The 144,179-nt window shown below is 40.6% G+C and overlaps 1 protein-coding gene and 1 long non-coding RNA gene across 2 annotated transcripts; one reads left to right on the top strand and one right to left on the bottom strand.

Annotated features, from left to right (window-relative positions):
- Positions 1 to 41,892: 41,892 nt before the first annotated feature.
- tmem65 (transmembrane protein 65) lies at positions 41,893 to 124,635 on the bottom strand. Its single transcript, XM_060824265.1, has 7 exons — positions 124,089 to 124,635; positions 74,932 to 74,976; positions 73,380 to 73,447; positions 69,379 to 69,433; positions 63,834 to 63,876; positions 57,963 to 58,068; positions 41,893 to 42,695 (listed from the first exon to the last, which is right to left on the bottom strand). Exons 1-7 carry the CDS (start codon positions 124,402 to 124,404, stop codon positions 42,594 to 42,596), a joined length of 735 nt encoding a protein of 244 aa, XP_060680248.1. The 5' UTR covers positions 124,405 to 124,635; the 3' UTR covers positions 41,893 to 42,593.
- A 297-nt stretch (positions 124,636 to 124,932) lies between these two features.
- On the top strand, positions 124,933 to 139,559 carry LOC132815379 (uncharacterized). Its single transcript, XR_009644642.1, has 3 exons — positions 124,933 to 125,265; positions 137,430 to 137,743; positions 139,216 to 139,559. It is a non-coding gene; the product is annotated as an uncharacterized LOC132815379 (long non-coding RNA).
- Positions 139,560 to 144,179: the final 4,620 nt, after the last annotated feature.

Here is a 144,179-nt window from a genome sequence, read left to right as displayed (position 1 = left end):
CTCACATCCACATCATTTATATAAATGACGAAAAGCAGTGGACCCAGCACCAATCCTTGTGGGACTCCACTTGTCACAGGCCTCCAGTCTGAAAAGCAACCTTCCACCACCACTCTCTGTCTTCTACTTTGGAGCCAGTTCTGTATCCAAATAGCTAGTTCTCCCTGTATTCCATGAGATCTAACCTTGCTAATCAGTCTCCTATGGGGAGTCACTGCAGAAACTTGAAACCCTGAGCAGACACCATAGGCTACCCCTTGAGTTGACAACATATGAAGACAGTTGATGTATTCTTCTGAAAGTGCCTTGATTTCTTGTGGATCAGAGGGGAATTTTCCACTATTGACTCTAGGATATCTCCCTCTTTGAGCCTCTTCTGCAAGCTGAGGAAAGGTTGCAGAGTAACATCTTGACACAACATCAAGTATACATATCATACTCCAGGTGCAGTCTCACCATTATTCTAATCAACTGAAGCAGGACTTCTTTGTTTCTTTACTCAACTCTCTTCCAATAAAGGTTAACCTTCTGAATTGCATACCATACCTGCATGCTAGCTTTCAGTGACTTATGAACAAGAACACCTAAGTCCCTTTGGACATTAACACTTGCCAATCTCTCACATTTACTGAAGGCATTCATTCCTCCTCCCCAAGTTGCCAAGGTTGGAGGATTTGAGTTACAGGGAGAGGCTGGAATAGGCTAGGGCTGTTTTCCCTGCAGCATCTGAGATTGAGGGGTGATCTTACAGAGGTTTGTAAAATCATGAGGAGCATGGATGGGATAAATAGACAAAGTCTTTTTCCCTGAGATGGGGGAGTCCAGAACTAGAGGGCGTAGGTTTATGGTGAGAGGGGAAAGATTTAAAATGGTCCTAAGGGACAACTTTTTCACTCAGAGGGTGGTGCACGTATGGAATGAGATGCCAGAGGAAGTGGTGGAGGCTGGTAAATCATAATATTTAAAAGACATCTGGATGTGTACATGAATAGGAAGGGTTTAGAAAGATATTGGCCAAGTGTTGGTAACTGGGATGAGATTAGGTTAGGACATCTGGTCAACATGGACTAGTTGGACTGAAGGGTCTGCTTCTGTGCTGTAGATCTCTATGACTCTAAGTGGATAACCTCACACATATCCATATTGTATTGTTTTTGACATATTCTGGCCCATTAACAGCCTGTTTAAATCTGCTGGAAGTCTTTCTGCATGTTCCCCACAACTCACATTCCCTTTAATTCATCTGAAAACTTAGAAATATTACAACTGGTCCCCACATGCAAATCATCAGCAAAGATTGTAACCATCTGTGGCCCAGGCATTGGTAACAGCCTGCCAACCCAAGAATGACTCATTTATGCCTACGCTCTGCTTTCTGGCTACTAATACTCAATCTTCAATCCATGCTAACATATTAGCCCAATTCACATATACTTCATAAAATGTTGAAAAATGACCACTAATGCTTCTATAATCTCTGTAGTCATTGCTTTCTACACTGTACATTGAAGGTCGCTGGATCCCAGGGATTTTTCAACTTTCAGTCCCATTAATTTTACCAGTACTACTTTTTGACTAATACCAGTTTATTTCAGTTCCACAATGTAACTAGACCATTATGGAGATCTCTTGTGTCTTCATCTGTGAAAGGAAATACAAAGAGTGAATCTTACATATTTTTGGTGAAGTCAGAGTTGTGTTGAGTTTATCAGAGAGTTCTTCAGAGGAAGCATTGGCAAGGCTGCTTCCTGTGATCCCCCATCGGCTCACATACTGACACCTCGGTGCGAATGTTAGACTTGTGAGCGTGGGAGCCCAATCTGCTGAGCAAATCCCAGCTTCACAAGTGGCTGAGGAAGAAATGCCCCTGGCCGCTGGCACTCAGAGGACTCCCAAAGACCTCGAACCAGCTCGCCCCAGGAAGGACTGGAAACCCTATGGTATAGGTGATTAGGAACTTCATCCACAGACACAGGGAGGAACAGAACAGCAGACAGGTATATGGGAGGTGATGAAATTCAGAGGCTGCAAGAGCTAGTGTATTCTGTGATTGTCTGGTTGCCTCCATGGAAGGTTTGGCAGCTGCCATGGAGACCCAGGTCCTGAACCCTCTGCACCTGGTGCAAAGGCACATACACCTGTCCTCCTGTCCTCCATCCCCCATCCTCAGGACCAAGGACATGATAACCTATGTTATTCCCTTTAAAAGTCTGGTGAAGCCCCTCTTTCACAGGTTTCATCACTTACTCTGCCTGCTCTAAGTGTTCTTGCAGCCTAAAAGGAGAGGGTGAACAGCCAGTTGTATTAGTGCATAATGGTGCCAATGATATAAGTAGAAAGCGAGATGAGGTCCTGAAAGAAGAATTTAGGGAGCTAGGAGAGAAGTTAAAGGGGAGAACCTCAAAGGTGATCTCGGGATTACTACCAGTGCCACGTGATAGCCAGTGTAGAAATGAAAAAAGTAGACAGGATGAACATGTGGCTTGAGGGATGGTGTGGGAGGGAGGGGTTCAGATTTGTTGGACATTGGGACCGGTTCTGGAGAAGGTGGGACTATTAAAAAAGGAATGGTCTACATCTGAACCAGACCGGGGGTTTTGCTACTGTTGTTGGGGAGGTTTTAAACTAATGTGGCAGGGGACTGGGAACCAGAAGAGAAAGCAGGTAGGCAGCGAGGTGGAGACTGGAGACTGTAAGAATTATGAAGATATCATTAATAAAGGGAAGAATAGGCAGAGAGCATGTGAGCGCAAAAGAACTGGTGGCCTGAAATGCATCTACTTTAATGCAAGGAGTAGAGTGTGTAAAGCAGATGAACTTAGGGCTTGGTTTATTGCCATCACAGAGACTTGGTTGAAGGAAGGGCATGATGATTGGCATCTAAATGTTCCAGAATATTGACGCTTCAGACAGGATAGGAAGGGAAGTAAAAGAGGTGTGGAGTTGCATTGCCAGTCAGGGATGATATTGTGGCTGTGCAAAAGGAGGACACTATGGCGGGCTTGGGTAGTAAGGCATTATGGGTGGAGCTGAGAAATAAGAAGGGTACAGTTACATTATTGGGACTGTATTACAGACCTCCTAACAGTGAGTGTGAGGTAGAAGAACAAATAGGTAAACAGATTATGAATAGATGTAGAGGCAATAGGGTAGTGGTGATGGGAGATTTTAATTTTCCCAACATTGACAGGGATATACTTAGCGCCAGAGGTTTGGATGGAGTAGAATTTGTACGAAGCATCCAGGAGAGTTTTCTAGAGCAGTATGTCAATAGTCCGACGAGGGAAGGGGCCATATTGGACCTTTCTGGGGAATATGCCAGGACAAGTGGTAGAAGTTGCGGTGGGGGATTTCTTTAGGAACAGTGACCATCATTCTGTAAATTTTAGAATACTCGTAGATAAAGATCAGAGTGGTCCTAAGGGAAGAGTACTAAACTGGGCTAAGGCCAATTATATCAAAATTAGGCAGGAGCTTGGAAATATGCATTGGACACAGCTATTTGAAGGGAAGTCCACATTTGAGATGTGGGAGGCTTTCAAAGATAGGTTAACGGTAGCGCAGGATAGGCATGTCCTGTTGAAGGCAAAGAATAGGAAGGGCAAGATTTGTGAACCGTGGATGACAGGAGAAATTATACCATTAGTCAAGAGGAAAAGGGAAGCGTACATAAAGTCTAGGCAGCTAAGAACAGAACGGGCCCTGGAGGAAAATCGGAAGATTAGGACAAGTCTTAAACAAGGAATCAAGCGGGCTAAAAGAGGTAATGAAATAGCTTTAGCAAGCAGAATTAAGGAAAATCCCAAAGCATTTTATTCTTACATAAGAAGCAAGCGAGTAACTAAAGAAAGGATTAGTCCACTAAAAGATAATGAAGGAAGGCAGTGTGCTGAACCTGAGAGAATGGGTGAGATTCTGAATGATTACTTTGCATCAGTGTTCACTGAGGAGAGGGACATGATGAATGTTGAGATTAGAGATAGAAGTTTGATTAGTCTGGATCACATTGGCATAAGAAGGGAGATGTGTTGAGTATGCTAAAGGTTATTAAGGTGGACAAATCACCAGGACCGGATGGGATCTATCCCAGGTTGCTGAGGCAGGCAAGAGAGGAAATAGCTGGGGTCCTGACAGATATCTTTGTGGCATCCTTAAATACAGGTGAGGTGCCAGAGGACTGGAAGGTTGCTCATGTTGTCCCCCTGCACAAGAAGGGTAGTAGGGATATTCTGGATAACTACAGACCAGTGAGCCTGATGTCGGTGGTGGGGAAGTTGTTGGAGAGGGTACTGAGAGATAGGATCTATTTATATTTAGATAAGAATGAGCTTATCAGTGATAGGCAACATGGTTTTGTGTGGGAGAGATCATGCCTTACCAACTTAATAGAGTTCTTTGAGGAAGTGACCAAGTTGTTAGATGAAGGAAGGGCTGTTGATGTCATATACATGGACTTTAGTAAGGTGTTTGATAAGGTTCCCCACTGTAGACTGATGGAGAAAGTGAGGTCACATGGTGTGCAGGGCGTTTTAGCTAGGTGGTTGAGCAACAGGAGACAGAGAGTAGTAGTTGAAGGGAGTTTCTCGAAATGGAGAAAGGTGACCAGTGGTGTTCCACAGGGGTCAGTATTGGGGCCATTGTTGTTCATAATATACATAAATGATCTAGAAGAGGGCACTATTGGTATGATCAGCAAGTTTGCAGATGACACAAAGATTGGCGGAGTAGCAGATAACATAAGAGACAGTTAGAGAATATAGGAGGGTATAGATAGACTGGAGAATTGGGTGGAAAAGTGGCAGATAGCTTTCAGTCCAGACAAATGTGAGGTGATGCATTTAGGCAAGTCTAATTCTAGATAAAATTATACAATGAATGGAAGAGCCTTGGGAAAAGTTGATGGGCAGAGAGATCAGGGATTGCAGGTCCATTGTACCCTGAAGGTTGCTGCACAGGTGGATAGAGTGGTCAAGAAGACATATAGTATGCTTGCCTTCATTGGATGGGGTATTGAGTTTAAGAGCTGGTAAGTCATGTTAAAATTGTACAAGACATTGGTTCGGCCACATTTAGAATACTGTGTACAGTTCTGGTCGCCACATTCCAAAAGGATGTGGACGCTTTGGAAAAGGTGCAGAGAAGGTTTACGAGGATGTTGCCTGGTATGGAAGGTGCTAGCTATGAAGAGAAGTTGAGTAGGTTAGGTTTATTTTCACTAGAAAAACGGAGATTGAGGGGGGACCTGATTGAGGTTTACAAAATCATGAAGGGTATAGACAGGGTGGATAGAGACAAGCTTTTTCCCAGGGTGAAGGATTCAATAATGAGAGGTCATGCTTTCAAGGTGAGAGATGGAAAGTTTAAGGGCGATACACGCGGCAAGTACTTCACACAGAGGGTGGTGGGCATTTGGAACGCTTTGCCAGCAGAGGTGGTAGAGGCAGGCACGGTCGATTCATTTAAGATGCGTCTGGACAGATGCATGAGTAGGTGGGGAGCAGAGGGATACAAATGCTTAGGAATTGACCAACAGGTTTAGACAGTACATTTGGATTGGCTCACACTTGGAGGGCCGAAGGGCCTGTTCCTGGGCTGTAAATTTTCTTTTATCTTTGTTCTATTTCTTCCTGTTGTGCACCTTCAGTTTGCAGCACAATGGAAGGTGACAGTAAGCATTCCTCTGCCAGGGGCTTCCAGCCTCAGTCTGAATGTGCTGACAAACCCTTAAATACAATTTCACAAAATATCCACATCCCTTCCTAATGGCCCACTCAGTTAATCCACAGACTTCACACTTCCCCTAAGCTCCCACCAAATTTGTCTACATTCAACTACATCTGACTGCCCATCCCACACAAACCCTGGCATGTGATGTACTTATGTCTGAGGTGGTAATTCTCTGCTCTCTGCAGCTCCCCACTCCCTTGAAGATAGTGCGCTTCTCATCATGCACACCCCTTCCACATGGCATAATTTCTGCCCATGCTTTACTGCATTGCCTCTTTTGAAAACGTTTTGCCTCCCCCTTCACAATTATATTGAGACCTCCAGTAAACTCCAGCAATGGATGATGACAATGAGGGAGAGTTCCGAGAAGGGGAGCTCAAATAGTTTTGCCATGACTTCCAGTTGCAATGATGAATGAGGGTAACAGGAGCAGTCAAACAGAGTCTTTGTGATAAAGAATGGCTTTCTTAAAAGGAAAGAAGAAGAAACAGACACACAAAGGATGCCTTAGCCCATTGTAAACCACAGGCTTCATTCCATGTAATACTGCAAATACTTTCCTTTTTAGCCTTTATTTCCCTTAATGTTTGTAATGACCTGATGCCAGTGGAAGACAGAACCCCTCATCATTATCTTTGGGATGTCTGTGTCTTCAAATCCAATCATATATTTCTGGTAGTTGGATCTAATGTACTTTGCCTCCTGATGGCTAATGCAAATGGCCTGAGTACTTCCTGGAGTTTAGCTTCTAATAGCACCCCACACTCATCCATGAGCCCATCTCCACACTCTGTCTTCTTTGCATGAGACCCAGTCCTTCACATGGACCATCCCCTTGGGTTGAAAATGTGGTGCTGGAAAAGCGCAGCAGGTCAGGCAGCATCCAAGGAGCAGGAGAATCGAAGTTTCGGGCATGAGCCCTTCTTCAGGAATGAAGAAGCTCTGATTTACAGCTCTGATCTCCAGCATCTGCCGTTCTCACTTTCATCCCCTTCTGATAGAGATGGCCAGGCTGATGCTGAGCATCATATGAGGCTATGCCAGCCATTTGATATGCTATCTAAGAGGGCTGAGAGAGAAATGTTGAGAAGAAAGACATTGGCTAATCACAAAGCTGAAGGACTGATCTTCCGGTTTGTACAAGGGTATTCCACTGAAATTGGAATATCAGGTGTCAAAATCTAGGGAATGCTATACCACACAGCAGCATGAAGCAACTGGGCTCAGGTAGTCATGAAGACCTACGTTGTTGAATACTTAGTTAGGGGCAGACTCAGAGAATGGTTCATGAAGGAGAGTTTTCTGAGGCCAGAAATCTGGTGGATGATACGGAGGCAAGCCGTTCACTCAGTATTATGCAAAACCTGAGGTGTTGGTACACAATGACTTGAATAAAGAGGTGTCAGATAGGAAGGCAGAATCCTGGAGTGACCTATGTGTTATGAATCCACAGAGTTTATCCAGTGAGGATAGGCCTACTCCCACCTAGGAAAATGGTACAAGGTAAACTGTTGGAAGACAGCAACTGAAGCAAGAAGTGCTGATGATACTATCCCTGGAACCCTGACCACTCAGGCCCCAAATTGGGTGATCCACCAGACAGGTTGGGTCCCTTGGAAGATACTAATAGAGAAAAACCAGCTCCTCTCGAACAAATGATAGATATTACTCCGACATTTGCCTTTTGCCCAGAACAGTAATGCAAGAAGAGAACATTGCCAGGAATGTGGTTTTGAACTGTCTAGCCTTTATGGTACAAGTGAATCTGCTAATCATGAATTGCTTAGTGAATGGTCACAGTATGCTGTGTTAGATAGGTGGAGAGCAAGCTGCAGACAGGAAATGCATGGCAAAACCTCCAACAGCAGATAGTGATGGTGAAGGAAGAGTAGAATGAACCCTCTGTGAGAAAAAAGGGCATCTTTGAAAGAAGGCAGACACATAGGAAGAAGGAGCAGACAGACTAAGGATCATTCAATGCAATGTAAACGAGTCTTTCTTCCATATAAATGTTTCAATACTTAACCTTAAATTTCCCTTCATGTTTTTAATTACCTGATGCCAGTGGAATACAAAAGCTTGTTTCATGATCTTTGGGCTGTCTGCTTGTTGAAATGTCATGTTAATGAATCCTACAGATCTATTATTATCTCTAAAAGTCTTATTTTCCTTCATCAATAATTATCAATGCATTTTGTTTTAAATGAATTAATGAATTAGAACATTTTATTTGTCCTCAAAGCTGTTATTCTGCAACATCCCTTTCTTTCTACTTCTTGCTCACAGCCTGAAATGATTCATTACTGGTAAACCGACAAGCTGTCCAGTGTTTATTAGTGCCACAGATGGGTAAATGAATTGTCCATCTGTGAATCACTGACAGTCTACAGGGTCACAACACCAATGCTTAGGCCACTGGTATTTTAATCCTGATTACTTTAAAGACTTGTGTTGTGGCATCTGTACACACCTTTCTTTAAGAACTCACCATTTTAAAGACTTCACCAAAGTCATTCAAGGATAAATAGTCAAAACATTTTAAAATGTACTTCACAGGAGGCATTTTGAAAAGCCTGATTCCGTCAACCTAACCACTTCAGTTTTCCTTTTTGTTGCTGGCTTGATAAATCCATTAATTTCATACCAAAGAAAGAGAGAGGGATAAGCCTCACAACTACTGGGCAGGTGAGCTAACATCAATGCTGAAGAAACCTTTCTTGAGACAATTAGCACTTGAGAAAAAAATTATGAACAAATAAAGTAAATGCAAGAGGTAAATCATGTTTGACTAAGTTGATTGAGGTCTTTGATGAAGCAATTAAAAGGGCTGATGAGATTTATTCTGTTGATGTATCTAGAGACTTTCAAAAGACTTTTGATAATATACCCCAAAATAGATATATTAGCAAAATTGAAGCAGTTGAGATTAAGAGGCTATAGTTGCATAACAGCTCTTCTGGTGCATCAATACCGTCCCTACCAATGGCATGAAGGCTTGGGTTCAAGGCTCATCTGCTGCAGTAGTGTACTTTAATGCACTCGGACAGTTAATTAGTTGGGAAGTTAATGAGAGGGGTCCCTGTCAAATTATCACCTCCGTCCCAGTTAAGTCAATGACAGGAAACCTGTTTATGATTTTTCTGTTCACCTCCAACTGAGTGCCCAGAGTGGGCAAATAATGCCCTTTTAAGGCCCTCTCATCTAGTTGTCACTCATATTACCCCAGCAGCAGGCAGGGGACTCTCCACATGGGAAGCACAAGAATAAAATGTAGCATGTTTGCATACAGGCTTGAAGTGGCATCTATTGTTTAAGACACTGGGTGCTGATCAGGGGACATGGCATTAGCAAAGGGGCTGCGCTCTGAGAGCCTCCCCCACTCTTGCTGCCAACATCTCTTCCTTCTTACCTTGGATCCCCTTTCCACCATCACTCACTTGTAACTGTCTCCTCCTTGATTATAGGCCTTCAACTCCCCAGTGGATGTGCTTGGATTAGAAATAAATTGTTCCACAATGAACAGTCATCATCTGTACAGATAAACCAAATACATGACTGAAATGTAGCCAAGAGAAAGGAAAATCTACTATTATTTTTATAGCTAAAGCAATAACTCAGTTTGTTGAAAAGGTAAGGTGCATATGTGACTGGATTTATTTCTGGATGATTTACCTCCTCCATCTCCTAAGAGGTGTTGCCTTACAAAGCGATAAATTATTCTATTTTTCTATAAATAAGACATTGTAACAAAAAGAATGCTGGGCATCAGATTGAATTCCTGCTGGAATTAATTCAGTTTCAATAGACTGAATAAGGTGAATAGATGTTTTGAATGTACAACTTAAGAAAGGGTGAAAGAACAAACTAAGGCCAAGACCCCCCTGTAAGTTATGATCCTGTGCTGACAAGAGGTTTTGCTGAATAGCCACCCACACTCTGCATGTGGCTTTGATGTGTCATACAGTGAGTGTTATAGGATCTTCTCCCTGAATGTAATGTGTCAGAGCTTGTATGAATGTTGCTTACTGATTTGGAGCAGGTTGCTTTCTTGTCTACATCCTATTGCTGCTTTGTCCAGATACAGGAGCCAGGAATGATGCTCTGACTTCATCAGTAAGATGTTCCTGAGGCATTTCTGACAGAGGGTAAGTGTTGTCTGAAAGGTCAGCTAATTAGATAGTTGACTACATACCTTAGGGGTCTTTTGTGCTGAATGAGCTGGATTCTTGTTTCTCTGAAAGTAAATGGGAGAAAAGAAGTGTAGGTAGGGAAACTAGAAAACAACAGCACTTTTCTTTTGTCAACCTGTGAACCAGGGTACAAGAAAGTGTTATAATATTTGGAAAAAGACTTTGTGCTTCCAAATTTATGCCATGGGGCTTAGCTAAGGAAATACAATTTTCCTTCCACCCTTCCCTCCATAGGTATTCTTTCATCAACATTATTAAAATTAAACCAAAACACTAAGGTTTAAACACTAGTTTAAAAATAGTTTCATAAATTGAAGAGTCACAGCAGAACTGCTTCCTAAGTTAAAAACACAGAGGCTGTTCCACTCCTCCAAAAGAAATTGCTCCTGACTTCTTTTTGCAGAACAGATCTATCACTGCTCTCATAATGATGGATCACAACCTCAAGTACTTATGGACACATGGAAAGTTTAAATCCAAAATCTGTTTTTTGAAAGAGGACTGGTACAGCCAAGAGTTGACTGTGAACTCAGAGTCCTGTGTGGATCCATAGAATATCACACCAGTACACAGTCAGTTTTGTTCCCTGACATCCTAGTGTGTAGACTAGTGTGCTCTGAAGGTCATAGCTTTGAGAACTGCCATTAAATGCTCATGCAATGCAGCGCTAAAGAAAGGCAAAGTCACCCTACACCCTGAGTGCTGCCAGCAGCAGTTATCAAAAGGGATCAGGATGATGGAAGTTCAATCAATCTGCGATACCAAGAGTGTCAAAATCAATTGTTCACCCACCAACAATGCCCACTGGTAACATTCACAGAAACGGCCACAATCTTCTAATATCTATTCTTCCTGAATGACTCAGAGATGGATCTGTATGCATATTTTTGAAACTTTATCTGTTTTTGGAATAACTTCTTAGTCATAATCTAAGTGTAAGCATGTTAACATCATTATTTCTTCCCACATTTAGTAACTAATAAATTCACCCATCTGTTAACTCAAGAAAACCTGGTTAAATTAGCTCTTTCAAAAACACAAATTAATCTGGTACAAATATATCTTATGAAAAAATCAACCTTTTTGATACCAGCCTTGTTTGTTATGAGGTGGGTGAAGAAAGGAGTTAGTCCAGACCTCCTCATCTCGATTTCGAGTAATCTATGAGGAACTGTAAGAAATTGAAAATCCCGCCCGGTCGCAATATGATACAATGAGGATGTACTGGACCTTGTTACATTCATCAAAAAAGCGTGCACTATGTTAAAGAAATTATCTGGCAGCATCACTGCTGGCTATGATTATACCTATAAGAAAACCTCAACCACTGAATTCCTGGCTGACCTAGAGCCAATTGTACGTTTTTAAGACTCGTTTTGCACATTTCCCAAAATATTATGATCACATTTCTAAAGAGTTTACAACTGGTTCAGGACAAGGAAACAAGCCTGCATTTTGCATCACACCTTTTCAGCAACACCTCAAAGTATTCTTTCATTAAACCTATTCCTGAGGACATCATTGATAATCCAGCAATGTAATTGAGCAATGTACCACTCACACATCAGAGAATTGTCCTTGCATAACTCCAAACCCAACATTATATATTGTTTTACAAAGCATATAGAACAATATATAAAACTCAAGGGCCATTTTATTCCCAATAAGCAGCACCCCAAAATTAATCTGCTCCTTTCACACCTCAGATCTTGCACTCATGTAGTTTCTCAACACAATATTGAAGAGACATTTTCACATTAATGTTTATTAAGGGTCTTATTATCTAAATAGCAGTCTTAAGAAAACATTAATGTGGGGGCATTGAAAGTGGATATTATTTACATTCCTGAATATTAAACTGATTTCTCAGCAATTTAATGCATTAAGCAAATGTGTTCCTGCGATCCTATTAACATTTCAGTGGTTAGACCAAGCATCTCACTATTTCCTGAACAAAAATAGAAATTTCAACCCTGACTTGCTGAGTTCATTGCTTAATTTTCACATTGTTACTTAGTTCTTTCATAGTTGGAGCTGCTAGATTGTCACATCCATAATCATTTCCATGTAAGATGGTAGGTATTTACAGAAATGCATTATTTGCTACATTAAAAAGATCACAGCAAGAGAACTGATTTCCTTGCAGCACATTGCCAGTTTGAGGAACAACACCTCATTTTCCACTTAGCCATTTTACAGGGTCTATGACTCAATATTGAATTTCACAACTTCACAGCCTGGCTACATGAAGTCTGTCATCCATTTTCCCTGCATTCTCTCCTCACACCCCTATAGCCTTGTCTTGTCTTGTCTTGTTCACTTTGCTCTCTGTTGAGAAGATGGATTTTCTCCCTTTCACTCCTTAATGTACATCTATTTTACATCTCTCTTTTTCCCTCGTTAACCTTTGTGTTTTTCACTGGAATATATTCCATACTCCCCTCTTCTGCCTTGTATATTAAAAACTATTACCTATAATTTAATATAAAGTACATTACAATATTTTAATATAAAGTATATTAAAAATCATTTTCCAATCCCTTTTAGTTCTGAAGAAGAATCATTTCAGTTTGGAAACATTAATTCTGTTTCTCTTTCCACAGATCAGATGTGGAAAGACGTGCTGGGTTTCTCCAGGATTTTCAGTGTATGTTAAGGGAATTAATGCCTCAAACTAAGTTATTGGAGGAAGCTAAAGATTTGATTCATGGCTTTCAGCAATCATTAAGTGGATTCATGATTTTGGCATCATTATTGAAAGATCAAAATACTTAATTGGTTCATGTTGCCCTTAAGATACCTTTTTTTAAATAAATTGCTTCTGATATAAAGTCTGATCACTTTGCTTAAGTTAAACCCATTTTCTTTGTTTACTCCTATCACTTGGATAATTAAAAAAAATGAAGACCAAAATCCAGTGATATTTTTGTCAAAGGCAGATATTTATAACAAAAGCAAAAGAATGCCATTGTCAGCAAAAACAAATAAACAAATGGGTTTTCTGAATCATTATGGCTGTGCATAATAGACATTCAGCTTGTAATAGTACATTCACTGCCAAGTGCTTCTCTTTCCTACAGTGAATTTCAATCATTGCATAACATTGCTACAGAAGGAGGCCATTCAGCCCCATGTGCCTGTGCTATCTAATTAATCATATTCATAGTAAGACGGTTATATATAGCTTTCACAGAAAGTTTCAAAATAACATGCTAGTTTAAAAAAAACCCTACCCTCATTAATAGGTTTGTTAAATAAAATTTGAGCAAACAAGAAATGTTTCTTGACACAAGAAACAAAATAAGAGTGTGTCTTATAAATAATTGTAGGAGTGATATATTGTTGTATTGTCTGTAAGAAGGTAGGAACTAGATTTTATTTGTAAATGTTCTGGGGGCCATATTCATTGCTACAGTACAGAGTCATATAACTTGAATCAGCACCAGCCTAAACCTATTCTTATCATACAAGACGGAATGAAAATTATTAAGCAAAAGTGTTTTTGTCTTTACTGGCCTAAAATGTGATTATTGGCTACATCTAGTAACCAAACGACAACCAGAACAGCAGAATGCATTGTTGAAGAGTTGAAGAACTGGACTTATTATCAAGATCATTGGTCTAGTATTTGTATGTAAAATATGACAGCAATTAGTCTCAAATTAATATTTGAGCTGGCAGTTAAATGATCCTCATCCCAGCTTCACACAAATAAAATTTTCAATCAATCTTCAGCCATTTTCTGAGGCCTGGTGGTCTTTTTATTGGTTTCTCCAATGTCCTACAATTGAACAGAGCAGATGCACTTGCTCCTTTTGCAGACAAAGGGAAATCACTGGAAAAATGCAGCAGATCTGGCAGCATCTGCAAAGAGAAAGCAGAGTTAACATTTCAGATCTAGAAACATTTCTTCAGAATCATTCTTTGGCTTTTTTTTGCTTCATTTGCACTGTTGAAGTGAGCCTTAGGCCCTGTGGGATAAACAGCTGTTGTTCTGAACATGAACAGAAGGCATTTTAATCCCAGCTACACTAAAACCTGTACAAACAGGAGGCAAGAAATATTTTATTTACAGTAATGGGGCTGTGATGTCATGGTAAATTCTGTAATTAGCCCAAAAATAAATCACACCCAAGCTTAGCCTTTTTTTGGCTGCACTGTATTTGAATGTAATCTCCTTTGTTTAGATTCAGAGCTCAGCATTCACTCTTCTAACTCACAACAAATTAAAGTGCCAAACAAGTCATCAAATGGTGTGCCCATCTGAAAACACAAAATTTGTAGTTTCATTTGATACTTGATACAAGTGTTTGATACTTGTTGATGGGTGTGGCTACAGACATGAGTAACATTGGTTTGATGTTTTACTGGCAATTTGATCATGTGACATTGATCACATGGCATTTGTCTATTGCTTGTGAACGTCATTTTACTCAGTTAAGTATCCATCACCAAGTTCTGAATAAAATACTTGACATTTTCTTTCACAGTTTAATGAATGATATAATTCATAAATCAGCATGCAAGAAAAGAAAGATTTGAGGATGTGTAAAAGTCAAATTAAAACTACCTCCATGACATTTCTATGTTCTCAATCACAATGAGACACATCATCAATATAAGCAGCTTCTAACTGAAGTTTTTGTAATTTTTTTAATCTTTGATAATATATCACAAAAAATATAAGAAATTAAACTCATACCAGACAAACTCTAATAGCACACTATCGAAGTTCAGACTCAGAGGTAATCCTGTTATATGGGACAAGCACTGAAACTTCCTGACTGATTCCAACACTACCACACAGATAATAAGCATCCATCACAGCAAGGGCTGCGCAAACATTCATTCTAATTTCTATTACCTTTCCTCAGTTTTATTTCGCTCTTACCCTCTTAGCTTGGAATTTTTCTCCTCCCCTTCCAATTTTGTGTTACTTGTTTTCTCTCTCTCTTCACCAATTTGAATGTTCCTAATTCTCTCTGAGTTCATGTTTCTCTGTCTCCCAGTTTCCGTCTCTCATTTGTGTATGTCCCTCTCTTAATACAGTTTCTGTTAAACTCTCTCCCAGTTATGTAGCTTTCCCTTCTTCCTCCACTCTATATTTCCTTTTTCAGTCATTCCCACCCTCCCCATTTACTGCATCTTTCTCTCAATCCCTCACTCACATGACAGAACCTGGTCAAGACCATAGGGGCCTCAGCAGCTGGCTGGAGAGTCAGTAAGTGAGAGAACCACACTGCCTCTTCCAGGTAGGTATGGCAACCCATTTAGGCATTGGCAAGGCCAGCGGTAAGCCTTCAACTGGAATTAAGACTCCAGGGTCGAGGGGCTGCTCAGTGAGAGTTGGTGCCTAATTAGAGAATGGTCACACTCAGCAGTGTCAAGGAGACGGCCGTGGTTGAAAGAAGCACTGGGATCATGGAAGACCCAGGAGTCAAGTTAATAATTTATGGAGCGGTGAGTGATCTGAGATGGGAATCACAGGAAGAGGAGGCAGCAGGGAGCAGGGGTGGTGTCTGGCTCCCAGCGATTTCTCTTCTGGAGAAAACCAACCCCACACAATCACTTCAATCCATGGTCTCTCCCTCTCCTGAGGTGACAAACATGCATGAACAGCTTGACCTGTTGCACATGCCACATGGTAATGGGTGTGTTTTCAGTTAGGCTAATCCCAGCACGGGATGACCAAGGAACTTATGTGGCCCTTAATTGGCCTTTTAATGGCTTCCATTGGTTTTGGGGTGTGAAGTTGAACATGAGTCTTTCTGTCCAGTATTTACTTCTGGTGGAGGGAAGAAGCTACCATGCTACCTCATTAAATGCTCTGCCCACCACCAAACTTACCATCTCTGGGAGCAGAAGGTTCTGCCTACAGTTTGGGTTTCTCCATCTCCCTCTTCCTCCCACAGTTTTGATTCTCTGCTTTCTTCTCCTCTCCAGTTGCTCTCCCCGGACACAAAGAAGTTTGCAGCTGATTCTTATTGGTGCCAATGACTTATCCTTACAACCACCAAGAAAGCAGTAAGTTTCGGTTCATCAAGGTGACAGAGAGGCTTAGACAATTCAGTTTGGTTACAATTACGCCATGACAGCTGAAGTCACAGGGCATGTGGCTGACCAAAATGAATAAGGTTCATTTGTGAAGGTATCAAATACAATCATAGATTTTGTGGGAAATGTTCAGAGGTGAAGTTGAGGTCTCCGAGAAATGCAAACCTCTGAACAACTCACCTAACCAACTCCACAAGAGATATCTGCCCTGCAAATGTCAGAGGTCACACATTGAATGTATCAGCCACCCCAGTACCAATCAAACCAGTGTGGAATCAAGTCCTCCTTTATCCAAAGGGACTGTCGAAGATGGAGGAGAAAGTATCGACAAACCATACAAAACATTAAGGGCCATTTCTCTTGAGCCACCAACAGCGGCACTCGAGAAAGCAATGAATCAATCATTCAGACAGACTCCTGTCCTAACTCCTGGGAGTTAGGAACACAAATTAGCAGAGATACTTTCATCAAATAAATAAGGGTTAGATTGAAATTTTGTCTGCAGGATTTCATTCCATCCTGCTTTTGGTTTGACTGTAAGACATCATGACCTTACATTTCTTTGCCAGGCTAATTAATTAAATGCCTCGGGCAACCTGTGTAAGCAGACTGGCAGTCTCTGTTGCTAAAGATGGCACAAACATGATTAGCAATAGTGAATGAGATTCATTGATTCACCATTCCATTTTCTTTTTATGTTTTAGCCACAATAATATGTCTTTATAAGTACATAGTACCAACTGTATCAAAAATATCATCAATGCACTTTCTCCTTCTCTTGAGTTTTTCAAAACAATTTGCTCGACTTTCTCTTCCTTTCAAGAAAATGAGTCCAATTAAATTGTTGATTTCAGCTTTCAGATTTTTACTGACTTGTATGTATTATGGACCTCAAAAGTCAGTCAATACTTTACAGTAATGTAACTTTCTTACTGGGCACGGTGGCTCAGTGGTTAGCACTGCTGCCTCAAAGCACCAGGGATCTGAGTTCAACTCACGCCTCATGCGATTGTTTGTGTGGAGTTTGCACATTCTCCCTGTGCCTGCGTGGGCTTCCTTCCACAATCCAAAGACGTGCAGGTGAATTGGCCACGCTATGTTGCCCATAGTGTTCAGGGATGTGTACGGTAGGGGCATTAGTCGGGGTAAATATGGAGTAATAGAGTAGGGGAATGGGTGGGTGGATTCCTCTTTGGAGGGGTGGTGTGGATTTGTTGGGCTAAATGATCTGTTTGCACACTGTCAGGATTTTATCTGCAATGGAGCATGCAATTTGAAGAATCATTGTCAATTGAGAATTATGTAATCCACCAGAATTCTGCAAGTATTAATGAACAAACAACATGCACTGTAGTGGAAACTTTGCTGCCTTTTAAAGCAGTGAAATCTGGAAATGATAATACTGGAGTTCCATTTTAAGGGCTACCAGATGAATTTGGACTAGTTCCATCATTTCCAATTTTCACTTTCGCCTTTTTTTCACTGCAGAAGAAAGCCGAAAATTGAGAACAGGTAGCTAAGCTAGAGCAGACTGGCAGCCACAGCCATCCTGGTTTCAGTGGGGGAGGAGGCCTTAGAAACTGGCAGGGTAGCCAGTCTACAGCCTGTTAGTGATGTTATGACCACTGTGGTGCAGGAATTCAATTTTCCTCTTTCCCCTCATACCACTGGTTCTAACAGAGTTTGAAATTATATTATCACATTACCCCCATCTAGTTCTCATGTTATAGGAACGGCCATCAGCATTGCAATATCAGGTACAAATACCCTGCTGGAAGCCAAGCCCACACCATACTGAAGCAGTTCAGAAGCAATAGCAACAGTGCTCAGAAAGTCCTGCCCTATGTTGGGTACCTCTTTCTTGCGCAAATTGTGCAGATTATAGGAAATCCCCTGGAATTGTTAGCCTGACCACACTCGTTCATCAATCAGGTAGGCTAGGTCCTCTCTCATTCCTCCTGCAACTGAAATAATTGTAGCCAAGGCAGGATGAGTGGTTGTTAATTAATCACTTCAGGGCCTTATTTATCATGCAGAACTTAATTTCTGAGGTGGCGCTGTGTGGTTATCTCCAACTGTCTGGCCTTCCTCACTTCCCAAGATGGGAATATTCCACCCTTTGTCTTGTTTATTTGATTTGCCAGTGGGTACCTCTTAAGGATCGTCAGTGCATGCCAGGAAGCCCCTTCATCAAAGACCATAATAATGCTTTTAATCAACCTGGTCAGGATACAAGGTAGGTGGTACTTGATCAAACCACCTCTGGTCCAGAAGTAGGAACACTACCACTACAGCACAAGACCCTTACAAATGTTAAGTAGGTCGTTTCCATCAGGGCATGAGCCTACCTGGTGAACCTGACTGGATGATAGACCCTGAATCACTAGACAACATATATGAGCAAGCAAATTATTTATATAGTAAAACAGAGAACTGCGGATGCTGGAAATCTGGAACAAAAACAGAAATGGCTGGAGAGGTTCTGCAGGTCTGGCAGCATCTGTGGACAGAAAATAAATGAAAGTAAATTATTTTAGTTAACTAATAACTAGCCAGCAGTGTCTTGTAAGAACCTGCGCTGATCACATGTTGTTATCGTCTAAGACTGACAGCCAGCCTTAAAAATGGGATTGTTCCTGATAATTAACAATGGGCCTGTACCCATGAGTACGCCATGACCTTATTTAACTTCCTTTCCTACAACCATGTCCTGAACTGATCCATTGCATCATTCAATAATCATTGTGTCAAAGTTCAGGGCCTGTAAAAGCTGCTTCAATGCAGAGAAAATATAATCTTTTCAAATAATGTTTTGGTCCTGAAGAAACTTCTTTATTAATACCATGTGTATGTTGGTAAACAATATAAGCTAGGAGAAAGTGAGGACTGCAGATGCTGGAGATCAGAGCTGAAAAATGTGTTGCTGGAAAAGCGCAGCAGGTCAGGCAGCATCCAAGGAGCAGGAGAATCAACGTTTCGGGCATGAGCCCTTCTTCAGGAATGAGGAGGGTGTGCCAAGCAGGCTAAGATAAAAGGTAGTGAACATTTTTCAGCAAACAATATAAGCCCACGCATCATGGAAATACTAGACCTGCTCCTGATCTGCCTAGTATTTAAGAGGGGGTTTGTTGAAATTAGATCTTTCCCAACCATCCCCTCTCCCCCACCAAAGCCTTATCTATATTCCTGCAAACATTTCTCCAATGTATAAAGTTTAATGCCATTAAATCTTATCTTGCAGCTCATAAAATGTAAGTTATTAAAATAAAGTTTGTATATCATATTCAACTATAATTTAATAATCTGGAATATCCACCATTGACACTGACATTTCTCTCCACATTGTACTCTCTGATGTTTCCCTGCCCAAAGTTTTGCATTTCTTTGCCACTGGAGCAGAAAAAAGAAGTAAATACACAAATTGTAATGCACTCTGGGTTCAATCATTCTTCATTTACTGTACTTCACCATTAACCGCACGATCATTTTATTTTCTAAATATTCTCACTTTCCATCATCAATTGCAATAAATGTGTCCGATTCATTAAAACTCTGGAATATTTCAAGTATGCCAAACATAGAGCATTAATTCGTGTGGTGATCAGTGACCCAATTAGCCCATTATTGCACTTGTGTCACAGTGGTTGTTCTTCTGTGCTGCCGAAGGACCAGATTTAAATTGCAGCTATGTGTTGCAAGATGCTAATACAAGTTGTTTAAAAACTGTCGACATGGCCTACAATGCAAGTCATGTTATTCACAACTCAAGAGCAAGAAATCATTTTAAAAAGAAATGTTCTTTAAATGGGGTTGTGTCCCTACCTGTGAGTCAGGTCTAGGTTCCAGGTCTACCTACCCTGGAAACATGTCCAAATGGGTAGAGTAAATGGAACACCAGTGAGACTTTGGCCTGTTGTCCCACAATGGTTTTGACCCTGTTTCTGAGCCAAACACAGGTTAACTTCCATCTGCGTCAGATATGTGTCAGCACATCTGAACAGGTTGATTTGAAAAATATTTCTAATCACACCAATGTCCAGATGACTGTCATCTTCCATGAGACCCAGGTTCATCCCCCACCTGCCCCAGAGATCTGTCATAACATCTCTGAACAGGTTGATGAAATAATATCTACGGAGCAGACATTTCGAGAGGAGTTTGGTTTTCTTCCTTATCATTCCATTACAATGAGTGATGTTAAATAATTGAACACAGACCTGTACATGGAAGGACCTTAGAGGAAAACATAGATGGAGTAAGCTTAACAGGAGGAAAGTTAATGGGTGAGTTTTCATTTAAATGCAGCGAAACATCATTGCCCGAAAATCAATGGGATAGGGGAAGTGGAGATAAACTGAGATAGGCCATAGCAACACGACGGCTGGAGGAAGAGCGCCTCATCTTCCGCTGACCATAGCAACACGACGGCTGGAGGAAGAGCGTCTCATCTTCCGCTGACCATAGCAACACGACGGCTGGAGGAAGAGCGCCTCATCTTCCGCCTAGGAACCCTCCAACCACAAGGGATGAACTCAGATTTCTCCAGTCTCCTCATTTCCCCTCCCCCCACCTTGTCTCAGTCCCAGCCCTCGAACTCAGCACCACCTTCCTAACCTGTAATCTTCTTCCTGACCTCTCCGCCCCCACCCCCACTCCGGCCTATCACCCTCACCTTAACCTCCTTCCACTTATCGCATTTCCATCGCCCCTCCCCCAAGTCCCTCCTCCTTACCTTTTATCTTAGCCCGCTTGGCACACTTTCCTCATTCCTGAAGAAGGGCTCATGCCCGAAACATCGATTCTCCTGCTCCTTGGATGCTGCCTGACCTGCTGCGCTTTTACAGCAACACATTTTCAGCTCTGATCTCCAGCATCTGCAGTCCTCACTTTTTCCTTATGACTATTGTGACAAGAATGATTATTGTACAGACTCGGGAAAAGTATTGAGATAAAGTTTGGTTTGACAACAAATACTTAGGTAAAATCTAGGAGTTGACTTCTACATGTGTAATATCTCTGAGGGGCTGAATGATCTTGACAGCAGGAATGTATTTTGCAGTGTTCCATTCACATTGTTTCTTGCCAGGGCTGACTCAGTCAGCATGATTCAATCAGTACGTTTTGGAGAAGTCTCTCCCATTGTCCAAGACACTTTCCTGCTCAGCACTTCCTTTTCCCAACCCTTCCTTCTACAGGAATTAATCAATTTGTTTGTCAGTAGGTGCTGGTGACTCAGGTTGAGTGCCACCACAGTAACTGGTGGAATTTAAATTCAACTCATAAGTCTAATAATACATTGCGGAAATTCACCAAGGCTCCTTAAACAGCACCTTCCAAACCTGTGACCACTTAGAAGGATAAGGGCAGCAGATACTTGAGAAAACTGCCAGCTGCAAGTTCCCCTCCAAGCCACTCACCAAACTGACTTCAAAAATGTATCACCATTCCTTCAGGGTCAAAATTCTGGAATTCCCGCTTTAACAATATTGTGAGGCTGCTTACAGTAGGTGGTTCAAGACGGCAGCTCACCACCACCTTCTGAAGGGCAACTAGGGACAGGCAATAAATGCTGGCTAGGCAGCGACACCCACATTTCATAAATTATTTTTATAAACTGATCAGATGTTAGCAGAAAACGTGACGCACGACTGAAAACGTAGAAAATAAAGCAACTGAAAAATGTAATCAGCATTCACTTGTAGGGTCCTAATGAATCCATGTATCATTCACATTCATTCTGATTCTGTCAAAAGCCCCATATCAGGTTTAAAAGACTGATCATGAAGAACAAGCATTTTAAAAAAGCAATAAAAACTCATTCAGGTTATCAGTTCTGTGATCACACACTAACACTGCAGTAATTTTGATTTAATATAAGCTGTGTTGGAGATATTGTTAGCAAAACAAAAAAAAAAGCTGATTATTTGCCAGTGAGTTGGTTCAGTGCTTACTACTTACTACTGCCAAGTACCAACCTGAAAAAATTCAAATTATTATTGACAAAACTGAGTTTTCAATAACAGGGAAAGCGTGCAATCTTTTCAATTCGGAGGCAGTTCTGTTTGCTTTACGTTTTATGTCTCCCTATCACCGTGACTCCCTCGTCAGGTCCACACACCCCCCACCAACCCAACTTCCACTCCCAGCACCTTCCCCTGCAACCGCAAGAAATGCAAAACTTGCGCCCACACCTCCCCCCTTGCTTTCCTCTAAAGCCTCAAGGGATCCTTTCATATCAGCCACAAATTCACCTGCGCCTCCACACACATCATTTACTGTATCCGCTGCACCCAATGTGGCCTCCTCTATATTGGGGAGATAGGCCGCCTACATAATGGCCCTTCCTGCCCTTTTCACTTCCTACTCACTCATTTGGGACTTTCTCCTGATGATGTATCACCACTAAGTGATCTTTCATCCATTTCCATCACCCTCAATCCTTCCCTTTATCTTATTGTAGGAAACATTGACCAACAGTTTGGTTGAGGGAACCAAAACAAGCATGGATTAGCAGACAGTGGAAGATAACATTCAGATTCATCACTTCATATGATGATGATACAATGGATTTAAGAGGTGTATTTTATCCTGGGTTTTTTTTTGAAAGACAGTTTGAGCCAGAGATGCAAAGCTGTCTCCTCTAATCCAATAAGTTAAACAACTTGTTAGACCTTGGCTTTATTTTAAGTTGGAACAGTAGAAGCAGCATGAACAGATGAAGTCAGGCTCCTACAGAACCACAGTTTTAATTTAGCTTTCAGTAGTTGCTCGGATTTTGAAGCTGGTTGTGGAAGCTGCTACATCTTTCTCTCTGCTACAGCTAAAAGCTTGTATTCCCTCTCAGCTGTGAGAATCACACATGCGGCATTCTGTTATACTGACATCATCTTTGTCAAGGGTGTGTTTATGGCATGTTACTATATTAGAACAGTTGCTGTTTAATAGTTAAATTATCTATTCTGTTAAGTTTTCTAATAGAGTAAAAGTTATACCAATTTTTCTTTCTCTTCTTTGTATTCTAACTGTAGTGAAAGAACAAAGTGTGTTTGGCTTAAAGCTAATTAGTGTGACTAATCAAATCACTTCTGAAATGCAGAGTCTTACACTTGCTGATAAATAAGATAAAAGTTAGGTCTAGGCTATCTCTTTGATGTATTTTGAGTGGGTTTGGTCTGGTCCATAACAATATGAAGAGAAAAGGTTTGATTTGGCTGCAGAAAGCATGATCACTCTTGTGTGGCTGGGAGATCTCAAGGACCAACCAACCTAGTAAGCTTCATTGTATTGTGTGGTTCTTCCATTAATATCTATTTGATGCATTCTTAATCTGTACTGGTTCTTAGACAACTAATTCCTTCTCCTCTCTTATGCAGGCACCAGTGGCATCCAGCAACCCTCGTCCAGAAGATACCAGTGCCAGAGACCCTCAGCTCCATCTCTACCTCCTGACGAAGAAGCCACTGAAACCTATTCTGTTGACAAACTCTGCAGCTGATGATAGGATGCTGTCAAAGCAATGTGGATGCAATTGATAGTGCCCTGTACGAGAGGAAGCTGGCAGAGGTGGACAATGTCCGAGCTGCTCAACTCTTCTCATTACAGAACAAGGATGTGATCTAGAGAAACTGGCATCAGTTGCAGCTTGGATTCATTTGTAAGTTTACAATTGGGAGATGCCATACAAGGCCTGAGTTCCTCTCGAAGATAGGGAGGAACTAGCTTTGTGGCAATGTCACTGGACTGGTTAAACCAGAACCACAGGTAAATGCTCAGGTGGCATGAGTTCAAATCCCACCATGGTAGATTGTGAAATTTGAATTCCAGCTTTAAAAATTCTGGATTAAAAAGCTGATCTAATAACCATGTAATTATTGCTGATTGTTATAAAATTTTATCTGGGTCACAAATGTCCTTTATGGAAGGACATCTGCTGTCCCTACCTGGTCTGGCCTACATGTGACTCCAGACACCCAGCAACATGGTTGACTTTTAACAGCCCTCTTAAATACCCAAAGGATGGGCTCACCTGTAAATCCCATGAATGAATAAAAGAAAATGAACCATTCACATAAAAATCAAGGCAACCATGAACTTGACCAGCACTGGGATGGGATGGCCACCTTTCTGCATGTAAGTTCCACTCCAGCAGCTGACACAGTTCAATATTGATGGCCCAGAACATAATAAATTGGTGCTTGCACTGTCTTTCAGAGATAGTGAATGAAAATGCCTGTGAGGCCTATAGATCCAGATCTAATCATTTGTTTCCACCCCATCAATTGATCTTCAGCTGCTGCTTCTCCCTTTGAAGGATGGGCCTGTCGGCTGGAAGGTGCATGTCTTGCTGACAATGTTGTAATTGCTGTCTCTTTCTGTACTGTTTTTAGATCTGAAACAAGGCCACAAGGACTTCAGCCACAGCAATGCCCATGTCAGATGTGTGAATAGATAATCTAAGGGGAAGTTCAGAAAGACAACATGAAGGAAATTCTGACGCCTCGTATCCACCACAATGAAGCCTCATGCTCTGACTATGTGAGATGGGGATTTTTCAATGCCATGCCTCCATAAGGAATGCTGATAATGTCTTACTCAATTGTACATGACATAACCAAAGTTTTCCTACAAAATTAGGTATAGAATTCCACCATTAAGCCAACATGATAGCAAACCCCTCCCCTGAAGGAAAACCAGCCTTGCACATCACACACAATGTCCTCGCATACGTATAGTTCAGTGCGCAAATATGGCACTGTGTGGTCTTCCAGTTCTAGCTATGGAATGTGTTTCTGAAATAGAAAGCTCAGATGACACTTGTAAATACTTTTGTAAAATTACATTAGCTTAGCTGACATGACAAGTAAGCATTTTAGTGAGCCAGATCGCTTGTAGCCGTCATTCTGATTCTTCACATTCAGCAGTATGAAGCAACATATTGTGGCTTCAGTCAATGTGGTCTACTTTCAGTGAGAGGTCAATGTGTTCCTTACAAAAATGTTTTGAGCTCTGTACCTTTCCATCAATATATATTACAGAACCAAAGTACATGCTATATTGAGAAAGTTTTTTTTTATAGATATTTTTATTAGAAATTTAACATTTTTACAAGTTTATAAAAATAAACAAAACTCTCAAATACAAGCATTGATATACAATTAAATCAAATATACAATAGTCAAAATTTAACAAAAGAAAAAATACCGAGAAAGAAAAAAACATAACTCAACTGTCTACTAATCTAACCTACAACTAACCAGAGTGTATATTTAAGTCTCTGACATGCTCGGAATGTGTTAACATCAAATATAATAAAACCCGTATTCATGCGGGATTCCTCTCCCAAGGAACCCCGGACCAGCCAGGTCTGTCATCTCAATTAAATAAAAGCCCTTGTTAGGATAGCCGAAATATCAGTATTTATGTAATTCAAGAAGGGCTGCCATATTTTATAAAATAATTCAGACTTTCGGTGCACCGTATTTGTAAGGAAGTCAAGGGGAATACATCCCATAATTAATCTGTGCCAATTTGAAAGTCCAGGGGGGCCCTCAGCCACCCAGTTCACCAAAATATTTTTCCTTGCACAGAAAGAGAGAATAGAAAACAGTCTCTTCCCGTGCATGTCCAGGGAGGGAAAGTTCGAAAAGCCCAAAAGGAGAGATACAGGGTCCACTTTAATTTCCGTTCTTAAAATTTCTGTCAGGGTACTTGCTACTTTAGTCCAATATGTACGGATCTTATGACAGGTCCATAGGCAATGTACAAGAGTGCCCACCTTAATTTTACATTTGGGACACATTGGAGATACTCCTGCCTTAAATTTTGCCAATCAAACTGGTGCTATATGGGCCCTATGAAGTATCTTCAGCTGGATAGCCTGGGTTCTGTTACAGATAGTAATTCTTCTAGCATTTTCCCAAATATCATTCCATGCTTCTATAGAGATTTCTTGTCCTAAATCCTGATCCCATGTTTTAAGCAGATTATCCATATCTCCCGATACTTCATCATGTAGTAAATGATAAATAGTACTGACGGAAGATACCCCCACTGGTCGTAGGACACGACATTCTCTATCTGATTTATAAAAGTGATCTAATAATGTAGTCTTCTTTTGTATATAGTCTCGAATTTGGAAGTATCAAAAGAGATCTCCATTAGATAATACGAATTTCTGATGCAGCTGTTCAAAAGACATCAGGACCCCATCTTTAAATAGGTCCCCTAGACATGAGATACCCCTGGATCTCCAGAGTTTAAAAGTGGCATCTGTAAACCCCGGTTGGAATCCCCATGCTCCCACTATCGGTGCATAGGGAGATGTTTTATGTGAATTACCCTCATTTTGCCGCATTATATTCCAAGCCTTAATTGTGTTTAGTATTATAGGGTTTTTACAGTGATCTGTAATGATTTTCCTCTTGTCTGAAAATAAAAGGTTAATAAGTGAGTATTTTACTTGAGAGGCCTCGATATCCAACCAGATTGATTGTGGATCAGACAAGAACCAATCAGCTATGTAACTTAATAGGGAACTTAATTGATATTTCCTGAAAACTGGGAAGTCCAGTCCTCCCCTTGCTTCTGTAGCTTCTTCAGCTTAATAAGGGGCCGTCTATGATTCCAGATAAAGGAACCCAGCCAGCCATATAATTTACATAGAGCCACCCTCGGCAGCATCACCGGAAGCATTCTCATAGGATATAGGAGACGGGGCAGAACATTCATTTTAATTAGTGCTATTCTACCCAGCCAGGAAATTGGAAGGTTTCCCCATCGCTGGAGGTCCTGCCTTATCCTTTCCAGTAAATGCACAAAATTAGCCTTATACAACTGACCAAATACTGGGGTAATAAAAATGCCTAAATATAAAATGCCCTCCAGGGACCAACGAAAGGGAAAAAGGGATCCGTCCACTAAGTGGGGTGTCATAGCAAGGCCACCCATTGGCATAGCCTCCGATTTTGAAAAATTAATTTTATAGCTTGAGAATGCGCTAAATGTATTAATAACTTGGATTAGGCGAGGTACGGACATCAGAGGATTACTGAGGAATAGAAGAACATCATCTGCATAAAGGGTAATTTTATGTTTACCTGTACCAATCCTCGGGGCCGTTATATTAGGATCAGCTCTTATAGCTTCTGCTAGTGGTTCAATTATTAGCGTAAATAACAATGGCGAGAGAGGACATCCCTGACGGCAGCCCCACCCACACTGAAGCTATCCGAACCTAATCCATTGGTAACCACAACTGCTTTGGGATCACTATACAATGTTGAGACCCATTTGGTAAACACCTGTCCAACGCCAAACCTTTCCAATGTGTAAAACAAATATGACCAATATGAAACTACTACTCCTGGTATCTTTCCCTGATGACAGGCTTGAATCATATTCAAGACCCTTCTAATATTATTGGATGATCTACGGCCCTTAATAAACCCCGTCTGATCCTCCTTTATAATATATGGCAGTACCCTTTCTAGTCTCAATGCTAACATTTTAGAAAGGATTTTAAAATCTATATTTAGCAAGGATATTGGTCTGTATGACGTACAATCTTCTGGATCCTTTCCTTTTTTAAGGGTAAGAGAGATATTTGCCTCTTTCAGCGAAGGTGGGAGACAGCCCTGACTATATGCATAGTTATACATGTCCATAAGTGGACCAGCCAATATTTCTGTAAATTCTTTATAGAATTCAGCTTGAAAACCATCTGGGCCCGGTGCCTTACCACTCTGAAGTTGCCTAATTGCATCAAGTATTTCTTGGACTGTTAGGGAAGTATTTAGGACCGATACCTGTTCCGGAGTTAGGCCCGGAAAGGTCAAATTTTTAAAAAATGACTGCATCCTTCTAGTCCTATCTTCACAATCCTGCGATTTATATAACTCAGAATAAAATTCTCTAAAGATCGCATTAATCTTTTTATGATCATGAGTCAAAATACCCGTACTTTCCTTGATAGATGTAATAGTCTGAGGGGCCTTTTTTTTCTTTGCAAGAAATGCCAAGTATCTACCCAGTTTGTCGCCATATTCATATAACCTTTGTTTTGCAAATAATATTTCCCTCTTAGCCGTTTGAGTAAGCGTAGTGTTTAGAGCTGTCCTAAGAGCCGTAATCCTTTGCAATTTGATAATAGAAGTTCTATCAGTGTATGCTGTTTCAGCCGCTTTTAAGCGAGCTTCAAGCAGACACTGTTGTTCTCCCCTTCAATTTTTTCTGGGTCGCTGAGTAGGAGATGATCAAACCTCACGTGTAAGCTTTGATGGTCTCCCACATCATTGATTGGTTGCTAGCCGTACCTGAATTAATTTCTAAAAAAGTTTTAAATTCTTGAGAGAAGTACTTTACAAATTTACTATCTTTCATTAGGAAGGGGCCCATACGCCAATGCCGAGGGAATGTCCCATTGTTCCTCACCTTAGTTTCCATATATACAGCAGCGTGGTCGGAAATTGCTATACTATCTATTTTACAGGATGGTATGGAATTTTTAAAAATCGAGGGGGCAAAAAACATATCAATTCTGGTATGACATTTATGTGGATTAGAGTAGAAAGAAAAATCTCTGCCCTGTGGATGAAGACATCTCCATACATCTACCAATCCTAATTCTTTGTTCAGATCCGCCAATTGTCTAGATCTGGGAGATACTCCTGCAGCACTCTTGGGAATCCTATCTATTTCCGGATCCATAATACAATTAAGGTCTCCCCCTATAATTGTATGACGGGCACCAAAGGCCATCAATTTTGAAAAGGCTTCCGTTATAAATTTAAAGGGGTGTGCCGGGGGACAGTACAAATTTAAAATCCCATATTCCTCTCCATTTATAAGGGCTTTAATCAAAATATATTGTCCAGATTCGTCTTTTATCTGATCTAGGATTTTGAAAGGGAAATTCTTCCGAACAAGAATAACAACTCCCTTGCTTTTTGAGCTAAAAGAAGAAAAAAAGGCCTGATCAAATCCACCCTGTCGTAATTTCAAGTGTTCTTTATCCAGCAGGTGTGTCTCCTGTAGGAGAGCTATATCAACTCTCTCCTTAAGATTTGATAATATTTTCTTCCATTTGACTGGCGAATTACTCCCCTTGACATTCCAAGTGCACCACTTAACCAACTGATCAACCATAATCATCCGGGCAAATCCGAGACCCCTCGGGAGGGGAAACCCTATCCAGAACATCCCGAGCATAGAGCATATAAAATTTACAAAAATAAAGGCTCTCTAATATACTCACAACAGTATAATAAAAAACTATTTCTAAATAATAAAAAAAAACATATTTAAGTGGAGATTTTCCCCCTTGTTCCCAGGGGGTGTCACTTCCTTTCCAAAAGTCCATCATATCCTCTCCCAACCAATGTCCCACCCTTGACCCAGGCGCTCCTCAATAAAATGAGGAGAATTCAAATATAATACAAAGCTAGAGTTAACAGTGAGCACCCTACCCCCACCCATACCAACACCTGGATATATTTGGTAATGTTAATACCATATATAAACATATAACTATAAAATTACAACCTCATATTGAGAAAGTTTAATGCAGACACTGCTCCACTGTGATAGCACTCTTTCTGATAAAAAAAAAGCTATCCTTCCTTGAATGTCTCAGGTCATGTTATCATATACTTACAATTAAGTGTGGAATATGCCAGCACCAGATCATTGTGTTCCAGTGTGAAGTATGAAAAGTAATGCAGAAATGGCAAAGATAAGTTAACTTTTTCAGTGTGCACCTGCTTGGCTGCATGCATTTGAGATGTCAGGAAGCAAAGTATGTAATAGTCATGATTGCTTGAGGCCATACTTTATAATGTTAATTGCTGACAAAAGGGTGACCTTTCAATTACATCTAATGTGATGGCAGATGGGGTACATTATACAAGCGGTGGATGCATGATTGATATAAATGCTCTGAGAAGGGCCTCACATGGAAATTATTGCGCCCCCTCTCTTGAGGAGGACACAGTAACTTACTGTACCCACTCTGCATGATGTGGCAGCCACCTTCCTTATCGTACAGTTGAATTTCATATGAAGATGGCAAGGTTTTTCACAGGCTCAGCCCGTGACCAACATTGATTTCCCCATCGTTTATCTTCCCTTTTTTGTTTCTATACCCGATGATCATACAGCCACTCCACATTCCCATTCTCTTCTTTGTACTTCTGTTTAAGTTCCTGAGAGCTATGGCTGTGAATTACCGTATCTTTGCTGGCCATTTGTTATCCTCACATTAAGATCTCAGTGATTGTCACTTGTAAGATAAACACCGCACCAAATCGCACCCCCTCCATTCCTTCCTCGCTCCTGCTATGCTCTTTGGAATCCTACCCGTCTGTCCTGAAGTACGTCTTTTCACCAGCATCGTTCCCTCAGCAACCCAGTCCAATGAACCCAATCCCAGACTTGAGCATTCCATTTTCCCTCGGATTACACAGATTACCTCCTGATATGGTCTCAGTTTTGAGTCGCCCTCAAGGTGTGACTGTGGCCCACCCTCCAGACTGACTTGTGGGATCAGTCCTGACTGAAAAGGACCCAGTCCCTAGCCTGTTATCTCCACAGAACCCTGACTGATCTACTCGTGATCCCCAGGCTGGATGTACTAAACCTGCAGGACTGATCATGGCCCTCTCCCTGGACTGCAAGGATGGAGATCCCCAGACTCTGGTCAACCAAGCCTCTGACTGACTATGGCCAATCTCCTGCACTGAGATTAAATGAGCCCCTTGAAATGTTGTGACACTTTTTGACTGACCAGAGGATCTTTCATGGCACTAAGGACTTGTCGCCTTTGAATTTCAGACATGGCCATGGTTTAAATCACGTGCAGTGTGTTTGCCATTTGTATCACAGACACACACTGTAAGTTTGCCAGTAATGTAATATTGTGCTCTACATTGACGTGTTCTACCCATGAATGTTCGTTACTCCCAACTGTGAGAGGATGGCTATGTCTACCTCTCTGAACAAAACAGCAATGCAAGTCAGAGGTCTCAGAGTCAGCACAAAATGAGTGAGCACGAAGAAAGCAAACTAAGAGCTATAAGTGGTATCTCTTGTCGATACATAAGACGTGTGCATGCCTCTGCTCACAAAGTGATCTGGCAGAAACATGCAGATCAAAATTGTCTTTGAGCTTGAAAGTGAAGTTCTGATGTGGCAAATGAATGACTCCAAAAGCAGCCATGAAGAGCTGGTGTGGCCGGTGATTTGGTGATGTCAAGTTACGTAGATGAAGGGTGAAAGATGGCAGTGTTCATGGAGCCAAAGGGGAAATGGCAGTGATGGTGGAGCTGGATAAAAACCCGAGAAGCAAGCAGTGAGCCATTACGACATGTAACCACCCTCACCTTTCTCTGATGCCATTTCGTTTCTCAAGGAAGGAGGGAATAATTAGAAGCTGCACAAACATGAGGAGAAATTGGCTAATAATGAGATGAAAATGTGTTGCTGGAAAAGCGCAGCAGGTCAGGCAGCATCCAAGGAACAGGAGAATCGACGTTTCAGGCATAAGCCCTTCTTCAAGAATGAGGAAAGTGTGACCAGCAGGCTAAGATAAAAGGTAGGGACAAGGGACTTGGGGGGAGGGGCGATGGAGATGCGATAGGTGGAAGGAGGTCAAGGTGAGGGGGATAGGCCGGAGTGGGGTGGGGGCGGAGAGGTCAGGAAGAAGATTGCAGGTTAGGAAGGTGGTGCTGAGTTCGAGGGATTTGACTGAGACAAGGTGGGGGGAGGGGAAATGAGGAAACTGGAGAAATCTGCATTCATCCCTTGTGGTTGGAGGGTTCCCAGGCGGAAGATGAGGCGCTCTTCCTCCAACCGTCGTGTTGTTATGGTCTGGCGATGGAGGAGTCCAAGGACCTGCATGTCCTTGGTGGAGTGGGAGGGGGAGTTAAAGTGTTGAGCCACAGGGTGGTTGGGTTGGTTGGTCTGGCTGTCCCAGAGGTGTTCTCTGAAACGTTCGGCAAGTAGGCGGACTGAGAGATGCAAATACATGGAAATAGGATATTCATTGCTCTTTCGTGAGATTCTGAGCTCGCTTTTCAAATTTTGATTGGAACATTAGAAAATGTTGCTCTGAAATTAGATGTTTTCATTGTCATTGCATTTCCCAATTTGCTTGTTATTGCCCACACCCCTCAAGACAATGGGAAGTTCCACCCTATCCACCTTTGTTATCAGGTCTTCTTAAAGTGGTTTACTTACACATCACCCATTACTTCCATTAAAATTCATAATGGATAAGAATATATATAAGAACTAGGAGCAGGAGTAAGCCATCTGGCCCTTCGAGCCTTCTCCACCAATTAATAAGATAATGTTTGATATTTTGGTGGCTTCAGGTCCACTTACCCACCCATAATCCTTAATTCATTTATTGTTTAAAAAAAATCTATCTGAGCTTTAAAAACATTTTACTGAAGTAGCGTCAACTACTTCACTGGGCAGGGAATTCCATAGATTCACAACCCTTTGGGTGAAGAAGTTCCTTCTCAATTCAGTCCTAAAGCTGCTTCCCCTAATTTTGAGACTATGTCCTCTTGTCCTAATTTTACCTGCCAGTGGAAGCATTCTCTCTACGTCGATCTCATCTATTCCCTTCATAAGTTTGTATGTTTCTATATAAGATCCCCCTCATTCATCTAAATTCCAATGAATATAATCCTAGACAGCTCAGATTCTCCTCATAAACCAACCCCCTCAACTCCACAATGAACCTAGTGAACATCCTCTGCACTCCCTCTCATGCCATTACATCCTTTCTCAAGTAAGGAGACCAAAACTGCATGCAACTCCTGTGAGGCCAAAGGAGTCTAGAGCTGAAAATGTGTTGCTGGAAAAGCTCAGCAGGTCAGGCAGCATCCAAGGAGCAGGAGAATTGATGTTTCGGGCATGAGCCCTTCTTCAGGAAAGGCTCATGCCCGAAACGTCGATTCCCCTGCTCCATGGATGCTGCCTGACCTGCTGAGCTTTTCCAGCAACACATTTTCAGCTCTGATCTCCAGCACCTGCAGTCCTCACTTTCTCCTCACAGGAGTCTATACAGCTACAACATAAGTTTCCTGCTTTTAAACTCAACCCCTTTAGCAATGAAGGTCAAAATTCTATTTGCCTTCCCAATTACCTGTTGCACCTGCAGACCAACCTCCTGTGATTCATGCACAAGAACACTCTGGTCCCTGTGCATAGCAGCATGCTGCAACTTTTTAACCATCCAACTAACAGTCCTTTTTACTGTTATTAATGAGTACAGGCTGTAGCCAAGGCTCATAAGAAATGCTTCAAAATCGGACAGAAGGCATTTCAAGATTTAGTATATTCCTCATCTTGCATTTAATGCAGTAAATTACACTGTCCAAAAACTGAAGCTGTATTTTTAGAAAATGCCATGCTTCATTTTTAAAATAGAGGGAATCATTTATTAATCCATAGAATATTTTATGAATGTATTAATCCATTCTGTATTTTATAGATGTATTAACCCACTCCATTTTATTCATAAAATTCCATTTTGTTCCACTGTGCAAATGATGGATTTTCCAAACATTAAATAAAGGAATTCATTCTAATTAATTACTCCTTGAAACATGTTTCATCAAGTTTGAGATAATTAAAACTTGTCAGACTATTTATAGGAGAAAGTGAGGACTGCAGATGCTGGAGATCAGAGCTGAAAATGTGTTGCTGGAAAAGCGCAGCAGGTCAGGCAGCATCCAAGGAGCAGGAGAATCAACATTTCAGGCATGAACCCTTCTTCACTATTTATAGGGTCTATAATTTGTAATGATAACGACAAAGTCTCTAATGTGTGCAGAATATAATGATAGTAAGTTTCACTAAGAAGACGTTACCAGACATAAAGATGAGACAGTCAACTGCAGATTAAAGAATTACCATATTTCAGCTCGTTCTAGTGAAGTGATTTATTTTCTGACAGTTCTGCAGAAATGAGAGCGAATATTTCAAACAAGGTAAAACTGCACAGGATGAGCTCAGGCTACAGCCATTAATACATCAAAAATTGTTTATCACTTCTCCTCTTTCACATTACTCATAAAAAAGTATAATTTGTTTTATTTATACTCATACATTTTTAAAAAAACACAAAAGTCAGCATAATCTTTACCTGTTCCAAGAGTGTCTCTTAGAGAGAGGATCATTTATCCAAATATCAGTAATTCTCATAGAATGCACAATAACAGCAAAAGAACTCCACTATTCCTCAACAGGAGCATTTCTGATTTTTTTTAATGGCCTGTAATTTACAGGGCTATGTGCCATGTATTTAGACACTATCTGAAACTACAGTCAGGATCTTTAATCTTCAGACTGGTCAGGATGTCTTTTTGTTATACGATCAGTGATCCCAAGAAGACCAGCAGTTACTTTGCTTCTATCAGCTATTAAAATTACATCTCTGGTAATGAAATGTTAAAATAAAGCCTCAGATAGTTAAGAATCCTTTGTCAATTCAAATTGTTCTGCAGAGGTGAAAAGGGGCCAATCCATGTGATGGTCACTGGGGAGGTAATCTCAGGGCCTCAGCCAGGAGCTTTGAAACTCTTGGCTACAATGAATATTGGACAGAAAATTCTGATTCAACCACTGAAACATATATCTATGAAGGGCATTTTCCAGAGTTTCTGATAGCTGTTGTGATCAGGCAAACTAGTCCAGAATAAGGAAAATCTCCTCTCACCGCCAGCCCATCAACTAGCTGCTGTTGTACCAGTTAACATTCATGCTGCCTTGATTATTATTCAGAACTCAACAGCTACCTTCAAGTAAATTTGGGATAAGTTGGGCATGAAGATGAGTTTGTGTTGCATAAGAGTAGATAGCAGACATCCCAGCATTAGTACTCTGCTTGATATGCATTCTGGTAGTGAAAAGGTTATCGATAGAGAATCTATAACTTCAGTGTAACACTGACAGCAGAAATGCAAATTCAGTCAGTTGCCACAAAGGTGGCATTTCCAGAAGCAAGCAAAGTTGAGAGATACTCATATACTTCTATGATGTACTGCAATGCTGAACCATCACATTTATACCACACTAGACTTAGTTTCTCTTGTTAGGTGCTCCTGTATCAGAAAAATGCCTATAAGTGCAGCGATGGTACAATGGCAGGAATTTTGAACTTGCATAATAGGTTGGTTTGGGTTGGGTGGGATGTCAACAGTTTTAAATACTTAAACCAGAAGGAAATCTATTCATTTCTGTATTTAATATAGGTAGGACAAAGAGACAGGTGATCAGCCAGTTCACAGGATTTGAATCACTGGTTTAAACCTTTTATTAATCCTGACTGTCTCAGATTTTATGCATTCCAGATTTAATCTCAGCCAAGGAAACGCAGCAGCTAAAGGGAGCTGAGGGCTGGAATGGATTTGATCTCCAGCAGGGTGTCTTTAACTGATGTGGCAATTCTTATGTCTTATAACATAAACTGTGTGTGGATATCAACATTGAGGAATCAATCCGGCATTGTAAAAAACATTTTGCATAAATATTATATTCTGCAGGGTCAAGGGGTCTGCGTTAATGTTAACCTATAAGGTTAAATAGAACAACATAATTCAGTAGAGTGTTATGTTTTAAGTGATCTGACAGAAGGAGTATGAGATTGCTATGTTGTCAGGTCATAAGCTGTGATAGAGATATTTAATGACAAGGTCTCCTTGTGGTACGCTGATATACTGACTGTGGAACATAATCCAAAAGAGAGCTGGTGCGTGTGAGGGGTTCACAATTTTTCCAACAGTGAGCCAGGAAGAAGAGTATTCCCTTCATCTCTGCTCTGCCCCCAAACAAATTAATCTGCTTTCCTCCCTGCAGTTGATTTTTGCTGTGTTTAAGGGATGTTGCCTATATTGGAACAGTTGAAACCTAGTGGTTAAACAATACATTATCTTGTCAAGTATTTCAATACAGTAAAGTTATGCCATTCTTCTTTCTGTTCTATTTTAACTGTGTTGCAGGAATAAAGTATGTTTTGATTAAATTTTAAACAATGGACAAATCAAATCATATCTGAAATATAATGCCTTACACTTTCATTTTAAAAAGAGGATATAAAAGTTAGTGTCTAGGCTATCACTATAATATACTTTGGGGGTGGGGCGTGTAGGGAGGTTGGTTGGTTGGTTGGTTGGTTTGTGTCTGGTCTGATATATCCAGTCCTGTAAAGACTGAAGGAGATTTCACTATATCTTTGGTCAATGTGATATGAAAAATAAATTGAATGATTTCATTGATGCAAAGAAAAAATTGTTCTGATTTTATTCCCAATCTTAGATGCATTGTACTTATTTTCTCTTGTTGCAATGTTTTGGCCTATTCCTGTGCTTTTGTTATTTTTTCTTCTTATCTTCACTATTTTTTCCTCAGCTCTTCCATTCTAAACTTTTTACTTTAACTCCAAATGAACCACTAATGTAAACATCACGTGTAATGAACAGTAGGATTGCTGCAGTAAATCACAAAGATGGGCCATTGTTTTTAGTCCACTGGTAGGAGAGACTAGCATCCACAACCTCAGGGTGAAGGGGCGATCCTTTGAAAGAGAGGAGAAGGAATTCCTTCAGCCAGAGGGTTGTGAACTTTTGGAACTCGGACAGAGGGTTGTAGAGGCCAGGTCAATGTATGTATTTAAGATTCAGATAGAAAGGTTCTTGATTAGTAAGGGGATCAAGGACTACAGAGAGAAGGCAAGAGAATGGGAGATCAGCCATTATCAAATGGCAGCAGACTCGATGGACAGAACGGCCTATTTCTGCTCTTATACCTTGTGGTCTTAATCCTGGCTAACAGCTTTGCACCATAGAGGTTTTGCTCTAATCACTCCCAAATTATAGTTCTCAAAATCACAGTTACAAAGTCAAAAACATCTGGTGGTCATAAATAACCCTAAATAGATACAGGTCTGTCTTTCTTTTCTCAATCAACATCATGTAAGCAGATTATCAGGTCATTATCACATCACATTTTGTCAGAGCCATCTGGAGGCAAATTCACTGCTGTGCTTCCTACACTGCAATGGTAACTACACTTCAAAATTACTGATTATTTTACAGCCAATGAGACATCTGATAGGTTGATTAATTGCAATTTTCTTTTAAATAATGCCTGTGACAAGCATTCTCATTCATCTATAGCAATGGAATTCACTTAGAGAGAGGTCTATGTTTGGGCTTCCAAACAGACGGTCCAAAGTACTCAATGCTATCCAACCTCATGTTGAGTGAATAAATCTCTCATGTCTTGTGACAGGAAGAATGGCTCTCACGTTTATGATTTAGTTTTGTGACAAGTCAAACAGACAGTATTGTTGCCACAGAAATGAGTAATATGTTCGATGAATTTCAATATTGCTGTGGTGCCAGGTATAGAGGGCTATATGCCCTAATTACTGATGACTATCAAACAACACTTCTATAGCTGGCAGCCTGAGGAAGGGGACTTGTTTAAGGGTGATGAGGGTATAGTTGGTGTATGAGGTAAGTACAGGATCATTTGAATAATTATTTCAGATGTAAATTACTTATTCAATAGTCTAATATCACCCAAGTATTATTTTATTTATTTGCATCAGAACCCTCTGAAGTCTGGCTTTTATCAGAGGGTTCCAAGTGTAGAGGAAAATTCAATTTCCTGGGCAATTCCATCAGGGTGTGTTGCCTTTCAGGATTCTGCTGGGTCCCTATGCACAATTCCCATCTACACCGGAACAACAATTATCTGGCTATTGTAAAACCTGGGCTGATATTATTTAGAGTATTGCAGACCATACAAGGTCTTCAGTAAATCAAAGTTCAAAGTAACAAGTATTCCTGAACTGAAACAGTTTATTTACACAATTCAACATCAGAAAATGTTTAACACTTGTAATATTTACAATCAGTTCCAAATGTAATTAAGTTGAAAACTACATGCAATGTACTCTTTGACTATTCACACAACACAAAAAACGCATGCATTTATAAACAAAGTTAACTTCATTAAAAACGTGGACAAGCCGATTATTGAAGTATTGAAGATGTTCATTAAAAACTTGGAAACCTTAGCCTAGAAGGTTCTAGGAAGAAATTACATGAATAACCAAGATCAACAGTCAATGAGTTACTCAATCATATTAAAGTGTGATCTTTCATTTTCCCCTGAGGATTCAAACTGTTTTTTTTATTTCCCATTGTTTTTGGAGGTCGTATTGTAGCTGACTAAATGGTACCATGTGATTCAGTGCTCTCCTGGTTAAAAAAATTGTTCCATTACATTCATCTGAAAATACAACCATCTTAAACAGCCAGGCTTTCAACTTGATTCCAGTTCAAGCTTAGATTGGTGCAACATGTCATATACAATGAGGCTGCATATTTAAGACATAAATGAGATGAACACTTTTCTCTCAAAGTCATTCTCTTTTCCAGAGGATATTGGAGGCTGGATCTTTAAAGTTATTCAAGGCCGAGTTTGAGATTTTTGACAGGAAACAAGGCAAGGGTAATGGGGTGAAGGCAGGAAATTTGAGCCAGGACCATAATCAGATTAGCTGGGATCTCACTCAATAGCAGGGAGACGTTGGCAGGGCCAAATGATTTACTTCTGTTCGGTCCTTATATACACTCATGTTCACGTGAATTATACACAAAAAAAAAAGTCTTTTCTTGCTGTTCTTTTGTCCTGAAGTCAAGATGTAAAACTCCTATCAGCAAATAAAGCCTGACTGGATTCAATTGATTTTTAAACAGGTAATCAATATACATTACAAGCAACTGCAGGAGAATGGAATGCTCTTTTATATTTAATATTTGCAAGTGAATTTCTATAGTTAATAGAAATGCTAAAATCCTTTCCATTACTCAAGCTATCATCAAACCTAATCTCAAGAGCACTACACTTAATTTCACTTGCACCACCAATAAAACACGACACAGGTAACTTAAGCTTAAAGACTTCATTCTTATTTTTGGTCCCTCTGCATTGTTTTGCAGTCTGAGAAGATGATCTAATTTCATTATAGAAATACATCAATTTAGAGTCTTGTGTTTTTAAAAGTGCTAACGGCAAAAAGAACTGCAGTGAATAGTGTGACATGACTTGAACAGTCTCTCTGTATTCAAACATTTTAGAACTTTTAAATTCTGGTTGTTTACATATATGACATTTGCTCAAGTACTACAGCTGTGGACACTTCTATCTATTAGGGGCTATGCACAAGGTATCAATATTAAACCCACCTACAATATCTAGTAAATACATTCATTCCTCTAAACTACCTCATCTATATGCACTAATTTATTATTTGCATGCTAAATCTTTCATGAGGCAAATCATCATGAAACAAAATTCAGCTGTTGAATTTCAGAGATTAAATACATGTGAAGGTAAAAGCTCTGTATAATTCTACAGAGAATTAATTATATAGCTTAGTGTTGCAGCCTGGAAATTAAATCAAATTATAATATTCCTTATTTCTTAACTAATTGGTTTTGGTTTCTAGGCTGCTATTCTGAGTTTAAGAAGAAATAGCATCGACTCCATCTATTCTTCCTGCTGCCTCAGGAAAGCAACCAACATAATCAAAACCCCATCACACTCCATTATACTCCCATCCACCCTCTTCTGTCAAGCAGAAGATATAAAAGTTTGTACAAACTTTCAAACAGATTCAAGAACAGCTGTTATCAGACTTCTGAATGGACATCTTTAATGTTAATATTGATCTCTCTGCATCTTCTCAACAGCTGTATCCCGTACTCTATTCTGTTAGTCTGAATGCACTTGTATAATTATGATCGGCTTGTAAAGCACATGAACACTTTTCACTGTATTCAGTATGCGTGATAATATTAAATCAAACAAAAATAAGCAGCAAAATTCCAATAAATTAATATCTTCGGTAATCTCACAGGTTATCTCATTCTGTATATAAACATACGTCAGTGCTTCCTAACACTGTGAGGTGATCATTTCAGAACTATTAAACACCAGTTTTGTCATTAACTGGCATCTGTGTGTAAATAAGACTCAAGGCCACTGTTAAACATGAGTTCACAATTTGATTATCAACTCATCTGGTATTGTATCCATCGGAAAACAGTTGTTCAATAAATGGGAGTTCATTGTCTTTGATATTCTACACAGGCTAAATGTTAATAAAAATTGCCACTTTGGTGCAATCAGATTGCAAAGTGACAAACAGCTCAACCTGCTCTCAACCATTTGGATCTACTTTTTGTTAGGTTTTGTTGAAGTCAACTTGCAACCATAGCTCCATTTCTGTATGTTTCAGTTGGATTTCAAATTCTTCAATATTTTTCATTTGCTCTTTACTTCAGGTTATCAGGACAAAATCAATGTAGGCATTGCATTGAAGGTCATAAGATGCAAGAGCAGAATTAGGCCATTTGACCCATTGAGTCTGCTCCACTATTCAATCATAGCTGATATGTTTCTCAACTCCATTTTCCTACATTTTCCCCCATAACCTTTCATCTCCTCACCAATCAATAACCGATCCATCTGTTTTAAATCACTCATTGACCAGGCCTCCACTTCCTTCTATGGCAATAAGTTCCACAGATTTACCATCTTCTGACTGAAGGAATTCCTTTACTCAGTTTTAAAGGACTGTCCTTTCGCTCTGAGGCTGAGCCCCAGGTCCTAGTCTCTCCTACAAGTGGAAACATCTTCTCAGGGTCCCCTCAGTATTCTGTAAGCATCACCAAGATTTCCACCATCCCCACGCTAATAAATTCCATCAAGTACAGACTCAGAGTCCTCAATCAATCCTCATACAAGTCCTCCCCAGGATAATTGCTATAAACTACATCTGGACCCACTCCAATGCCAGCACATCCTTCCTTAGATACAGAGCCCAAAGCTGCTCTCAATATCCCAAATGAAATCTAACTCTTCCACAGTATCAGCAGTACATCCCTGCTTTGGATTCTAACCTTCTGGAAATGAATGCTGACATCACGTTTACCTTCCTAACTGTCAAATGAAAATATATGTTTACCATTAAAGAATCCTGAATAAGTACTCCAAAGTCCCTTTGTGTTTCAGATTTCTGAAGCCTTTTCCCATTCAAAAATACAGGTCATTCTGCTAAACATGCATTTCATCAGCACAAATTGGCTATAACATGATTAACGAATTGTGAACATTTGGATAATGGGACCTTTATACTGAACAGTTATAATAATTTTCCATTAGTGATCTTCTACAGCAGGATTTCCTATGGCAGTTTTCCATAGTATAACTTTCTACAGCACAAGGTTGCAGAGGAATACAACTATTGCGTTATAGCAGAACAACCTGTAGTCCTCAGCTCTATTCTTTCCACCAAAGTGTATAACCTCACAGTTTTCCACACTAACTCATCTGCCACTTCTTTGCCCACACTCCTACACTGTTCAAGTCCTTCTGCAGGCTCCTCGCTTCCTCAACACTACTTGTCCCTCCATCTTTCTTTGTCTCATTAATTTTTCAAAAAACCAGCTCACTGCACTGAGAATAAAGTCATCTTCACTCACTAACCATCATTCATAGACTGGAGTAAAATGATTTGATTCAGCTCACATCTCATGGACAATTATGTTATTACTTGAACTTATAATTATTTAACTGCAAAAGCACATCATATTCCTCCAAAGACGTCCATGCTTATGTTTTGGTTGCTAACCTTGATATAATCTCAATGCCAGCTAATTCTATTGAAAAATTAAGACATGGAAACCCTAACGAGCAGGTATTAAAACCCAGTCATTAACAGATGTAATATCTAAACAAAGATAATAGAGGTTTAGATGGAACAAAATATTTAACTTTTCACATGCTTTCTCTCAGAATAAATTCAATGCAGTTTAAATTCTAAACTTAGCACCAGGTATTTCCTAAAGATATTGAGATTGGAGTTACATTTCTACATGCCTTTCAGATGGTTTTTAACTTTACAGCACGTTGCTTTTAAGTCGAGCATTGGTTGCAAGTATACCATTTAAGAGAGTATGTTTCAAATATAAAGATCAAGTGCACAAAAATAGGAACTAAATTATGTGAACACATACACTGCTTCGATACTATAGTTCAGTCATATTTCCCAAAAAATAATAAGACTTCATAAACCGAATTAGAGACAACACTGCAACACAAATTTCCCTTCAATTGGTAGTATTATTAATGTCTATGATTGGTTTTAAAATTACATCCTTGGATAAAAATAGCAGTCACAACTCAACAAAATTAATTTATTTTGAAACAAATAATCATATTAACGAAAACAAGGCAGTATGACATGCAACGAAACTGATTTCAAAGACCACTTAGCCAACCATTTAGTGTGTGCGTGCGTTTGATTTCCCCCAAATGTGGAACAGAAGTGCCATAAGGCGTCAATAGACCAGTTTCGCTGCACTGAGTTCATGAAAAATGTGTTTGTAAGTATTGACTTATTAATGTCAATATTCCACTACATCACAGTCCAGATTTCACTTCTGTCCATCAAAATGCTGCTGTTATATTTCCAGATTATTTTACAATGCAAACTTCAGATTCAACACGCTGAAATAGTTCATCATTTGGCACATTAATTTAATTCTTGCTTTCTTCTAGCTTTTCTTCTTCTTCTGTTTTAAAGAAAAGCAGTGGAAACATTCCTAGGATGCAACCAATGGTCACACCTATAACCTTGCCCTAAAAAGAAATCAAGAGAATTGTCAGGATTTTATTTTGAAAAAATAGATGGAATATCCACTTAAACATGAAGTAATTCACATTTCAAAACGCTGATCATTACACAGATGGCAGTGTTGTACACGTTTAAATTAGCCACAAGAAACTCAGTAGGTGAACTTTAGAACAAACACTGACCCTATTACACCTCAGTTCCCAGATCCACATCCAGTTTTATATTATTACACACTGCAGAACATTCTTATTTTAACTGCCACCAAATCTCCCATGTGACTAAGTAAAATAATTTATAAACACAGCCAACAGGGGGCAGCACATCAACAACAAATGTGAGGGACTCTGGGAAGGAATTAAATTGAAATCAGTTTGGATGGGGAAATGCACACATCCATGCCCACATCCAGTTTTATCTCAGGGCACAGGGTCAGCCTTACATAGAACATAGAACATAGAAAGATACAGCGCAGTACAGGCCCTTCGGCCCTCGATGTTGCGCCGACCGAATCCTACCTAACCTACACTAGCCCAATAACTTCCAAATGCCTATCCAATGCCCGCTTAAATGACCATAAAGAAGGAGAGTTCACCACTGCTACTGGCAGGGCATTCCATGAACTCACAACCCGCTGTGTAAAGAATCTACCCCTAACATCTGTCCTATACCTACCACCCCTTAATTTAAAGCTGTGTCCCCTAGTAACACCTGACTCCATTAGCGGTAAAAGGTTCTCACTGTCGACCCTATCTAAACCCCTAATCATCTTATACACCTCTATCAAATCTCCCCTAAACCTTCTCTTCTCCAATGAGAACAGCCCCAAGTGCCTCAGCCTTTCCTCATAAGATTTTCCTACCATTCCAGGCAACATCCTGGTAAACCTCCTCTGCACTCGTTCCAATGCCTCCACATCCTTCCTATAGTATGGCGACCAAAACTGTACACAATACTCCAGATGAGGCCGCACCAGAGTCTTATACAGTTGCAACATGACCTCAGGACTCCGGAACTCAATTCCTCTACCAATAAAGCCCAGTACACCATATGCCTTCCTCACAGCACTATTTACCTGGGTGGCAACTTTCAGAGATCTGTGTACATGGACACCAAGATCCCTCTGCTCATCCACACTACCAAGTAGCCTACCATTAGCCCAGTAATCCATCTTCTTGTTACTCCTACCAAAGTGAATGACTTCACACTTAGCTACATTGAATTCCATTTGCCACCTTTCTGCCCAGCTCTGCAACTTATCTATATCCCGCTGTAACCTACCACTTCCTTCCTCACTATCCACAACTCCACCGACTTTTGTGTCATCCGCAAACTTGCTTACCCAGCTTTCAAGCCCTTCCTCTAGATCATTTATAAAGATAACAAAAAGCAATGGTCCCAAAACAGATCCTTGTGGTACACCGCTAGTAACTGCACTCCAAGATGAACATAGTCCATCAACTACTACCCTCTGTCTCCTTCCAGCCAGCCAATTCCTAATCCAAACCTCTAATGTATCCTCAATGCCATACCTCCGTAGTTTTAGCATTAGCCTACCATGGGGAACCTTATCGAACGCCTTACTAAAATCCATATACACAACATCTACTGCTTTACCCTCGTCCACTTCCTTAGTCACCTTCTCAAAGAACTCAATAAGGTTTGTGAGGCACGACCTGGCCTTCACAAAACCATGCTGGCTATCCTTGATCACGTTATTCCTATCCAGATGTTCATAAATCTTATCCCTTACCATTCTCTCTAAGACTTTGCCCACCACTGAAGTCAGACTCACTGGCCTATAGTTACTAGAATTAATTAAAATGCTCAACACTCTGCCATGACCCCAATTACAAGTCAGAACACTCACCCACTAAACCTACTTCAAACCTTCCAAATCTAGCATCTGCCCCAACGTAACAGGATAGTACCCATTCTCTGTCCTTGACTCTTGCAGTGTAGTGGTTGTGTCCGTACATCTGAGCCAGAGTGCCCAGGCTCAAGTCCCACCTGCTCCAGGTGTGTAATAAATATCTGAATAGGTTGATCAGAAATATATACCCATTCCCTGATCCCAGTTACCCTTCACAGGGTCTGCTGATCCTAATTGCGCAACCCATGACTGAGACCCAACTTCACTTATCACAACATTATCCATTGCACCAATCAGATCTCATATTACCCAATTCTGACCCTATTTACAGCTCTTACTCTGCAGCATGGGCTCAGCTAAATCTAAGTCTTCCACCTTTACCATTAAATCTCTTCTTAACAAGGTCCAATCAAACATAAGTTAGACCTGAGAATACCAAATGATATTAATGAGACCTTGCAGTGGTCAGGTAATTCCTCCAATCATCGGAACAGGAGGCGGCCATATGGTCCTTGAGATATCGCTGCATTTCCATTAGATCATTGCTGCACTGTATTTGGACTCTATTAATGTGCTGTCGATCCACTTAACTCTATACAGCAGCTATAGTTAAACAGAAATGTGCAAACAGTCTGGTTGAGCATAAGGATGGAGTTGTTGGTGAGATTGAAGATTTGTTAATTTTTAAAAATTAATTATTTGATAGGATGAGGACACTGCTGGCGAGGCCAGCATTTATTGACCATCCCTAGTTGCCCAAAGGGAAAGTAAGAGTCAACCACATTGTTGTGGGTCTGGAGTCACATGTAGACCAGACCAGGTAAGAATGGCAATTTCCTTCTCTCAAGGACATTAGTGAAGTATTTTCTAACAAATAATAGTCAATTCATGCTCATCATTAGACTCTTAATTCCAGATTTTTATTGAATTCAAATACCACAAGTTGCTGTGGTGGGATTCAAACTTGGGTTCCTAGATTAACAGTCCAATGATAATACCACTAAGCCATCATTGTCCCGTCAGAATTTCAACTGGAAGAAACTGTTGTTCACCCCATTATGACAGCATGGTTTTCTAGAAAGTGTAGAGGAGTCAAGAGCGCTAAGGTCTGGTTCCCGGTCATGTGGAATCTGACATGTTTCTGGATGATGTTGATTGGGCATCATGTGGATGAGAAATAAAAGAATGGCACAAAGGTTTGATCCTTGGCAGAAGTCCAAGGCAATGGTCCAAGGTTCCACAAGGAAGGCACTGCAGATGTTCCCTGGTCTTGGACTAGATAGATAAGGATAAAAACAGGCAAGATCAGTTGAGTGATACAAAGAAAGTGAACGGCAGTGATGTGATCAATCACATCTAGGACTGTAGACAAGTCAAGGGGGATCAGGAAGGATACATTCCTGCAGCCATATCTACATACAATCTTACTATTCCCTTTCCTAATGAAAATCCACAGACCTCAAGATTGAAAATTTCAACTGACCCAGCAACCACAGCCTTTTGTGGAACAGAATTCCACAGCACATACATTCCTGAATGACCTTGCTCTTATTTTAAGATCATGTCCCCTGTGATCTGGATTTCCCACTAGATAACCCTGAATATAGCTTCTCCAATAAACAGAAGAATGAGAGACGACCAAATTAGTGCAAAAGAAACCAAAAAGTGGTTTGTCTGACAAAAACAAAAGATGTTTTGAAATGTGGAGAAGCTCAAACCTATGGAGGTCCCAAGTCTCGGATGGACATAGTGATATCCACGATGAATTCAGGAGAAATGTCAAGGAGATTTTGTTCTTAACTTATGCAGGGGGATGAAAATATAGAGAATTCGCTATCACACGGGGTGAAAAAAGCAAATGGTGAGGATGCATTTCAGGGAAGTTAGATAAGTGCTTGGGTTTCATAACCCCATCATCCTGTGGATAACAAAATGTACTCAACTCCCTTCCAATCACGCTGCGTTTACTTTATATCTATGTATCTTCATTATAGATTTCTCTAGGGGAAATAGGTCCAAAAACTCAAAGCCTCTCAATATTTTGTAGACCTTAAATCGCCCCTCAATCTCGTTTTTTCCCAAAGAATAAATCTAGCATAACCAATCTTTCCTCATTGCTACAATTCTCCATTTGAGGCAACATCCTTGTATATCTCCTCCGAACTCCTCATGTACAATCGCATCTGTCCTGCGATGTGGTAACTAGAACTGTACTGTATTCTAGATGCAATCTAATTAGCATTTTATACAGTTCCAGCACAAAATTCCTGCATTTGCCAATGAAGAAAAATATTTCATTTCTTAATCATCTTACCTTCCACACCTAATACCTTAAGGGATCCGCACAGTCCTCTGCTCTCTAAATCTCTCTGTACCTTACATTTATTCCTCACCTCCTTTACCCTCCCAAAAATCCATTAGTTCACACTTCCTTGGACTGAATTTCACTGCTGCTTTTCTGCCCACAGGGTCAATCCATTGTCATAATCATACAGTCATTGAGATGTACAGCACAGAAACAGACTCTTTGGTCCAACTCATCCATGCCAACCAGATATCCTAATCTAATCTCATCCCATTTGCCACCACTTGGCCTATATCCCTCTAAACCCTTCCTATTCATATACCCATCTAAATGCCTTTTAAGTGTTGCGATTGTACTAGCCTCCAAGACTTCCTCTGGCAGCTCATTTCATACACGCACCAGCCTGTGAAAAAGTTGCCCCTTAGGTTTCTTTTATATCTTTCTCCTTTCACTCTAAACCTATACCCTCTAGCTCTGGACTCCCCCACCCCAGGGAAAAGACTTTGTCTATTCATCCTATCCATGCCCCTCTTGACTTTATAAACCTCTAAGGTCACCTCTCAGCCTCCAATGCTCCAGGGAAAACAGCACCAGCCTGTTCAGTCTCTCCCTACAGCTCAAATCCTCCAACCTTGGCAACATCCTTGTAAATCTTTTCTGAACTCTTTCAAGTTTCACAACATCCTTCTGATTGGAAGGAGACCAGAATTGCATGCAATATTCCAAAAATGGCCTAACCAATGTCCTGTACAGCCGCAACATGACTTCCCAACTCTTGTAGTCAATATTCTGACCAATAAAAGTATACCAAACGCCTTCTTCACTATCCTATCCACTTGTGATTCTACTTTCAGGGAGCTATGAACCTGCACTCCAAAGTCTTTTTGTTCAGCAATACTCCCTAAGACCTTACTATTAAGTTTATAAGTCCTACTCTGATTGGTTTTTCCAAAATACAGCACCTCATTTATCTAAACGAAACTCCATCCGTCACTCCTGAGCCCATTGGCCCAACTGATCAAGATCCTCTCATAATCTTAGGTAACTGTCTTCACTGTCCATTACACTTCCAATTTTGATGTCATGTATAAAATTACTAACTCTAACATCTATGTTCATATCCAAATCATTTATACAAATGACAAAAAGTAGTGGACCTAGCACAGATACTGGTGACACACCACTGATTACAGGCCTCCAATCTGAAAAACAGCCCTTCACCACCACCCTCTGTCTTCAAACTTTGAGCCAGTTCTATATCCAACTGGTTAGTTCTCCCTGTATTCCATGAGATCTAACCTTGCTAACCAGACTCCCATGGGGAACCTTATCGAATGCCTTACTGAAATCCATATAGATCACATCCAACGCTCTGCCCTCATCAATCTTCATTGTTAGTTCTTCAGAAAATTCAATTGTTAGTGAAACGTGATTTCCCATGCACAAAGCCATCTTTACTATCCCTAGCCAGTCCTTGCCTTTCCAAACATGTAAATCCTGTCCCCTCAGGACTCCCTCCAACAACTTGCCCACCACCAATGTCAGACTCACCAGTCTATAGTTCCCTAGCTTTTCTTTACCACCTTTCTTAAGTAATGACACCACATTAGTCAACCTCCCATCTTCTGGCACCTCACCTGTGACTATCGATGATACAAGTATCTCAGCAAAGGGCCCAGCAATAACTCCCTTAGCTTCCCCGAGTTCTAGAGTGCACATGATCAGGTCTTTTGAGGTTTTTTAAAAAATGTTAGTCTTCCAGTCTATAGATTTATTCATCATAAACTACATCAATCATTTATGAATTTCTTCATCATACCCCTACAGTCACATTAAATTCTTTAATTGACACCATGACCATCTGGGGACAGAGAGCCACTAAGCTCCTGTAGAACTCCAGTGCAAATAACCTTCCAGGCATAAACACTCATCCACGACAATATTTTGCTTCCTGTAGCTGAGCTAATTTTAGATCCAGCACACTAACTTGTCTTGGAACACATGCTCTTTAATTTCCAGCTGTGCGCCCATGTGGAACCTTGCTTCAGTGAGGAGCCGACTCTCAGCCTGCATCATCTTTATAATTAAAATAAAAATTGCTCAAAATACTTAGCAGGTCTGACAACATTAAACACCTTAATATTTTCAGCTTAAAGAGAATCAAGTTAACTGAAGATTAGAGAAACAAAACAAAGCAGAGTTAAGATTGAGTCAATGGTGGTTTTTCATCAGAAAACCTAGCGGGAAGCTTGGGGTGAAGAGATGCAGGGGGATGAGGAGAAGAAACTGAAGGAAGGCAGAGTTAAGGTTCTGAAATAGGGACACCACCCTGAAACATTAATTTTGAAATCCAGTGAAATGTCTAAATATAAGTAATGTCTCGTTTCAGAGCAAACTATGCTTTATATGTTATTTTTCTCTAAATTTCATCTTTCTGCTTTTTCACATAACATTTGAAATTTGCAGTGAGCAAGCTGGCTGCATTTTTTCATTGATGTTTCTCCCACAACTGAGTACGATACACATCATGCTGATGCCCATGAATGACACTTTGAGCAATTAGTGAGTGGAAATGCTCTACTGCTCTTTCAACTGATTACAACTGGGACAAGTAGTAAATACAAACAGGTGTCAACTGGAAGTCTAGAAACTGATAACAAACTGGCTTCAATTCCCACTTGAAACTGGATCCAATAAATCCAACTGAACTGGCTTTTGCTAAAATCCATACAGACTACATCAAGTATACTACCTTATTTATCTTAAATATTTCAATATTCTCAGCTAAATGAATACAAGTCAAGGTTTTTGGAACTTGATTTCACAACTTTTTAAACTTGTACTGTAGCTTTTCTCGGATGTAGAAGACAAGTCAGTTTGCCACAACATACTCTGATGTCAGTGATAATGCGAGTTCAGTCCCTGTAAGATAGTTTTTGGGGCTTATCATATTTCTTTGTACAATACTGATATTGTCAAATTCACATGTGTGCAGAACTATGTTTAACAACTTGCAAGTGAAGAGGATGTTACATGTAGTGAGGAAGAGCCCCTTGAGATCAATTTGATGCTGAGGAATGGTGTCTAAAACCAAAGCAAGATTCCAGATGGAGTTTAATCAGAGCTCTGTCCAACAGAAGATGAATCTCCTCCCTTTGATCTCTTGAAATAAAAGCCAACATCCATCTGCTTTGCTGGTTGTTTATTTTGTGCGAGTGCACAGAAAATTTGAATAATTTGTGCTTATTTCCTCTTCTGAAGTGCTTAGCCTCTTGTTTTTTGGTAAGTATTGCAATATCTCTTTTTTGGATTCAAAGCTGATGACCACACACATTGAATTCCATCTGTCATGTTACTGCCCACTCAAAACTATATATGTTCCTTTTATAACTACCTGCCATCTGTTCAGTACAACTTATTAGGTCTCCTATCTTGATATCATCTACAAACTTCTGTCTATAACTTTGTCCAAATCATTAATAAATTAATAAGGTTATGAAGAAAAATGAACTGAAGGCTGCCATTCAGCCCAACTAGCCTGCTCAAACATATGAAAAAGGTGTAAAAGTAGACCATTCTGCCCCTCAGGTCTGCTCCAGTATTCAGGAAGATCATGGCTGATTTGTTTGGATTTTGCATTCCGCATTCCCATTTACCCCAGAAACTTTTTAATCCACTTGCCCAACAAGAATCAAGGTGCCAATAACTTTAAACCTCTTTGCTTCCATTACCTAAAGTTGCACTACATTCCGAGAGAAAAACGAAATTCTCCTCACCTGTCCTAAAATTTCAAAACTGTGTTCCCTGGTTCTGGACTGACACATAAGAGGAAACATTCTCTCTACAGTCACTTGGTCAAGACCCTTCAGGATTTTATACACTTCAACAAAGTCATCTTTCATTCTTCCAAACTCCAGTGCAAACAAGCCCAGTCCAGCCTACAAATGTATCCACACACAACCACACACTTCTTTCATGTATCAATCTAGTCAACCTTCTCTGAATTATATCCAATGAGTGTTTATCCTTCCTTAATTATGGAGACCACAACTATGCACTGCATTCAAGATATGGCATGAGCAGGCAGCCTGAAGTGGTGGCATGAATACACAACCAGAGTTCTCCCAGCATCTGCAGCACCATCAAGGGCAGGGAGATCTAGCCAGCATGGGGAGAGAGAGCCCATTGTGATTTAAGTGCCCAGCACGAAGGAGATCAAGCCCTTCTGAGGATTGCGAGGCCTGTGAGAAGGACTGTAATGTTGAACTTGTAATTTTTTTTCCTCTTTTTCTACTTCATACGTAAGAATCTGTACCTCGGTACCTTTATGCCTAAGATGGTGCCAGGAATGGTGACTTTATACACTTTTCAGTGTAATCTTGTATCCCTGAACTAGAGTACACATGACAATAAAATCCAACTCCATTTCTCATTTTAATATGCTATATAACAAATATAAAATCCTTACTTTTATGTTCAATTCCTCTTAAAGTTCAGCATCCCATTAACTTTCTCAATTACATGCTGCACCTACATATGAACATTTTGTGACTCCTGCACACCTAAACTCTCTCTGCACCCTCTGAATTTACAATCAATCATTCTTCTGCTTTACCATTTTTCCTGCTGGAGAACAACTTCACATTCTCCCACATTATATTTCACCTGCCAGATTTTTGCCCCAAAACTCAACCTATTTCTCTTCACAACATACTTTTCTATAAATTGTTATCAAATTTATCTACCACGTTTTTGTTCCCCTAAACTAAGTAATTGATGTAAATTGTTAAAGGCCACTTATGACATCCTATACCAGGAAAAAAATCCATTTCTACATACGGTACTGTCAGCCAGCCAACCTTTTATCCATGCTAATATGTTACATCCTCACCCCACCATGAGCTTTTATTTACCATAATAATCTTTGGTGTGGCACCTTTTCAAGTGTTTTCTGGAAATTCGAATATGCTTCCAGGCTCCTTTCTATCCACAGTACTTTACTCCAAGACCATAAAACACGGGAGAAAAAGTAGGCCATTCAGTTTATTGAGACTGTTGTTTCACCATTCAATGAGATCATGGTTGCCAATCCTCTATTATACCTTCCTGTCTAATCCCATGAACCCTCACTTCCCTTACTTATTTAAAGTCTATCAAGCCTTGAATATACTTAATGATCCAGCTCTATAGGCCTCTGCGGTAAAACATTGTACAAATTCACTACTCAGAGGAAATTCCTGCTCATCTGTCTGAATTTGGTGACTCCTGATTCTGAGATTGTGCCCTACAGTCCAAGACTCCTCTGGAAGTCATACCTCCAAAGAATCTTGTACACTTCAAAAGCTTACCCCTTCAAAAAAAAAAGGTCGAATTAAACTCAATATGATTTCCCATTGATGAAACCATGCTGACTCTTCTGAATTTTTCTGTGTACAAAGTTCTCTCTTAAATTACCTTGACTAAACATTCCTCACAACAGACATCAAGCTAAGCTAATCAACCTGTTCCCTCCAGCAACACATTTTCAGCTCTGTTCCCTGTTCTCTGTCACCCTTCCTTCTTCAATAGAAGGATTAGATTTATTATTCTCCAATCTGATTGAACATATCCTGAATTTACATAATTCTGTAAATTTAACAGCAATGTCACAATTATCTCAGTAGAAAAGTCTTTGAGCCTAGGATGTGATCTTCCTGGAATCCAAAGACAATGAACCCACAGCTCCATAATTTATTCGTCCACTTCCTTCATCATTCTTGCTCCTTTCTTCCTTGTAATTTACGGCAAGTACTGGAATGCTCTTTGTATCTTTATTAGTATTCGCGATTCTCACTTTCGAAAGGACCAATACCCTATTGCTTTTTTAAAATGCATGCAAAAACTCTGGCTATCTTTTTCAAAATTCCTAGCTGTATTCCTCCCGTACTCCAATTTCTTTCCCCAATTGAAAGTCATTCTCTGCAGTTCTTCATATTCTCACCAATTATATGATCTGCCATTCACTTTTGTACAGGTGTATGCTTTTCCCTGAAGTTTGATGCTTTCCTTATTTAGTTAACCACAGAATGTGGATCATCCCTTTAGATCTTTATTGTCAAACGCTTGCAGCCTAAGCAATTGCAGCTGGACTTGAACATAGAATCTTCAATCACACTGAAGTCAGACTTATCCATAAGGCCACCCTCTGTTGTTAATACCCCGTAGGTCCAATTGCAGCTATGGCTGATTATCAAGTTTTCAATGCCAGCCATACTTCACATTACCCAAATCCTGTTCCCAGTTATAATTTAAACCCACACAAATTCCTCCTCTGAATCAAGACTTCCTGCTGCTGTGGCTCATACCATCCTGAATTACTTCAAACACAGGAGACGAATAAATTAAAATACACAAACAAAATGCACTTTTGCCAAATATGTAAATAATGTAGTTTAAGCCAGTAATTTATTTGTTCAAGCAGATCAAATATAAATGACATGGTAATACCTTGTTTAAATGCCAATTCAGGCTTTTTAAGGGGTTAGGGTCATTTGTCAGACGATGATAGTTAAAGGCAACTGTGATGCTTTTAATCATCTAAAACCTCTGAGTCTTGGGTTGGAATGAAAGTTGAATGCAAATGAGAAACTTAACATTTCACGCCATCTAGACGGACAATTTCTGAGTAAAAGTTCAGGCAATCTTAAAATTGAATTACATTTGTACTGGACAAAATTATTCAACTGAATTAGGCAACCTTAGAAAATGCTGCAAGGTGTGCGCAAGGGAAATAAAAAGCCTGACTTGTGAGGTACTCTTATCACTTAAATTCATACAGCGCCTTTATTGTACTAAAATACCCTTGGGTCTTAACAGGAATGTATTCAAACAAAATTTTACACAACCTTATGAAAAGATTTTCAGACAACTGGTGGGATATAGGGAGTAACTTAGAGGTAAAGAATGTAACAGTACAGAGGGGTTTAAGGGAAGCAATTCTAGACCCTAGAGCCTAGTCAGCTATCCACAAAGAATTGACATGGTCCATTTACATTAGATATTGTGGTAACCAGATTCTTTTCTTACTGATATGAAAAACTACCTAAAATTAATGATGCCTTTAACAAAACAGTTTCACAATTCAAAGATATGCTGACTCCAGTTCATAGGAACAAGTTAATATTAAAAAGGAGAAAGCTAAAAAGCCATCCAAAATTAAAACTGAAATTAAAGAGTGGAATCCTCAACACAAAATTGTCCAATTTCCTGGAAGGGATCAGTAAAGTTCTTGAGAACGTAAATCCTTTCAAACATGTGCACATTTAAGTATCATCTCCACTGATACATCATACTTAAATTATTAAAAAAAAGGAGGCGCAAATTCCATCACTGACTCCATGCTACGTTCATTGATTTACTTGTTGTACAAGGGTTCTTTGAGTTTCAAAGTATTTTAAATTAAAATTATAGCCACTGGAGGAAATGTTACCCTCACCAAAAACACCACCTTTGAAGCCTGGTCTTCATTGCATACAATGTTGGATATAGAAGGGCCATGAGTGTAATGTCCCAGTTTAATTAGCTGCAGGAGCAGGATTACTGCAATTATACAAGCAAAGAATTAGGAATGGTTGAATTTCAGTTTAAATGATAATGATGACAATATATTGTTACTGTGTAGACCAATTTAATGAACTGACCAAGTTAGCCAAGGAGCAGGAATTTCTCTTACAATTTGTGCAAAGGGGGAAATTATGGCTTTTTTCACAGAACAATGCACCTCTGGAACCTGTTTGATTATGTGGTGAACACTGATTCACAAGAACTGAAGCCATCTCAGGCTGAGGCAGAGACCATTTCATGGAAAAGGGAGGTACCTTGCAATGATAACACTAATCAGGGCTAGGGTGGTCTCCTAGTCTAATGTTGGATGGCTTCCCCAGTTGGTTCAAAGGTCAATTTTCCAGTTATTGCCACCCTTTCCAATTAGCCTTTGTTTTCATTTATTTGATTAGTGATCTCCCCCAGGAGATTACAATGGCTCTGGATGAGTGTGGAGTGATTTGAAATATTCAATACATTGCAATAGCATGGGCGGTGGGGGTGGGGTAGGGGTTGGGGGGGGGGGGGGGGGGGGGGGGTGTAAGCTGGATAAACCTATGCATCTTTTCTTGCTATCATTTTCGTAACAATTTACGTTACCTTAAGTTCATCTTAAAGTTATGCTAATTCCTTGAAAAATTCTGAAGTCTAAATTGATTTAAACTCTGCTTTGAGCAAGTTTAAAAACTGGATTAGCTCACTAGAATTTTTTTTTTTAAAAAGTAAAAACCCAACACAACAAAGATCATTGAGCTTATAATCACACATCCTGAAGTCTGTACATCCTCAGGCAGTGGTGTCAAGGTGGTCATCCAAAATGGCTCACTCAATTTTTTTGGCAAGTCAGGGTGGAATGAATGAGTCACGTTCAGAAAATTGTCTAATGTGCATAGCATAGCTTAACCAGCAAATCAGAAAAATCAGCTCCTCAGAAGGAGCTAACCTTTCCCTGAAAATAAATATTTAGATAGTATACTATAATGAAATGTCACAAAACAAAACCTCAAAACTGAAACAGACTTCATGATTCATAAAATTTCAAGAGATGGTATGCTAATTCAAATCTATTTTGAACTTTGTCTTCTTGAAGAGAATTCAGCCTCTGTCAAAGTACAAATAATAACTGCGTTACCTAGTCAGCAAATATCTTAACATTCTGCCAACATATCCTTGTGGAATGAGGAACGTGTCAACTGTGATCTAGACTTCAGCCAAGTTCAGCAATGCCAAAAGTACACGAGAGCTTCAATGCTACCACAGCACTATGCTACTATAGCAAGCAGACCATTTCATGGAAGCTATATTATCAGGACAAGGGGTAAAGGAAAAGATCAAAGAACGAGGCAGTCTAGATGACGTAATCCAGGATTTAAAGAAAGGTATTTGGGTGATGAGTGAGATAATGGTCCTTGATTTAATTTTGGCCTTTTAGTTGGTACCTGAATCTCTTTGCCAACAGAAGTTCACTTTTCCAGTTGTTCATCTCAAAGCTGTCACTTGTACTGGGACAGTAGAGTTAGGGTCTCAACAGGATATTTGCTGGTGTGACAGAGCATAGTAACCACGACTGTTTTCTGACTCCAGATTTCTAGCAGACATAGTCCAGATGTACCTAGACAACAGTCAAAAAATAGGGGACTCCAACCGATTTCCTTCTGCTTAAATGGTCATTTTCTAACAAAGCAGGAGTACCTCTCACCTTTACACCCATGATACACACAATAAATCCATCTTCTGCACATAAGTCTCCCAAGTACAATGTGGATTAAAAAAGGGATTGAAGTTTCTCATTTAGAATCCTTCCTGGTGTCTGGTAAGTTGGACAGTTAAGCACCTTAAAAAAAAAGGAGTTGGTTTTCTCCCATTACGGAGGTTTGTCACATTCATTCAATAACCTCCCCATTTTTCTACTCCACCTTTACAAAACAGATTTCCAATTCTGAACTAATTAATTTGCATTCTTTCCCTCGTCTCTTCCACAAGATCTTCTGTTGAAGATGTTAAAAGCAGAATAGTGGCTACCTGGAACAGTACGTGAAATGATATTATAGAATGGTTCTCATGATATCACCCACAACACTTCAGCACCTTAAAAGAAATCCAACTGAAGTTTGATGCTTACCAGAGAACTGAGTCCAGCCTTACTTAACACAAATCTGTACTCAAGGACTGCATCTTATACTGAAGACAAATATTAGAATGCCATTGGCCCATCATATCACAGTAATCAAATACAAATCAGAGATCCAAAGATATCATGTTCTTGAGCAGGCTCCACCTAGTTCAAAATATGGCCACATTTTGCCAAAATAGAAACACCATGCGGGTACGATTACAATTCGTCACATAATCTTCAAAACAAGAGAGAAACAAATCAGACCCAGGTATAAATATAGCCCTTCCAGCAGCCATATTATTGTCACTGGATAATGATGTATCCACCAACATTCATGAAAATTTCCATGCTCGAGGTACACTCTTGTATTACTTAAGGTCCGAGGCAGTCTGGACAAACTAACACAACTGAAGATTGGTCTACCTTTGTAAGAAAGGGTCACAACAGTCTTTGATTGGATCTGCCTGTACCCACTAGAGAGTAAAGTGAGTTACTCAGGATGATAATTTGTACAGTACACCCGTAGTAAATGTTTGGGTAGAAACTTAAAGGAAGATCTAATTGAAACATTTAAGGTGGTTCAACATTTTATCAAGTTAATAGCTGGAAACTATTTCCTCTGGCAGCAGTCAAGAGCAGAACCTCAAACTTATAGTGAGTACATACAGGGTGATGACAGGAATCATTTCTTCATACAAGGAGATAATGGAAGTCTGGAACCTCCTCTGCCCAGAAAAAACTGTTGAGGTGAGATCAATTCAAATTTTAAACTGTTATGAAATAAGGGAGGGTAGATTGATTGGAGATACAGACAGCCATGATTTTATTGAATGATGGAACAGGCTCGAGAGATTGATTCAGCTTTTCCTGTTCCTATCGATCTCTCAGCTGACTTTCACATCCAGACAAACAAAGATAGCTTGTGAGCACTCAGATTCTACCATGACACTAATGGCAAGATACTTAGTATCTCTTTTTTTTGCCTTTTGGAGGAAAAGATGATAAACACCTGATCAGAGAAGTTTAAATAATTTAAACATGAAGGTTAACTGTGCTAGTTTCCCCTATTTTTCCAAAGAAGGGTTACTTGTTATGCAATACAGATGATTAACAGGTTCAATGGGAACCTGTTAATTAATTTTACCAGTTCCAAAGTAATTCAGTAAAATGTAATTCATTCCAACATAATCTAATTCTCATGGCAGGCAGATTAACCAAACTGCTTTGTGTAAGTGGCAGCAAGGAGCCTGTAAATTGATGTGAACGGACAGGAGTTTGCCTGGCTTCCGATATAATATTTTCCAACATACAAGGCAGGCTGCGGAGATATTTGTAATCAGGAAATATGGAAAAGAGAAAGGGAATATAGCATAGGAGTCACTGAAAATGTAAGCACTTACCAGCTGTGAGCTAAGTCGTGTTTGCCACATATCAGCCTGTTTTGGGTTTAGATCAGGACTTGGTAGACCCAGTCTTGATGCAAGAGCCTCCACATACCCTGCAAGTCTGAAGCAGTCAAAATTAGTATTAAGCTTCATTAGATTAATCACATCAAGTCATAATCACATATTCCTAGAGAGGAAATGCAACAAGCAGTCAGCTCCCAGACCTTTTTAAAGTAGGCTCATGTATGTAGGTGTGTGTATAGGGATGGGCAATAAATGATGGCAATGCCCATGTCCCATAAGCGAATAAAAAAAAACTGCTGTGCCCCTGACAGCAGGGTAGTTTTATAGCCCTTTTTAAAAAATGATGTACTGTATAATATTCCAAGATGGGAGGAATGTTACAAATACTTCCAAGTTCAAAAGAATGTTCACTCCAACCAATCTGATTGGGACAGACTTTAACACAGACAAGTTGGTATTGAACTAACATCACAAAAACGTATTGCTTTCCATCTCAACTAATGGTTAGTCCAACCGTCTGTCTGAATTGAATGCATTTGCGAGCTTCAATTCAGTTCACAATCATCGTCTATTTCTTGCACACCACAACAGTTGGTGAGTAGGGTTGCCAGGTAAAAAAATTATAAGTTTGAAAAGTGAGAAATCTTTTACATAATCTAAATTATTCTGTGAAATGAATAGGTAAACAATAAAACAGAAGGCAGTTTTATCTTTTTTTTCGAAAACATGCGCGATTCCTGAGGGACCTAATCAGCATGTAAATTAGTCGATGGTTTGCAGATTTCTTCCCTAGCTCGTACCCAGCATTCCCTTCCTCTGAAATCTTAAATTCTCTTGGGGAAAAATTTATCTAACAGACTGCACTGAAGGATCACTCAACCCAAAACATTAATTCTGAATTCTTTCCACAGATGTGAGGCCTGCTGAGCTTTTCCAGCAATTTGTTTTTGTGCCAACATGATATAGGCACAAGATACATAACACAGCACAAAGGAATGTGTATTTCCAATAACAGACAAGTGAAGACCTCATTTAAGGGGTCAAAAAATTGCTCTAAACTGATGTGACCCATCACATTAAAATTCTAATAAACACTCTTCAAAATTGTTTTCATTCAATAATTAAATTGCTTTAATCAGAATAGAGCAGGACAAAAGTGTTGATTAATTTTTCATTTGTGTAAGATCTATGAAATATGCTAATGTATTGCAGTCTCAACAAATCCAAAGATCTCGTACAAAATATCCAACATTCCAAAAACAGTTTATCCACTGTCTAACAGACACTGAAACTGATGGCTCTCCACCCAAAGATGATATTCATTAGTCCAAGTAGTGAAAAAGTACACAATATCCAATGACTCCATGTGCTTTTTTTTAAAATCTAATTCTTTACCTAACAATCTGTATATAATGTGGAATGGGTTAATAGATTGCAAAATTTCCATTTAAGAATAAGTTAGCATATATCTTGTACACGAATCAGTCAATGCTCTTAGATATCTGTTCAACAGAGACTACTTTTGTAAAACAGTTGTACAGAGAAAGTACTTCAAGTGTATTTCTTGTCTTTAAGAGCATAGACAACTGAGAATATAATTTTTTTAAATATTCAAGGGATGTTTACTGCTGGAAAATATAGCACTGATGGCTCATATCCTTAATTCGCTTCAAGAAAGTGTTCGTGAACTGCCTTTTTGATTCACTATAATCTGTGCAGTGTCAGTACACCCACAATACTGTTGTAGAGTTCCAGGATTTTAGACCCGACAATGTACAGTTGCTCCAAATCAGGATAGTGTGTGTGTGTGAGTGTGAGTGTGAGTGTGAGTGTGAGTGTGAGTGTGAGTGTGAGTGTGAGAGAGAGAGAGAGAGAGAAAATGTTCTCAGTAATGTTCCTATACATTTGCTGCCCTCACACATCTCAGTGGCAGAGGATACAGGTCTAGAAGGTGATAAAGCAGCAGCATGGGCAAACCGCTATAACACACCATGCAGATGGTACATGCCAGTTGTACATCATGCTTGTGATGGAAGTGAATATTCAAAAGGTTCCTTTTAAATTAGAGTCACTTACAACTTAAAATATTAACAGTTTCTCTTACTACAGATGTTTTCAAACTTGATTATGCCAGCAATGACTTTTTTCCATTAACAACAGACGGTGGAAATGATATCACACAAGCTGCCTTTGCCTGAAAGATTACCAGCCTTTCGGTTTGGAGGTGCACACATCCTGCAAATGGACAGCATTCCATCACATTCCTCACTTGTGCCTTGTAGTGGGCGGATAGGCTTTGAGTAGTCAAGAAGCAAGTTACTTGCAGAACTTCCAGGTTCTGACGAACTGTTGTGACCTGAAATATTTACACAGCTGAGCCAATTCATTTCTGGTCAATGATGACCCTCAGGAAGTTGATAGAGAATTCAGTGGCAATGGTGCCACTGAAGCTCAAGGGGAGATAATTACACACTCTTGTTGATGGTGGTCTTACCCTGGCACTTGTGTGGCACAAATGTTACTTGCCAACGATCAAGTCAAGCCTCCAGCAGGTCTTGTTGCATGTTGATTGCTTGGGTAGGTAAGAAATTGTGAATGGGACTGAGTACTGGAATTATCAGTGAAGAACTCCATTCTGATATCATGTTTACCTCATGGAAACCCTGTCACGTCCTGTACGAACCTCCAACATCCAAAAGCATCTTCCTTTGAGCAAGGTATGACTACAACCTGTGGAGCTTTTCCATAATATCATTGACTTCAGTTTTGCTAAGGCTGTTGATATCTCTCTTGGTCAAATGCTGCACAGATATCAAGGGCAGTAATCCTCATCTCATCTGAAATGTTCATTATTCATTCATGGATGCAGGTGTCACTGGCAAGGTCGGTATTTGTTAAACATTACAATTGTTTTTGAACTGAGTGACTTGCCATGGCAATTGCACAGCCAACCATGTTGCTATGGGTCTGGAGTCACATGTAGGCCAGATCATGTTAGGACATTTCCTTCCCTGAAGGAAGTTAGTTTACAACAATTGATGATTGTTTCATAGTCAAAATCACAGGGATAAACTTTGTATTCCAGAGTATATTAAACTTCATCAGTTGCACTGGTGACATCCTTACCCAAGTCTCCAGAGCATTATCTTAGGCCTCTGGATTGCTAATGCAATGATATGACCAGCAGACCATCATTCTTCAAATAAACTCTTACCCAAGTTTGCCAAGGTTGTAATAAAGTCCAGAGCTGGTGGTCCTAATGAAACCCCACACTTTAAAAAAGACAATAAAAGGCTACATTTGTCCAACTTTCAAGGACAGAATAGATCAGAGCAATTTTCCACTGTCGAGTAGATATAAATCTTTTAGCTGTACTGGAGCAGTTTGGCTGGGACACTGCTCATTCTAGAGCACAACTAGTGTCCTGGTCCAAACACGCCGAGCTACTTCTTCAATGGCCTTTCCTCCATCTGAATCAGGTCAGAATTGCGGATGGTTGCTGACGATTACACAATATTCAGCACCATTCATGAATTCTCTCTGGAGCTAAGAAGAATGAGAGGAAATCTAATGGAGGCATACAAGATGCTGAAGGGGATTGAAAAAAAAGTGAACTTGTGTGAATCAATCTAGAACGAGGGATAGAAATAACAGTTTTAGGGTAAGGATACTCTTTGGCTGAGGGATAGCAGATTTAAAACAAAATTGAGGAGAATTTTGGGTTGGGATATCTTGTCGGCATGGATGGATTGGACCGAAGGGTCTGTTTCCATGCTGTACATCCTTATGACTCTAAATTACTTCTCTCAAAAGGTCTGAAACAATTGAATTCACTACTCCAGAACACAGTGGACACCAGGATATTGAGTAGTTTAAAAGAGGGAATAGACCTATTTTTAATTAGTAATTTTTAATTAGTAATGGGCTGAAAGCTTATGATGAGCAGAGAGGAAAGTGCAGTTAAGGCCAATTTGAGATCAGTCATGATCGTATGATGGAGCAGGCTCGAGGGGCTAAATTGCCGACTCCTAGTTCTTGTACTCTGTTCTCAGGTACTATGGCAGTCCATGTCCAAATGCAGCAATTCCAAGTTTGGGGTGACAAGTAACATGCTTGTTACCATAGCGCCAAGTAATCACCATCTCTAAGACAGAATCTAACCATCACTCCTTGACATTCAATGGCATTATTAACACTGAACTATCAAAATTCTGAAGGCTACCATTGACCAGAAACCGAACTAGGCTACATATTTAAAAACTACGAGCAGATCAGAGGCTAGGTAAGTGGCACGTTACTCACTTTCTGACTTCCCAAAGCCTGTTCATCATCTACAAGGCACTGATTATGAGCATGATTGAATACACCCCATTTGCCTGGATGGAAGCAGCTTAAAAAAGTTCAAGAAACTTAACACCATCCAGAAAAAAAAGCATCCCACTTGACTAATACCACATCCACTACTTTCCACGTTCATATTCTTCATTGCATGCGTACCATTTATGCGATGCACTGCAGTAACACACCAAGGCCTGTTTGAAAGGACGTTCCAAACTACAATCTCTCCCACCAGAAGGGCAAAGGTACCAGACATCTGGAACACCATAATTTATAAGTTTCTCTCCAGGACACAAACAGTCCTGACATGGGATGTTTCATGCCAAAATCTTGGAGCTCCCTTCCTAATAGCATTTTGGGTAACCCTGCACCAACAGGTTCAAGAACAGAACTCACCATCACCTTCTTTAGGACACCAGGGATAGGTAATAAATGCTAGCCTAGCCAGCAACACCCTCATCCTGTAAATACATTTTTTCCAAAAGCTCCAGCCAGAATACTGTCAGGACCTACAGTTTTTAATCACCTAGTTGTTTCTTCACTGCCTGCCAATTTCCTGAGCCAAAATACTGAAATAACTGGCACAGCAAAAATATGTAGATCAAAGAATGAATTTACCAAAATCTAAATAAAAACTGAACAAACTGTGGTTGCTGTAAATCAGAAGCGAAACCAGAAGTTGCTTGAGAAATCAGAGTTAAGCTTTCAGTCCAGTGACCCATCCTCAGACTGATGGTAGCTAGGAAAATGTTGTTTTACATGCAGAAGATAGAGTAGGAGGAGGGGGTAAGTAGTAAATGACAGGTGTGTCTAGAGCACCAGGAGAGAGAACAGTTAGACAGACAAAGGGGTAGATAACATTCTGTCAGGGGTACGGAATAGATGTTAATGGAGACTATTAGTGGCTAACAATGTAGTGTGTCATGGCCTTGTATGTGTGTACCTCCCACAACAGGACTTGTTATTACATAATCTGCCATTACTCACTACCTATTGATCGTCACTAACAGTCTACATTAACAGCTGTTCACCCTCCCTGGCAGATTGTTATCCACTCCTTTGTCTGTCCAACTATTCTTGGAATTCATCCCCACCTATCGTGTACTCCTCACCTCCTCCTCCGACCATAACTTCTGCATTTAAACTGACACTTTCCCAGCTACCGTCAGTTCTGAGGAAGGGTCACGGGACCTGAAGCATTAACTCGGATTTCTCTGCACAGATGCTACCAGACCTGCTGAGCTTCTCCAGCACCTCTGTCTTTGTTATCAAAATCTAAGTTGAACAGTTAAAGTTGATAGAAGCTGATAAAGTAAAAATATGGCCGTAAGTATTTGTCAGAAGTTATACAGTTCAACAGCAATGTTAGTTTCATACTGCTCATTAAAAACACATCCTTCAGCTGAATACAGTGCCCAAAGAACCGCTGGCTTGTAGGAAAGTGGGGAAATGCTAGAAATATGACAAAAACTTAATCTGAAGTCCTCGTGTTTATAATTATTCAAATTCATAAGTTATACTTACCCCAGGCCAGCTACGTCAGACACAAGGTTGCCGAGCGCTGCAGCTGTTTGGTTTATAAAGAAAGGATAGAATTAGTCAAATTATAGACAGAAGGTCAACAAATTGGGTCTGTTTCATAAATAATTAGACGGCACAACTTTATTTATTTCCCTCTGCTGAAGGCACAATGCTGAAGTACAGTTAATTTGGAGAGGAGATTCTTGATCATGTGAGTTGCCCGAGGGTACACTTGAGACGGACATCGCCAATTCCACTCTCCCCTGACAGTCAAATACGTACATACTACGCAGCAGGACTCATTGGAAAGTAATTACAACAGACTCCGGCTGACTTCTTCCCTCAATAATCCCAAGATGGTAATTTTAGGATCTTTCACCACTGCCTGCCTGATTAGTAAACTCGGCACACACTGGGAATTGAACCTGTGATTTCTTTAATGGATTTGCGAACACGTGGGAGCCCGTAGTGCACATTCGCCCGTTGTGATAGACATGGTTCGAGCTCATCAATTGCTGTATTCAACACAATTCAGGACCAGGAAATGAAGTGGTCTTTGTAACGACATTAATAACACCCGGCAGACAGTCACTCTTGGACACAAACAGATGTGGCCTGATACTTCAAAACAGTGAATGTCGAATGGCTCCTTGTGTCTGAAACCCTGTGGTTACCATGCACTGTGTGCCTGGAGTGTAGGCTGTACTCGGTTTAGGGCAGTTAAAATCATCTTATCAACTTCTTTTAAACCTTCAGAATGGAATTAATCTGAACTTGGGGCCTTTTTTCAATCCTTATTTTTCCCATTACCGTTTTTATGCTCGGATTATTTTGGTGACTCCCTGTACCTGCTTGGAATTTAAGTGGCAATGTCTTCCATGACTGAAAATACTGTCAAGTGTTCAACATGAAAGGGAAGGGAGTGGGGAGGGCAGGGGAAGGGAGAGTGGGGAATTGGGGGAGGAAGGGGAGAGCATGGGGGTGGGGAAAGGGAGAGGAGAGCGGGGAATTGGAGCAAGAGCGAGGGGTTGATGGGGCAAGAGGAGACCGAGAAGTTGGGGGGTGGGGGAAAGAGACCGGGGGAAGGGAGAGCAGCCGACAGGGACGGGGGAGCGAGGAGGTGGGGTAAGGGAGAATGAGGAGTGAGATCTGTGGGGGGAGAAGGGGGAGCGAGGGGATGAGAGCAAGGGGAGGGGAGAGGGAGGGTCAGGCGGGAGATAAATTGTGGGTGGGGGACGAGGGAGCAAAGTTTTACTGATGTCCATATTTCTGCCTTTCAACAAATGCAATGTAACCAGTTTTCTTGGGTGTAAATGTAAGAGCCACATCAGGCTATATCACTTGCTTTGTGTTTTTTAGCAGTTCTTCAAGCCACAGTCAGAAATTGAATGGAAGGTATGAAAAGCCTAAAAATAACTAGTGGATTTATTGAGTTACATGACAATACACAGTTTCTCTCATTTCACTGGCTTGTAAAAAGACTGCTTCATGCTGAATAAAACCAAGACAATAACATGCACTAATGATGTTGTTGTGGTTCTGTTCGCCGAGCTGGAAGTTTTTGTTGCAAACGTTTCGTCCCCTGGCTAGACGACATCATCAGTGCTTTGGAACCTCCTGCGAAGCGCTTCTTTGATGTTTCTTCCAGTATTTATAGTGGTCTGTCCTTGCCGCTTCCGGTTGTCAGTTTCAGCTGACGCTGTAGTGGTTGGTATATTGGGTCCAGGTCGATGTGTTTGTTGATGGAGTTTGTGGATGAATGCCATGCCTCTAGGAATTCCCTGGCTGTTTTCTGTCTGGCTTGCCCTATGATAGTAGTGTTTTCCCAGTCGAATTCATGTTGCTTGTTGTCTGCGTGTGGGGCTACTAGGGATAGCTGGTCGTGTCGTTTCGTGGCTAGTTGATGTTCATGTATGCGGATTGTTAGCTGTCTTCCTGTCTGTCTTATAGTGTTTTGTGCAGTCCTTGCATGGGATTTTGTACACATTAGTTTTGCTCATGTTGGGTATCGGGTCCTTTGTTCTAGTGAGTTGTTGTCTGAGCGTGGCTGTTGGTTTGTGTGCTGTTATGAGTCCTAAGGGTCGCAGTAGTCTGGCTGTCAGTTCTGAAACGCTCCTGATGTATGGTAGTGTGGCTAGTCCTCGTTCCGTGGTCTTTCTCTTAGGCATCTGTTGATAAAGTTGCGCGGGTATCCATTTTTAGCGAATACCTTGTATAGGTGTTCCTCTTCTTTTTGCAGTTCTGGTGTACTGCAGTGTGTTGTGGCCCTTTTGAATAGTGTCCTGATGCAGCTTCGTTTGTGTGTGTTGGGGTGGTTACTTTCATAGTTTAGGACTTGGTCTGTGTGTGTTGCTTTCCTGTATACCCTTGTGGTGAATTCTCCGTTCGGTGTTCTCTGTACTATCACGTCTAGGAATGGGAGTTGGCTGTCCTTTTCTTCTTCTCTCGTGAATCGGATTCCTGAGAGTGTGGCGTTGATGATCCGGTGTGTTTTTTTCTATTTCCGCATTTTTGATGATTACAAACGTGTCATCGACATATCTGACCCAGAGTTTGGGTTGAATTTGTGGTAGGACTGTTTGTTCTAACCTTTGCATAACTGCCTCTGCTATGAGTCCCGAGATTGGTGATCCCATGGGTGTTCCGTTGATTTGTTCGTATATCTGGTTGTTGAATGTAAAGTGTGTAGTCAGGCACAAGTCCAGTAGTTTAAGTATGCCGTCTTTGTTGATAGGTTCCGCATCCTGTTTTCTGTTCTGTATGTCCAGTAGGTTGGCTATTGTTTCTCTGGCTAGGATTTTGTCAATCGAAGTGAACAGTGCCGTCACGTCGAATGAGATCATGGTTTCTTCTTTTCTATGTGTATATTTCTGATGATGTTCAAGAATTCCTGTGTTGATTGTATGGAGTGTTTGGATCCGCTGACCAGGTGTTTCAGTTTCTGTTGTAATTCTTTGGCCAATTTGTATGATGGTGTCCCTGGTAGTGATACTATGGGTCTGAGTGGGATGTCTGGTTTGTGTACTTTAGGTAGTCCGTAGAATCTGGGGGTGTTGCTGCTTTCCGGTTTCATTCTTTGTAGGTCAGCTTTGGTTATCTGTCCGTTTTTTTGTAGATTCCTTAGTGTGTTATTTATTCTATTGGTGAGTAGTGGTGTGGGGTCAGATTCCTTCATTTGGTAGGTGTTGGTATCTGCGAGTAGTTGTTGTGCTTTTTGGATGCAATCTGATTTATCTAGGATGACCGTCATTCTGCCTTTATCTGCTGGTAGTATGATTATGTTCTTATCGTTTCTTAGTGCTTTCAGTGCTTCCCTTTCCTTGGTGTTGAGGTTATGTGTTTGTCTTTTCCTTATCATCATAGGTACGACAGTTTGTCTCACTGTTTGTTGTGTCTCTTCTGTCAGTCCATTGTTCCAGTCCAATGTAGTGTACAAAATCCCATGCAAGGACTGCACAAAACACTATATAGGACAGACAGGAAGACAGCTAACAATCTGCATACATGAACATCAGCTAGCCACGAAACGACACAACCAGCTATCCCTAGTAGCCACACACGCAGACAACAAGCAACATGAATTCGACTGGGACAACACTACTATCATAGGGCAAGCCAGACAGAAAACAGCCAGGGAATTCCTAGAGGCATGGCATTCATCCACAAACTCCATCAACAAACACATCGACCTGGACCCAATATACCAACCGCTACAGCGGACAGCTGAAACTGACAACCGGAAGCGGCAAGGACAGACCACTATAAATACCGGAAGAAACATCAAAGAAGCGCTTCGCAGGAGGCTCCAAAGCACTGATGATGTCGCCTAGCCAGGGGACGAAACGTTTGCAACAAAAACTTCCAGCTCGGCGACAGAACCACAACAACGAGCACCCGAGCTACAAATCTTCGCACAAACTTTGAACTAATGATGTTTTCTTATTAGCAGCACCAATAAGAATTAATGGGCTTCTCAAAAGCTATTTCTCATTCTGGGGAAATAAGTTCTTAACATACAATTGCAAGAGTTGACTTTGCTAAACCTGAACAAAATACAGAGCACAAATGTAAATCATTTTGCACTGTAATTGACCTATATGTTCTGAGAGTTATTTGAAGAGATGGAATACGTAGTGAAGGATTACTTCCTTATGGATATCAAGATGCACTGCAGAAATTTACCAAAGTTCCTTAGACCAATCCTTCCAAACCCATGACCACTTCCATCTAGAAGGACAAGGGCAACAGATATATATAGGGACACCAGTAATTGCAAGTTACCCTCCAAGCCACTCGCCATTCTGACTTGGAAATACATTACCATTCCTTCACTTTGCCAGGTCAAAATACTAGGATTTACTCCCTAGCAGCACTGTGGGTCACCTAGAGCACATGGACTGCAGCGGATGTTTTTTTAAAAAAAAATCATTCACAGGATGGAGGACACCACTGTCTTGGCCAGCATTTATTGCTATCCCTAATTACCTATAGGGCAATTAAGAGTCATCCATTTTCCTGTGGATTTGGAGTCACATGTAGTCCAGTCCAGATAAGGTTGGCAATTTCCTTCCCTAAAGGACATTAATGGACTAGATGGGTTTTTCCAACAATCGACAATGGTTTCATAGTTTCACCAGACTCTGAATTCTAGATTTTTATACAATTTAAATTCTGCCGTGGCAGTATTAGAACCCAGGTACCTAAGTGTCTTAAAATTAATAACCCAGCAATAATACCACTAAGCTGGGCAGCTCAACACTACCTTCTCAAGGGCAACTAAGCATGGGCAATAAATACTGGCAAGCCAGCAATGGTCACATCCCATGAATGAATAAAAAAATTAAACAGTAGATCTTCCACCAAAGAAAAGAAATTGAGATGGTGACAAATAGGAGCTGGCAGGCATACGTTTTATAAGGACACAGACGTGCACACTTACAGCTAGAAACTGAAGGTAATGATAACTAAAGCATACTGGCTGTCTTCATGACCCCAGGTTAATGGTGTAACATCATCTTGTAATGTGGTAGCCAACACAAACATGTGCTTGAGTAAGTTGAAACAGAAAAACCATTAAGAGGTAATTGAAGCCCAGTGGATATTTGTTTGAAAGTTAGGTACTTTGTGAACTGCCTACAGATACACAATAATGGGAACCAAGTCTGTCATGCTGGCTGCTTCAGCAAACTAAGCATCCGGTTGCTGCCGTGTAAACATGTCCTGTCCTGAACAGTAATTGAAATGTCATAACATTTAAGGCTAAGGCCCAAGTGCTGGCAAGTGGGATTCGTGTGGACAAATTGGTGCAGAGTTGATGGGCTGAAGGGTCTCTTTTGTGCTGCATGACTCGGTCAGAAACCTAACTTCCATCGAAGTGTTACACCCACAATTTGCTATACAGGGTGACAGCCAATTCTTTCGGAATTGACCAATTTCAAAATTGTGGCGAGATGGGAATAAAACATTCCCAAGTACACAAAATTGACAACAACCCAGAAGCAATTCAAAGATTTCTTGAAGGGACTAAAATTATTTTAAGAATGCTCACCTGCCATTGTGGAAATGCCAAAAATAACTCCAATGGATAACTCAATCTGTGTCCCCTAAGAAAAAGAGCAAAAATTAATATTGTAATAAAATGTTTCACTACTTTAAGCTATGCACATGTTAAGGTCTGGCTCATTTTAAAGTGCTACTCTAAAAGGTAACTAGAAAATCATTGCTGTACAGTACAATATAATAAAATATTTAACTTCATAATACTGGGTCAGTTTCAGTCTAATACTGCATACCATTTGATCCCAAGCTCAGAGTCATAGAACTGTTCATCACAGAAACAGATCCACCAATCCAACTTGTCCATGGCAACCAGATTCCCAAATTAATCTCATCCCATTTGCCAATATTTGGCCCGAATCCTTCTAAACCTTTCCTACTCACATACCCATCCAGATGTCTTTTGAATGTTGTACCACTTCCTCTGGTAGTTCATTCCATACATGCACTATCCTTTGTTTGATAAAGTTGGCCCTTTGATCCCTTCTAAATCTTTTCTCCCTAAACCAATGCCCTCCAGTTTTGGACTTCCCTCCCCTGGGAAAAAGACTATGACTATTCATCCTGTACATGCCCATCATGAATTTATAAACGTGTGTAAGGTCATCCCTCAGCCTCCATACTCAAGGGAAAATAGCCCCAACCTATTTAGCCTTTCCCTCGAGCTCAAACCCTCCAACCCTGGCAACAACCTTGCAAATCTTTTCGGAATCCTTTCACAACATTGTTCCTATGGTAGGAAGACCAGAATTGAACACAGTATTCCAAAAGTGGCCTAACCAATGTCCTGTCTTCTCAATTGAACTATGACATGGAGACAGACAGCTGAACCAAATCAGACTCCCTCCTTCTGTATTCACAACCGAGTAAAATTAAAAACTTCAAAGAGGCACAAAATTGACCACAAAAAGATTCTTAAATCAGACTTTATTTTGAATGTTCAATCCTAGATTATGTGAATAATCAATTCTCAACACCAGCTTGTGGTTTAAGTGAAAGATTCAGCAATTTTTTAAACAATGCAATAAACTTCAGTAGAGCAAAGTTAAACGATCTAATCTAATTTAGCTGTTCCATAAACCCAAAAATCTTTGGTTTCAGCTCCATTCATACAAAAGACAAACAAACACAAATAGATAGATAAAAGAAAATAAAACTTGGCAAATTACTTAAGTGATTTTCACAATGTGTTGTTTCACCAGCATAGATGATTGTTTCTTGGTTGATTTTTTTTTTGAAGATGTTGATTGGGGTCACCTTTTACAGTTCACTCAAATAAAGGCAGTCATGCTTTTAACTTGGTTTTCTATTGTTTGAGCTTCCAAGAGCTGCTCATGTTAAGTTAGGCAGAAAGCTTTCAAATTTTTATGCTGTAGCACCAACAGGCAGATTCCTTCTCACAGAAAACATGAGTCCAAAACCTAATTCATACACTAACCACTCCTTGACAGACTGACCATCTCCAGCATAAGCCCCAGTTACCGCACAACATCTGCCATTTGTTGGAGAATAAAATACCTTCCAGACATATTGGAACCCATTCCAAAGGTACTGACCTCATTAACAGCCATACTCTGCTACCTGCTTAAACATAATGACCTCCTCTGATATCGAAGGGTCTGCAGAATCTTTTGATGAGGAACCAACCTGCAATTAATTTTCAGGCCTGGTCTCACAAATAAACAAAAACGTTTATTTGATCTGTTTACCTTTTAACGCAAGCTGCTAACTATAGTCCAAAGTCATATTTAGCCAACAGTTCCCAGTTCACTGCTTCAAATCAAAATTGATAAAACAATAAAAATGAAAATAATGAAAAACCAGTGTGGCATCTACTATCAGACTAAAAGCACTTTCCCTTTTTCTAGTACAATCCAATCAGCTTTTTTTTATATATACAGTATCTCCAGCAATTCTCACTTAGAATTCAGGTAATTTCCCGAATACCTGGCAGAGATATATTATAATAGGGTCATTTCAACAATGGATGGCAAAATAATTATAGGAGAAAATAGGGAGGTCTGATAACTATTTAACTCATGGATTGTCTTGAGGATCCTGTTTACTTTAGTTTGTTAGAAATTTATTTCCACTGAATTTCTTCTATGGTAATTTTTGAAAAAACCCTCAAATTACAGGGAGTTCTTTAAACAACTAGAACAAGAAATTAGAGTTTCTTGCTGCAGACAACACTTGCAAGTGTGCTCAAAATATAGTTCCTTTGTAATTCCTTCAGTAAGCACATTCTCTTGCAAGTAATTCTGCAATGCAGTCCACCCAATTGCCTATTTTTTTTCCCATTTTCAGAACTGTAATGGGCAACTTGAAAAATAATTTCATTGGATGTGGCCGTCTTTGGCAAGGCCACCATTTGGTGCCTATTATCTTGTTTCCCTTTCACCTGGATGAACTTCTGTCACCCAAATCCCATAAAGTATGCCCATCCCTTTCCTCTAAGCTTTATAGAGGAACCAATCCTTCCATGACATTCCTTGGTTCATCCTTACAGCTCCTGTTTTCCTCTCCCACACGCTTTCCTCTATAAGCATAAGAGATGCAATATTTCCCTGCACGTTTCCCATACCATTATCCTGGGCCTGTATCTAATAACTACTCTAAGCTTCATTGCGTGGAGAAGATTTCACAAAAATGTTCTACTTGTAAGCCTGATCTTCCCCTTACTTGCCAATTTCATCACCCACCTAGCTCTCATTCTGATGTCCCAATCTTTGTCTTCTGCATTGTCCCAGTGAAGCTAACTATAATCTCAAGGAACAATATGGCATTTTTCTACAATGTCCTTTGCAACCGTTTAGCCTTAGTTGTGTTTAAGGACTTCAGGCCATAATGAGGCTCCTGTCTTTTCTGCAGTCAGTGCTAACAATAAAGGTTAATTGGGAAGATGGATTGAAAAGCAAATTGATAATTAGAATGCCACTTTCAACATATCACTTAAACAACTGTTCCTGTCCTTCTGTGACTATTTTAGACTGCCTTTAGTTCTAGAAATCACCTTCCAAAACTTCCAAAATTAAAATCAAAGAAAAGTTATGGCACAGAAAAAAGCCATTGAGCCCATCCGTAAAAAATTCTAATTTTCTCTTTCTAATTCTACCTATGAGCGTCAGGTGCTTGGTTAATCAGAGAGAAACAAAAACTGCCTACGTGCTTAGGTTATGCAAATATACCATTGCCAAGGAATGCTTAATGTATCTGATTACTGGAAGGTACATAGACACAATTAGGTGTAATCCACCATGCCAGTTTCATGGGGTGGCATGGTGGCTCAGTGGTTAGCACTGCTGTCTCACAGCTCCAGGGACCCGGGTTCAATTCCACCCATGGGCAACTGACTGTGTGGAGTCTGAAAACATTCTCCCCCGCTGTGTGGGTTTCTCCGGGTGGTCCAGTTTCCTCCAACAGTCCAAAGATGCGCAGGTTAGGTGGATCGGTCATATTAAATTACCCGTAGTGTCAGCGATATGCAGACCATTATGGATTAGCCATTGGAAATGCAGGGTTATGGGGATAGAGTAGAGTAGAGTGGTGGGTCTGGAAGGGATGCTTTCCAGATCTTATTGGGCCAAATGCCCTGCTTCCACATTCTAGGGAGTCTAAATAGTCCCCAGTTGCCACGCTTTCAGATGTCACCTGACTGAAGTCAAACAAAAAGGATTTTTTTTTTCCCCTTGTTCAAACTGACATTGTACTGCCTGCAGTGAAGCACTGTACAGATACATTTTGCTTCTATACAAAACCTATATAGTAGACTTACCCTTGAATCACAGCATGGAAGTTAGCTATTCAGAGTCTAATGTTCATGATTTTGTGCTCCACACAGGCATCTTCCCACCCCAAATCAAATCCAATAAGAATTTCCTTTCCAATCCTTCCAAATGTCAATTAGAGTCTAGTCACATTTCTTAAAATGTTCCCTTTAAGATTAGTGTCTATGATAAACAATGAAGCAAAGGACATAGGTGGAGTACTTACTGCGACAATCATTATAGCATTGTCCAGGAAACCAAACCCAATGAAAGGTATTGCACTGTGAAGAAACACTGTAAGACATAAACATAATTGATTGAAAGGTGTTTTCCCCAAGTAAGAAATTAAATAGAAACTCACTATAATTAAACATTACAATTTGTGACCACAACATAATTCTAACAGTCAGCTTAAAAATAAATATATTTTCACTTAAATCTATCAAAACTATATTGATTTACACATTTTATGCACCAAGATTTACAAAAATATCAAAATTGTAAATTCAGAAATCCCTCTCAAATCCAAATTATCATCAGTCAAACTATTCGTCACTTAAATGTGGCTTTCAAAGGATTTTACAGAAAGCTACAGAAAACTTTATTTTCTACATTTAGCTGAACAATTTTCTTAGATATTTTCTTTTCTCCTCTTGCATCTCTCATTTGGTAATTCTGAGAGGAAAATTGCAACATGGCAGAGTCGTGGCCTGACCTCAACATCAAGACACTGTGATTGAATCACATCGTGTTCCTATAGTCAGAGGAAATTTGAATAGAACTTGTCTAAGACATTGATACCCAGTTAATAATTTTGGTGCCTTTGGGAATTATTTCATATGTCCACAACAAATAGGAGATTTCAGATCAATTTGCATTAAGATCATGCCAGTAAACTGAACTCAGTGCGCATACAGCTTTTGGGAATGAGAATTACAAGTCAGTACAAAGGATTAGATCCAGCTCAACTAACAGAAGGAATGGTGTCCTGCATTAAATTCAGCCTGAGATAATGGGGAGGTTAATTAATATCTTTCCGATTGACATTCACACACTTTCAGGACTGGCACTTTCAATTTGTCTCAATGGTTGGAAGTTTATATCCCAGTTTGACCAGCCTCTCAACCCAGCAGACATGAGTGATGTCCAGCCTCTGCCTTCTGGCCAGCTGAGCAAAGAAGAGTTCAGAAATAATGCTCGCAGAGATCTGGTTAGCGAATCAGAACGGAGCAAGGTTCTGCAAATGTTTAGTGGTGTCTTAAAAGGTGAAGAATTTATTATTTTGATCGATATCTTTATCCCAATGGAATATGTTTTATACTGATTATATTAAATTAAGTATTTCAAATGGACTGCAATTCCTTATGCACCTTATTCTCAGATTAAGCACTTTGAAAATAAAGCTAAATGCTAGTTTGTCAATGGCCTGGTCTCAATAACTTGTTCATATCCTGGAAGCTAAGAAAGAGATATTAGAGCATCAGAAAAATTACAATGTCCAGTTCACAAAGAATTTCAATAATATCATCCACTTCCCGAGATCCACAATCTTATGTCAGTGAACAGTAACTGTTAGGTAATGTTGAACTGGTGCCCAACATGGACAGTGTCTGATTATAGATGATAGTAACTTCACCAAATCCAAAAGAACATCAATTACAAGATTTGAAGTTTATTTTTTCCAGCTTAATTCAAGTAAAGATAAGTTTGTAAATGTATAGTGATTGCTTTGTTGCAGCTAGCTGAAGAAAAGAGGTTACAAAGCAGAGATGCATTACCGTATCTGTGCTGTGCTGATGACGGAGGCTTAACTTCCATTTCTTCTGCAAGGAGAAAAGTGAAATGTTTAGACCTGAATAAATAACTGCTTCTTCTAAATTACACATCAAAAATAGCACACCACCAGAACACCACACCACCATGTAGCACAGGACACTAAGGCAGTAATGAGATTGACAAGATGATAAGGTACCCAACCTCTAATGTCACTGAGAGCAAATCAATCATCAGTCCTCAAGCCATTTTGTACAATGCCCAAATTTCAGAGGATGGTAACATCATCCATCACTGTATTCCCATGTTGCAGAATTTCAATACGTCATCCACCTTAAAGCCTTGGCTTAAAAAAATGTTCCGAGACGCTTTCCCTACATTGAACATGTCTCATTTATCACCATAGTTTGTGACACTCTCTAAATTGAACCCATAATGAAAGGAATTGAGTGAAAGGTTCTGTTGAGCCTACCTAAAATGTTTCAACATAACCAAGATTCCACCACAAACAGGGTGAAGTCTAAAGCTCAGATCAAATCTCTATACCAAACTCAATAATTGAAGTCTCAAAATGATTATGTCCTTGCCTGTATCATTAGAACTATAAAGTAATGTTAATTTTCCAAGGCCTATTAGTACCAGAGAGAAACATGAGGTGGAGATCATACCTGTATTGCTGAGGCTGGTTGTTCATTTTATAGTGCTTACTTTTAGGGGTCACATACTTCATTTAAGATATTTAATCATACAAATAGCATCCAGGGAAAACTGACATACAAAGTCAACAACCAAGACTATAATTTTGCACAACCAATCCTCTTTAATCATAAAACACCTTTGCAATGCTTCAAGAAATAATTTTACAGAATAACTTCAACATTTTCATATTAATTCAAATCATTAATGCAAGCATGATTAATTTCAGGCCTTGATCTGAAAATAGTTCTTATATTTGATTTTCTTATTGAGAGTAGTTAAATATTAACTTCTGGTTATACGTTTCACCCCATATGCTTCAATGATGATTCACATATCTAATATTGGTAACATTATGTCGGTTTGCTTAAAATAGTGCTGGGGATAGTTTACATCTAACCAAGAGGGTGGCATGAGAGTTTTGGTTCAATGTTTCAGAAACCTCCAACAGTACAGCCATCCTTCAGCTTTAAATGGAAGTGTCAGCCTAGATACCTTGAATCAACAACCTTCTGACTCCTAAACATGCTTTCACTACTAAACCACAAGAAAAGGGAAGAGGAGTAGGTCTTTTATCCCCTTGAACATGTTTCACCATTCAACTAGATTATGGTTAACCAATGCCAAGACTGATCAAGATTTCTGAGCCAGCATTACCTAGTTTTTCATTTTCTTCCATTGATTGTATCAGATAATGCTCTCTCACATGTTCACCATGGATGTTGAAAGTAAAAGGACATCAGTCTCTAAATGTCAGAGAAAACAAATTGGCACAATTTGAAGTTGATGATCTCAACTGTGTGAAGGAGTTGAATTGCACTCACAGCTGAAGCACCGAGAGCCTTCAACTGTTAAGCGAGGCTTGCAATACCGCCTCTTCACCGTTCAAGGTACAATCATTTTCATTCTTATTACCTACATGGAAAGAGCTGTATGCCTATTATACTGAATTGACTTAATTTTAAGTTAGTCTTCTTGTCACTTAAGACCAAATATGCATGAATAAAGATGCCTCGTGACTTAAATGGAATTCAAAGCCGGATTGTTAGAGTCTGCAATCTAACAGCACAAACTGAGTCATGGTCTTAAAACCTTTACTTGATTTTTAACTAAGGTGTGATTACATTGTAGGTTTGATGTAGCCAAGAAATATCTGAAATACTCAATTCCTTGAGTTTGTCCTATTATAATTAGCCCTTGTAAAATTTGCAGCAAAAGACTCTCCATTTAGATGGTGTCAATTATATTCTTATTATAAATTCTTGAACACAGACATTACTAAGTTTAAGCTAAATATGCCTAGCATCCTGAAGAGAAACAAAATTGGATTCTGGTAAAGGGAAGTTAAATAGACAGATGAATTTGCTTGGTGCTCTTTCATGACAGAGTGCAAATTATTCATCATCTTGAAGAACATGAAGCATTACTTTCAAAGAGCTGTTTGCAGCTTCTTGAGGATTATACAAATATGGGCCAGATGGATTATGTAATGTTACTTGTCACAAGATATTGCAGATGTATTCAAAATAAAACTGTATTCCAGATGCCACACATTAAAGTTACAGATTTACAGGAACTTTTTCTTTCAACAACTGTGCCCACACACAGTCTATACTTATACGGGGGTCAGAAACCCAAATTTCCAGTGGAACAAGAGTTAAATTACTCCAGTGGTAATAATTTGCTTAATCAAGTCAATAGACATGTACTACACAAAATTCTGGTTGACATTACTCAGAAGAAATAGGTTTATGCCATTGATTGGCTTAATTTTTAACTTGTGGTGCTTTAAAGTGAAACAATTATTAATATATAATATGTCAAAGTACATACAACACTTTGAAATTAAGATTAGTTCAGTGATAGGTTTTGATTTCTGGAAATGAGATTCTTATTTCTCTGGAAAACAACAAGTGACTTTTTAATTAGCTTGTTACAGGAAGCAAGAGTTACTGCAAAGTCACACATAAGCAAATGTTTCTTTTAACCGAAATTTATTGATAGGATCTGGAACTCTGCAGAACCTTCAGGTGTAACCATTAGACATAAAACAGAAATTACCTTGCAGTGCCTCATTACTTTAGTTGAAAGCTATAAGCTTGGTATACTAACAAGGAAAAGCTGTAATGAAAAGGTTGCTCTTATAACTGTTCGTGGATTAAAAGGATTTAAAGATAAACTTTTCCATATGGAAGAAATCAGCAATAATTCTGTCTGGAGTAAGCCATTAAGGACAAGGACAAAGCTATACAAGGATGGAAAGCAAGTCAGCCATGCCTGGGAAAAAAGGGGGTTCAAAGCAACATATACAAAACTGGTTGACATTAAATTGATAACTGGCTGCTTTACGCTACAAAGATAAACTGATTGCCCTGCAGAAGAACTTAAGGACCTGCAGGAAAGCTGTGTCTTCAAACAGACAATTAAGGCTAAATGTAAACAGGAACAAAGAAGCTACTTCTAATAAGGCGGCAAGCTGCAGACTTGCAATATTTTGGATGAAAGAATCTAAAGAATCATCACGAATATCACATCACAGACCCCAAGGACAAAAGTCTGAAGAAGAAACCAACATCTGAACAATTCAGCAGCGGAACTTCAAAGAATAAAACTGCACAAGGATTAAACCCTGGACACTTCCAGAGACAGACACTGGTCAAAATCATAGCTAAATTCCACCATTAATCAGGTCATAGCCGAATTGAGGGGGTCATATTTTGGTTGCTACATGCCACACAGTGTTCAGATGATGCCACACCTTTCAAAACAATGCTGCTGACATGGCTTCCTTCTTCTATAACAATGGTTTCTGCTCACTGTGGTTAAGGTGGTCCTCAACTGTGTCAGACCTATCATCCATACTTCTGCACTCACCCCTTTCCATCACTCACAACAGTGGGATCGGAACCCCTTGCCCTCACCTTTCATCCCACCAGCCTCTGCATTCAAAAAGATTATTCTCCACCATTTCAGCAGAATGCCATGACCAGCACCATCTTCCCCACATGTCCCCATCTGCATTTCACAGGGATTGTTCCCTCTGGCACCCTAGTCCATTCCTCTAATCACTAACACGACCCCGCTTCACACAGCATCTTCCCATGTAACCACAGAAGGTGCAACACCTGCCCCTTCACCTCCTCCCTACTCACCTTCAAAGGCTTAAACAGTCTTTCCAGGTGTAGCAGCATTTCACCTCTATCTCGTCCAATCTTGTGTATTGTATTTGTTGCACCCAATGTGATCTGCTGTATATTGGAGGCGCCAAATGCAGGCTGGGTGACCACTTTGCAGAACACCTCCGGTCTGTGCGCAAGCATAACACCATCCTTCCCGCAGCTGGTCATTTTAACACAGTGTCCTGCTCACACACTCACGTGTCTGTCCTCAGCATGCTGCAATGCCCCAGTAAATCACAGTGAAACCTGGAGGAACAACATTTCTTCAGACGAGGCACTTTACAGCTTTCTGGACTTAAGGTGTTGAACTCAATATTAAGATTGTGAACACACTTCCATTCCTTCTCTTTCTTTTAACTGTACTTGTTACATTCTGTCATCATATCCTCTCCCACCTCCCCTTTACCCCAGTGTGACTGCTTGTTCTTTGCAGTCTGGCAATATTCCGCTGTTCTCACATGACAAAGACTTATTCTGAACTATCAACATCCTTTCTCCCCTGTACCCCACCCCATCCATTACCGCCTCCCTCCACAACAAACTATAGCATAAATGCTGTCTCCTCCACACTTCAGCTTAAAACATTAACTTGCTTTCTCTTCATGATGCTGCCTGACCTGCTGGAGTCTCCAGCATTCTTTGTTTTTGGTACAGATTCCAGCATCTGCAGTAATTTGCTCTTAAGAGTTTAAATAATTGTTTCAGTATTTGATAGTCTGTGAGATTTCTTAATATTTGCTGAATTAAAGGTAACTTCATGTGATTTATCCACAAAGCTGTCTTTTTAGGGAACTAGGATTGTGGATAATCCAAGATGGAGGACAGGAAGAAAGTTTGCCTTTAAGAGCCGCTCCTTTTGAGGTATTTTAGGTGTTGGAGGCGATTTCCTCAAATTCCAAGAGCAATAATTACTGTTCTATAAGCTGTTCCATTGTTTTAGAACTTTGAGGAAAGTCAAACAACAGCACTTTAAAAAGGAGGAAGAGGGACAAAGACAGAGACCACATGGTCAGAGAAAGAAACCTACACCGACACTGCAGTGAATCTGCACAGATACTGCCTTTGCTGTTTGAGTTCAAGTATCTCTGGATATCATAGTGCCTCTAAGAAAAATTTACAGACAGCGAAATTCACAGCTGACCTTGGAGGAACCTGCATGGGTGAGCTCACAGCACAAGAGAAGCTAAGTGCATAGTTTTTAAGCATAACCTTGCTGTAAATCTACAACAGTGAGTCGACTGGGTTCGTTTTTGATTATATGTTTTGCTGAGATCTGTCTATATTATTTTATAAAATCATGAGGAACATGGATGTGGTAAATAGACAAGATCTTTTCCCTGGGGTGAGGGTGTCCAGAACTAGAGGGCATAGGTTTAGGGTGAGGGGGAAAAAAAATTTAAAAGGGACCTAAAGGACAATATTTTCATGCAGAAGGCTGTATGTGTATGGAATGAGCTGCTGGAGGCTGGTACAATTACAGCATTTAAAAAGCATCTGGATGGGCACATGAATGGGAAGGGTTGAGAGAGATATAGGCCAAGTGCTGGCAAATGGGACTAGTTTAATTTAGGATATCTGATCAGTATGGATGAGTTGGACCAAAGGGTCTGTTTCCGTGCTGTACAGTACACCTCTATGACTGTAGTCAGAAGATGACAAGAAGTGATATCAGTAAGATAGCTATCAGCCTGAAGAAACTGGATAAATAACACCCAACCAATCAGAGAGATCATATGCTTTCATATGTTCATATACCAGTGTTCAGGGATGCCACTGACCATGCAAAGGAGCAGCGATTAGCAAGGGTTCATAAACAATACCGCTGTGGATGGGTGTGTAGAAGAAGAAGAAGAACAAGAACAAGATCAGTCAAAAGAACATAACAGGGGGCAGGTACGCAGTTAACCAGAATTAATGAGTTGATATCCCAATTCATCCCATTCCCCACATGAAGTTAGTCTTTCATACTTATTGTGATAAATCTGATATTTTCACAGGTTTCACAGAAATCACATGTCCAGAATGCTCTTATAGTTAAACAGGACTGGGAACTTTTACAGCTCCACAACTACTTAATATAGTAATTATAATTGACTCAAGCCTTACAAGTTAAGTTAAATTGCGTACCTCAGAGCTTACAAGTGCTATTTGCTGTTTTTTTTAAAAAAGCACTTCTAATCAAATCAAGGAATAAAGACAATTCTTCTAATTAGTAAATCTGTACAAAAAAAAATCAAATGTATCTGTTGCTGAATGAAGCCCTGGGAGAAGATTAATTGGAAAGAACCAGCGTCTTTACTCTCCCCAGTGATCAGATCAGAAACATGTGAGCTTTGCTTGTTCACAGAATGCACCATGTGGAGTTAATCCTCACTCAGACAGAATGCACTGGCATTAAATTTTGCAGGGTTAACACAGCCTGCTTTTTTTTCCCCCAGGGCACAATAGCTGAAAGGACGAATAGATTTTTAAACAATAGAAACAGATTTAATGGATTTTCAGCTTATGTTAATGATACAAAACATTATTCTCCGGGTGAAGGACAGAAAGGAATAATGTGCCTTCTGTTCCCCTAACTGGATGAGCAGTGACACAGGCATTTGAGGAGGGCTACACCACAAATGCAATAATACTCAATACTGTTTTGAGCATCTATGACCTGGATTTTGGTGAATCAACAGGGGTGGCCTTAATCATCAGTTTAGTGGGGGAGACTAAAGTTCCCTTCAGGAACCTAGCAGTTGGCTATGGTAAATGCTCCACAGTTAAGGCTACTAATGGTGGAAGTTTCCATTTGCCGGGAAAAATCAAACTTTGGTCCATAGACATCGCCAACGGGAGCCATGGCTACTGGTGATATTCCATCAAACTAAAGTCCAGGATCCTGGAGCAAGCCTAGGCCACCGCTAAACAAAGGCAAGACAGGAATCACAGGGGAGGGAGTTGGAGACAAAGAAATAGCTTTCAGTGTGGGTGAAAGTGCTTAATAGTGAGGGATACTACTTCTGGAAAGCTGTAGGTAAACTAGACAGGCTTTATTGGGCAACCCTCAGAGAATCTCAGGAGATGTTTGCCACCTTAATTTGATCCCTAAGCCACTACTAAAGTGTAGTGGGATAATGAGTGCTAGTGGGCTCATGAAGGAACCCAATTGTCAACAGATCACTGGCAGCTCAAAATCCCATGTCAGCTGCTTCCACCCTCCAGCTCCATCAAGTGAGGTTTCCTTATTGCTACGGAATCCTACACAAAGCTTCTCTACAATCAAGTGGACCCTGAAGTCATTGTCCAGCTCGACAAGCTGCATAAAATCCAAGCCTCCAAAGATGATCGCAGCCGGTTCAAGAGTGCCCTGTGTCAGCAGTTTTAAAAACAAATGACACAAGTAGCAACATTGATCTTGAAATTCTACATTTTCATCACCAGGAGAAAAATGTGACACACAAGTGAATAATTTGAAGGTTATATCCATTGTGCTGAACATTCAATAATGAAGCTCATTTACCAGTTCTGGATCATAAAGCAAGAGTCCAAGAAAGGAGCTGCTGGACAAATGCTCCAGTTCAGCACTGCAAGAGTCAGAGGTGCTGATGGCGAACAGTGCAACAACCAATTGCTACCGTGTTTCATCTACATGCTTCATCATGTCTGAAACTAATTAATTCATCACATGAAGCTCTTTGAGTCATTGCAGAAATGTGCTAATGTATTGGATATAATTATACAAAAGTCCATAAACAATTATTTACTTCTACATTTAATTCATAAAAGGAGAAAATATGAACAACCATATGATGTTGAACTCACCTGCCAATGCAGGTTCCAGCTGTCTCCAACAGAACTACCCAGGACACACAACAGGTAATAATGGTCAGAGGAACATTGCTGATTATGGCATGTTCTAATGGACCAATGATTACTGATGCTCACCTTAACAGCAATCATTGGCTGATTAGCCTATCAATGGGGACAGTCTCCATCCGATTGTCACACTTATAAGACCATAAGAACAGAAATTAGGCCATTTAGCCCATCATGTCAGTTCTGCCATTCAATCATGGCTGATAAAGTTTCTTGTCCCCATTCTCCTGCTTTCTCCCTGTAACCCTCGATATCCTCGACAATCAAGGATCTCTGTCTTAATATACTCAAATGACCTGATATCCAAAGCCTTTTGTGGCAGTGAATTCCATACATTCACCACTCTCCGGCTGAAGAAGTTTCTCCTTATTTCTGTTCTAAAATGTCTTCCCTTTACTCCAAGGCTGTGTCCTTAAGTCCTAGCAATGGAAACGTCTGCCCAAAATCACTCTCTCCAGGCCATTTGGTAGTCTGTAAACTTTAATTAGATCCCCCCCCCCCCCCCACTTCTAAACTCCAAGTATAGACCCAGAGTTGTTAAATGTTCTTCATATGTTGCGCTGGAACTATTCACATGAATCTCCTCTGAACACACTTCAGGGCCAGTACATCCTTCCTGAGACATGGGGTCCAAAACTGTGCACAATACTCCAAATGGAGAGTGTTTAGAGCCTTCTAGAACTTCAGAAATATATCACTGCTTTTATATTCAAGTCCTCTCAAAATAACTACCAACATTGCATTTGCCTTCCTCACTACTGACCCAACCTGTAAGTTTACCTTTCGAGAATCCTAGACTTGAACTCCCAAATCTCTTTTCACTTCAGTCTTCTGAATTTGCTTCCCATTTAGAAAATAGTCCTTGCTTCTATTCTTCTTACCAAAGTGCATGACTTTATACTTTTCCATATTGTACTCCATCTGCCACCTCTATGCCCACTCTCCTAATCTGTCCAAATCCTTTTTCAGCCTCCCCTCTTCCTCAATACTACCTGTCCCTTTAACTATCTTTGTATCATCTGCAAACTTCAACAGAATGCCCTCAGTTCCTTCATCTAGATCATTAAATGTACGGAGTGAAAAGTTGTGGTCCTAACACTGAACCTTGCGGAACACCAGTTGTCACTGGCTGCCACCCTGACAAGGACCCTTTTATCCCCACTCTCCGTAATCTTTGTCAGACAGCCAATTTTCTATCCATGTTAGCATCTTGCCTCTAACACCATGCGCCCTTATCTTATTCAGCAACCTCTTGTGTTGCACCTTGTCAAAGGCCTTCTTAAAGTCCAGATAGATAACATTCATTGACTCTCCTAGGTCTAACCTGCTTCTTACTTCAAAATTCTGGCAGATTTGTCAGGCATGACCTCCCCTTGATGAAACCATGCTGACTTTGCCCTATTTTACATACACTTCCACGTATTCAGAAATTTCAATCTTCACAATGGACTCCAGAGCCTTTCTCATGACTGAAGTTAGGCTAATTGGCTTCTGCTGTCTTTTGCCTTACTCCGTTTTTAAACAGGGGTGTCACGTTAGCAATTTTCCAGTCCTCCAGGACCCTCCCTGACTCCGGTGATTGCTGAAAGATCACCACTAATACCTGCACACTCTCTCTTAGAACTCTGGGTGTAGACCATTTGGTCCGGTTGATTAATCCACCTTCAGGCCATTCACTTTTTCTAGCACCTTCTCCTTGGCGATGGCCACCATATTCAGCTCTGCCCCCTGACTCTCTTGCATGTTTGGGATACTATTGGTGTCTTCCACCATGAAGACTGATGCAAAGTAATTATTCAGTTCCACAGCCATTTCCTTGGTCAGGAGAACCAAGTTTACAGCCCCAGAAGTAAAATCTCTGAACAGATTCATCTTGATCCAATCTGTGATGTGGAGTTGCCAGCATTGGACTGGGATGGACAAAGTCTGGAATCACATGACACCAGATTATAGTCCAACAGGTTTATTTGACATCACAAATCATAGACTCTTCGTCAGGTCAAGACAACTCACCTGACAAAGGGGCAACACTCTGAACGCTTGTGATACCCTGTGTGCGCTTGGTTGAAATAAAACTCGAAGTACAAAGTTTATCCTTGGACTTTGTCTAAGAGATTTAAATTTTAGTGTACAGCACAATATTCTAAACCCAAGATGCTCAAAGTATTACTGGTGGACCAGCACCCCCGTGTCCTCAACAGAATATTCGACTCAAGACCTGGAATTTCTAACAGTGCTAAAAAGTTAGATATTTGTATTTAAGCTAAGAAAGTCAGAACTTTGAGGACAAGTCTTTAAAATGGATCAATTTCACTTGAACAATATTAGAAAGCAAATTTCATCGATTTCTAGACTTTTTTTTAAAAGATCAACTTTAAATATCATTCATAGTAGAACCACAAAAACTCTGACGTTAAATGACTTGGAAGAGGAGAGTTAGCAACAAATGACAGAAAAGTGAAAGTAAGCCGGAATGAAAAAAAGAGATTAGTTTACACTGAACAAGAGACAAAAGGTGAGGGGTTGAAGAGAAGGGAACAATAATTGTAAATTTTAATCTAAAAAGATATACTTGAGACACTTACCAGCTTAATTCATACAACCAAAGCAAAATGTTTCTTGATACATACACAGCAACAATGAGTAAAGGAAGGTGGCAAACTACTCTGCTGTTACTTAATAATGGTTTTGAGTGGGTAAAATTGAGAACATTTCAGCAGTGGTCAAAGGACCATCAAATCTAATCCTACAACAAAAGAAAGATGAAATGAATCAATCAGGAAAAGCCATGTAAGACTGATTTTAAAAAAGGCAATAATGAAAAATGGTGCAAAGGAAAAACAGGAGGGAGACAAAATCATTTAAGGATGGGTTAGAGATTGTGATGAGTAAATGTACTAGATTACAAGGATAGCCAAAAAGGATTATAAATTCCGTAAAAACAAAAACAGAAAAATATTTTAATCCAGATTGAAGATAAAGAAGTCTGAAATGAAAAAATGAAAAGTACATGGATAAAATACTAAGGAAAGTGAAAGTACTTTCACACATTGTAAAATAAAGAACAAACAAGATCAATCAAGACAAACCGTGTGATGTGATAATGTTTAATTGTTGGGCAGGGTAGAATCAAAGTTCACTAGATTTATAAAGAACAGGTCAATGATGCAGCAAAATACCCTTCCTGAATAATTGGAAGGAAATCAACAGATGAAATGTAGAAATGAGAGTTCTTTTTACCTATCTATTCCAGCATCTGGTGCACAGTGTCTTAAAAAAGCATTCAAATTTGCTGAACAAGAATACTTTATGTACAACTACCAACATTAGGATGAGGACTTAAGCAACACCTAAAAGATCATTTATCACAAGTCTCGAGGACCTTAGGGGAAGCTTTCCTTTCCAAGGTTTACTAGCAAAATGGTTGAACATTAAGTCAACATAAGGCCATGGTAACAGAATGGAAAGAAGACACCAACAATAAGAAATTGCATCTCTCTCCCTCCACGTGTGTATGATGTCTCATTGCATGTCAGTTAGTGTACTCTAATTTGGTAAGTATAAGCACGGATTATAGAAAATCCAAAGTAAAATTAAGGGTAGAGTAAACCATTGTACACTGGAGTCATGCAGAGCACACATGGCTTAGCTCTTGTTGTAAAACAGAAACCTAGTAATAAAGAAATAGATAATCACATGGAAAAATGCAAAATTATTTGCCAGAGCGCTCAAGTTGGATTTTGCGTAATAGGAGCTTGTCAAAGTCCCAATTCTATGGTTGGTACAATAGATATCTGTAAATTCTAGGTGTTAGACCAAACAGGGGAAAACAGACCTAACTGAAGATATTCAAGAATATTTAAAGGGATCACAATATAAATTGGGAGCTAGAATTCAACAGTTTACTAGGTTAGGTGATCGGGGAAAACTCACCATTGGTTTGAATCATTCCTATCATACTGAATCCCCAATATCAATAACCAGGAGGTTACCATTAACCAAAAATTGACCTGGACTAGTTGTACACACTGCGGTTAGACAAGCAGGTCAGAGGATGGTAATCCTGCAGCAGGTAACCCACCTCCAAACTCCCCAAAGTCTGTCTACCACATTCAAGGCAACAAATAAGCACGAAAAACTCCCCAGTTGCCTGGATAGGTATAGCTCAAACGACAATACTAACAGGTATATGTATGCGAAATGAACACAGCAGTTCAGGAAGGCAACTCAATTCAGTCTTCTCAAGCGCAACTAGGGATGGCAATAAATGCATACCCATATACCAATAATGAATTTTTTAAAAAAAGATATAAACTAATAAATGAAAATGTCAAAACAATTCTTGATAAAGACCACAAGCACAAAAAAAAGACAGGAATGGAAAGCACCATTTCTGAGATTTAGATTTACATGATGCAAAGTAGGAGGAGAAAGTGAGGTCTGCAGATGCTGGAGTTCAGAGCTGAAAATGTGTTGCTGGAAAAGCGCAGCAGGTCAGGCAGCATCCAAGGAGCAGGAGAATCGACGGTTCAGGCATGAGCTCTTCTTCAGGAATGAGGAAAGTGTCATTCCTCATTCCTGAAGAAGGGCTCATGCCCCAAATGTCGATTCTCCTGGTCCTTGGATGCTGCCTGACCTGCTGCGCTTTTCCAGCAACACATGCAAAGTAGTTAAGGTTCTAAATTTTTGGATTCATAAGGCAATTTATGAAACAATCTAAGATTTACAATTCATGAAAACTCAAATGAGAAGGTATAAATTCATTTTAGAATTAACCAATTGGCAACAATGATGATTAATACAAAGTCCCCAGAGGCAAACAATGAAATGCAAAACAACATTGCTTTTATTCAATAAGAATATGAAGTGGGTGCGGGAGAAGGCAATTTACTCATCAACTCTGCGATTTAGTACAACCACAGCTGAATTCAACTCAACCGCAACTCCATTTTCTGCTCCCCACAAACCTTTAACCCATTAATAGAAGCAGATTGATTTGAGTACTACGTTTTGTGCAAAAAACAATGTTCATTGTGGATGGGGGGTGGGCGGAATGTTATTGGATGTTAAGGAGAGGCAGTTGGCATTTTCTTGTTGGAGATAACACCTTTCAATGAGATTCAATTCTCACTTCAACTTTTGTTTCATATGTTCAGCTTCATTCTGCAGTCTTCTATATTTCAACTGTCTCCCCTTTCCTCTATTCCACCATCATCCCCACAGATTACAGAATACATAGAGTAATGTCAATGCAAATTGTATGCATGAATTTGCTTCTTAAACTGCTCAAAAAATTGAGACATTTAAAGAGACTAGAATGAGACCAGTAAGATTTAACCCAAAACTTTGCAGCACTATTCAGTTGTGAATAATAGAGGAGTCATTAATCCTCAGTCAAAAGCCAGACGTTAATATGCAATTTTCTTCACATTCTGAATCACTCATTCATTCTCAAGTAATGCTTTGAAGGATTGTTTGTGTTTTAAATGTCAGACAGAATGAAAGCTTCATCTCAATTTTACTGCTATCTGACAAATATAATCAAACTATTCAATCACTGGACATGGCAACAGCTAGGAGGTGCATGAAAACACAATAGCTTTCATGTCTTTGCTTGTATATGTTTTAGAGTGTTGCTGCAAATGCTCAATGTAATTTTTTTTGAGTCAAAGACCATGTAATCAACATTTTCTTTCAAGAGTTCTTACTTGATTGGGCTTTATTGGCAAAACTTAAGCAAATGGCTCAATTGGTTAGGGTTGCCAACCCTCCATGGAATCTCTGTGAATTGAAAATCAGTGTCTATGATGCTGTGAGCAACCCTAGGGTACCCCAGGATATTGAAAAGAACTGACTGTTTTTTTTAAATTGCTAAGAATGAGAACCAAACAGGCTGTCTGGCTAACATGGAGGATTGGAGCTACAGGGAGAGGTTGAATGTGCTGGGGTTATTTTCCCTGGAGCATCAGAAGCTGAGGGGTGATCTGACAGGTTTTTTAAATCATGAGGGTATGGACAGGGTGAATAGCCAAAGTCTTTTTTTCCCAGGGTAGGGTAGTCCAAATTAGAGGGTATAGGTTTACGGTGAAAGTGGAAAGATTTAAAACAGAGCGAAGGGGCAACTTTTTCACACAGAAGATGTTGCATGTCTAAAATGAGCCGCCAGAGGAAGTGGTGGAGGCTGATACAGTTACAACATCTAAAGGGCATCAGGATGGGTATATGAGTAAGAAGGGTTTAGAGGGATGTCTGCCAAGTGCTGGCAAATGGGACTAGATTAATATAGGATGGACTGAAGGATCTGTTTCCATGCTATACATCTGACTCTACAACTGCCCAAGAAATTGAATTTTCTGATGATGATTGCCCAGTATCTGGAACCCTTCAAAATAAAGCCATTAAAGTGAGAGAGTTTAGAGGTCACTGACTCAGTTAAGCTTAATAGTTACCCAGGGAAAGTGAGAATTTGTCTCTACTTCTGTGTAACTATTAAACTGAATGCCCCCGCCCCCATTCTCCCCACCAATACTCTTTAACCTGACCAAATGAACAGGCCTGACATCACACCCTGGCCTGCCAAATTCAACTTACACCCTGACCCCAGTCAATCACCAATCTGACACCCCAACAACTCAACTCAATCCGACCCCACATCCCCTCGACTCAACATATAAGGAAGGCAAGGTTGATGCCAAGTGCATGCATGACTTTGCTTCTTAAACTGCTCAACAATGAAGATATTTAGCTGAAGAGGCAAGAATGAGACTGCGAGTAGAAAGACCTAACCCAAAACTTTGCAGCTCCGTTCAGTTGTGAATAATTCATTCTCAGACAATTGTCAGATGTTAATGTGCTATTTTCTTTCAAATTTGATAGCTCATTCAGCTTACATCGTGTTACGAAGGATTGATTATATTTTAGCAGTCAGAATAGAACTTTACCATAATTTCACCACCACAATCTGAAAAATGTAATTAAAGAATTCAACCGTTAGAAGTTAGTTCAGCTTGTACCACACCTTCATCCTGACTCTGGACCAACTGGACTGTCCCCAACTGCACCCACACTACCCCAAGGATATTCACTTAACTGGATCCTATCATCCCCAACTGAACCCGCAACCCCCACCCCCCCCACCACCAATATTAAACTTACACATCAACCTTTACACAGAGGCGGTCAAAGGGACTAGTAATGGTGTTAACTTTTAAAACCACAGAACATGGCACACTGACTGTTGCAAAAGATGGCCTAGTTTCTACAAAGATTATTTTGTTGCTGGATGTTTGGATTCCCAGGCAGGTTCATAACAGGAGGCCCCTGTGCTGTGGGCAGTTAAAGGCAAGTGGGTTATTTTAAACCTCTTAAAGTGCTGAGGTTGAAAATAGCGTTTCTAACCCTGAATGGAATTGAGGAGACATTGTTGCCAAAGATTCCTGAGCACTCATTTTCATTGACTTATTGATTTTTAAAAAAAAACAGAATAGCTTGAAATGCCACAGGATCCTTATCTTCGAATGAGTGATTTACCTATTCTCTCCCATGCTCTACAATTAACCTATTCTCTAAAAACACCACCCTCCTCAAACCAATATGGAAGATTTGATTCTGTTCCATTTGTGCTTTGTTACAGGACACTGCGGAAACTGGAACAACAGAACCAACCATGCAGAACAGGGAACACCAAAGAACTGAGCTGGTACACTTCCTTTTACAGCCAGTGTAGGGGGCAGGGAAAGGGAAGGAAATGACAGACACGGAAAAGAGTATTTACATAGTAAGTAATCTCCCAAGATATCTGTACGCCCCTTTAATTTTATATTCACTTTAAAACAAAAAAAGGACACAGGAGAAAGATTAAGTACTTTTTTTAACAAAGAAGTACTGAGACTACTGGCGTAGGTCAAATCTGCACATAATGCTGTTGTTAAACAGAATCCAGCATCTCAATGAAACTTGCAGGCTGGATCTAAGTTAGTATACAAAAATTACTACAAATAATCCTGAAGGTGAAATTAAATTGTTTGACACTATTTCAAATTATCCATTCCAGGAAATGCTGCATTGCATACAGATCATTAACATCCTTTCTACGCTGCCTAGTAATTACAGGAAAAGTCTTAAAAAATTGGACAAAACTCAACTGCGATCTCAGGATGCAATTGACTATGAGAACATAGAAATGTATTCCAGTTTACTGAAGTAATGCAAGTTAAAGATGATTTTCAGCAGCTGGAAATATCCTAAGAGGGTAAAGTCAGTATTCAAAATTATCAAAGGAGGATAATTGCTGAAAGATTCTTTCCACTGACTGAACATATCTGCATAAATGTATGATTGGTACTGGAGTTATGAAAAGAATGGTTGAATGATTTTTTTTGCAGAGCAGCAGAGAAACAAGAAGGGAATTAACTGACTAGCTCTTTCAAAAGAGCCAGCAGCACGACAGTCGGTCAAATGGCCTCATTCTGTCCGAGCGTTTTGTGAGGCAAAATCTAATGATGTCTTGTTTAAATTCACGCTTTTGCTCAAGTATTGCAGTGAGAATTTGGTTTTGATACATCTCTTACTATCTAGCAGTAAAAGCCAAATAATTGCTGCATTTGACATGTAAAGAAAAGTAATACATGTCTTTTCAATTTTGCATTACCGACAAGTTAGTCATCTGAATTGGACTGACTACTGTGAATCCCAGAACTAAATATTTTGTAGCAAAATTAGCAAAATTTTCATTTTCTAATTATCCTATCTGATTCATTTATTCTTCCCTCTTTTGATACATTATGCAGTAGTCTGATGTATTGGCCATGAGTGGACAAATGATGGAGCATCTGCAGCATAATAGCTGTCATTGGCGTTAAAATCCAAGGTAATAGAAAAAGGCACAGTAACAGCAAAAGATATGAAGCAGAGAAGGAACAGTAAAAGCCTATAAATTGATTATGTGTGTTGTTTTCACTGTGTCTATTTAATGGGCAGCAAAGGGACAAAGTGACTTCTGCAGAATAACGTTTCCTACAATTTGTCGTTTTTCTATCTCATGCCACCCTGCTCTGAAGGTTAAAACAAACCTTCCTTTGCTTTTGTTCCTGATAAAGTGCCAATGCCAAGTGGCAGTTTGGCACTGGAGATATGAGGCTAAGTTTTTAGGCATTGCTGTTTGAAAGAAGGCATGTGTTCAAACTTGAAAAATTCTAATGTTTCCTTATGCTTTCAATACCATTTCCAAAACCAAAAAAAAATGTTCTTGACTGAAAATAAATGATTCACGTTATTCGAGGGGCATTTTTTTTAAATTACAAAACTAAGACAGCTCTAACCAGTTAAGGCTGCAATCATAGACAATGATGATTGCAATAAGCAGCTGGCAGATAAGAAAAACAAAACACCTGAACTAGATTTGTGAACAGCACATCAACTGGCATTGCTCTAGATCACAAAATCACATCAAAACAACAGCAAAGCCACAAGCACCGAACACAAAAGGCAGCAAAAATAAAATTGACAACTGAACAACAGGTCTACAAGTTAGTCAGTGTGAGCATTCCAAAGCACGACAGAAATCTGGCGACTATCAGAAACAGGAACATGGACACACAAGAAAGCAACCTGCGTCACCTGCTGCAGCCTGTTCTCTCCATGTGCTGCTTATAGGAATCTGGGCTCTGGGGTAGCGGTGTCCAGGGCATGCTATAAATTCAAATACAAGTACCGCATTTATTAGCTTTATTTCAGCAAGTACAAGACATTCCTTTCCCAAACTTTAACAACATAGCTCAATATAGGACTCATCGTCCCCTAATTCAGTGACCCCCACCCCCCAACTGTAATATTGATAGGACACATGCTGTTTGAAGAAAGGCACAATATTATTGTCCAGTATTCCTTACTGTATTGTTTTCACCTGCCTCTCAAATGTGCGAATCAATAGCTTTTCACCACAGTTGGTCAATTCTACAATTCTGCAGGCAGGATTTAAAAATTGTTGATACTGTGCTGAATAGGAGCCTGTGTAATTTTTTTTTAAAAACCCACTGATTTCAAATCATATTCTGGTGTAACCATGCTCACACACTCAGTATTATCTGGGTTCATTTGCACTTGTTTTACACCAAGTGGTATGCTTTCAGGTAGGGTTGAAAATCAATGATGACAGTTCAATAGTCAGAAGGAGATGCTATTTCAAACCATCAATAATTCATGCTCAGTAGTCTCATCAAACTGCGGCTTCAATAGAACTTGTTGCTTCTTTCCATCTTAAACCAGGATGCAGGGAAATAGCCTTCCACTGGAAGAAAGCCTTTCAATTATTATATATGGAACAGGAGGAAGAAACAAAAGATAATCAGACCATTTTTAAAGAAAATAAGACTCAAAATTGTGTTTTTTATTAGGATCAGCCAGTGTGAACTAAAGCAACAGTGTGTATAATGGAAACTTTAAAAAATAGCAGCAAGAGTTGGTCATTCAGCCCATCAAGTCTGCTCCACATTCAACATGATCATGGCTGATCCTCTAACTTAACACACTCCAGTTCTGTCCTCTTAATACATTTACTGTGTAATAAAAATTTATTTAATACTTCAATATATTTAGAGACTTAGCCTCCACTGCCTACATGGCAGAGAATTTCACAGACACTAGCCTCTGGAAAGAAGATTATTCTCCTCCTCTCTGGTCTAAATGGTCTACCCTATATCCTGAGATCATGACCTTTTTATTTATGAGCCCCTTGCTAGGGAGAATATCACTGCTGCATCCACTATGTCCAACCCAGTTAAAATTTAAATGTTTCAATGAGATCTCTTCATTTTTCTAAACTCTAGTGAGTAGAAGCGCAATAGACCCAATCTTTCATTTATACAACAATCCTGCCATCTCAGGAATCTACCTGCTGAACCTTCAGTGCATTCCCTCTATGGTACGTCTTTTCAAAGACAGGAAGACCCAAACTGAATGCAATATTCCAAGGGTGGTCTCACCAAGGTGCAGCAAAGCATTCTTGCTCCACTTCAAGTCCTCTTGCACTGAAGGTCAATATGGCATTGCTCCTCTTAACTTCTTATTACACATGTATGCTTGCTTTCAATGAAAAGTGTACAAGGATACCCAAATCCTTTTATATATAAACTCTTCCCACTCTGTCACCATTTAAATATTCCTGTCATTTTACTTCTTCCTAATGAATTGGATAACTTCACACTTAACCACATGATACTGCATCTGCCATTATCTGCTCAGTCAACTTCTCTAAATGACCTTGAACCTTCTTTACATTCTGCACACCGTTGTTAACTCCTCAATGTTTTGTCTTCAGAAAACATGGAAATATTACATATGATTTCCCCATTAAATTGCTGATATGTATTGAGAATCGCTGGAACCTAAGCATTGATCGCCGTGGTAACCACTTAGTCATAGACCCACGTTCTGAAAAAGACCAGATTATTCGTACTATTTCCACTCTTAACTAATTCTCAATCCATGCCAGTACATTAACCCCAAAGCTATGTACTTTAATCTTGCACACTAACCTCTTATGTGGGATTTGATCAGAAGTTTTCTGAAAACCCAAATACACATTTAGTTCTCAATCATTTTATTAATCATATCTTCAAAAATTTTCAGTAAGCTTGTCAAATAGGAAATGTCTTTCATGATTTTTATAATCCTCTTGATGTGCTCTAAGTACTATTATTGCATCCTTAGTACAAGATTTTAAATGAGGTGCTAAATCTGGCATACATTGTTTTTGCCGTGATACTCCTTTTGAATTCCAAATATTAAAAATGCCTGATCACCAACTTACACTGATATGGTCACGTTGACAAAATTGTACATTCCAATGTGTTTCATAGGCTCATTACTAGTCAAAATTTGATATCAAGCCTCATAAGAATGAATATCAATATTTAAAAATGCAAGCCACCACAATCCAGTTGGTTTTCTCATTAGTGAGAGACAACTAGTGGTGAGTTTAACCTGAGGGTCACCACGCTTCAGACAAATGGTGAAGTTGAGAAGACAGGGCATTCGTGGTTACCTCAGCCATTACAGGAATTGAACACACACTGTTTCCATCACTTTGCATTTCAAACCAACTATCCAGCCAAATAAGTTAACTGACCAGATGGACAAAATTTCCTCAGCCTTGTGCTCTCCCCTGCCAAGGCTGTTGCACCAGTGAACTTGTGACAATTCACCTCCCTTCAAAGCAAAACTGTTCACAACCTTGATTAGCCATTACTGAAACACACCAAGGAATTGGCACTGATGGTTTTATCAATGTCAACTTGCACTTGTCGGATATTTGACAATTTATGTGGCACTGTTATCTGGTGTAACTTGAAAAGGCTGCAATTTTTAGATTAGATTACATTACTTACAGTGCGGAAATAGGCCCTTCGGCACAACAAGTCCACATCGCCCGTCCCAAGAGCAACCCACCCAGACCCATTTCCCTACATTTACCCCTTCACCTAACACTACAGGCAATTTAGCATGGCCAATTCACCTAACCTATACATTTTCCTCCCACAGTCCAAAAACGTGCAGGTTAGGTGAATTGGCCACGCTAAATTGCCCGTAGTGTTAGGTGAAGGAGTAAATGTAGGGGAGTAGGTCTGCGTGGATTGCTCTTCGGAATTGTTGGGCCGAAGGGCCTGTTTCTACACTAACTAATCTAATCTAAAAATTGCAGCCATTTCAAGTTACACCAGAGAACACTGCCACATATTATTAGCCACCAATGAAATATCACCAGACTGTTGGAGAACGGAGGCAAAATATTGCATTACAAGCAACTCAAAACCTGTAATTAAAGATCACCATGTTAAGATTTTACATTATTTTGAAACATACTCACTGAGTACTGCCCCAACCGAGTACTGGCCAAAGAAAACTAGAGGAGTCAAACTCACTCCAATGCAGAAAGGTTTCACTTATAGAATGATTCAAAATATACATGAACAAAAACAATATATGATCCAAAAATGTCAAAATACTTCACATAATGAATCATCTTGAAGGGTAAGAAAGAAACTGGGCAGCAGATTAATGCATTCCTTCCCACAAGCAATGAAATTAAATATCAATGAATTTTTTTTTTTAAAAATGGAACTGATCCAGGCAGGGAAACTGGCCAACAGCAAAAGTCTCCATACAAATTTAACAGCAACATTGTGGTATCTTTAATATCTATTGATATATTGGAGGACAGCAAATTGGCAATATAGTATCCCACTCAGTACTTTATACAAATGTGGCCTTCCCATCCTGCACCATTCTGTTCCTGGATTAAGAATACTAGCAACCAAGGAAAACATGACAAGTGAAGAATTCAGGAAGCTACCATCACACTGAGCAGGCATGGATGACGACAATGCTTGGTTCTTCAATGTGGTTTCTCACTGCTGGACTCACTGGTGCAATCCATTGACATTGTCTGATCAATGAAAGTGCCTCCTTGCTCAGGGACTTGAGAAATAAAACCCTGAATAATTAAGATTAATTTATTAACATAGGCTTACCTGTAATGAATGAATGTCTCTGCAATAGATTCAAATAAGAAGACATACAAAAAAGGAAACAAACTGAGAAAGAAAGTTAGTTCTGCCATATATCTTAGATTAATCTACTATACGATTCTTCCTATCCCAAGAATAAGAATGTTTTGTAAACCTGACGACTGTTTTAAGCATAGCCATGAATCATCAATGTCCCATTGAAATGTTCAACAGAACCCATTCAGGTTTTAAAGCAAAATTCTAGTTTGAAGTGAAGCCTGAAGCACCTGAATTTTTAAAATTCAGTCATGGGATGTGGGCATCCTTGTCTAGGACAGCATTTATTGCCCATCCCTAATTCGAGAGAAGGTGGAGTTGAGCTGATTCATGAACCATTGAAGGGCTGTTAGAAAGGGAGTTTCTGGATTTTGATCCAGCAAGGCAGGATAGTGTGACTTGGAGAGGAGACTGGCACCTATGAATCTACTGCCCTTGTCCTTCCAGATGACGGATGTTGCAGGCTTAAAGGTGACTTTAAAGAGTGTAATTTCAGTACATCTTGTTGATGAAGGAAATGAAAGTAGAAAAAGTGGATGTGATGCCAATCAAGTGAACTGCTTTGTCCTGGACGGTGTCAAGCTTCTTGTAGCTTGGAGATGGTGAGCAGGTTGTGGGAAAATAGTCACTGCAGCATTCCCAGCTGCTCTTGTAGCCACAATGGAGGTTCTGAATAGCTTACAACAGATCATTTCATGGCTAAGATACACAGATAGTTGTGGTATGGCTTCATTTGCTGGCATTATTGTCTAGCCCTCTTCTGATTCAAAATCGAAAATATTTGAATTTGATAGAAAAGTTCATTTTAAAGTTTCTTAACTGACTTTAAGCCTGACATTGTTTCAGAACACAAGATGTAACTTGCACATCTTTGAATTTTCTCTTTTTAACTTGTTACTCTTTTGGCAGACAAAAACTGACAGATACAGGTGTTACTTTATTGCACTATCTTAAACGACTGGCAGAGAAGTAAAACAAATGTTAGGCTCTGAACCAAAGGCTCATTTCATTTATGTTTAGTGGGTTTCATGTGATGGAGGGTGTGGTCTGGTACATGACAAGTATTTCCATGTAACTTAGTTGGATACATTAAGCTTTTAGATTAGATTAGATTACTTACAGTGTGGAAACAAGCCCTTCGGCCCAACAAGTCCACACCGACTCACCGAAGCGCAACCCACCCACACCCCTACAATTACCCCTTACCTAACACTACGGGCAATTTAGCATGGTCAATTCACCTTACCCACACATCTTTGGACTGTGGGAGGAAACCGGAGCACCCAGAGGGGACCCACGCAGACACGGGGAGAACGTGCAAACTCCACACAGTCAGTCGCCTGAGTCGGGAATTGAACCTGGGTCTCAGGCACTGTGAGGCAGCAGTGCTAACCACTGTGCCACCGTGCCGCCCACAAATTATACCACATACAATTACTACATATACATTGTAACATCTTCAGTAAAACTTTACATGGTAGTTATCAATGTCCTGGTTAAACATATTCAGTGGAGAAATCAAACTTGAAGTTATTATGTTTTTTTTTTAAGTTGTGCATTGGATAAGTATGTTATTTGCAAGACCAGCACTTATCATCCATCCCAAAGTGGTTTTGAGAAGGTGGGGAGGAGCCACCTTCTTGAACATCTAGTCTACGTGGTGCAGCTTCATCCCCAGTGATATTAAAAGAAGAATTTCAGACTTTTGACCATACAACACTGAAGGAACAATGATATTGTCCCAAGTTCAAGATAGTTCAGTGGCTTGGAGCTGAACTTGCAGCTGGTTGTGTTTCCATGTATCTGCTGCCCTTGTTCTCCTATACCGAAGTGGTCGTGGGAATGGAAAGGGAGGAGGCTCAGCGAGTTGTGGATGATATACATTGCAGCTCCTGTGCACCAGTGGAGGATAGAGTGAATGTTTAAACAGTAAGAAATGGGACAGGATTGATAGAACAAACCATTTTTTGTAAAAAAAGGGCTGCAAGATTAAAATTACAAATTGACATTTTTGAACAAACTTTATAAAATTGGTAAATTTTCTTTGAAATTCTTGCCTGTGTCATGGGAATTGAACAAGGGAGTTTATTATACCTTGAAGCTGCCAAGGACCTAAACTCCGGAATTCCCTCAAGATTTTCAGAAACTTTATAATACATTCACTCTTCAACTAGCTTTTCTGCTATCTGCTTCAATATCACTGCATAACGTGATGTCAAGTCGTTGAAATCCTGTCAGGACTCTAAAAAAGTTGTACATCATATAAGCACTCTATAAAATCACTAGTTTTCATACCTGCAACAGTTCATTTGCTCGAATTACATTGATGAAACATGACCAGTTACCTAGGCTTTGGCCATAGAACCCTAATAGCACTGTTGTTACAGGTCTGTGTCCTTCTGCCTATTTCTTTATCTCAAAGCAACATTGTTAAAGTCCTCAATATCAAAATCTGTTTTTAACATTTAATTTGCACTGAAGGAATCTGACAGAAGAGACTCCATCACAAAGAGTCCAGAAGCATTGGTTCTACTAGATTTTTTTCCTTCTGAGGTGAAAACCTTCCCAAGAAATCAAAATACATTATATTTAGGACAATCACAGGCTAACCCATGTATTGCTATTTTAAAAAAAACACAGGATTTTAATCTGCCTGTCTCATAAGCACGAAAATACTTAAAATGTATATTCATTCTGCAAAGATCAAGTTCTTTTTAATCTAAGTTGCTAATTAGAAACCTGCTCTGCAATTTTTGCACTTCGCTATTTTTAAGTGATCAGCCAAAGAAGGTGTTTTGGTTATTATTATTATTAATGAGCTGCTGGGAACAGACAGCTAGGAAATGTCAGTTTAGTTAAATCTGCTGGCATGGTTTTCTTGGTGCTTGTTTATGTATTATCCAATTTCATTGTGCAGCTGGCAATTTATAAAAAAGCAGGTTGGGCTCATCCTAAAGTCAGGCAAGGGGGCAACAGACCAAGCTGACAGCCAGAACAGCACTGTCTATTTTCAAAACTAACTGCAAGCACTGGTTTGATACAGCACATTGCAAGATTTAGAGTAAATCCTCCTTGCTTGGAGGATAAAGTTACCAAAAGCAGCACAAGCATCTCATTTAACAAAAACATAGAAAACTGAATGCCATCTAGAATGTAAATCTGCCATTGCTTTAATTTTGCACAAGGGATGACTTCTTTTAAAAGGTCTTTCACAATTTTATTAAAATCTATGATTGTTTAACCTTGCACAGTAACAATAGCATTACTAATTGAATTCTGCGGTTGATATTTAAACCACTATCTCACAGCCGCAACATCAATGGTGATGATCAAGACCATCAACCGACCTCCTTCAGTTTTACATCTGAAAGCTCTCACTGGTGCAGCGAAACATACTGACAAACCCATCTGTTGTATATTACAACCTTGCCCGAAATATTTAAGGCTTTACTGACTGATCTTTTCAGATTGCCAAGTTATTTTGTATAAACCTCAGGTTGCAAATATTCTGTTACACTATCTAAAAATAAATACAAGTGACAAGAATGTTTGCATTAATGTTTCTTTCAAACAGGGCCTCTCGATCTGCAGGTAGTGCTCCCCCAATCCCCGGTGGGGTTACAAAACTCGATTTTCACGTCATGTGCTCTGAGGCTTCACACCTCTGTGACCAATACATTCCAAGCTTTGAGCATGGATCTTCTATGCAAGAGATAGGGACACTTTCACTGCACTAAAGATTCCAGAACTATGGCTCAATCCTGACATGGCTCCTTCAAGTCCTCATTTTTATTGCTGCGTGCGGCCTAATGGGCAGACCCTTTAAGCCTGATTGCTATGACAGACAAAAAGTCTGTGTAAAGTTAGTTTTTTTGTGAATCTTGCAGATAAAAACAAATCTTAACTGATCCTTTCAGCCCACAACATATTTTTAAAAAGAGCCAACATGATTGTGACAGTCAGTGAATTTTCATCAATATATTATCCCTAGAAATGGGGATATACATAATGTGGAAGAATCTGAAATGGACCATATGAAGGTGAGGGTAGGAACAAAATTGAAAACAAAACGCAAATTTTCCCAGTTCAGAACAAAGGAAATAAAACCAATACAATTCATTCTGCCATTTCCATCTTCTCCAAACCAACCTTCTGTTTCTTTAATTGTTCAAACTTCAGCTTTGCCCCATCACCCGTGTCATGATTTGATCTCTCCAGCCTTCCATCCTTTGCAGTTCTAAATATCAACACCACCCGACAGCCCCAACCTTTCTCTTGCTTGAAATCCGTCATACCTCAAACTGACAACAGCTTGGAGACATGAAACATCAACTCACCTTTCCCATTCCACAAATCTACCTAACTCATATTTCCAGCACTTGTGTTTTTTTTAAATTTCAGGCATTGCTTATTGTGATTTAGTGTGAGCCTCAAACGAATTTCCTAAAATTGTGCACACTCAAAGCCTCTCAAATAAATCAGCATCAGATTTTGTGGTTAACTCAGGCTGTTTAAAAAAAAGCATTTTCTCTCATAGCTTATTCCAGTTTCCTAAGATTTCCTTTTATCTATATCAAGCCATGCCTTCCTTTTCTATATTGCACATCAACAATGAAAAATTGAAAAGTTTGCCCAATTGCAGTTTTTCAACCACATGTGCCTCAAGTTCAAGAGTGATGGTAGAATAAAGTGGAAAAATATATTTTCATACTTGGAAAAACCTACAACAGCATTGGGTGCTTTCCTTGTTTTCGTCCATTTAATTTCTAGGTTATTGCCGTGAAAAAATTTTTAAAATTTCAGTAGAAATTGACAAGGGGAATGAGGCCACTTACAGTTGTAATATCTGAATTGCAGCCAAAGAGACAATTCCAGAGCCTGCATGGGTTCCTGGCAAGCAGCAGCCCATTTGGGCAGCCTGGCTATGAACCTTCTATGAGCATGCTCCTCACATGCATTCCTACACCAATCTTTTTAAATTTAGCAACTTGAATGCAGCCCTCGAAGGGTCACAACCACCCTCAACAACAAATAAACAAATCAAGTGTTGAGATGCATGGAAAGCTGAACTTTGAAAAAAAATTGAAGAACAAAGAAAAATACAGCACTGGAATAGGCCCTTCAGTCCTCTAAGCCGGTGCCGATCCCGATCCTCTATTTAAACCTGCTCCCTGCCCATTCATGTATCTGTCCAGATCCACCTTACATAACGCTATCGTGCTTGCCTCTACCACCTCCGCTGGCAATGCGTTCCAGGTACCCACCAACTTCTGCGTAAAGAACTGTCCATGCAGATTTCCCTTAAACTCTTCCCCTCTCACCTGGAGTTCATGACCCCTAGGAATTGACCCCGCCCCCTCCCCCACACTGGAAGAAAGCTTGCTATCCACCCTGTCCATACCTCTCATGATTTTGTAGACCTCAATCAGGTTCCCTCTTCAACCTCCATCTCATCAACCTCTCTTTATAGCTAGCACCTCCATACCAGGCAATATCTGAGTGACCCTTCTCTGCACCCTTTCCAAAGCATTCACATCCTTCTAGTAAGGCAGCAACCAAAACTGTACACAGTATTCCAAATGTGGCCAAACCAAAGTCTTACACAACTGTATACAACAGTAATCTTCTCACTTCAGAAATCAATGATGTTAATGCTGTGCATATTCTTGTCACCACATTACAAATAAGTGAAATGAGCATTCAGGAAAGAACATGCCTCTGCCAAGCTGTATTGCCCAGCAGTATTTATGAGGCTCTGCAAGGCTTTTTCATACCTGGTGGATGTACTATAATGTCAAAGTTCAAAAACAGCAAACATTTATTAAGAGCTTCAATACCACTCAGGTGGTTTCAGAGCAATCCATCTCCAACAATCTGCACTGAAAACTCTGCTGACATTTTAACAGCTGAGGAAACTAACACATTGGTTAAGACAATCCACAACATTCTAAAACAACCAACCTATGGTATTCTGAAAAAAAGAGTCAATTTGATCTATCTCCCAGTATTAACAAATCTTTTCAATTACTCCATAACATAGCTCAGTCCCACGAATGAATTACAAAGAAACAAAAAGTCAGCATTTACATCTTCACCAAAAATGAATCATTTCTTCCCTGGACCATGCCCTAACTGTGAACTATGTTGATGTCTGTCCATTAGCTTTTGAGGTATATTATTTACAAGCACACTAGCAAAGTGGGGCAAAAACATAACCTTTCTTCCCCATTCCCCCACTTTGTGACAAAGGTAAAGAGATGCTGCGGCTGCTGAAAGGAAATCATATGTAGCAATGTGAAATACTGAAGCAAGGTAAGGATTGCATTCAATGACTCTGCAAAGTGTGCATGTCTTCACTAGAAAGAGAGATTGTTGAAGAGTGATTAGAATCCTGCAAACAGCAATTTTAAGGAATTGGATAACAGACTGATTGACTGTTGCACTGCATCTGTAGTATAATCAGAGGACATCATTAAAAGAGAACAGGATTGTATGAATCTCTAATTGGAGTATTTCATTGAGCAAGCAGTCAAACCATGGAACAGATTTCAATGGAAAGAACGGAAACAATTAGTAAGAATTAATTTTAACACAAATTAGATACTTTGTTTTAGAAAAATGTGCAATAAAGACACGTCATATGCCAGCAAATGGTAGCTTGGGAGGAAAATGGTGAGTCTGGACCAATGGTTCCCAAAATGTCCTCCACTTCACCCCAATTTCTAGGATTGTTGGAGACTAATTGGCTGAGGTTTATTAATGTGATTCATCAACTCCATCATCAGAGTGAGTAGGGTAGGCCTGTATTGTCTGGAGTTTAAAGGAATAAGGGGTGATTGAAACAAAAGAAGATTTTGAAAGGAAAAACTGAGAGAATTGCGAATGCTGAAATCAGAAATGAAAACAGAAATTGCTGAAAAAGCTCAGCAGGTCTGACAGCATCTGTAAAGAGAAATCAAAGTTAATGCTTTGGGTCTGATGATCCATCCTCAGAACTTTCTCTTGATGAGGGGGGTCACCGCACCTAAGACATTAACTTTGATATTTCTTCACAGATGCTGCCAGATCTACCAAGCTTATCCAGCAAGATCTTGAAAGGGTTGGACACAATGTTCAGATAGAATTTTCCTCTGCCTGAGTGTCTGGAAACAGGAAGTATAAACTGCTCCTATTTATTACTATATTGTAATCATGCACTTACTGGGATGGAGGTGGTGGTGGTGTTGAGGGGGGCAGGCGATGGCTGTCCTGCATGCACTGGAAGCAATTTAGGGAAGGTTCACTCTGCCAATTTCTGGCGGGGGGGGAAGAGAGAGAGAAGACAGAGAAAGAGGGGTTTGTCTTGATTGATAGGATTCATCTTATCCTTTTTGGAGGTGATCTTATCAAACAAAAACTTGAGGAGTTATTTACAGGAGTACAGGAACAGTCTCAAACTAGGACACAGTTCAAAAACAAAAAAATGTAGGTGGGGGGGGGGGGGGCGGGTGGTGTTGGGGTTAGGCCATTTGGCCCCTCAACTGCTCTGTTGTTGAAATAGATTATAATTAATCTTCTACTTCAACATCATGGTCCCCCACTAAATAGTGAACCTCAACAGCTCTCTGGTGTAGAGTATTCCAAAGATTCACCATTCAAAGGATAGTGAATTCCAATACAAGTGTGTGTGCGTGTATATATAATTACACCCTGTTCACTCCTGTAAGAATTTTTGTTTGCTTCAATGAGATTACTTCTCATTATTCAAACTCTAGACAGCACAAGTCCAGTCTCTTCAATTTCCCCTGGCCCACCCATCTGATAAACCTTTGATGAGATCCATCTGTATCAAGTACATGCTCCTTTAGTTAAGGAGACCAAGTTATGCCTTTTATACAACTGAAGCAAGATGTGCTTGTTCCTGCATTCAAAACCTCTAACAATCAAAGTCAATCTACTATTTACCTCTAATTGTTTGCTCCATCTGTGTGGTAGTTTTGAGCGATTAATGAAGATGGAAACCCAGACTCTTTTGTACACTTTCCAAAATCTCATCATTTAAGAAATACTCTACATTCCTGTTCTTCCTCCTGAATAGATAAAATTCACTTTTTTCTCATATTGCATTCCACTTGCACTGTCCTTGCCCACTCACTCAGCATTTCTAAATTCCCTCAAAACCTCTGACTCCTCATGAACAATCCTCCTATCGAGCTTTGTGTCAGCAGCAACCTTGGGAGCATTACATTTGATCCACATATCCAAATCATAAATTTTTGAATAGATGGTCCCCAAGTACCAATCCTTGTGGTACTTCACTAGTCATGACCTGTGAACCCACGAGTGACCCATTTATTCCTATGGTTGTTTCTTCTGACAAATTCTCAATCCATGTCAGTGTATTACCCTAATACCATGCACTCCAAATTCCATTTACTAACTTGGGATTTTAACAGAAGCTTTCTGGAAATCCAAATACATCACATTCGCAGCTCCCCTTATCTATTCTTCAGTAACATGCTCAAAAATCTTCAATAGGTTTGCCAAACATGATCGCCCCTTCATAAATCCACGTTGGCTCTATCCTCCCATTACTTTCTATGCATCTAGTTATCACATCCTTTACAGTAGATTCTAGCATTTTCCCAACTGATGTCAGGCTAAGCTCCTCCCAATTTAAATGGAGGAGAGTTTTTTTTCCCTTAGTGGGTAGTTTGTGTTTGGAATTCACTGTGAATTCTCTCATTGCTTTACATGTGAACCACCTTTTTCCTGGATTAGATAGTTCATTTATATCATGCCAGTGCTGCACCCTGTTGTGTGGGGGGTGCTTGGGTCATTGAATATATAAAGCAGACCATTTTTTGATCTACAAGGTAGAAGAGATTAATAGGAGTAGACAGGAAAGTGATGTAAAGCCTACAAACAAACTAACCATAATATTTTTAAATAATGGATCAGGCTTGGTGGGCTGAATGATCTACTCCTGGCCCTATTGTTTATGTTCTTATGGACTACAGTCTTCACTCATCTATATTTACTATGCTAACATTGACTTGCATTTACATCGTACGGAGGCTTAAACTTGCCCAAGTAACCTTCATGTACATGATGTACATTAGAGTTACACTAACTTGCATCCTCCAGCACATTACTCAACATTCCTCTCTGTACACAGGCTAATCCTCTCTCAAGTGTTATTTGACAAAAGCTTTAATCCTGGGCCAATGAAGTCATAGCTGTTGCAATATTTTTCTTGAAACTCTGGTTAAACAAATGGGTCCTCAAACGTGCATTTTCAGATTTTCTCTATCCAGAGTTTAAAGTATTCATAACCAAACAAATCATTTGTTTCAACTTCATTTTTTTTATTTATGATCTTTACAACGTTAAATATTGTGATCATGCAGTCTGAGTTCTGGATGAACATTTTTACAAAAATATTCACTACTTTTGCAAAGATTGAAATAGCCATTTTTTTTAATGTTGGAACTTAATGCAAATATGAACCCTCCCATGTCTAAAGTGCAGCTTGCTACAAATAAATTTGTATTGCTTTGCTACTGAAAGCTGCTAAGCAATTTTAAAAGGCAGTTGGACTTGGACTTAAAGAATGCTGATACGCGGTGGAATGGAATTAAATTGGACAAAGCAACGGACATAATGAGCTGAATGGCTTCACATTATTTCAACTGTACCCAAAGCATAAAGTAAACCGATATCAGTACAGGAACAAGGCAGTGAATAAATCTAATAGTATAATGCAGAATTAGATTGGGTTAATATGCAGGATGAACATGATACCAAATGGCTACAAAAAAAGAAACCGAAAAGTAATTAATATATCTTGAAGCCAACAACTGATCAAATAACTGTGATGAAACTAAGCAAAACTGGGCAATTAAAGAACGTACAAATGCTCATATAGTGTCATCGCAGCAATTCATTTTTATTAGTATTTTGGCATACTAATTTTCATTGGTATACAGCATGTATCAGATATAAGAGTATCAATTCAGCATGGATTTTTCTTTAAAATGAAGACGACAAGGTTCTGAACAGTGAGCAGGGGGAGTTACACCTTTACATGAATAAAGGAATCGACGTTTCGGGCAAAAGCCCTTCATCAGGAATAAAGGCAGTGAGCCTGAAGCGTGGAGAGATAAGCTAGGGGAGGGTGGGGGTGGGGAGAAAGTAGCATAGAGTACAATGGATGAGTGGGGGAGGGGATGAAGGGGATAGGTCAGGGAAGAGAGGGTGGAGTAGGAGATAGGCAGAGCGGACAAGGCATTGGGACAGTGCTGAGCTGGAAGTTTGGAACTCAGGTGAGGTGGGGGAAGGGGAAATGAGGAAGCTGTTGAAGTCCACATTGATGCCCTGGGATTGAAGTGTTCCGAGGCAGAAGATGAGGCGTTCTTCCTCCAGGCGTCTGGTGGTGAGGGAGCGGCGTTGAAGGAGGCCCAGGACCTCCATGCCCTCAGCAGAGTGGGAGGGAGAGTTGAAATGTTGGGGCACGGGACGGTGTGGTTGATTGGTGCGGGTGTCTCGGACATGTTCCCTAAAGCGCTCTGCTAGGAGGTGCCCAGTCCTGGTCCTCCTGGGAGCAGGTGGAGGAAATCGGAATATGGGATAGCATTTCTGCAAGAGGTAGGGTGGGAAGAGGTGTAATCCAGGTAGCTGTGGGAATCGGTGGGTTTGTAAAAAATGTCAGTGTCAAGTCGGTTGTCATTAATGGAGATGGAGAGGTCCAGGAAGGGGAGGGAGGTATCAGAGATGGTCCAGGTAAATTTAAGGTCAGGGTGGAATGTGTTGGTGAAGTTGATGAATTGGTCAACCTCCTCGCGGGAGCACGAGGTGGCACCAATGCAGTCATCAGTGTAGCGGAGGAAGAGGTGGGGAGTGGTGCCGGTGTAATTACGGAAGATCAACTGTTCTACATAGCCAAGAAAGAGACAGGCATAGCTGGGGCCCATACATGTGCCCATGGCTACCTCTTTGTTCTGGAGGAAGTGGGAAGATTCAAAGCAGAATTGTTAAGGGTGAGGACCAGTTCGGCCAAACGAATGAGTGTCGGTGGAAGGGTACTGTTGGGGACGTCGGGAGAGGAAAAAAAAACGGAGGGCTTGGAGGTCCTGGTCATGGCAGATGGAGGTATAGAGGGATTGGATATCCATGGTGAAGATGAGGTGTTGGGGGCCAGGGAAACGGAAGTCTTGGAGGAGGTGGAGGGTGTGGGTAGTGTCTCGAATGTATGTGGGAGTTCCTGGACTAGGGGGATAGGACAGTGTCGAGGTAGGTAGAGATGAGTTCAGTGGGGCACGAGCATGCTGAGACAATGGGTCGGTCAGAGTGGTCAGGTTTGTGGATCTTGGTAAGGTTGGGATTGGAGCAGAGTGATTGGAGGGCTGCGCGTTGTGAGGGTGAGAAGGGTAGACAGGTTGAGGCGGTTAATGTCCCGGCGGCAGTTGGAAATGAAGAGGTCGAGGGCAGGTAATAGGCCAGCACGGGGTGTCCAGGTGGATGCAGTGTGTTGGAGGTGGGTGAAGGGGTCCTCGGAAGGTGGGCGGGAATCCTGATTGTGAAACACCACCCACGCCCTCCACCTCCTCCAAGACTTCCGTTTCCCCGGCCCACAACTCCTCATCTTCACCATGGATATCCAATCCCTCTACACCTACATCCGCCATGACCAGGGCCTCCAAGCCCTCCGTTTTTTCTTCTCCAGACATAAAGGAGCCTTCCACATCCAAAGTTTTACCTGCACATCCACTAATATCATTTATTGTATCCGTTGCTCCCGATGCAGTCTCCTCTACATTGGGGAGGCTGGGCGCCTCCTAGCAGAGCGCTTTAGGGAACATCTCCGAGACACCCGCACCAATCAACCACACTGCCCCGTGGCCCAATATTTCAGCTTCCCCTCCCACTCTGCCGAGGACATGGAGGAAGAACGCCTCCTTCACCGCCACTCCCTCACCACCAGACGCCTGGAGGAAGAACGCCTCATCTTCTGCCTCGGAACACTTCAACTCCAGGACATCAATGTGGACTTCAACAGCTTCCTCATTTCCCCTTCCCCCACCTCACCCTAGTTCCAAACTTCCAGCTCAGCACTGTCCCCATGACTTGTCCGGACTTGTCCTACCTGCCTATCTCCTTTTCCACCTAACCACACCACCCTCTCCTCCCTGACCTATCACCTTCATCCCCTCCCCCACTCACCCATTGTACTCTATGCTACTTTCTCCCCATCCCCACCCTCCCCTAGCTTATCTCTCCACCTTCATTCCTGATGAAGGGCTTTTGCCCGAAATGTCGATTTCGCTGCTCGTTGGATGCTGCCTGAACTGCTGTGCTCTTCCAGCACCACTGATCCAGAATCTGGTTTCCAGCATCTGCAGTCATTCATGTAAAGAGGTAAAAACAATAAGACCCAAACGAAGTATGATTGCCTGAATTCTTCAGCCTATAGATAAACTAAAAAGGTACTTAATAGGATTGCTTCTTTCCAAGGTAATGATTTATTTTGATAGAAGGGTCAAAACATTTGAGCATAATGCACATAATGGGGATTCTAAATCACTGTTTAACCTTATTTTGCTGATAAGAAAATTTGAATTAGAAATTCAAAACTTGGGTGGCATGGTGGCACAGTGGTTAGCACTGCTGCCTCACAGCGCCAGAGACCCAGGTTCAGTTCCAGTCTCAGGCGACTGACTGTGTGGAGTTTGCACGTTTTCCCCGTGTCTGAGTGGGTTTCCTCCGAATACTCCGGTTTCCTCCCACAGTCCAAAGATGTGCGGGTCAGGTGAATTGGCCATGCTAAACTGCCCGTAGTGTTAGGTAAAGGGGTAAATGTAGGGGAATGGGTGGGTTGCGCTTCGGCAGGTCGGTGTGGACTTGTTGGACCGAAGGGCCTGTTTCCACACTAAGTAATCTAAAAAAAATTGATTCTTTCCTAGATTATACACTTCATTTATATCATGCCAGTGCTTCACCCTGTTGTGTGCGCATCACATCAACCATAGCATTGCCCTGTATAGCTGTGACATCCCATTGAATTCCAATCCATTCAAAAATAGTCAATGGCAACAAAACGTTTTTGTCCCTTATTTGCAGCATAATCACCATGGAGAGAATCTCAAACTCCTATCCTTCACTAACATAAACCCATTCCTCAATTACATGTTACCACTTCAGTGATTTTGTATGAATGCCAACAAAATGTTCCTTTCAACAGCACAAAATTAACCTGTCATCTGACCACTTGCCCGCTGCAAATCATGAATGTGTCATGAGCCTGCCAAGATCCAAAACATCTTCATAATTTTTATCATACACTGTACACCCTCACCTTCAAGATCCAGTCTCAACCTGGATTTAAAACTAAACAGGGCATAAATTTGGTTCAGTGTAACTTTTAAAACATTCAAACGTTTATCCTCACCATCACAGACTACTGACTCCACAATATTTGCTTCATTCACACTACTGCTGGAATCCTTATCCACATTTTCACTAACTCTCTACTCAACCTCCCTGATTCTCCCAATCCTGATCTCCAAAATTCCACCATAAAAGAACAGTCAATCCTGTAATACCATAAAGATGAAGGAGCGGAATTAGGTGAATCAAGTCTGCTCCACCATTCAGGGTCAAAAAATTGTGGTGCTAGAAAAGGACAGCCGGTCAGACAGCATCTAAGGAGCAGAACAGTTGATGTTTCAAGCATAAACTCTTCATCATGAAAGAAGAGGAGCATCACACTTTTTGACTCTGATCTCCAGCATGTGCCGAACTCTCTTTTTCTCTGCTTCACCAATGATGGTTAACGTTTCTCAATGCTATTGTCCTGCCTTCTCCGCATAATCTTTGATCCCCAAACTAATCAAGAACCAAATCTATTTCTATCTTAAATATACTCAATGACTTGGCCTCCGTAGCCCTCTACAGCATGGAATTCCACAGATTTACCACTAAAGAAATTCCTTCTCATCTCAATTCTAAAAGGTCATGTCTTCACTCTGAGGTTTTGCCTTTGGATCCTAGTCTCTCCTAGTGGAAACATCTTCACCACATCCACTCTATCCAGGCCTCTGTATTCTGTAAGCTTCAAGTAGGTCCCTCCTTCAGCCTTCTAAACTCCATCCACAACAGAATCAGAGTCCTCAACTGCTTCTCATACGACAAGCCCTTCATCCCCCGGATCACTCTTGTAAGCCTCCTCTGGACCCCCACCAATGTCAGCATATCCACGATATTTCAAATGCAGTCTGACCAGAGCCTTATACAGCCCCAGCAGTTCACTTATAGTTTTGAATTCTAACCGCCTTGAAGTGAATGCTACCTTGCATTTTCTTCCCAACTGCCAGCTGAACCAGCATGTTAACATTAAGAAAATCCTGAACTAGGACTCCCAAGTCCCTTTGTGCTTCAGATTTGCAAACGCTTTCCCAATTTAGAAAATAATCTATGCTTCCATTTTTCCTGTCAAAAAGGGCATAACCTCACTTGTCAGTAGTAATCAGTTATCTTGACATGATTCCTTGCTTTCATACCAAAGTGAAGATCACAATTTTATTATTTCTACTATTCCGTTTTGTTCTTTTCTTAAATAGCAGAAACATGAGCCATCTTGCAATCCATCAGAACCAACCTGCTGAATCATAAGAATTCATTGATTATTTAATCCCACTGGCTCACATATCACTTCTCCCATTTCCTTGAAGCTAAGTTCAATAGCACAAATAATTGTCCTCGTTAATCTTAACTACATTAAGACAAGCATCACCTCTTCAGCAGTGTTTATGAAGCAATTCATAAATTCACCATTTTTCAATTGATTACAGACTCCCATGCTAAAGAATTCATCCATTTGCTTACATGTTAAATACAAAACTGCATAACTCATACTGGCTGGCCACAGATTCTAATTGACAGTTTGAACTTACAGAACATTTCTGGTCAGTCATTGAGACTTTACAGCCCAAGCTTGAGTGCTGACAAGTCTTGTTAAACTGGGACATGAACTGTTACAGTATCTGATGTATTATGATAGATGGCAAACATTGTGGAATCAAATATCTGTGGTGAATCCCTTACCATGGGACCAGCTCCATTCAGCACTTCTCCCACCAACTGCTCGTTTGTTTGGACATGTATGATACATCATTGCCATATCTGTTCCCTCTGATTTCTGCACACTATTCCCCTTAAGTCATGGAAATTTGTGACTCTGGTGTGGAATTTCTGCCACGCCAACCTCCAATTAAATCAGATTTTTTTTCCCTAATACTGCTAGCACTCCAGAAATCATTCATATTTTAAATGTTAATTTATCAACTTTTCATGTGCAAATATTACCAATTTTCCTCATCTTCACAGAACTACACCACTGGCATCTACCCGACAAAGTGGAAAACTGCCAAAGTATGTAATGTGCAAAAAAAGCAGGAAAAATCCAACCTGGCCAAATACTGCCCCAGTCTACCCTTGATCATCAGCACAGTAATGGGATTGCTCATTGAAGTGATATCAAAAGTACACTTCCAAATGAAATACCAGCTCATTGATGACCAGTTTGAGTTCCACTAGGACTACTCAGCTTCTGACATCATTTTTGTCATGATCCAAATATGAACAAAAGAGCTGAAATCCAGATGTGAGATAAAAGTAACTGCCCTTGACATCAAGGTAGCATTTTACAATGTGGCATCAAGGAGTCTGGACAAAACGAAACTGGGAGAAAATAGCTGGTTTGAATCATACCTGGCAGAAAAGAACACAGTTTTCACAACTTCAAGTCAATCATCTCAGCTCCATGATATCTCTGCAGGGGTTCCTCTGCGTAGTGTCCTCCCAATTACCTCCCTTTTGTTATAAGATTAGAAGAGGAGACGTTTGCTTATGAGTCCGTAATGCTTCAGATACTGAAGCAGTTCATGTCCAAATGTAACAAGACCTGGACAGCACCAGGCTTGGGCTGAAGAGCCTCAAATATCATTGATGCCACACAAGTGACAAGTTGGAGATGGTCATTACAAGGGGCATTAACTATTGCCTCTTGTTGTTCACTGGCTATAACTGGTTACCATCACTGAATCCTAACTATCAAAAATCTGTTGTTACCATTAGGAACTGAACCAGACAAATATTATGGTGATAGGTCAGAGGTTCACAATCATGTAGCAAATAACTCACCTACAATATTCCAAAGACTGTCCATTATCTACAAGACAGAAGTCAGGAACGTGATAGAATACTACCCACTTGCCTGGACGAGTGCAGCTCCAACAATGTTCAAGAAACTTGACACAAAGCACCTTGCTTGACTAGTGCCATATCCACAACATCTCCTTCATTAATGCAAAGTCAGTAGAGTGTACCATCTAGAAGATGCATTCCAGAATCTCACAGAAGCTTCTCCAAAACCATTACCATCTAGAAGGACAAGGTAGGCAGAGACATGGGAACTCACCACTTGCAAGTTCCTTTCCAAGTCTCCCGCTATCCTGACTTGGAAATATATTACTGTTCCTTTTGTGTCACTGTGTTAAGATCCTGGAAGTTTCTTGCTAACAACACTGACATTGCTCCTATATCCCAATAACTGCAGTGGTTCAAGGGGGCAGCTTACTACTACCTTCTCCCATGCAAAAGGGATGGGCCATAAATGCTGACCAATCCAATGACATCATATGACCAAATAAAAACACTATTTTTTGCCCTAAAGGTGGGCGAAAGGTGTGCCAGGATAGCCCACTGGTCGGAGGCACATCGGGGTGGGTGAGAGCCCAAAGGTACGTCGGGGCAGACTGAGAGCCAGAAGGCGGGTAGCCATCCTCAGCGCTGTCACCCTGGGCAGGTACCGGGGCGGGCTGCCCCAGAGGTGGCCGAAAGGTGTGGGAGGGTGGTTAGTGAAGCCGAAAGGTGTGTGAGGGCGGACCGAGAACTGGAAGGGGTACAGGGTGGACCAAGAACCGGAAGGTGGGTAGGGGCGGGCTGCTTTAGAGTGGTCGGAAGGTGGGAGGGGTGGGGGGCTTGCTGGGTCTGTATTGTCTGCACTTTTGTATGTAACCGTATTGTTTAACGTTCAAATGTCATTGTTGATGTCTCTTTATATCTTTGTGAAACTGGGATTTGAGGTTTATCCTCACGTCCCTGTAAACTATTTGAACGGTAGGGTTTGGGGCCTGGCTTTGCTCCTCTCCCTTGTAAAATTGCGGTCTCTTGTATGCAGCTGTAAATGTAACTTTGTTGTAAACTGTTTTTGCAATTTGGTTAATAAAATAAAAAAAAACAGGAGATCTAAGTATTGTCTAATGTACAAATGTTGATGTCTCTTTATATTTTTGTATGTGAAACTGGGATTTGAGGTTGGTCTTCATGTCCCTGTAAACTGTTTGAATGGTAGGGTTTGGGGCCTGGCTTTGCTGCTCCTCTCTCTTGTAAAATTGCTGTCTCTTGTGTACAGTTGTAAATGTTTGCTTTGTAAACTGTTTTGTAATTTATTTAATAAAATAATTAAAACACTATTTCTGAGCTACAATATCTACGACCAGATGGGCATCTTCCAGCCTTCAATTTATTAATCTGAGATTCAACTGTCATCAGCTAATTTAAATAATCCTAATATTTTTATACTTGAATAAATTTTAAATCAGGAAGAAAGCCAATGAAATGTCTTCAGTTAACATCTCTACAAAGAGGCATAACTTTACTTTAACCCTTGTTTTCCCCTTTGGGACTTCGTAGCTTGTTTTGTCCTTTGATGGCGATAATGTATTTTCTGATGTAATTAGTTTTCCTATGATCAATACCACAATGACTATTGGCTCATTTTCCAAATGGATATAGAACATTTCCCACACCGCAATGAAAAGTCATCAACCACACCTTCAGTGGGGAAAGTAACAATGCTCACTCAACAGAACATCAGGCTTTCTGAAAAGCCCGGGTAAACGCAAAGCAAAGCAACGCAACTAGGTTTAAATGCAGAACTTCATGGCTTGGCTCTTAGAAGAGTCATTACTGCTACCCTTTCTTTGCTGAAAAAGATGGGTTGTGATTCCTTCAGACTCATCATCCCAACCTCAAGAGTTCCTCTGTGTATCATCCTTAGGAAAAAGTATATTCATTTATAATCCTCAGATGACAAAGAAATTTAAGTCCATACGTAGCAAGACCAAGGCAACATTCAGGCTTCAAATGACACTACTGCTAACATTCACATCTCACAAGAGATGGACAATGACTACCTATAATAGGAGAAATTCTATCACTTATCTTAACTTCCAAATCCTCATCACTGCCAAGAGGTGGTCACCACCTGGGTTTTGATCGAGGGAATTTGGGGAGGTGGGTGGGGGGGGGCGGGGTGGAGAAAGCTGTTGACAAAAACAACAGTATTCTTGGAAGTGAATGTACCAGTTGAACTGGCACTCTATTTTGAGGTATACAAGAGAATTTTTGATTAGATTAGATTACTTGGTGTGGAAATAGGCCCTTCAGCCCAACAAGTCCACACCGACCCGCCGAAGCGCAACCCTCCCATACCCCTACATATACCCCTTACCTAACACTACAGGCAATTTAGCATGGCCAATTCACCTGACCCGCACATCTTTGGAATGTGGGAGGAAACCGGAGCACCCGGAGGAAACCCACGCAGACACGGGGAGAACGTGCAAACTCCACACAGTCAGTCGCCTGAGTCGGGAATTGAACCCAGGTCTCTGGCGCTGTGAGGCATCAGTGCTAACCACTGTGCCGCCCAAAGGGCTGCGTAAGGCGACAGGGAACACCCCACCCCATCAACTGAATGCAGATAAGCGGTTGTTTGCAAAGCAGATTAAGGACACACAAGGAAGAGTCAGACACCCCAGATGGTACTTGAACTCACAACCCCTGGCTTAGGAGGCTAGTGCCTTATCCATTAGGCCACTGGAGCTGCGAACAAAGAGTAACCAACCTAGACCTATTGCCCCTGACTAATGCATCTAACCAACACATCCCTGAACATGATAGGCAGTTTAGCATGGCTAATTCACTTAAATAGTGGCACATTTTTGGAGGGAAACCGGAGCACCTGGAGGAAACCCACACAAACACGGGGAGAATGTGCAAATTCTACACAGACAGTGACTCGAGGGTGGAATCGAACCTAGGTCCCTGGCACTGTGTAGCAGCAGTGCTAACCATCGAGCCACCGTGCCACCCGAAGTCGGGGAATTTTTTGTAACTCACGGGTTTTTCCTTCAGTGACAAAGACTATCATAAATGCCAATACAATTTGAGTTGGTTTAAAAGATTAGATATTCTACAATGGTTCTCCAAGGATATCTACCCCCTACAAACTACAAATGAGAAGTATGATGGAATCCTGTCCATGTGCTTCGGTGGCTCCAAGTGGAAGAACACGCAAAAGACTCTGCATCAGTTGTCTCCAACCTTTTAAAGAACAAGATCACCTTTTTGAATTAGAGTACAACCTAGGATCTACCCCCCAAAAATTTAGAAAGCAAAGCTTATTTTCAGTCCTACGTAAATCAAAACCATGTGTATATAAAATTATTCATTTTCCTTGACTCACCCAAGTCTCCAGGTGGCACCAATAAACTGTGGATTATTTAGCAGTGTTGCAGACTGGCACATTACAAGGTCCAGAACTATGTGTTGAGGGACACACTGAAGCTGGAGGCAGCTGCCGCCAAGGCGCGGTGGGGAAAGACCACCGTGTAACATCTGCCTGCTAAAGAAGAACAAGGGGCCCACTCAGTCATTTGGGCTCCACTGACACCTCAGCAGAAGAGCTGGTTAGTAAACGTACAGACTTGTATATAGGAAAAATAAATTTCAATGTCTGTATGTAAAGCAATGTAATGTGCGCTCAAGAATGACACGACCAGTTGTAGACATCAAAATAATTTTATGAATAAAGTATATTTTTGAAATAAAAAAAATTTGTTCACCATAAACAACATAGAAGTTCAATAAGGATTTAAAACAAATTGTGTTAAAGGGCTCTTGCTCAAATAGAACGTACTATTTTAACCAAAACTGCATTTCTCTGCCCAGAGTTTCCAGAAGCAGAGGTTGTGCAGTGACATGACAATCGATATGCAGCTGATGAAAGAATGTCGGCAGGTAGTGAGATCAATTATCAGAGACTTTGCGATCAAGTCAATTGTGATTGGTGTGTTGAAGACCACAAAACTCTTCAGCAAATAGGACAAAGCTCATCAATTTAAGTGACCAACTCATTTACCAGCTAAAAACATCCACTCACTCCAGCATTGATGTATGATTGCTAGAGTGGATACAGTCTACAGGTCTCCAAGGCTGCTTGATTGCCACCTCTTAAATCACAACCACCATAAAAGGACATGGCTGATGGTGATTAGGAACACCATTGTTCTGTAGTGTCTCACACACAATTAGGATATATAATGCCATTTGTTATCTTCCAGTTTATATGGAGATTAAAGATGGATCGAGTCCGAAGGGACATGCTGTACAAAGATCTGGGCAACGGAGGAAAAAATACACCCAATACCACCCTCACCCTGATGGCTACCTTTGTGTGTGGCTGCATCAAGCTGTGCGTGGATATCTGGTACGCAAACACCAAGTGTCACTACGTTCCGAGGTTCTACCTATCCCCGGTGTTGCGAAGGATAGGCCTGGCCTCGTTGCCGCGGAACACTCCGAGTAGTTGGATCATTCCGTATCACCTGTCCTTCGTTGAAGTCCATCAGGAAGTGGTCAGCACGTAGTGTCCTAGAGACCCTTCGGGAAAAGGAGCGAGCGGTTCTTTGAGCAGACTGTCAAAGCCATTTGGCAGAATGCCTCATCACAAGAACTTTCCAACTTTCCTGTGAGATCCTTTATGCACGCCCAGACTCTCAGCTGCACCGCACGCTGCCCTCGAAGCGGCTGCGGAGGGGACGAGACTGTCACACACCTCCTTCTGGAATGTGCCTATGCAGAGGAAGTCTGGAGAGGAATGCAGTGGTGTTTGTAGAGGTTCATCCCGAGCAGCGCCGTGATGCGGGATTCCGTGCTCTACAGCCTGTTCTCCAGGATGCACACCGAGACAAACATCAACTGTGCCTGGAGGATCATTAACTCGGTGAAGGACGCGCTCTGGGCGGTCCGAATCCTGTAGATCTTCCAGCTGAAGGAGTTGACCCCGACTGAGTGTTGCAGACTGGCACATTCCAAGGGCCAGGACTACGTGTTGAGGGACGCGCTGAAGCTTGGGGCAGCTGCCGCCCAGGCGCAGTGGGGAAAGACCACCATGTAATCTCTGCCTGCCTAAAGAAGAACAGGAGCCCACGTAGTCATTTGGGCTCTGCTGACGCCTCAGGTCAAAATGTAATTATACCGACCTGTAAATAGGAATGATTACTGTGTTTCGGTATGCAAAGAAATGGAATGTTTACTTATATATGGCATGTCCAGTTGTATAGATCAAACTATTTATGAATAAAGTATATTTTTGAAATAAAAAAATCAATGGATTCAAGTCCTGGAATTTCATCCATTACAGCACAATGGGAGCACTTAAACCAGATGACCCCTACACTCTCAAGGGAAACAAACAATCAAAAATAAATTCCAGTGACAACCAAATCCCAAGAATGAATAAAACTCATCCAGTTGCTAGAAAAATGATGCTCTGCTTATGATATCACTTCAGTGTTAGGTGAATCAGGCTCTGCTACATCCAAGAGGGAACTCCTTACTACTGTCCCAAATATGATGTCTCAGCTTAATCAAATAAGAGATTTGTAAACTATCTTCCAAACAAGCAATAATGGTAGTTTTCCAAGTCAAATTTCTCTCTTGCTACCAACTGAAACATTATAGATCATTTTGAGCAGTGCATCAGCTCTCTTGACGTACTAATAAAAATCCCTTGCATTTATTTTAGTTCGGGCTCAAACATCTTCGATTCTCTTGCCTCAATTGGGTTTTAAACCATAAAAAATTCTGTGGAATTCTAAGAAAGGTTGTGCCTAAGACTGGAAACAGATTAAAAGAAATAATCTACATTTATATATTGCCCAGTTCTCAAGGAATTGTCTAATAACGTAATATACAGTTAAGACAACTACATGAAACCTACTGGGGCCTTCCCAAATTCATGCAGTGGATTAAAATAATTTATCCTGCTAATTTCTATACATTGAATTTCTGAAAACATACGAACTTTGAATACCTGATACACTATTTAAAAATGGTAAAAGAATAATTCAGTTACATCATCAAGTATACCTGGAATGGACAATTTTAAGGATGAATGTGCCAGGGCAAAATTTGACTGTGCCGTTTTGCTTTGCTCTGTTTGTTTGGTATATGATTCACGTCTGTTGATTTATTTTTGTTATTCACAAAAGATGGTCAAAGCACTCAAGGTAGGAACCGAGACAACAGATCACGATGATAAACAAGATGGCATCTGGTGCTTTTTTCAAAGGAATACTGGCATTTTGAAGAGTATGAGATATTATTATAACATGCATCATGCCACGACTAAACAGCAAGGGCAACGTACATGACTTGGGCTCAACAAAACATTCTTCAACAACATGTAGCAAAATAATTTGAAAAGGATCATCAAGTATTATATCTCCAAGACTACAGGGAACAATTGCATTTATTATTCTATATGTTTACTATGCAAGGACATTACACATTTTACATATGAAAATTATGACGTAACCATGTGTGATGGTCAGAAGCAAACTGTCCTATCACAAGTGTTGCTGAACTTAATCTATAATGAAACCAGACAGGAAGACAGAGCCACTAATTCATTTAATTTGCTAGAATGAGTTGCCTTCAAAGAGATTCTGTCTAAATCTTAATAAACAAAATGAGAATTTAGTCACAAATGTACAAAGAAAATTCAAGAATTTTAATTTTAAAAATGGATAAAAAAAAGACAGAAGGTACCAACAACTGGAAGCAAAATAAAATCAGAGTGCTCTGCTTTGATAGATCTATAAATAGCCACTGTTTTTCTAATCGACCTGTTCAGAGATGTTATTATACATCTCTGAAGCAGATGGGACTTGAACCTGGGCATCCCAGTGCAGGAGTAAGGGCACAAGCACTGTGCCACAAGAAGGTCCCCTAAATTACATGACAATTAAACAAGTAACAGCTTCATCAGGAACCTGACAGTGCATTACTAGACAAATGATTGGCTCACAAGGTCAGAATCACTATGCCATACAATGAGTCGATATAAATCAAACTTTCACAGATTTCAAACTTGCAAATTAATAATAGTTTATTGCAGTTCCCAACAATATGTTTGAATAGTCTCACTTCAAACACCGAGAAAGAGAGGACTGCAGATGCTGCCTCCAGGACACCTGCACCAACCAATCCTGCTGTCCTATGTCCGAACACTTCAACTTCCCGCCCACTCCACCAAGGACATGCAGGTCCTGGGCCTCCTCCATCACCACCCTAACAACCCGACAACTGCCGGAAGAACACCTCATCTTCTGCCTTGGGACCCTCCAACTACATGACATCAATCTACTTTTCACCAATTTCCTCATTTCTCCTCCCCCCACCACATCCCAGGTTCAACCTTCCAACTCAGCACCACCTTCATGACCTGCCCATCTTCCTTCCCACCTATCCACTCCAACCTATCACCATTACCTCCACTGCCATCTACCCATCGCACTCTCAGCAACATTCCACCACCCCTCACCCTCCCTCGGTTCACAAGCCTCATTTCTGATGAAGGGCTCTTACTTGAAACATCAATTCTCCTGCTTCTCAGATGCTGTCTGACCTGCTTTGCTTTTCCAGCATCTAACTCTCGACTCACTTCAAACACAGAGGCTACAGGCCAACAGCTGCACAGAAGTTTTCCTCAAACTGAAATTTCTTTTTTCCAGCTTATTGAAGTTACTGCCCAAACAGTCTCATCAGCACAAAGCACAGTAATTAATGTCTCATTTCATTATGCTAGCAGACAGGTGCCTTAGTCAACTTATACTTTATAAACTGGAGATAGTAGGGATTGCAGATGCTAGAAAGTCAGAGTCGACAAAACGTGGCACTGGATAAAATACGGCAGGTCAAGTAGCATCAAGAGGACAGGAGAGTTGGTGTTCTGGGCAGATCACTTCATCGTGGCCGGGGTGGTAAGAGGGCTGAGAAATAAATAGAGGAAAGTGAGTGGGGCTAGACCGAGATAAGTGGGATGATGATAGGTGGATGCAGGTAGGAGGTGAATGGGATTGGCCAGTGGAAAGGAAAATGGACAAATAGGTCAGCTCAACGGTGGGGTGGAAATGGAGGGCAGACCTGGAATGAGGTGGGGAGATTTGGATGTTGGTGTATTCTATGTTGAGGGCATAAGGCTGTTGGCTTCCAAGGCAGAAAATGAGGTGTTCTTCTTCCAATTTACATGTAGCCTTATTATAATGGAGGAGGCAGCCCAGGATGGACATGTTATTGGGAACGTGGGGTGGAGGGTGTGGTGGGGAAGAGAGAGAGTTGAAATGGTTGGCAATTGGGAGTTGTTTGGGGTTGATTGGAGCATGCGGAACATAGATGTTCCCTGAACAGGCTCCCCAAGTTTGTGCTCAGTCTCTCCAATGTAGAGGTGACCACATCAGGAGCAACATAAGTAGTAAATCAGATTAGAGGAAATGCAGGTAAATCTCTGCCAGACTAAGAATGATTATTTGGAGCCTTGGACAGAGATGAGAGGCAAGGTGTGGTGGCAGGTGTTACATGTCCTGAGGCTGCAGGGGGAGGTGCCACGTGTGGAGGAGAGGTTGGTGGAGAGTGTGGATCTAACGAGGGAGTTGCAGAGGGAACTGTCCCTACAGAAATCAGATGGGGTGGGGAATTAAATCTCTTTTTGGCGCTGGGGAATCTGCAGACTGCAGATGCTAAAAGTGGCAGAGGATGATGCATTAGATTTGGAGATTGGTCAGGTAGAATGTGAGGGCCAGGGATTCTAACCTTGTTGTGGTGTAAACTTTTATAAAACTGGAAAAGGAGACCTCACCACATGCTCAAGTAAAGAAACGAAGGATTCACTCCGGGTCCTATAACCCAGCAACCCAAATACAAACAACATCTGGGCGGCACGGTGGCACAGTGGTTAGCACTGCTGCCTCACAGCACCTGAGACCCGGGTTCAATTCCCGACTCAGGCGACTGACTGTGTGGAGTTTGCACGTTCTCCCCGTGTCTGCGTGGGTTTCCTCCGGGTGCTCCGGTTTCCTCCCACAGTCCAAAGATGTGCGGGTCAGGTGAATTGGCCATGCTAAATTGCCCGTAGTGTTAGGTAAGGGGTAAATGTAGGGGTATGGGTGGGTTTCGCTTCGGCGGGTCGGTGTGGACTTGTTGGGCCGAAGGGCCTGTTTCCACACTGTAAATCTAATCTAAATCTAATCTAAAAAAAAATCTGCAAATCACACCCTTAGAAATTATGCATTATTAGGTTTGTAACACTACACACCCTCAGAACTGTTGATGGTAGGAAACAAATCCACATTTCAGTTTACAGATAGAAGACACTTAGCCATTATATTATGCTACTCAATAAAAGTAATCATCTGACATTTTCAGGCCAGATTCAAAACATGCAGACAGGATTGCACGTGAATCTCCAACCAGGTGCATTTGGTCAAATCCAGAGCTACTGACTGTAGCCAGCATTTGGATAAAGTGCGGCAGTACTGTGTGCAAGGCCTTTCAACAAAAAGAACCTTTTGAGTATTTTGTCGTCATGTCTTTGAGGTGCTGCATCATCAGCTCAAAAGGATTCACATCATCCAATACATACTCTCACGTCAGCTAGCTAGAGTCCCAAAAATTACAATCCTGTGTCACTTAAATTGAACACTGTTGCAGTCCTCTGCCCCCAAAAGAATTTTCAAAAGTTGAAACCCCTTCGTCTGAACCAGCATCCTTCCAGCCCCATCTTCTCCTCCCCCCCCCCCCCCCCCCCCCCCACACACACACACACACACCTGGTATTATGGTACAGTCGTCAAAGAGCGCAGTTCTCCATGCAACAGGTTTCCCCTAACATTCAGGATGGCAGTGAAACGTTGACTCCTGGTTCCACAACTGAAGGTCCATCTGCCAATTACTATGTACAACTGTTCACAAGTGAGTGCTAGTGATAAGGGACCAGCGTCTCCCGGTGCTTTCAGCGGCTGGAGAGCGAGCAGCAAGGCGCTGTGGAGCCCATAAGCGTCTTTCACGTGCGCTTGGGCTGCTGGGAGCGCTGTACCTCCATAGATGCCGCTCCTCCGCCACTGAAGCAGAAAAATAACCAGCAGTAGGTAACCCTTCCGCCAATACCACCCATCCATATGTCCGACAGGTGATCGACTCAGTCTCACACGGTAGCACTGAACTAAACAGGGTCACACATATGACTCATTCCCCAAGATCGAACTCTCAGTCTCCTCCCTCCACCACACTCCCTCACCACTCATACACCCAAGCATGTGTAAAGTTAGTACCTGACGGAGTTTCGAAGCACAGCTAACAGGCGCACTTGACTATGTCGCACTGTCACGCATCGGTTATGTCCCTGCAGATAAATTTGACTCTAATTTCCCTCAGAAAAGCATTGCCCCCTGATCATTTCCCAGAACTTGTTTCTCTTTGCAATTACACTAATAACTCTGCGATCTTAACCAAGAACAAATGTTGTTATCGAAACTATGCACTCAAAACACAACATATCGAAATGTAACCCGAAGGAACCATGCGCTTTCGATATTCCATCATTGAAATCAGAATGGAACTAGAAGAAAAACAAACAGACAGATGGGAATACTAGCTGTTATTCCAGCCAGTTCAGAATGAGCCATTTCATTTTAAACTCGCCGCCGAAAAATAAGTTCCCTCTCCCAGTTTATAAAGAAACCCAAGAAAAATGTATATCTGCAAACCAGGAACTGCAAATACCAAGCGTCAGAGCTTGATGCTTCGATAAAGGCATGTTTACGCGCGCAAGTTCTACCTGTACTCAAAATTGTCAAGTCATTTAAAAGAGCAGTAATCTGAAGACAGCCAATTTACAATGTTATCAAGCAGAGACTCAAAAACTCGTCCAATGCACATATTCCATCCCCTTTGTCATTTCAACGCTCCAGAACAAATTGAAGACACCAACTCTGGTCCTGATGCCAGCACTGTCAAAGGCTGACTTCAGAGATGCAAGTACAAATGTAGAAGAGATGCAGGCAGATCCTCTAAAAATAGCATTCCAAGGACAAAGTCATAGATTAAACCCTCAATAATAAAAACACAAGGAGCAGGAGAAACTCAACAGCTCTGGCAGCGTCTTTGGGAAGGGAAGCAAAGTCAACTTTTCCATTCCAGCTACAGTACAGAACAGAGGTGTCAAAAAAATGAACACTCTACACTGATATTGACTGCCGCTGATTTTCTCGGGCGCTTTTTCTTACATTTGCAGCATCCACAGTATTTTAGTTATAAATCTTTAGTAAGCCACTTCAATTCATTTTTTCCACAATAATTACGTGTAGTACGTTCAGTAACGACTTTAATTGCCCCATTGATGATTCGAGCACTTTTCCCTGCCTGAGTAACTTGAAAGTCTCCACTTCTCTCGCTCTCTCCCCAAGTTACGGGAGCTGAACCACATTCCTCCCTGTCCAGTCATCTGCATCCACAGCTTCTGTGTTCAGGTACCCACGTGTTTGCTTCCTTCCCCAGCCCAGCCTCTGTCAGGGCACAACTCCCCCTCCCCATCCGACTTCAGTGGCTCTTTTCTCCCTTGGCAGAAAGTCAGTAAGGCCACTCTGACAAGTCAGACAGTGTCCTTGTCTTTTCACACATACACTGCCATTCCCTTACCTTGTGCCATCGCCATGGCCTCGAATCTCTGGAGCTCCTGCAACAGACTCTTCCTCTCTTTCGAGTGCAGGCTGTAGATAAAATCCCGGGCTCCCTGCGCCGTGTTCAGGGGCTCCACCGGCTCCTTGGCCGAATGGGTGCCGAAGCAGCGCGGGGGAAAAGCAGCGGCTGGGGCGACGGTGCTCCGGCAGGACAGCAACGAAGGGGCAGGGAGAAGGAACGGACAGCTTTCGCTTCTCCTTCCAGAGCCGAGGCTACACGCCAGAGTCCGGGCGGGTCGCAAAACTCTCCTCAGGCAAGGGACCAGCAGCAGCATGGCGAATGCAGAGAATGGAAAGCGATTGTAAGAGGACAGAACGAAAAATAAAACGAAAAAGTCTTGACTTGCGGGATGATTGGGGGAAGGTTGCAGCCGCCCCGCTTGAAGAGGCAACTCGGCCTCAGTGGATCATTCCCTGCGCTGCCAACACCACGTTCCAATCGAACGTCCGGAGGTTGTAAATTCCAAAGTCGAGTACCCCTCCTCCCAGAATCTAACACATTGGAAACTCCCAGAGGCTGCAATGAACAGCTGAGCGAGGCACCAATGCGCAGGCGTGCATCTCCGGCCCACCCCCACATACTGGCGCGAGGTATGAAGGGACATATAGTCTTTCCTACCTTCCTGTATCAGTAACCCTGTGGGCGCGACTACAACTCCAGGGAGCGCCTTTGCGTCATGGCGCACGCGCAGTGATGCCAGACCCTGACACACCTCTTCAGCAGCCTGTCAATCATCCAATTGGAACAGCCATCATCTGTCAGAGGTCAACCTGATTCACAATGAATCGCCGGCAGTTCGCAGGGCGTGAACTACACCGAGGTTATTGCGTTCACTCGAGTCCTTTCCATTCATGGATTTCCGAACCGCCCATTTTGCACGATTGCAGAAAGACGGAACTACTAGTTTTGTATCATGTTTTTACATGACCAGGAGCATCAGACTCTTGCACTGGACTAATCACTTGATAAACTTTTGCTCTTTCGTCTGATTATGATTAAATAGTTTTGTGCACTTCGACATATGGCTTCGCTTGAAGCAAGAATATCTCTTGCTTTTCGGATGATGTCGAAAATCAGCAAGGATAGAAGGCAACCGAATAGAAGGCTATTTAGTTTATCGGATCGGCTGATACTGGTAATTTGACATAGTCCTTCAAGAATGGATTGAGTTCTCTTTTGATTATGAGTATTGCATTTATTTCGTCCACTCTTTCAGGCAATGTGAACTTGATTACCAAAGGATGTGATTACATCAGAGGGTGCAGAGGAGATTTACTAGATTGTTGCCAGGACTGCATCGATTCAACCATGAAGAGACCCTTTAAGGTGGGGTAGTTTTCCTTAGTGCAGAGAAGGCTGAAGGAGTACCTGATTTAAGTACACAAAGTAATGAAGAGCATGAAGACGGTATATAGGGAGAAACGTTTCTCCTTAGTAAAGGAGTCAGTAACCAGGGGACAAAGTTTTAGGTTAAGGAGCAGCAAGTTCAGAGGGATCTGAGGATATTTTTCACACGGAGTGTTGTGGATATCAGGATTTCGCTGCTTAAACAGTGGAAAAGATGAAAGCTCTCAAGGCAGTTAAGAACTATTTAGGTGAGCAAAGTATAATGTTGCTGTGGTAGTGACCTTACCTCTGAACCAGGAGATCTGGGTTCAAGTGGAGGCTGAATAGGCTGGGGCTGTTTTCCCTGGAGTGTCGGAGGCTGAGGGGTGACCTTATAGAGGTTCACAAAATAATGAGGGACTTGAATAGGATAAATAGACAGCGTTTTTTCCCTGGGGTGGAGGAGTCCAAAACTGGTAGGCATAGGTTTAAGATGAGAGGGAAAGATATAAAAGGGACCTAAGGAGCAACTTTTTCATGCAGAGGGTGGTACATGTGTGGAATGAGCTGCCAGAGGAATACTGGAGTATGGTACAGTTGCAACATTTAAAAGGCCTCTGGATGGTATATGACTGGAAGGTTTTAGAGGGATATGGGCCAGGTGCTGGCAATTGGGGCTAGATTAGATCGGGATATCTGGTCGGTGTGGATGAGTTGGACCAAGGGGTCTGTTTTCGTGCTGTCCATCTCTATGACTGTAAGTGCATCCATTCCAGAGGTGTGTAATAACATTTCTGAACAGGTTCGACAGAAAATAATTTTTGTTTCACAAGGCTATAGGCCAAGTGATGAAAAATGGACTCAGAGTGACCAAAGTGAACATGATAAGACCATAAGACCAGGATGGGCTGGAAGACCTCTTTCTGTGCAACTACAATCTCAGTGACTTTCTCTAACAGCTCATTGGCGAAGGTGTTTTCTCATGTCGCCTCAGGTTCTTTGATCAATTATCTTAAATCTATGTTCAATGAGATTTAATCTTCCTGTTAGTAGAATCATTCCTCCTTATGGAGTCTTTCAGAGCTATTAATAATTTTGAACATTATAACATCTCAATCTTCTCTGCTCAATGGAGAAGATCAGCTTTTTCTCAGTCCCTTTGTATAACTGATGTACCTCATCCTTTAAATCTGCTTTATCTTTTCCTTAGTATCAATGCTGCTCCCTTCACATTGATATACATGTTGAGAATATCTCTGGGTGATGGGTGTTTATCCAGACACAATCTCTGAGCTGCTTGTCTCTTATCTAAATAAGGCTTTTCATTTCAGTGCATGTATGGTGGGCCGAATAGTAATAATTCTTTTGTCCAACGTAATGTCTATACCTCTCTCTTCCCATGCTCATGAGAGACTGGTGGTTTCTCTCTTTTACTCATATAATCAACCATTTCATCATGATTTACATGAAATCAAAGCAAAATATTGTGAAAGCTGGAGATCTGAATTAAAAGTAGAAATGGCTGGAGAAACTCAGCAGATATGGCAGTGTCTGTGGAGAGAGAAAGGAAGTTAATATTTCAAGTCTGATAATAACTTCTTCAGACTGATGGTGGCTGCGCTTTGATGGCTTTTATGCTATTGCTGTCATTTTCAGCTCGCTTCATTTCCAAAGAAGAATCATGTTGGACTTGAAACATTAACATGATTTATGTAAATCTCAGTATACCAATTAATTCGGTGCAGCAACCAATGTTTTGGCACCTTCCTGTGAGAAAGTGTATAGGGTTTGAGCTAGTAGGGAAAGAATTAAGTTTTGAGTTTTTGTGAAACAAAAGGTTCGGCAAGCACAGCGCGGATCAGATAAGAACATGCAGTAAACAATGAGGTGCTGGAGGCAAAGGAAGTGTAAAGCCATTTAACAATATGAAGAAGTATTCATATGTAAAGACAGTTAACAAAGTGAATCCAGTGAACAAGGTTAAGAACATTCATTGTGTAACAGCAGATGGCTTAATCTTTACTATTGACACTTGCTGATGGTAATGGTCACCCATTCAATGTGTATATTGCCTTCCCTGGATGCTTCTCCCTGTAAATTACTATATAATTAATTAAGAAACTGCTGTTCGAGAGAAGACTGAGAACTCATGTCTTGTGTACATGGGCGATCGTTCTCTCTCCCTTCAAGGCCCGGAATAAAGATGAAGGAGGTAAAACTATACTGCGTCCCTGAGTGTTTTGCTTTGACCAACACAGGGATAGGGAAATGGGATGGATACTTGAACTCCGGTGCCTGGAACTGATCACAATACTCCAACTGGCATTTTGACATGTTTTATGAAGGTTAGCATCACTTTCTTGCTTCTTAAATCTAGACTTCAATCAATAAAGCTGAGAATCCCATTTGTTTTAAACTTCTCCCGCTATTTCTAAATATTGCGTACAACACACACCAAGAATCTCTGTTCCAAAACCACTTTAACATTTCATCGCTCGTTCTTCATCTCCTATTCCTCCCACTAGAATTATTGTCTTTCTACATGTCTACAGGACATTTAATTTTCCACTCTAAGCTCTCCTGTTTGTTCTGATCCTGCTCATCTATTATAAAGTCATAGAGATTTACAGCACGGAAACAGACCCTTTGGTCCAACTTATCCATGCTGACCAGATGTCCTAACCTAATCTAGTCCCATTTGCCAGCACTCGGCCCATATCTCTCTAAACTCTTCCTATTCATATACCCATCCAGATGACTTTTTAAAAGCTGCAGTTGTAGCACCCTCCACCATTTCCTCTTACAGCTCATTCCATACACACACCACTCTCTGAAAATGTTGCTCCTTAAGTCCCTTTTATATCTTTCCACCCTCAATCTAAACCTTTGCCCTCTAGTTCTGGACCGTCCATCCCAGGGGAAAGACCTTGTCTATTTATCCAATCCATGCCCCTTGTGATTTTATAAACCTCTATAAGATCACCCCTCAGCCTCCAGGGGAAACAGCCCCAACCTAATCAGCCTCTCCCTGTAGCTCAAATCCTCCAACCTGGCAACATCCTTGTAAATCTTTTCTGAACTCTTGGACCACACCGTTGAACAGGAAGAGATTGAAGCAAGGATCTCAATTTCTGCCCCACCACCAAAATGGACCCCATGGGTCTTGCGGGAGGCATAGTGGAATTCATCAGATGAATGAGACTCTGGGAATTCTTTCAAGATGCCAGCAGTGATTCCAATGAGTTCACTGAGGAACTGGAACAGTCATCAGGAAACTGTAGAGGGACGACCAAAGAAGGACCCCACTGGAAGGCCATTACCCTGAGCTTGACATGTATGCTCAAACCGTCAGGGAATATATAAATGCCAGATTCATCAGCTGCACCAACAAAGTAGAGCAAAACATCACCCAACCACCAGGCAACACCATCTATGCTCTCAAAACCAATCACCAAACCAACCAATCATCAAATCAGCAGATAAAGGATGAGCCATCATCATTCAGAATAGAACAGATTACTGCAAGGAAGTGTACCGACAACTGAACAACCAGGAACACAGTGGGCAACTACTGGTCGATCCAACCAAAGAGCACACTCGTGAACTAAAAACATTAATCAGGACTTTGGATCCAGTCCTTCAGAATTCCCTATGCGACCTCATCCCACATACTTCTCATGTCGGCTTCTACTTCTACTGCCTACCAAAGATACGCAATGCCAACACACCAGGACACTCCATCGTATCAGGCAGTGGGACTTTGTGTGAGAACCTTTTTGGCTATATCGAAGGCATCTTGAAGCCCATTGTACAGAAGACCCCCGGCTTCTGTCACGACACTCCAGATTTCTTCCAGAAACTTAGCACCCACGGAGCAGTCGAACCGAGAACATTCCTCATCACAATGGACATTTCAGCACTCTATACCAGCATTCCCCACAATGACGGCATCACAGCAACAGTCTCAGTCCTCAACACTAACAACTGCCAATCTCTGAGCACCGTTCTACAACTCATCCACTTTATCCTCAACCATGACATTTTCACCTTTGACAACCAGTTTTTATCTAGACACACGGAACAACCACGGGGACCAAATTTGCACCCCAATATGCCAACATTTTCATGCACTGGTTCAAACAAGATTTCTTCTCTACGCAGGACCTCCAACCAACACTATATACCAGGTATATTGACGATATTTTCTTCCTTTGGACCCATGGCGAGGAGATACTGAAACAGCTACACAGTGATATGAACGAGTTTCATCCCACCCTCAGACTTACTGTGGACTACTTTCTAATATCTAGCTCCTTCTTGTACACATGCAACTCCATCAAGGATAGGCATCTCAGCACCTCACTCCACCACAAACACACGGATAACCTCACTTCTACACTTCTCCAGCTTGAACCCAAAACACATTAAAATAGCCATCCGCTACGAGCAAGCCCTATGCATACACAGGATCTGTTCAGATGAGGAGGAACATGAAAGGCACCTGGAGATACTCAAGGATGCTCTCATAAGAATGGGGTATGATGCTTAACACAAGTTCTGCCAATTCTGACGTGCCACAGTGAGAATCCGTAATGACCTCCTCAGGAGACAGACACGAGCTCCAACTGACAGGGTACCCTTTGTTGTTCAGTATTTCCCAGGAGCCGAAAAACTACATCATGTTCTTTGTAGCCTACAACACATTATCGGTGAGGATGAGCACCTTGCCAAGACCTTCCCCACACCTCCACTCTCGCCACCAAATAGCCACCAAACTTCAAACAGATCATTGTTCACAGCAAACTGCCTGGCTTTCAGGACAGCACTATACAAGCTTGACCCAGTGGACACTGCAAGACGTGTCAGAGTGTCGACCCGAATACCACCATTATGCGTGGGGATACCTCCCACCATGTACGTGGCAGATACTCAAGTGACTGGGCCAACATTGTCTATCTCTTACGCTGCAGGCAAGGATGCCCTGAGGCATGATACATTGGTGAGACCGAGCAGAGGCTACGGCAACGGATGAATGGAAACCGCACAACAATCAGCAGACAGGAATGTTCCCTCTCAGTTGGAGAACACTTCAGCAGTCTGGGACATTCAACCTCGGACCTTTGGGTATCCATCCTCCAAGGCGGACTTCGGGACAGGCAACAATGCAGAGTGGGCTAGCAGAGGCTGATAGCCAAGTTTGGTACCCATGAGGATGGCCTCAACCAGGACCTTGGGTTCATGTCACACTACAGGTGACCTCTATAGACACATACACTCACGCAGACTCTCTTTCATACACAAGCTCTCTCTCATACGCTCACACATATATGCATACACTCCCACACTCACACATGCACCCTCTCACAAACCTATACCCCTTTACACTCATGCTCACACACATACATGCAAGTTTGTGGGGTGAATTTATACTTGTAGAATTACATTTTATTTTGCTCAAATACTGCATTAATCCTTGTAAGATTCTGTAAATCCTTTTTTTAGATTAGAATCAGTCTGAACATTGGGGCACGGACAGCCTCACACCTGGGCCAAGGTGGCACCGATTGTTAGAGTTCACTTGAGAGTGTAACTTTAAGGAAGTTCTGTGATTTATATATGAAAGAACTGAAACCAACATACCCATTCTAAACAATGAGAGACTTCACAAACCATCCAGGTCTTTTTCAATATATAATTTCAGTTACGTCACACTGTAAACATTTGACATAAATTCTGTGTCAGATGATCTTATACTCCACAACCATCTGATGAAGGAGCAGCACTCTGAAAGTTAGTGCTTCCAAATGAACCTGGTGTTGTGTGATTTTTAACTTTGTACACCCCAGTCCAACACCAGCATCTCCAAATCAAGTTTCACAACATCCTTCCGATACAAAGGAAACTAGAATTGCATGCAATATTCCAAAAGTGGCCAAACCAATGTCCTGTACAGCCGCAACATGACTTCCCAACTCCTGTACTCCATATCTGACCAATGAAGGAAAGCACACCAAATGCCTTCTTCACTATCCTATCTACCTGCGATTCTATTCTCAAGGAACTAAGAACCTGCATACCAAGGTCTCTTTGTTCAGCAACACTCCCCAAGACATTACCATTGAGTGTACACATCCTGCTCTGATTTGCTTTTACAAAATGCAGCACCTCACAATAGCTAAATTAAACTCCATCTGCCACTCCTTAGCCCATTTGTCCATCTGATCAAGATCCTATTGTACTCTAAAGTAACCTTCTTTGCTTTCCACTACACCTTCAGTTTTGGTGTCATCTGCAATCACACTAACTATACCTCCTATGTTCATATTCAAATCATTTATACAAATGACGAAAAGTGGTAGATCCAGCCTGCTCCTTGTGGTACATCAGTGATCACAAGCCTCCAGTCTGAAAAACAACCCTCTACCACCATACTCTGTCTTCTATCTTTGAGCCAGTTCTACATCCAAATGGCTAGTTCTCCCTGTATTCCATGAGATCTAATCTTGCTAACCAGTCTCCCATGACTGACCTTTTTGAATGCCTTACTGAAATCCATATAGATCACGTCCACCGCTCTGCCCTCATCAATCTTATTTGTTACTTCTTCAAAAAACTCAATCAAGTTTGTGAGACATGATTTCTCACGCACAAAGCCATGCTGACTAATCCTAATCAGTCCTTGCTTTTCTGAGTACTTGCAAATCATGTCCCTCAGGATTCCCTCAGAAAATCAGGCTCACAATCTATAATTCCCTGGCTTTTTCTTACCACCTTTCTTAAATAGTGGCACCATTTGAGCCAACCTCTAGTCTTCTAGCACCTTACCTGTGACTATTAATGATACAAGTATCTCAGCAAGGGGCCCAGCAATCACTTCCCTCGCTTCCCACAGAGTTCAAGGGTACACCTGATCAGGTCATGAGGATTTATCCACTTTTATGCGTTTCATGATATCCAGCACCTCCTCCTCTGTAATATGGACATTTTTCAAGATGTCACCACCTATTTCCCCACATTCTATACCTTCCATGTCATTTTCCACTGTAAATACTGCTGAAATATACTCATTTAGCATCTCCCCCATCTCCTGTGGCTCCACACATAGGCTGCCTTGCTGATCATTGAGAGGCCCTATTCTCTCCCTAGGTACCCTTTTGTCCTTGATGTATTTATAAAATCCCTTTGAAGTCTCCTTAACCCTATTTGCTAAAACTATTTCATGTCCTCCTTTTGGCCTCCTGATTTCCCTCTTAATTGTATTCCTACTGCCTTTATACTCTTCTAAGGATTCACTCGATCTCTCCTGTCTATACCTGACATATGCTTCCTTCTTTTTCTTCATCAAACCCTCAATTTCTTTAGTCATCCAGCATTCCCTACACCTACCAGCCTTACATTTCACCCTGACAGGAATGTACTGTCTCTGGACTCTCATTATCTCATTTCTGAAGGCTTCCCATTTTCCAGCCATCCCTTTATTTGCAAACATCTGCCCCCAATCAGCTTTTGAAAGTTCTTGCCTAATTCCATCAAAATTAGCCTTCCTCCAATTTAGAATTTCAACTTTTCATTCGGATCCATCATCACTGGGCCCAAAGTGTTCCCTCACTGACACCTCAGTCACCTGCCCTGCCTTATTTCCCAAGAGTAGGTCACATTTTGCACATTCTCTCATAAAAACATTCACAGACTGAATCAGAAAATTTTCTTATACACACTTAGCAATTTCCTCTCCATCTAATCCCCTAACACTATGGCAGTCCCAGTCTATGCTTGGAAAGTTAAAATCCCGTACCAGAACCACCCTATTATTTTTACAGGTAACTGAAATCTCCTGACGAATGTGTTTCTTAACTTTCCATTGACTATTAGGGGGTCTATAGTAAAATCCAAATAATGTGATCATCCCTTTCTTATTTCTCAATTCCACTGAAATAATCTCCTTGAATGTATTCCCAGGAATATCCTTCCTAAGTACAGCAGTAATGCTATCCCTCATCTATAATACCAACCTCCACCTTACTAATTTAAATCCTCCCGAGCAGCTCTAGCAAATCTCCCTGCCAGTACATTAGTCCTCTTCCAATTCAGGTGCAATCTACCTTTCTTGTACAGGTCATGTCTTTCCCAGAAGAGATTCCAATGATCTAAAAATCTCCCCTGCACCATCTCCTCAGCCATGCATTCATATTCTCTATCCTCCTATTCCTACCCTCACTAGCTCACAGCTGCGGGAGTAGTCCTGATATTACTACCCTTGAAGACTTTTTTAAGTTGCTGCCTAATTTTAGATATTCTCTCTTCACAATCTCATCCTTTTCTTTCCCTATGTCATTGGTTCCAATGTATACAATGACCCCCTGCTGGTCTCTCTCCCCTTTGAGAATATTCTGTATCTTCTCCAAGATATTCTTGATCCTGGCACCAGGGAGGCAACACACCATTCTGATTTTTTGTTGCTGGCTGAGAACTATCTGTCTATGCTCTGACTAGAGAATCCACAATCACAACCAATCTCTTGGAACCCAACGTACCCCTCATTACATTAGAGCCAGTCTTGACACCAGAAACTTAGCTGTTCCGTGCTACATTCCCCTGAGAGTGCATCACCCCCTACATTTTCCTGCACTACCTGGCTACCCCTCCTACCTTTTTTGGAGTTAACCCATCTACCTGACTGTATCTGCAGCTCTTCTGTCTTCCTGTAACTGCCATCCATCATATCCCCTAGCTCTTCTAAAATCCTGATTGCCTCTAAATGTTGCTTCAACTGATCCATTCAATCTGATAAGATTCGCAACCAAAGACACTTCCTGCAGACATAATCAGTAGTAACATGGAAACTCTCCCTAAACTTCACATCTAACAGGATGAGCACTTCACTCTACTAAAGGCCATCTTTGATCGTTCACAATCTACAGAGTCAGAAAATAGCACCATCTTTTTGCTTTAAAAAATAGTGCTCCAGGCCATCTTAGCAATTATGGTTTACAGAGGAACTTCGATAATCCGGCATTCAATTATCCAAATTTCAGATTATCTGAACAAGATTGCAAGATCCCAATGCTCGGTTGAACTGTGTTATCCAGCATTTGATTATCCAAACACAGTACTTCTTGCCCATGTCATTCGGATAATTGAAGTTCCTCTGTATATTTTTACAATTTAATGAAGAGATACACACCACTGCAGACTTACAGCAAGGTTACCCGTTAAAAACTATGCACTTATCTGTTCCTGTGTTGTGAGCTCTCCCCCACAGGTTCCTCCAAGATCAGCTGTGAATTTTGCTGTTTGTTAATTATCCAAATGCACTTTGATGTCCAGAGATACATGAACTCAAACTGCCAAGGCAGTAACTGTGCAGATTTACTGCTGAGCAAGTTAGCAGTGGAGGTTTCTTTCTCTCTCTCTCCTTCAGTGACCATGCAGTCACTGCCTTTTATCTGTCTTTCTCCCTTTTAGAATTGCTGCTGTTTTGACCTTTTTCCCCAAAGTTCCAAAACAACGCAACAACATATGAAGCAATAATTGCTGCTCCTGGAATTTGAGGAAATCACCTATTCATATATTTTGTCTCTTCTGCAAACTTTGAAATCATGTTCTGTATCCAGGTTTGGATAATTAATACATATCAAAAGAGCTATTGTTCTAATATTAATCCGTGGAGAACAGCTCTTCAGTCTGGAAAACAACTGTTTATCATTCTTCTCTATTTGCTGTGCCATACTGAACTTTTGTTCCAAATTTCCATTATCACATGGATCTCATGAGTTTAAATGTTATGAATACATTGTTTATGTTGTGCTTTTGACAAATATCTTTTGAAAATCTATGTACACAATGCCAACTTTAATACCATCATCAATCTTTCCAGTTACTTCATCATCATAGAACTCAGTCAAATTAGTAAAAAACACAATTTTCTTTGAACAAGATTAAATTACTGCTGATGCTGGAAAAAAAACTCAGCAGACCCAGCAGCATCTGAAGATTCATTATTTCTGATTAAAAGACATAACCTGAAGCATCGACTCCACTTCTCTCTCCACAGATGCTACCTGACATGTGGAGTTTTTCCTAGAATTTTTTGTTCGTAATATAGCTTGTTAAATTTCATTTACTGGCCCATACCTTTCTAAATATTAATTTCCCTTGACCAAATTATTGACTGTAAAAAGTTTTCCATCATTAACATTAGGTTGACAGGTACATAGTTGCCTATTAATTCCTCACACATTTGTTGAACAGAAATGTTGTCTAACACTGACCCTATATTTATGGAGGATTGCAGGATTGTGGCCAGAGGCTTTGCAATTTTAATTTTAATTTTAATTGCATCTCCAGGTTTGTCCAGCAATCCCCAGAATCCTAGGTGCAGTCTTTTGCCAATTCACTTCCCTCCACATGATTCCAATAAATGGCTGAAAGCATAGACACTCCAAAGGCTGTGAACCTGAAAACATTCCAGCAGTAATACTGATGATCTGTGCTCCAGAACTAGCTGCACTGATAGCCAAACTCACACAATACAGCTATAACACTGGCATTTACTTGGCAATGCAGAAAATTGCCCAGTTATCTTCTGCCCACAAAAAGCTGGACAAATCCAATCGAGCCAATTACCACCCATTATGTCTTCATCATCAGGAAAGTGATTGAGGTGGAGGTAGCACTTAAGCAGCAACAACCTATTCTCTAAGGTTTAGTTTGGATCTGGGTTCTGCTAGGCCCACTCAGCTCCTGATTTCATGCTTTGGTCCAAATATGAACAAAAATGCAGGATTTAAGAGGTGAGATGGGTGCAACAGTCTTTACCATCAAGGCTGCAATTGATGAAATGTGTTATCAAGGAACTCTGGGAAATCTAAAGACAATGAGAATCTGGTTGTAAACTCTCCATTGATTGGAGTCATACCTAACAGAGAGAATGATAGTTCTGGATATTGGGGGTTAATCACCTCAGTTACAGGACCTTGCTGCAGGGAGTTTTCAGAGTAATGTCCTGGGATCAGCCATCTTCATCCATTATAAGGTTAAAAGTGTGTATATTTGTAGTTGATTTTTTGCTCAGTTTTCAGCACCACTTGCAAGTCCTCAGCAGTCCATGTCCACATGCAGCAAGTCCAGGGAAACATCTTGGCCTGAGCTGATAAGTAATATTCATGCCACACGAATGCCAGCCAAAGACCACCGCCAGCAAAAAGCAATCAAACCATCTCCATTGACATATTAATGCATTAACATGGAAACATTGGCATAGTAAACATTGTCAATCATTCTGTTCTTGGAGCCTGTTCCACCATTCTATGACCGATCATCCTACCTTGTTCCCATTTTCTCGCATTCCCTTTGATCCCTTTAACCCTAGGAACTATATATAAAGCCTTCTTGAAAGCATTCAATGTTTTGGCCTCAACAGCTTCCTGTGGCAGAGAATTCCAGAGGCTCACCACTCTCTGCCTCATCTCTGTCCTATATGGACTATCCTGTATCCTTTGACTTTGATTCTTGGTTCTCAACTCCCTGGTCATCAGGAACATCCTTCCTGCATTTGCCTGGTCTATTCCTGCTAGAATTTTATAGGTTTCTATGAGATTCTTCAAACTCCAGTGCTAATAGCCCTAACCAATCCAGTCGGCAATGAGCCACTATCAACGTCAGGCGTCACAACTGAACAGACTGGAATTGGACCAGTGACATAAATACTGTGGCTACAAGATCAAGTGAGAGGCTTCAAAGGTGGCATATAACACACCTCCTGACTCCCCTGTATACCACTTGAAAAGCATAATTCAGGAGTGAGTCATGGCCATAGACTAAAACCTTAAATTACTTTCAGACATCGAACATTTAAGTACATTGTGATTTTTTTAATGAAAAAGGATGTAAAGCCAAAAGAAAGCTGGGAAATTAAATGAGAATAAAGAAGTTTTCCGGACTTGAAACATTAACTCTGCTTTCTCGCCACAGATGCTGCCAGGCAGAGATCATTGTGGGGATTACACTAAGACATGAGAGAGAATGTCATATCTCTAAAGTATTAAGCCAACTTCAGACAGTAAGACTTCAAAAAGATAGGCTATGATCTCCTGTGGGTTCTGTTCCTTTCTCTGAACATGATGAGCTCACTGCAGAGTCAAGAATCACCAGCCGCCAAAGGCAACGCTACTGAAATCACCCACATCAAGAGCTGAAAAATTTCACAATCTATTTATCATGGACAAGCCAAAGACTGATTCAAACCTTAATTGCTTTTACATTTTGGAGTCCTTTCTCATCTGTATGTACGTATTTCATGTTTTATTAGCATTTTTCTGCTTTTTAATTGATTGACTCAGGCTTTCTTGAACTCAAGAAATTTTCTTTAAATTGGCTCCTTTTAAAACAGAAATATATTTGGATTTGGAACAGGTATGCACAAGGAAAGGAATCTTTTTCACCTTAATCTTGTTACAACTAAGAGAGGGAGAGATTAATTAAAGAAGTAGAGAGAGTTCATTAATTCTCACTTGGGAAAATGACCTCTTGGGGTGTCAGCACAGAATTTTAGATTAGATTACTTACAGTGTGGAAACAGGCCCTTCGGCCCAACAAGTCCACACCGACCCGCCGAAGCGCAACCCACCCATACCCCTACATATACCCTTTACCTAACACTACGGGCAATTTAGCATGGCCAATTCACCTGACCCGCACATCTTTGTGACTGTGGGAGGAAACCGGAGCACCCGGAGGAAACCCACGCAGACACGGGGAGAACGTGCAAACTCCACACAGTCAGTCGCCTGAGGTGGGAATTGAACCCAGGTCCCTGGCGCTGTGAGGCAGCAGTGCTAACCACTGTACCACCGTGCCGCCCTAAATTGTAACGAGTTAGGGACCCTTGCTGTAGACAGATTGAAACAAATCTGCAGCGGTCTTCGATTTACAAACATCTGACTTCGGAATGCTCATACTTATGAAAATATTCTCGTACAAGGATGTGATTTTAAAAATCTGACACACAAACTTTTGCTATATTTCTGAATGGCTCCATTATATGGCCCTACATTGTCTTCTGATTTGCATACAAATGGATTTGCAAATCGACTCCTGAACATAATTTATTTGCGACCTGGGGACTGTTTTTACATAAACTATATATTTATATACATTATTTCACCCAACGTGCAGAAGTGTGCTTAATTCTGGGCACCATAAGTCAAGAATGATGTGAAGATTTTAGAGTGGCTTTCAGAGAGATTTATTGGAATGGTTCCAGAGATGAGGGATTACAACTACAGAAGCTGGGATTATTCTACTTAATGCTCAGAAGACGAAGAGGAGATTTGATAAAAGCTTTAAAATCACAGAAGGTTTAGGTAGAGAATGAGAAACTTTTTTTAGAAATGAGTTACGTTAATGATAAACATAAACAATTGATATTCAGTGTTCATCAGCTGATTTTAAGACCTGAAACCTTTCATGGTCAAAAATGAATTTTTAAAAAAGACAAATACTGACCTAAAATGGTTGCTGTAATCACCTGAAGAATTTGTGCCAATGTCATCAAGCCATTTGCACGGAAAGATTAATTTGAGCAAAAATTAATGTTATTATGGAAAGCATTGAAACTCAGATCAGTATCTCCCAATTGATTCACACCTTTCTGGAAGTGACACTTTGGAATGGAAGTTGCCTCCAGATTCTCTAGCTTTGAGAATTAATGATGTGAGATATCAACATGCACAAAGTAACAGCTGCTTCTGTGTTGCAGTGCAGAAAAATGGAAACTTGCAAGCAAGAACTGGGAGATTCTCTCTGCTCCAACCTCAAATTCAGTGCCCAGTGAAAAAAACAACTTGAAGCAACATTCACTCACCATGGATTCAGGAATCTGCAAACTTCATCACCACTAAAGAATCAAAGTGACAGTTGAACAGTCAGGATTCAGGTCACTGTTACAACTCAAAGAACTTTAAACTGGAATTGCTTTACTTGACTCCACCTCCTTTTTTTAAGCTTATTATCTATGTTTATGTGTGTGTTTGATTATTATTTTCTCAGTATTAGTAGATAATAAAATTCTTCTCTCATTCACTCAAGAAAACCTTGTAATCTCACTCCCTCGTTTTGACTGAGTTAATTACATTTTAATTTAAATACGATAAATGCATGAAAAACAAAACATATTTGTTGCTAAGAACTGAGAGGTGGTTAAAAAGAAAGGAGCCAATCGCCCTTCCTCACTACATTGTAATAAATTAATGGAAAGCTGTGCTGACAAGGGTTTGTATTTTTTTTATATTTCAAAAATATACTTTATTCATAAAATATGCATAGAATAATTTGATACACTGTACATTAGGTAATGCCATTCATATTTCCACATTTACATACACAGCTCCGAATTATCATTATTACATACAGATCAGTGCATTTCTCACTCATATATTGAGCTGAGGCGTCAGCAGAGCCCAAATGACTGCATGGGCCCCCTGATCTTCTTTAGACAGGCAGATGTTAAACGGTGGTCTTTCCCCACCGTGCCTTGGCGGCAGCTGCCCCAAGCTTCAGCGCGTCCCTCAACACGTAGTCCTGGACCTTGGAATGTGCCAGTCTGCAACACTCAGTCGGGGTCAACTCCTTCAGCTGGAAGATCAACAGGTTTTTATTATTTGTTCACAGGATGTGGGCATCATTAGCTAGGTCAGTATTTATTGCCCATTGGCCAGAGGGCAACTAAGAGTCAGCCACATTAATGTGGGCCTGGAATCACATACAGGACAGATCAGATAAGGATGGCAGACTTGCTGCCATACACATCATTTGTGAATCAAAGAGGTTTTTAATGACAATTGATGGTGCTCATTTGGTCACGATTAGGCCAGCTTTTAATTCTAGAAATTATATTGAATTCAAATTTCACCAGTTTACCATGAAGAACATTTGCCTGGTGTTCTGGGTTACTAGTTCAGTAACATTGCTACCAAGTCACCCTCTCCCCATATGGTAGTGGAAACAGCTTCAAGAGTAGATTTCAAAAGGTAATTGATAAGTATATGGAAGAAGAAAATAATTACTAGAATATGGGATTACGCTGGACTAAATGGATTACTGTTCGAACTAGTCCACCCAGTCCTTTTGTATTAAATGGTCTCCTTCTCTGCAGTACTGTTCTGTTTATGTTTTAGATTTTGTACTGCATAGTTACTGTTGGAGAAATTTGCCCAATAGGTTAGAGATCATAAAACACAGCACAAAGTGAAATTGACAAACAATTTATTGCAAGCGATATCGCTAGAAGAGAAAACAGACCAGCTGACACAGAATTGACAGTCTATACAGGTAGATCAAATTTCTCTTCCCAGAGCTGAGGGTGAGACCAGTTTTATAGTAATGCTGCACAACGACACTGATTAAGAAATGGGAAACTGCAATGTATACCTGGAAATGGAGTAATTTACTTGCAAGGATGCTAGTTGGAAAACAAATATCAGAAGAATGTCCTGTTTCTTCACACAATGCAACATCCCGACACTATCATGGTTCCAATCCTCTTCACAGGTAGGTGTTAATATATGTTCTGAAGTGGTGAGGTGCTTCCATTGTCCTGTTCCTGCAGCATGTCCTTGCTGGTGCCTCTTGGTCTGTCCTGCTCTTTGTGTGGCTTTGGTATTGCTGGATTGTGAAACTGCCTTTGGGGCTTTGAGATATCTGTGATGCTCTGTTATTGTCCGTGGGAGCTTAAAGTGTATTCCCTTGTCTGCGTGCTGTCTGATTCTGTTTGTGAACTGCTTGGAAATTCTGGGTGTTCTGGTATAATTTGGCCAATTTTGGTTTTGTGGGCCTATTATGGATTAGCAAATCTTTTCCAACAGCTACCTGTGTAGGGAAGGATGGTACTTCACTCCAAACTGATGAAGGGCTTATGCCCTCAAATGCCGACTCTCCTGCTCCTTGGATGTTGCCTGACCTGCTGTGCTTTTCCAGCTCCACACGTTTTGACTCTGATCTCCAGCATCTACAGTCCTCACTTTCTCTCTTTGACTCCAAACTACAAAGGTTAAATCTTACAAAAGATTGATGCACTGCCTCTGAGTCGAACAATATGAAATGAAAGATTTCACTATTAAAATAATTCCTGGGAAGACTGCTGGGCAGAGCATGAAAATGACTCTGGTGCAAAGGTGCTTTGATAAATAGATTGTTCTATCATTTCCATTTAACATATATGTACATGCAATTGTAATAAAAATTAATATGTATGCAAAGAAATTTCAGTTCAAACAAAACTGTTGAACTTACTTAAATTTAATAAATTATTATCTAACCTGATAAAAGGATCCAGAAGCAGGAAGAGAAGCAAGGCCTATCATTTTTCTCTGTAGCCAGAGTACTATTTAAAATTGAAGCATGTCTTGAAGATAACGGGCATAGCTTTAAGGTGAAGGAAACTTCAGGCTAAATGTTAGACAGGGAAGTGGATGAAATAATGCAAGTAGCAGTTTGAATGCCATTCAATTTTAGAGAAGATAATTAGCTGACTGTCTCCCTTATGTGCACAGCCACTAAGGTGACTGAAGTGAAATTTGGTAATATTATGTGAAATATTGGAAGTGTGATTAGAAATATTGGAAAATAGGGTGGGGGGAGGGGTATGGAATAAATGATAAATGAGGATAGAGAGAGAAGAACTGTTAGACTAACAAAGGAGCGGATAATAATCTGGCTAGGAGGGTGAATAGCTATGAATGGGGATTGTTAATGTCTAATATTGGATTGAGTGTAATAGCAGACTATGTGATAACAAGGCCTGGTTTGTGGGGTTTGGATAAGGACATAGGATCCATCATGTCATTTAGATGGCTATTGTAGTGCAGTGGTAATGTCCCAAGCTTTGAGTCGGAAAGCATTGATTTTAATCCCAACTGCTCCAGTGATGGTTTATAACACAGGTTGATTAATATTACCTTCCCTCCATACTGGAGTAATAATCAATCTTGTGCAAAAGTCAGCTCCCTATTTTTGGCAAATAATCTGGAATTTTCCATTTACCTCGTGTAAATGTCAACCCTAGTTTTTCACAGATAACAGATCACCATTTGTGAGTAAAGATAATATCCTGTGCATTAATGTTAAGATGAAGAAATGATTTTTTTTCTCATGCTGCTATGTGATTTGATACACAATTCACACTAATTGCGAAAGAGTCAGGTGACAACCAACCTCGTGAAATACAGTCATATACCTATTTGAAGTTTTGAAATTTCTTTATCATTTTGTGTAAAAATGCACTCCAGAAAAATAAAGTAGACAGCAGCGTTTAAACTGAAAGTTATTGAAGTTACAGAGAAGATAAATAACAGTGTAGAGCAAGAGAGTTTTGTGTTTCAGAGAAACTTGTGAGAGACTGGAAAAAGATATCCAACCAATTTCAGGCAAAGCTAAAATGAAAGTGTGCCAGCAGAGGTAAACCTAGCAAATGGACACAACTGGAAAAATCATCAAAATAGAAAATGTGTTAGACGTGACGCTATCTGAATCCATGCACAAAACAAATCAAAGAAGGATGGAATTTTGGATTTTAAGGCAAGTGCTGGATAGTGCACATGGTTCATGAGAAGGCATGACTTAGTACTTTGGCACAGAACAAAGACTGCACAAAACATGCCGGCTGAACTAGAAGATAAGATATTACATTTCACCGGTTTGTAATCAGAAATCGGCAGAAGGAAGGCTGTAAGTTATCATGCATAGGAAACATGGATGAAATGCCCATTACTCTTGACATGCTGGAGAATCGACCTGTGAACCCAAAAGAGAAAAAACAATATTGGTGTGAACCATTGGCCATGAGAAAAGTAGGCCAAAAGTGAGGACTGCAGATACTGGAAACCAGAATTTAGATTAGAGTGGTGCTGGAAAAGCAGAGCCGATCAGGCAGCATCCGAGGAGCAGGAAAATCAACGTTTTGGACAAAAGCCCTTTATCAGGAATAGAGGCAGAGGGCCTCCCTTCCTGATGAAGAGCTTATGCCCGAAACATCGATTTTCTTGATGCTTCCTCGGATGCTGCCTGACTGTGAGAAAAGTAGGCTTACTTGCAGTCTTTCTTGTATAGCTGATGGCACCAAGTTAAAGCCGATGACTGCTTTTCAGAGAAAAACTTTGCCAAAGAAGAAATTTCTAAAAGGAATTGTTATCCATGTGCATTCGCAAGGCTAGATGGATGAAGGTCGATGTAAAAAATGGGTAAAGGAATTTTGGAATTTACAATATGGTGGACTACGCAAGGAAAAACATTTACTCATCTGGGATCAGTTTAGATCACATCTAATAAAGAATGTTGTTGATAACATCCAATCACATAACACTGATGCAGCTGTAATTTCTGGTGGACGTACAAGTGTTTTTCAGCCAGTTGATGTTGGCATCAAAAAGCCATTCAAGAACATGATGAGAAAGAGGTGGAATAACTGGATGCATGATGGAGAGAAAACATGTATGAAAGGAGACAGGATGAAGACTCCATCACTGCCACTGCTCTATGAATCCATTGTAGATTCATGGAAGGAAATACAAGCTGACAATATTTCCAAATCGTTCAAGAAATGTGGAATGTTGAATGCATTGAATGGTACAGGTGACGATCACCTATGGATGACACAGATGAAGAAGCAGGTGATGTGCTACCGCTGACTACTGACAGCAAGGATGAAGAGATTCCAAAGGATGATAT

Source organism: Hemiscyllium ocellatum, chromosome 4, assembly GCF_020745735.1.
Source record: "Hemiscyllium ocellatum isolate sHemOce1 chromosome 4, sHemOce1.pat.X.cur, whole genome shotgun sequence".
Classification (NCBI taxonomy): Eukaryota; Metazoa; Chordata; class Chondrichthyes; order Orectolobiformes; family Hemiscylliidae; genus Hemiscyllium; species Hemiscyllium ocellatum.
Note: the sequence above shows the minus strand (reverse complement) of the source record. Positions and strands in the feature narration are given on the sequence as shown.

Coding starts and splice junctions, on each gene's coding strand:
- tmem65 (XM_060824265.1), bottom strand. CDS start 124,404: ATGCTGCTGCTGGTCCCTTGCCTGAGGAGAGTTTTGCGACCCGCCCGG. Junction 74,977..124,088: donor GGCCATGGCGATGGCACAAG/GTAAGGGAATGG, acceptor TTCTCCTTGCAG/AAGAAATGGAAGTTAAGCCT. Junction 69,434..73,379: donor ATGCTATAATGATTGTCGCA/GTAAGTACTCCA, acceptor TCTTTTTCTTAG/GGGACACAGATTGAGTTATC.